Source organism: Myxine glutinosa, chromosome 2 (assembly GCF_964187855.1).
Source record: "Myxine glutinosa chromosome 2, kmMyxGlut1.1, whole genome shotgun sequence".
Classification (NCBI taxonomy): Eukaryota; Metazoa; Chordata; class Myxini; order Myxiniformes; family Myxinidae; genus Myxine; species Myxine glutinosa.
In genome coordinates, this window is record NC_136262.1 from 212167325 (window position 1) to 212311503 (window position 144179).

The 144179-nt window shown below is 45.4% G+C and overlaps 2 protein-coding genes across 7 annotated transcripts; one reads left to right on the forward strand and one right to left on the reverse strand.

The window, feature by feature from the left end:
- The first annotated feature begins 10703 nt into the window (after window positions 1-10703).
- STRA6 (signaling receptor and transporter of retinol STRA6) lies at window positions 10704-88839 on the forward strand. Of its 6 annotated transcripts, XM_068106341.2 has the most exons (20): window positions 16943-17090; window positions 21946-22087; window positions 22170-22236; window positions 50682-50767; window positions 50976-51112; window positions 51563-51729; window positions 51890-52015; window positions 52394-52467; window positions 52565-52626; window positions 53025-53086; window positions 63623-63751; window positions 68470-68632; window positions 68824-68899; window positions 69023-69107; window positions 73920-73968; window positions 76764-76881; window positions 79453-79554; window positions 81043-81206; window positions 84314-84457; window positions 88077-88839. In XM_068106341.2, exons 2-20 carry the CDS (start codon window positions 21987-21989, stop codon window positions 88262-88264), a joined length of 2100 nt encoding a protein of 699 aa, XP_067962442.2. In that variant the 5' UTR covers window positions 16943-17090; window positions 21946-21986; the 3' UTR covers window positions 88265-88839. The 6 variants fall into 6 exon arrangements, with proteins under 6 accessions (XP_078628338.1, XP_078628339.1, XP_067962442.2 ...); XM_068106343.2 differs by lacking the exon at window positions 63623-63751 and having other exon boundaries at window positions 16958-17090; XM_078772212.1 differs by lacking the exons at window positions 16943-17090; window positions 21946-22087; window positions 22170-22236 and adding an exon at window positions 10704-11001.
- Window positions 88840-97682: 8843 nt separating this feature from the next.
- LOC137422171 (immunoglobulin superfamily containing leucine-rich repeat protein 2-like) lies at window positions 97683-112951 on the reverse strand. The gene is made up of 2 exons (XM_068108931.2): window positions 112898-112951; window positions 97683-100054 (listed from the first exon to the last, which is right to left on the reverse strand). The coding sequence occupies exon 2, from the start codon at window positions 100044-100046 to the stop codon at window positions 97932-97934; it is 2115 nt and encodes a 704-aa protein (XP_067965032.2). The 5' UTR covers window positions 100047-100054; window positions 112898-112951; the 3' UTR covers window positions 97683-97931.
- Window positions 112952-144179: the final 31228 nt, after the last annotated feature.

Consider the following 144179-nt stretch of genomic DNA (forward strand, 5'->3'; position numbering starts at 1 on the left):
AAACAACAGTGATGTTTGGGTGGCGATAGAGATGTGGGTGGAGGTGGAGGGAGAGGGATTGAAGGTGTGGGAAGGAGGATGAGCCTTTACAATGTGCTCCCTCGGTTTATGGCATAGAAATGACCACAGCAGATCTCAGTGGCTCTTTAGGTTTCTTCATCATGGTTCTGGCTTGGGGCAAAAAAATCAGAAGATCCCCTGAAGGCCTGGATTGCTAATGGCTACACTCTGTGTGGGCTGACCCTGTGTAAACGCTGCAAAGTAACGTTAATGTAAGACAGAAACCAGACTGCATGGCTCAGGAAATCCTGAAATGGAAAAACAAACACAAGATCTGCCAGGTAGCTAAAGGGCAAGTGATGATTTTGAAATAAAGCACATAATATATAATACTGCAAATAAGTTTGTACTTGTTAGATAAAGTATACAAAGAAGAAACACTATTTCATTAACAGAGACCCAAGGTTTGACTTTTACTGTTCATGAAACGAGGAACCACAAAACCAAAACCAGGTACATAAACCACTCTGCATGAAATTTTTTCTTATATTAAACTTTACTTTAATGTTGTGTACAATAACACAACAACAGGAATTTTAAGCCAATGAGAGGGGGTTAGCCTTGCGGGCCCCATGACAATCTTCTCCATTTGCCCTATTTTCTGCATCTCTCCTTGTTAACCCCCTTGCCCGCATTTCTTCTTCCACCATCTTTCGCCAAGTCTTTCTCGGTCTTCCCCGTCCTCTACTTTCTTTTACATTCATTTCCATCACTCTTCTCAACCAGTCACTTTCGTCCTTCCTCAACACATGACCAAACCATCTCAACCTGTTCCTCTTCACAGCATCAATCACAGGCTCGATTCCCATCATCTTTCGCAATTCATGATTTGTCTTTCTCTCTCTCTCAACGATACTCCGCACATCCACCGAACCATTCGCATTTCCACCCTTTCCATCCTTCGTTGCTGCTCTACGTTCATTACCCATGTCTCGCTCCCATAAATCATAACAGTTCTCACACGTGCAGCATACACCTTTCCCTTCAGCTTCAACGAATTGTGTGGGCTGGGTAATTTCTCCATATATATGCATATACATACACATTTATATATATGCATATACATACATATATACACATATATCTATATATACATATATATATATATATATATATATATATATATGTATATATATAGATATATATAGATATGTATATATATATATGTGTATGTATATATATATATATATATATATCTATATATATATATATATATATATATATATATATATATATATATATATATATCTATATATATATATATATATATATATATATATATCTATATATATATATATATCTATATATATATATATATATATATATATATATATATATATATATATATATATATATATATATATCTATATATATATATATATCTATATATATATATTGTTGCGGATATGGGATTTGGCCTCCATATCCGCTTGTAAATATTCCCCTATTTCCCCAATACTCCCCAACTATCCCCAATCCCCCATTCCCTAGTCCCATTGTCTGTAAACAACACTCTGTAGAACCGACCTTCCCCTTCTTCCCCCATTAAATGTCGTGCCCAGGTCCACCGCATCTCACGTAGACAACTTTCGGACATCTTGCTAGTTATTCTTAGTCTATGTCAGTTAAGGACTCGTTTCCATTAATTCTGACTCTTCGTTGCACCAGAATGTGATTGTATGGCACCAGTAGTGAGTTTAGGACCTCCCCATACCTCCTCCCATCTTCCTCATGAAACAATAACAACAACTACAACCACAGCGGGGGCGGCGCAGCCGCGGTGCGGGGAGTGTGCGTCCTCACACCGGCTTGGTTAGCCGCCATTGCCATGTGCGCCCACGGGGTTACCACGAAGGGGCTGGCTGTCAGCTCCTCGTCAAGGGCGGAGCCCGGTAACCCCCGCACCCAATAAGAAGCAACGGGCCGATTCCATCTGGGGCGGAGCTAACGAGCCGAGGGCGTGTCACTCCCCGCCGGATATACGCAGCCACTTACCGGACGTGACGTGAGATGCGCCCCCAGCTTGGAGAAAGAACGTCACCTTCCAACGCTGACGCTGAGAGAGACCTCCCGCATCTCTGGACCGGACCGTGTGGATCCTGCCCCTGAGCCAAGGTGCACCTTGAGCTATCAACTACCTGCCCCTCCTTGCCATCAATCCCTGTGTGAGTCAGTTTTGTCCTGTTTATCTGTGGTCTGTCGGGGCTAATATAAGACCGTGTTTAAGTGCCCACCTTACTATGCTGTACCTCTGGTCGGTGTAATCTAACGTTCCGATATATTATAACCTCCTCCGGAGGTCTTGAGAACTGTACCCTTGGTGTCGTGTCATTTTAACCCAGCCGTTGTGTCCTTTTCCTCAATTGATTTAGCGTAGCGCGACTCGGCCAACGTTCGAGTATAATCGGGTAAACTGTGCAGACGCGGCCATACCAAACCGCTCGGTAAACTAACATCCACAACCGCGTCTAACATTTGGTGTCGAGGAGTTGGATTCGGACCTGGGACTAAATTCAGTTAGGCCCAAATTTTGGAACACCAATTGTACCATTAGGGTAACATTTTGGTGTCGGGAAGTAGAATTCGATCCGGAGCGCGTTTCCCGCGCTCGAAATTATAACGGCGAAATTTAATTGTGTTTTACAAAAAAAAAAAAAAACCCGAATTTTGAAAGTCGCGCTATGGCAGACCAAGACGGCTGGGTTCCGGTAAAGGAGAGTGAGGTAGGGTCGATCCAGGACCAAATTGAGGGACAAGAGGAGAGCGAAGCAGTGAGGGTAGCAGATTCACAAAATAGCGCCGTCACGCACGAAGTAGCGGGCGCGCAAAATGGCGCCTCGCAGATGGCCACGGCGTCCACGCCCGCGACCGTGGTAGCGCCACCGGTGGATTTGAACCTTTTTTTTATGCAAATGACGGCCCTTATGGAAAAGAATAGTGAGCAATTGGGAGACCAAATTAGAGGTTTGAAAAGCAGTATGGGACAAATGGGGAACCGGATGGATGCTCAGGGTGAGCGATTGGAGGGCCAAATGGGGGCCCAGATCGGAGGGTTAGGGAGTAGAATAGAGGGATTAGACAATAGATTAGGGGAAATACAGGAGGGGTTAATGGGGGTAGAAAACAGAATGGCCGCTCAAGAGAATCAAATGGAAGGGATGCAAAAGGGGTTAGAGGGGTTAGAAAACAGTATGGAAGGCAAATTGAGGGACATGAGGGACCAAGCGGAAAGGGAAGTTAAACAAATGGGGCAGCAGATAGAGGGGGTCAGAATGGGGGTAGAAACCAAACTGGATGCTCACAGGGAGGAAATGGAGCAGATGAGGGTGGCATCTGGGCAGGAGATGCAAGTGATGGGAGAGGAGATCAGAAGAGGGGTGAGTGAGGAGGTCGGAGGAGTGCGCGAGGAGGTGAGGCACTGTAAGGAGCGCATGGAGAAGGAGGTGAGAAAGGGGACTGTAAAACTGCAAGGGGGTATAGAGGAGTTGACGCTGGGAGTAGAACAACTGACAGTGGGACAAAAGGAGTTGGGGGACCAGGTAAAGAAGAACACAGCGGTAATAGAGGGTTTAAAATCGACACAGGAGATGAAAAAGGACGTAGGGGTAATTAAAAAAGAGTGTCAGACGGTACATGAGGACCTGACGAGGAAAATGGACAAGGTGGTAGAGGTGATGGAGGTTAAAGAGCGGGAGGTGCGGGAGCACATAGAAAAAAATAAAGTGGAGTTAGAGGAAGAACTTAAAGGGGCGCACGAAGAGATGAAGGAGGTGAAGCAGAAATTAGAAGAAGTGGAAGAAGGGGTGAGCGAAATTAAGAAGCGACGGAGAGAGGATAAGAAAGAGATAAAGGAGGAAGTAAAAGAATTGGTCCAAAGTCTGTGTTCGGATCGTGATGATGTGCTCATTAACCGGATGAGGGATTCGCAGGTGATGGAGGAGAAGCGAAGAGAAAGAGGACCCGGTGTAAGTGGTGACCAATATGGTCGTGCGTATGATGCGCCAGGTGATTTAATAAGCTTGGGGGTCGAGATAGACCCGGATGTTCGTGAGAGGCCACGAGTGAGGTGTATGGCTGGTCCGGAGGGTATGGAACGAGAGGTGCGAGGTGTGGGTGAGCAAGGTTGTGGTGGTATGGAATGGGTAGCGGGTTGCGGAAGTGTGACCCATGCATCAACACCAACAGGGGTAGTTGTTGGAGGGACCGGGGAGGCACGAGAGCCCCTTGGGGGTAATGTACTGTGGGGGCCCGGCCGGTTCGGCCCCGCGCTGACCCCGCAAGGGGCGACGCACGGGGTCCGGCAGGCGGGCAACGACTCGCATACGAGGTGGTCCCACAAGGTCCCACTCGCGCCGTATGACGGCAAGAGTGATCTACGCGCGTACCTGGCGCAGTTCGACTGTGTGTGTAAGGGCAACGGTTGGGGTGAGGACGAAGGTGGAGTACACCTGGTGGCCGCATTGCGCGGCGCGGCGGCGGAGGTGCTGACGGCATTACCAGCGGGTGCTCTCACCCTGCCAGCCCTCCGCGACGCCCTAATTAATCGATTCGGCATTGAACAGCAGAGCGAGCTTGTTAAAGCTCAGCTCGCGCTGCGAAAACGCAAGCCCCAGGAAGCCATCGGGGAACTTGCCCACGACATTCGCCGCACAGTGGGGATCGCACATGCTAGCATGGCAGCGGATTCCCGGGAAAGCCTGGCGCTGGACCATTTTATCCAGGCCCTCCCGGATATTGAGCTCCGGCAACAGCTCGCCATGTGGCGCCCGCAGACTCTGAGCCAGGCGGCTGACGCTGCGGCCCGTTGGGAAGCAGCGAGGCCCCTGGCCCGGGGGGGCGAGCGTCTCGCAATGGCGGTCCGCCAGGTAGGACCCCCGATGGAGGGCGGACCCCTTAGGGGGCCCGCCCCCGACGTGGGTCCTGACCTGGCGGGCATGGTCCGGAGGCTGGTGGACCAGCGCCTGGCGGGACCTGGACCATGGCAGGCGGCCCCGGAGGTGGCCCGCGGTGGACCACGAGCGGGTAATCCAATTCGGACCTACAGGGGGGGAAATTTGGAATTCCGGAGACAAGCACCTTACCAGGTGAGGTGCTATACTTGCAACCGTCTGGGTCACCTGGCGCGGCACTGTCGAGCCACGCGCCGGGATGATCCCCGGCGGTTGAGGTCCTCAACTCCGCCCAGGGGGGAGCGGGTTAGCCGACCCCAGACACCCCCCCGCCAGACCCCGGGAAACTAGAAGGTGTCGGGCACGTAGGGCGGTGTTCGGCAGCAGAGGATGGAGGAGAGCCCTCATTGACGCGACAGGTCATTTATTGTGGCCAAATTGGAACCGGTAGCCTGACAATTAGATGCAAAATTGCCGGCGTGGGGGTAGACGCCGTAGTGGACACAGGAGCTAGCGCCACGATCATCAGCCCTGTGGTCCTTGATTCGAGCGCAGGTGGCTGGGATAAGATCCAGCGCCTGCAAAATTATAGTTTGCAGCTTGCTACCGGGGTAACGGCCCCGATCATAGGGCGTGGTTCTGTGACCCTCAAGTTAGGGTCGGTAAGGAGGGAGATAGATGTTTGGGTGGCGGAGGTGTGCGACCCATGTTTAATAGGGTTGGACCTGTTGACTGCCAGCGGCTGTAAAATCGACTTGTGCCGGGGGATCCTGCAGGTGGGAGTAGAAGAGCTGCCGTTAGGGGGAGTGAGCACGGCCGAGAGAGCGGAGCTGGAGGCTTCCGAGGCCGTGACCATCCCCCCAAGGGCCGAGGCGATAGTGCCGGCCCGGTGGGCAGCTCGCCCAACGTGGCAGGAGTCCTGCGGCCTGGTCGAACCGGTGGCAGCGCAGTCCATACCGGGTTTAATCGTGGGCCGCACCCTTGTAAAAACGGACGGACCGGTAGTGGCCGTCCGAGTAATAAATATGAGTACAGAACCACGCACTATAGTAAGGGGCACGAGGGTAGCTGGCTGCACCCCAGTTGAGGAAGTCGCGACAGTGAGGGGCGAGAACGTCCAGCCGAGCCGACCCCGGGGGGAGCCTTCAATAAGAAGTAGGAATTGGCCCGATCCCATTTGCGAGATGGTAAATCGTAGTAGCGTAGAGTTGGGAGGTACCCAGAGGGAGGCCTTACACAAACTGGTTGGGTCCCATTTGGACCTCTTCTCCCTGTCCACCGAGGATATTGGACGTACGGGCCTGGTGAAACATCAGATCCACACCGGTGAGGCCCGGCCTATTCGTCAGGCCGCCCGACGGCTCCCTTGGAGCAAGAGGGCGGAAGCTGACGAGCAGGTTGAAAAAATGCTCGACGCAGGTGTGATCGAGCCCTCGGGAAGTCCTTGGATGTCACCTGTTGTGCTGGTCAAAAAGAAGGATGGGACCACGCGGTTCTGCGTGGACTATCGCCAGCTAAACAACGTGACACTCAAGGACTCGTATCCCCTGCCAAGGATTGATGACACCCTCGATGCCGTTGCGGGCTCAAATTGGTTCACAACTTTGGACCTCAAGAGTGGGTATTGGCAGGTGGAGATGGATAGGGCAGGGAAGGAGAAAACGGCATTTTCCACAGGTAAGGGACTGTATCAGTTTACTGTGATGCCGTTTGGTTTGTGTAACGCCCCCGCCACCTTTGAAAGATTGATGGAGCATGTACTAGGCGGCATGCCATGGCAATCATGCCTGGTGTACCTGGATGACGTCCTGGTACATGCCCAAACGTTCCCCCAGGCAGTAGCTAATTTGGACCAGGTGTTCGGGTGCCTCAGACAGGCAGGGTTGAAGCTGAACCCGAGTAAGTGCACTTTGTTTGCAAGAGAGGTGGCCTATCTAGGTCACGTGATCGGCCGCGAGGGGGTAAAAACGGACCCAGACAAAATTAAAGCGGTAGAGGAGTGGCCCGCACCACGTACCATCAAGGAGGTGCGGGGATTTTTGGGACTCTGCTCCTACTACCGGCGCTTTGTGGCGAAATTTGCGGAGTTGGCCCGTCCCCTCCACCGGCTTACGGAGAAGGGGACGCGATTTAATTGGACGCGGGAGTGCCACGAGGCCTTCCAAAAATTGAAGGGGTGTCTAACATCCGCACCCCTTCTAGCGTACCCCACTAGTAACGGGGCATTTACCCTGGACACGGATGCAAGCCAGGAAGGATTGGGCGCAGTTTTGTCCCAGACACAGGAGGGCGTGGAGAGAGTGATTGGTTATTATAGTCGGGCCTTAAGTAGGCCCGAGCGAAATTATTGCGTCACTCGCAAAGAGTTATTGGCTATGCTGGCTGCCATGAACCATTTCCACCCGTACTTGTACGGGCGGAAATTTTTGGTTAGAACTGACCATTCCTCCTTGCAATGGCTCCTTCGGTTCAAGGAACCAGAGGGCCAAATTGCAAGGTGGTTGGAAAAGTTGCAGCAGTACGATTTTGATGTGGCCCATAGGGCCGGGAAGGCCCATGGTAATGCGGACGCACTCTCTCGGCGTCCTTGTCTGGGGGAAAACTGCAAATTTTGTGTGAGACACGAGGAGAGGGAACAATTGGGCGATTCGGACCCGACCCTCGTTGTCCGGGCAACCCGGGTGAGAGGGCCAATTTTGCCACTAACCGCAGATGAGGAATTCGGAACTTTGGCATGGAGCACGGCCCAGCAGGAGGATCCTGTCCTGGGGCCAGTGTTCAATTGGGTCAAATTGGGGCAAAGACCAAAGGGGGAAGAGGTCACCCCCCTCGGGGCGCAAACAAAGGCATATTGGGCTCAGTGGAAAACCCTGGAATTGAAGGATAACATCTTGTATCGCAAGTGGGTGGAGGTTCCCTCTGATAAAACTTCCTGGCTGGTGGTAGTCCCAAATAAATTTAAGACCGATATATTGCAACAGGTGCATGGTACCCGCCCCGGCGGCCATTTGGGCAGGACAAAGACGACATCGCAGGTACGCCGGAGGTTTTATTGGGTGAATATGGGGCGCGACATACAGGACTGGTGTCGGAGATGCGACGCCTGTACTGCCAAAAAGGGACCAGCACGGAGGATGAGGGCCCCCCTTCAATTACACCAGGTGGGGGCCCCCCTAGAGCGGGTGGCCATGGATATCCTAGGCCCACTACCCCGCACCCGCCTAGGTAATAAGTACATCCTCGTTGTGATGGACTACTTCACCAAGTGGCCGGAGGCCTACGCCCTCCCCAACCAAGAAGCAGGGGTGGTAGCGCAGGCCTTCGTGGAAGGATTTGTGTGCCGGGCCTTCGTGGAAGGATTTGTGTGCCGGCATGGGATTCCACAGGAGTTGCACACCGACCAGGGACGAAATTTTGAGAGCAAATTGCTAAAAGATGTGTGCAGTCTCCTGTCAATTCGGAAAACCAGAACAACGCCTTTAAGGCCTCAATCTGACGGGATGGTGGAAAGATTCAACCGAACTCTAATCCAACAACTGGCACTGTTCACCGCCACCCGTCAGGATGACTGGGACGAACATCTCCCTTATTTGCTAATGGCCTACCGAACCAGCCAGCACGGGGCCACCGCATGCAGTCCAGCGTTGCTTATGTATGGGCGGGAGTTACGGGCTCCCGCCGACTTGCTATGCGGTCCCGTGCCAGACACAGTGGTTAACCCGCCGAGGGAGGGGTACGCACGTCACCTAGAGGAAGGCATGGAGCTAGTCCATGCCTTCGCCCGCCGCCAACTCCATCTGGTGGGGGAAAAGATGAAGCGCAGGTACGACGACCGGAGCCAGGGGAGTCAATACGCTCCGGGGATGAAGATTTGGTTCTTTAATCCCCGGAGGCGGAAGGGAAGGTGCCCAAAACTCACCTCCCCCTGGCAAGGCCCAGGAGTCGTCCTGTCGCAAATCTGTGACGTGGTCATTAAGATCAAAATGGGGCCACGAGCCCTCCCTCGGATCGTCCACGCCGACCGGATAAGACCTTACACCGGCGAGCAGGCGCCCCCGTGGATTGCCTCGGCTTTAGATGCCGAGGCGGGACCCAGTACCTCTGAATAAGGGGGGCTTATTAGTGCCAGAGGACTGGGGGATTGAGGAGCGATGGGCCCGGTGGGTAAGGGTGGCATCCTTGCCACCCTTCCCATATAGTGGGGCAAAGGAGCAATAGCGTATGGGGTGTATGGCAGTGAAAACTAGCCCGGGTGGGTTAGGATATTGATAGGGATCTAGCGAAGATGACATTAGGTGACGTTAAGGTTAGTTAGTGACTGATACCTGTAGTGGGGACGCAGGTAGATTAGTGTGGATTATAATGACGAGGGAGCGCAATAGTTTAAAGGGACGACTGGGAAGCGCAAGTTTCAGAAGGGAGTAGTTAGCTGAGATGATGCCGTGTGTGTGAGAATTGAACAGGTGTGATTGCACAGGTGTGCAACTGGACAGGTGTGTGGAGCAGTGTGTGAGTAGTGAGTGTTATGGATCAGCGCGAATGCGCTTGGGAGGAGAAGGGTGCAGGTGGCACCAGGTGTGAGAGCACAGGTGTGCAAGTACAGGTGTGTGGAGAGAGTTGGAGTAAGTGGTACGGAGTGGTGTGCATGGTGCGAAGGTGTGAATGGGGGAAGAGTGGACCCCCATCATGGATACCCGGGGCGGGTAGTGTAAGTGTTAGGTAGAGGGTATAGGTAAATTGTGGTTGGATATTGGCATTTGTGGTGCGGTTGCAGAATGGTATTGTGGATGGGTGCATTAGTGTTGTGGAAATGGCTGGGCGTGTAGCCTGTTAGTGTGTGTAGTTGGTTGGGCACTCCACCACTGTGAGGATGTCGGCCAGGTGAGGCCGCAGGTGGGCTCTGGGAGCCGGTAGAGTTGTGGATGGGGCCCGAGGATCCGGAGGACGGACCCGGGTAGCCCAGTGCCAGAGAGGGTACCGAGTGGGGAGAGCGCCAGAGGGCCTTCCCCAGGTAGTTAGGTTAGGGTAAGGAGCAGGTAAGCTCGGAGGCAACTGCAGTGGTGGAGGTGTGCAGGTGGGTAGACCCACTGGGAGAGGTACACGCCACAGCCCAGAAATTGTGCGAGGGCACCGGGAGATGAATCGGGGGAGTGAGACCCCAAATTGAAAAGCACCACAGTTTGGTCAATGGGAATTGGTTTTTAGAACCCATAGTGTAAGAGGGCCAATGGTTTGGCAGAAGAAAGACCCCGGGTAATGTAAAGTTGTTAAAGTCATTTAGGAAATAGTTAGGATTGATGAACCTGTCGCACCATACGCAGCCACTTACCTGTGGTGATGATGATGACTCCACACCTGTGTTTTCTTTGTTTTGTGTTGCAGGAAGTAAGGATTGCTGTTGGATTGGTGAGACGCATCACGACGTGGATGAGACATTGGGGTGATTCCATCTCTCCCTCCCTAGGAGGGACTGATGATGAATTGGTGATGGCAAATTATGATGTTGAGTTGGAGATGGCAAATTTGGATGAGAGTTGAAAATGGCAAATTTGATTGGTTAGGAGGGAGAGAAGACGAATTTGGTTTATGGGAGGAACGGGGAAGACCGTAGGGACGTTTGTTGATTGGTAAAGTAGATGTTTATGGGTAGTGTTGTGTTTTGTGGATACAGTAAGGGGTAAGGGAGGGGCAATGTAGGTTACCTGGTTGGGGGGGGGGGCGTACGGTAGGAACGTACCTGTCTCACCTGGTTCCCATGTGCCCCCAGTGTGCATCATCTTGTATTGCGTGCACTTTTGCGCCCTTACCACCTTACTCACTTGTCTTTTCTTTTGTCTCCCACCTCCGAGGATCTGGCTTTGGGGCAGAGAGAGAGGAGAGAGAGGTGCTGGCTCCGCAGTTGTGGGCCTGCACTTTCGCTGCTTGCTGCCTGGATCGATACACCATATGGACCGCAATTTTGGTGGCCACCCACAATGGACCGCAGTTCTTTTGCGGCCAAGCACCACCCGTGGATGGACCTATGGGTCAACGTGGCACCTATGCCATACAGGTGAACCACTAATAGTTGGCCCCCTGACGGCCACAAATTAGAAATGGACGCGGTTGGCGCCTTTCTTTATTTTTGAAGGAAGCAAGAAGGCCAAGTGCACCACACGAAGAGCAAGAGACACCTGCAGGGTTAGGGGTTGTTGTTTTTATTTTAATGAACAATGGTGACTGCACCGATTGGTGCTTGGGGTGGTGCTTTTGGTGCTTGGAAGGGGTGCTCTGCACATTATTAAAGGCCGTAAGGCCACAGAGCACTCGTGGGTTGGTGTATCGATGCTGGCATGCGTGCTCTCTCTATGCATAACATCTGCATGTGTTCCTCCAAAAACAGGTCCTGGATCGTAGTGTAAATATCAGCGTAGTCTTGTGTAAATAATGCTCCCTACACCGGCTGTGTGTTTAGTTTGCGAATTCTTTCCGCGATTCGGTTATCCTGTGGGTGTGTTTCTGTGAGGAGAAGGGTGCAACGTCGCAGGGGGACATATTTACTCATTTGTGAATATCTGTAAAACTGTCGCACTCAGGGTAGAGTTAATAGTAGAGGGAACTACATCTGAGTGCCACACTAAAATAGGTAAAAATTTATCGGGTCGGGACGCCCCGAGGGTAGAGAAGGGTGCAATGTTGCGGATATGGGATTTGGCCTCCATATCCGCTTGTAAATATTCCCCTATTTCCCCAATACTCCCCAACTATCCCCAATCCCCCATTCCCTAGTCCCATTGTCTGTAAACAACACTCTGTAGAACCGACCTTCCCCTTCTTCCCCCATTAAATGTCGTGCCCAGGTCCACCGCATCTTACGTAGACAACTTTCGGACATCTTGCTAGTTATTCTTAGTCTATGTCAGTTAAGGACTCGTTTCCATTAATTCTGACTCTTCGTTGCACCAGAATGTGATTGTATGGCACCAGTAGTGAGTTTAGGACCTCCCCATACCTCCTCCCATCTTCCTCATGAAACAATAACAACAACTACAACCACAGCGGGGGCGGCGCGGCCGCGGTGCGGGGAGTGTGCGTCCTCACACCGGCTTGGTTAGCCGCCATTGCCATGTGCGCCCACGGGGTTACCACGAAGGGGCTGGCTGTCAGCTCCTCGTCAAGGGCGGAGCCCAGTAACCCCCGCACCCAATAAGAAGCAACGGGCCGATTCCATCTGGGGCGGAGCTAACGAGCCGAGGGCGTGTCACTCCCCGCCGGATATACGCAGCCACTTACCGGACGTGACGTGAGATGCGCCCCCAGCTTGGAGAAAGAACGTCACCTTCCAACGCTGACGCTGAGAGAGACCTCCCGCATCTCTGGACCGGACCGTGTGGATCCTGCCCCTGAGCCAAGGTGCACCTTGAGCTATCAACTACCTGCCCCTCCTTGCCATCAATCCCTGTGTGAGTCAGTTTTGTCCTGTTTATCTGTGGTCTGTCGGGGCTAATATAAGACCGTGTTTAAGTGCCCACCTTACTATGCTGTACCTCTGGTCGGTGTAATCTAACGTTCCGATATATTATAACCTCCTCCGGAGGTCTTGAGAACTGTACCCTTGGTGTCGTGTCATTTTAACCCAGCCGTTGTGTCCTTTTCCTCAATTGATTTAGCGTAGCGCGACTCGGCCAACGTTCGAGTATAATCGGGTAAACTGTGCAGACGCGGCCATACCAAACCGCTCGGTAAACTAACATCCACAACCGCGTCTGTAACAATATATATATATATATATATATATATATATATATATATATATATATCGATATATATATATATATATATCTATATATATATATATATCTATATATATATATATATCTATATATATATATATATATATCTATATATATATATATATATATCTATATATATATATATATATATATATATATATATATATATATATATATATATATATATATATATATATATATATATATATATATACATAAATAAAACAGTGTGTGTGTGTGTGTGTGTGTAATGTTACCGATAGACTCCTAAACGGAGAGGCTTACGTGCTTGATATTTGACATGGACATGGCAATTGAGCGTGGGACGAACATGGCCGAACTCAAAATATTTGACGATCCATATTTTTTATTCATATTTACCTCAGCGCATTTCAGCAAAGTACCCGCTAATCTCAGCCGGTTCCAGAGCAGCTCGCTGATTCGCTCAGAGCGATCACGTGATGTTCCATTCCCGCCGCCAGACTGATTCGCTCAGAGCGATCACGTGATGTTCCATTACCGCCGCCAGACTGATTCGCTCAGAGCGATCACGTGATGTTCCATCCCATCACACGTCACACGTTTTTTCACCTTTTATGCGATCGTGTTTTGTATCGATTTTGTGCGATATGAATTAAATGTCTTTGAAACAGCTGTGAAACGTCTTTCCACAACCCTTCCGTAACCGATTGGAGCAGTTTATTGCCACACAAAACGAGATCCGCGAAGCGAGTTGGTCGAGCCGTTTCGCTCAGACCGATCACGTGATGTTCCATCCTGTCACACGTCACACGTTTTTTTCACCTTTTATGCGATCGTGTTTTGTATCGATTTTGTGCGATATGAATTAAATGTCTTTGAAACAGCTGTGAAACGTCTTTCCACAACCCTTCCGTAACCGATTGGAGCAGTTTATTGCTGCATAAAACAAGATCCGCGAAGCGAGTTGGTCGAGTCGTGCTGACCAAGATGGCGACAGGGCGGCTTCACTTTTCACGGAGTATGAGCGTTCTATATATTTTCAATTCAGTGCGCCCGTGATTTGTGGTATAGACATGACCATTGGGCCTTCACGGTGTAATTTGTGCGAGGCTTTTGTCCGAGTGAGCTTGAGTCGAGAGGGCGAATGTACGGGTTGGGAATGTACGGGTCTCCTTTCCCCCGCCCGGCAACGCCAGTACTGGAGGATGTCACAGGATCGGTGAGTCTCCAAAATCCGCTTCGTGCTGTTGCGAATATGCAGGACTATGTCCGATTGTTGTTCTGCTCTCCGACCATTTTTTTTTTTTTTTTTTTTTTGTATACAAGATCGAGGCTCGTGAAAGAGCGAACATTAATCACACAGAAAGACAAACAGACACACAAAACAAATAACATCGGGAGCGGTAGACAAGATGGGGAGAGAGGGGGAATGACACAAACACAACATTTGAGAGCAGGGACCGAGAGACATGGAGACATCGAGAGAACTGTGGGAGGGAGAGGGCTTTGGGGGGGAGGCATGGGAAGGGGGGGGGGGGTGGGAGAGGTATAAAACATATGGACACTGCCAAGACTTCCAGGAAAGAAGTTGGAATTTCAAACAAGGTGGATCTGGGGTGAATTAGTGGGGGTAGAAAAGATCAAGGTTTTGGATGGGGGAAGATAAGAGATGGTGGTGAACAGCTGTTTTGAAGACCTGGAGGGAGGAGTGTGATTGAAGTGAGTGTGGGAGTTTGTTCCAGAGGCGGGAGAAAAGAGGAATGAAAGAGTGAAGGTGAGCAGAGAGCCGAGATTTCGGCAGTTTAACCATCAGAGGGTGGCTGGCAGATCTTGTGCGACCTGTAGGAATATTTGGGGGACAGAGCACAGAGAGAGCTGGGGGAGCAAGGCCGGAGAGGAGTCGGTAGAAGACAGAAAGACCACCTACCTGCCTGCGGTGAGTGAGTGAAAGGCCCTCAGAGATAGCTTCATCGCGGGAGATTCCAATGATTCTGAACTGCAACGTTATTGTTGACTGGCCATCCCCTTCCCTCCCCCTTCCCCCTCCCCCCTCCCCTTCTCCCCTCCGCCTCCATTTCCCCCTCCCCCCTCCCCTTTCCCCCTCCCCCTCCCTTTCCCCCCTCCCCCTCCCTATCCCCCTACCCCTCCCCCTCCCCCTCCACCCTACCCCCTCCCCTTCTCCCCTCCCCCCCTCTTCTCCCCTCCCCCCTCGTTCCCCCCCCTCCCGCCCAGCAATGCCGGGTACTTCTGCCGGGTCCCCCCTCCCCCTGCCCCTCCCTCCTCCCCCCTCCCCCCACCCCTTCCCTCCTCCCCTCCCGCCTTCCCCCCTCCCCCCACCCCCTCCCCCCCTTCCCCCCCTCCCCCCTCCCTCTCCTCCCCTCCCCTCCCCCCTCCGGCCCGTATTAATCGCGCTGTAAAGAGCGACCCGGGCCGGGCCACAGATGCGCGATTTTCCTCCTGCCTGCCTTTGCCGGGATACGTGCTGTGACTGCCAGAGGGCCACGACCGGGTGAGCTGTTCCTGGAGCGACCGAAGCAGGCGCCTTCGGCGTGCGAACATTCTTCCTCCATCTCCCCGTGTGTGTAATGGGCCCATTGTCTGGGTTATGTATAAGACTGATTAAGTTCTGCCCTGTGTCCCTTTCCTTCTACCAAGAAGTTATTTCTTCTGATTCGACCGTTTTGTCTTTTCCACCATTGGTCTCGCATGGTACGAATTAGATCGCTCTAATCAGGTTCTATAGGAAGGTAACAACATGAGTCACGTGGTATGCAATCCGCTCGGGTGTACTCAATCACGTGTGGTTCGTGCGAGACTCGATCCCCGCTTCTGCTGCGGCGTGGGTACTCAAGGTACGTGTGAAATTGTCCCGAAACCCTTTTCCACGTCTGCCCGGAAGTGGCGACTCGGTCTCGCGGTTTCGAAGACCCAGAGGGAAAAAGGGGCTTAATCTCCCCTTTGTAACGGGAACGGGTTTACGAAGATCCGCAACAATATATATATATATATATATATATATATATATATATATATATATATATATATATATATATATATATATATATATATATATGTGTGTGTGTGTGTGTATAAGATATACCCAAATCAGTGTTATTTGCACGAGCTCATTTATAAATCTGAAGTTTGTCCCTTTTGTCTTCTTGCAACGCAGGCATGTTCGTATCATGACTTTCTGCATACGTGGCAATTTTTATGACGATCGCATCGCATCTTCTGTTGCTAAGATCTGAGAGGGCCAAAAGCCCTCCCTTCCCTCCCCCCCCCCACCCACCCCAGGCAAATAAACCCTGCGAAAACGGACCCCTACAAAATTAACCACCAAAATAGCCCAGATAGGGTTAAATAAACACAAATGAGCAATGTGTACAATGGAATATGAACAATAGTTTACAAACTTTGCTTTATGCTGTGTCCTTTATGAACAATTTGGTCGGGAGTACTAATATTAATTATAATAAAGCAATATTATTATTATTATTATTATTAATACAAATAAAGTATAAGAAGTGAAATTTGTTGAGGGAAGGCGGAATCTAGAAAGATAAATGGATACCAACTCAGACACAAAGGATGAGACAGGACAGAGAAGCAAACTAAACAGGTCAGTGTAACATTATGGAGCAAAGTTCAAACTTTATCGCAGGTCCTTCAATGCACAACCTTAAACATTATTCCTATTTGGTTAAAAAAACAAACAAAGTGAATTTAATATCTTCTACTTCGAGAGACATTTTAAAGCTTGAAATAGTTTAACTTTGAATATCGAATAATTTAGCTCTTTATCTTGTCTAAAATTTTAATCTGAATTTTTATTATTTTTATTTATTTATTGTTGTTGTGTAAAACTTTTCCAAACGTTTTGAAAAAGCACTAGTGAAGTTTTACACCTCGTCATTAAATGTGGAAGCACTTAATTGCTATGTTGAACACCCATTAGACTTTATAACAGAATATATCTGTATCATGATATTGTGATATTGTATCTTATCTACAACAGGATGGACATTGTTTACCACAACTCGTGAAGTTAAAGTGGTGAAAGTACTCATGAAAGTGAAAGTAGAAACTTTCATGAGGAAAGTTATAAAAATCCAACAAAGTACGACCTTCAGTGAGAGCGTAGTGTTTTGAATCGCGATCAAATCCAGATAAAGGTCGGGCGTCACAGCTTCAACCCCCCCACCTGCCCCCCCCCCCCCCCCAACCATAACCACCCCCGCATCCCGTGTCCCTGAGCTGAGACTGAGTTTCAAAGTTCGTCTCGAGTTTGCGAGCGCCTGCAGTCATTCCACCTCTCCGACAAGGCCCTTCCAAGGAGTTCAAGCTAAAGTATCGGTGGAAGTGATGCAGGTTGATCAGGGTGAAGGTGAGAACGAGGACCGAAAAGTGTAACAAAGCTCAACTGTTTGTAATGTTTGTAATCGTGTTGGTAAAAAACTCTATCTCATGCTGTTGAACATCGTCCAAGGAGGCTGTGGGGACTTTACTTTTTCTGACTTTACTTTACCCAGAGTTAGTTATTTCGTGACGGATGTTTATGAACGACTCCTCGAGGAAGACTGTTCGAGGTAGAAGGTAAAAAGCGGTTCTTTGTTCGGGAACCTTGCGCTTGCCCGTCTTTATAAACACGCTTTGTTTTGTCGCCGGAACAAGAGCTTTGAATTTTACCGCCGACTCCATAAAGTTGATGTATTCGAGTCAAATTTAAATGTTTCCAATAACTTGCACAAAACACTTTTCTGCCTAATCTATACACAGAGGTACATTGACTAATTCCTATGGAAATAAACTTGCATACGTAACTTGCTTGAGTAAAGTTAAGAACCTTATTTGAGCAGCGGCGTATGCCAATTATAGCAGTTTCCCCATACATACATACATACATACGTGTATATATATATACATACATACATACACACACACACACACACACACACACACACACACACACACACACACACACACACACACACACACACACACACACACACACACACACACAGTCGTAGCCAAAAATATTGGCACCCTTGCACTTTTCTCAAACAACTCAAAACAATTTCTTTAAAAATAAGTTGAAATTGACGAAAGTATTTGGTCTCCACAATTCTTTATTTCACTGTTAATATAACAGAACCTTTGTTTTTCATTCAGAACTTAATATATCATTTTAAATCAGAAAATAAAAAGAAATGGCATTGACAAAATTATTGACACTCTCGACTTAATATTTGGTAGCACAGCCTTTGGACAATATAACTGCAGTCAAGCACTTCCTATAGTCATGAATGAGTTTCCTCCACCTCTCTACTGGAAGTTTGTCCCACTCTTCTTGTAAAAACTGCTCCAGGTCTCCCAGATTTGAAGGGTGCCTTCTCCCAACTGCTGTTTTTAGATCTTACCACAGGTGTCAATGGGATTTAGATCTGGACTCATTGCTGGCCACTTAAGAACAATCCAGCGTTTTGTCTTGAATCATTTCTGGGTGCTTTTTGAAGTGTGGTTGGGGTCATTGTCCTGCTGCAAGACCCATGAGCTTCGACAGAGACCTAGCTTTCTGACACTGGGTTGAACCATTGCGCTCCAAAATACCTTGGTAATCTGATCTCATGATGTCATGCACCATTCAAGACACCCAATGCCAGAGGCAGCACATCAACCCAAAAACATGACTGAACCTCCTCCATGTTTGACTTTAGGGAAGGTGATCTTTTCTTTGAACGCTTAATTTTGTTTTCTGTAAACATAGAGATGATGTGCTTTACCAAAAAGCTGTAATTTGGTCTCATCTGTCCACAGGATATTCTCCCAGAAGGATTTTCGCTTGTTCAGGTGTGATTTGGAAAACCCGAGACGGGCTTTCTCAGCAGTGGGGTCCTCCTGGGTATACAAGCATCGAACCCCCTTTCATTGAGTTGATGATGGATGGTGTGAGTTGAAACTGTCGTACCTTTTGTCAGAAGGTCAACTTGAATCTGTTTGGCAGTTGATTGAAGTGCTTTCTACACCATTCAAACAATTCTTCAGTGCAATCTTCGAAGAAAGTTTGCTCTTGCTACCACATCCTGGGAGGTTCACTGCAGTGCCATGGGCCTCAAACGTCCTGATAGCATTGCATACAGTGGACACAGGAACATCAAGGTCTCTGGAGATTGACTTGTAGCCTTGAGATTGTCCATGCTTGGCTACAATCTTCTGTCTGACCTGAGAATTCTCTGGTTTTCTTTCTTTTCTCCTTGCTCATTGCGGTACACACAGTGACACAAAACAGCAGAATGACTTTTTCTCCATTCAAACTGGTTGAATTTGTTATTTTTATATTGCATGCACCTGCAACTCACCACAGGTGAGTTCAATTCCAAAGTAAAGGAGAATTACCGACTTGAAAAGTAATTATTTCAAACAACTTCTAAAATGTGCCGATGATATTGTCCGGGCCATTTTAGGATTTCTGTGTGGAATAAGCTAAGATTTAGTAGTTTTTTCAGCTTTTTTGTTTTGTTCCACTGAAAACCAAAGAAATACATACAGCACGTGGATACCAAAATATTTTCTAATTTCAACAATTTTCTGGAAGAAATGGTGCATTATTTGAAAATAGTGCAAGGGTGCAAATGTTTTTGGCCACGACTGTATATACACATACATACATATATACACATACATACATATATACACATACATACATATATACACATACATACATACTAGTGTAGCAGCATAGCAAACCTGTTGTGCATTTTGTGATACAAGCACCAAATTTGGCACAAATGTACATTAATATGTTGCGAACATTTTCAGATATTGGGCCACTTGAAATTCCGTAATTTTTTTTTTCAAATTTTTTCAAATTTCGTAATTTCAAATTTTTCGGGTGACACCGTCACAATTTCGGTCTTCGAGGCCGGCCGATATAGTGGGGCGGCTTAGCCCAAATATTCAAAAGAATTGTGCATTTTGTGATACAAGCACCAAATTTGGCACAAATGTACATTAATATGTTGCGAACATTGTGTGGTCAGCAATGAAGACGAGAGTCTGAATTACATGTATGCAAAAGACCTTGTGAACCAGTGAAGCAAATACACGGGTAAGCATGAATTAAATCTAGGGCATGATATAATTTCCATGATGTTTACCTCTACACTCAATGGTGGAAGGAGGTAATGTTTTGATCCCAGCTTGTCTGTATGTCTGTTTGTCTGTTAGTCCACAAAATTCCAGACAAAGCTTGTAGTAGTGGTAGTTGTAGTGGTAGTGGTGATAACAGAAATTGTTATATAGAACTGAACTTATATTATTATTATATGCAGAAAATAACTTCATTTCTATATGCCCTGCAGTGGACAGGTTAATTGGTTTATGCACTGAAGGGGTCACCCTGGTGTGCACTGCTGTGTTCTGCCTCACTGAGTTGTTCAGGTATGATGTACTCAGCACAAGCTTCCGGTCGGCCCGGAGGTGGGGGTGCGGGGCCTGTCACGGAACGTCAAAACAAACGGCCTGCCGGGGCCGCCCAAAAGTCGGGCGTGAGGGGCGCGTCCACTAATGGAACGCCTCTCGCTTCCCAGATCGAGGGCCACGTGGTCAGGAGAACCTCGTCCCTTCCGGTCACACTTTGCCTATCGGCCGGCCTCGAAGACCGAAATTGTGACGGTGTCACCCGAAAAATTTGAAATTACGAAATTTGAAAAAAAAAATTACGGAATTTCAAGTGGCCCAATATCTGAAAATGTTCGCAACATATTAATGTACATTTGTGCCAAATTTGGTGCTTGTATCACAAAATGCACAATTCTTTTGAATATTTGGGCTAAGCCGCCCCACTATACATACTATGTACTGAACATGCGCGCACGCACACACACACACACACACACACACACACACACACACACACACACACACACACACACACACACACACACACACACACACACACACACACACACACACCACTTTCCTCCCAATATCCTCATTTACCTTATCTACAAACCCCTCCCACATTCCCTTCCACCTCATATTATACTCCCTTCTCGTCTTTTTCACAAACAACTCTTCCCCTAACCCCCCCTCTCCCGCCCCACATGTGTGCATACATAATAAATAGATGGCCCCTTGGTAACCATCAAACTTAGACTGAGCCACAATACAGGGACATATTTTAAAGAAACCAGTGTCATCATGCATTCATCCTATTCATATGTTGTTACATCTGCCATCGAAGTTAGATGCAGGTTATGTTGTCACCTGTCACCTGTCCGTATGTCTGTTTGTCTGTATCTGTTTGTTTATGTACAAGATATCTCAAAAAGTTGTGGACGGATTCGGCCGAAATTTGGTGGAGAGGTTGGGTGTGGGACAAGGAAGAATTGTTTCCATTTTGGTGACGATCCGGATCCGGATACAATAATTATTTAATTTCAAATGTTATTCTTCACCTTCAAAGGGGACCGAAAAACAACAACAACCACAGTTCCCGAAAAAGGTCAACCCCCGCTTGCGGGGAAAAATGGCCTCTAAAAAGGTTTTTTTTTTTTTTTTTTTTTTTTTTTTTTTTTTTTTAATTCTTCACCTTCACCACCATTAACCCTGGTGTTGGGCTAGCGGCTAGGGTGCCGGCTTAGGATCCTAGGATCCTGGGTTCGAATCCCGGTCAATCGCTGAATTAACACCAGGGGGGTTGACTCAGCCTGTCATCCTTCCGAGGTCGGCTAATTGAGTACCAGTTCACTGGTAATTCCCTGTTTGTCGTTAAAGGCGGCAAAAAGGGTTGGCGTCAGGAAGGGCATCTGGCCGTAAAACATTGCTTCAAAAAGGGGACCGAAAAACAACAACAACCACGGTTCCCGAAAAAGGCCAACCCCCGCTTTGCGGGGAAAAATGGCCTCTAAAGGTGGTTTAAAAAAAAAAAATTTATTCTTCACCATTGAGCGATAGGGGCAAAAACGATATGTAGCATGATATTTCAAAAAGTTTGGGATGACTTATGACAAAACTTGGTGGATGAGTTGATTAGTCGACAAGAACAAGCCGATTAGATTTTGGTTCAGGTCCGACTCCAGATCATGTCTATTGGTGGTATACAAAACATGAACTGTTCAGCTTGGTGGAGATATGCTCTCTATCGAGGGTCGTTCTAGTTGAATATATATATATATATCTGTGTTTGTGGTTGTCATATGCAAAATAAACTTGCAAATGTGATGTCTTCCCTTTGCCAGGTCAATAAAAGAATCACTACTGTGTTATTACAATTGAGATAATGTCTGCCAATCAGTCTGAAAGTTTGAATCAGTACGATTATGATGGCGATCCAAGTTATTATGACATTGGTGCACCAATTGTGGAGGAACTCAAATCAAGGTGAGCTGTGACTTCATAAGGATTTATTTTGATGTTATCATTAGCTCTGCCCAATAAATCAAACATTTATTTTTGCTTGCAGGGAAGAGGCACTTTGCATCCCAACGCTTCAAGAAGAATACCTCCACCCATGGGCTGCTCTTGTTTCGGTGAGTTTGTTGATGGAGTGTGGTGATTCCAAACAACCTTTATACATTGTCTAGGATTCAGGGGACGAGGTTGTACAGACACATATAGTAGGACTCAAGTAGACAATTGACAAATCAACACAGGATTATAGATAGGATTTGAACCAAGGATATCCACTTCTCAGCGTTTTTAGTCTTGCCCTGAAGGGGATGCGACACTATTGGTGTGTGTGTGTGTGTGTGTGTGTGTGTGTGTGTGTGTGTGTGTGTGTGTGTGTGTGTGTGTGTGTGTGTGTGTGTGTGTGTGTGTTTGCCATCGGTTATTTATATCCAAATGCGGGATTCAGAAGGTGGAACGGAGCCCTCCCAGGTCTCGACGTATCCACCTTGGTGAGTGTGTGTGTATCCACATCTGTATATAATTTTGCTTTTAAAATGTTTGTCTCTGCAACCGTTTGTCCAAATGATTCGAAACTTTAAACATCGGAGGGACTCCTCATGGAGAATATTTCATTGACAACAATGACGTCATAGGTCACATGGTATGGCAGCACTACTGGATTAAAGGAAAACATTTGGACACTTTTTCTCCAAAACTGCTAAATTAAAACAATTGTAACTTGGCATGTGCTATCAAGGTGGATGGGGTATATAGGGTGATAACGATGACATCATTGGTGAAGTGATATTCAAGCCATAATTGGTGGAATCATAATCCTTTCTGAAAAATGTGAAACTTCATATATCTGATCTATGGCCATATGTGAGTGAATAATTAAATTTATGATGTCATCACTCACATGGTTGGGCGGATATTTTGTATTGAAAAAAACCCAAAAATAATCTTCTCCAGAACAGATCAACGCCAAACTTCATACATATACTCAACATCAAAAGAAACTTATAAAATCTTTAGGACACTCGTTGAAATCCTCCACGCAAAAATGAGAAATATTTGAACACAGAGGTAAAGTTCGGCTATCTTTACTAAACACGTCAATAAACAAGAGGTTGCCTCAATCACAAAAAAAACAAAAAGCATGAACATCACAAGGGGTGGTGCAACAAAAGGCACAGCACTGCAACACAATGGCATGCACCTGAATACAGTCAAAACAAAATAACACAGGAATGGACACAACACTCCTAACAGTCAAGGACAGAATGACAGCAGTCCTCAAAATCGTGTGTGTCCTCCTTGAGCTGCGATGCAGGCTGTACACCACCGACGCATGCTCTGTACCAGGCGTCTGATGCGGTCCTGGGAAGTCTGTCCCACTCCTCCTGCAAGCCTTGAATGAGCATTTGCCGATTGACAGCCGTTGATTTCCTCGGTGCAAGACGTCGACCAAGCTCATCAAAAAAAATGCTCAATGGGATTGCAGTCAGGGGAATAAGGCATCCAAGGCATCACTTCAACACCCTGTTCCTGGAGGCAGTTGGTGGTCATGCGAGCAGCATGGGGTCGAGCGTTATCCTGCTGGAAAACTGCGGTGTCAGGATGAGCCTGGAAAAATGGCAGCGGATGAGGTCTCAAAACTTCATTGACTAAACGCTGACTAGTGAGATTGCCTTCGATGATGACCAGAGGTGTCCTGAAACGGGTGGAAATGCCAGCCCATACCATCACACTGGGTCCTCCCCAACTATTGATCTGGCGAATACAGCATGATGCATACCTTTCCCCACCTCTGCGCCATACCCGTTGACGCCCATCAGCAGCATGGAGGCACAATCTGGACTCGCCGCTGAACAAGACTGCACTCCACTGTTGCTGTGTCCAGCGGTGATGCTGCAGACACCATCTTGGTCTGTTGTGCCAATGCACTGCGTTCAACACTGGGCCTCTGCAAGGACGTCTTGCCACCAGTCCCCGCCTTCTCAAGCGCCTCCGCACAGTAGAGACACTGATGCGGTTGTTGTGCCGACCTTTTGTCATTGCAGCTGTTTGCATCGCAGGGCGGAAACGATCACGAAGATGCTGCAGCACAATCCAGCGGTCTTGGTTTGGGGTGGTTACCTGTGGTCTTCCTCTTCGTGGACCATCATTCACAGTTGCAGTTTCACCGTAACGCCTGGCCAGGTTGGAAATTGCAGGCTGTGAGCAACCAAGACGTTGGGAAATTGTTTGCTGGCTTACACCATCCTCAAACAACCAAATTGCCCTTAAACGTGGTTCAGATGTCAGGCGTGGCATCTGAATTTTCTTGTTGTTTTCTCTGTCAGAAACCTCTAGAGTGAAAATTGACAGCAGTAAATGAATGTCTAACCACGAAAACTGAAGGATTTCATTATGAGGGTCATTATTTAAAGGGAAATATCCCTTTCCAGAACCACTCAAGCATGCCATTGTTGATCAACCAGGTGATTGAAGTGAAGTTCCCGTTACATAATCAGCCATTACAATTGAAGAAACATGTTTGTAAAGCTGTACATTTCAAAAAATGAAAGTGATAAGTTTCTTTTGATGTTCAGTTTGTTTGACTGACTATCCATGGGGAACATAGTTTGAATTTTATTTCATATTTACCTTCAATGACGCAATTTAGCCTTAAGGTGCACAAAAGAGGTCGGTAATGTCCTAATAATCAATCAATATTCAATAAAGCTACAGATAATGGTAATGTATGTGATATACTGGGGTGCATGGATGACACGTGTCATAATAGTAGCGTGTTTAGTTATCTATGCTTTTTGTTCAGAATTAGAGAGGGAGGCAAGACTATGTTCTCTACAAGTGCTGTTTAAGTTCAAATTTAAATTGTTCCTGGATACCGCCAGAACTCTTTTGTTTGCCACAGACAGTTTAATGTGTGGCAGGCATTTGTTGTTGGTCAGGATGCATGTAGCAATAGCTGGTGTGGCCTTTGCTGCCTTGTACCCACTACAGTAATGAGGTGTGATCTCAACTAAATGTATTGCAGGATTTGACCAGTTCACTATGGAGTGGAGCTTATGCTCCTCTCTCTCATGGAGACCTACTCCTATTGAGGCATCGTTCAATTGTAATGATGACCATGCAGTCTGACCCTTTGGGGTTAGGATGTGTGTGTTTGATTGACCATGTACTTTGGATTGAGGTGCATGTGTATGTCATGGGACTGTCTTGATGAACTGTGTACTTTAGCTATGGGGTTAAAGTATATATCCAAGTTCTGTTTAAATGTTAGAATCTTTACTGTTTTTTGTATAGAAAGGCCTCCCTCACAAGCCGAGTGTCATGGGGACATTCTCCTATTGACAAGTGGTATGTGTATATATATATACATACATATGTATATATATATTGTTACAGACGTGGCTTGGATGTTATTTACCGAGCGGTTTTATGGTATGACCACGTCTGCACAAGTTACCCGATTGTGCCCGAACGTTGACTAGTCGCGCGATGCTGGCTCAATAAGAAAAAGAAGACACCCGGCTGGATTACAATAACACAATACGACACCAATGTTTCAATTCTCAAGACCTCCGGAGGAGATTATATTCGTACGGAAAGGTCAGATTACAGGGGCTAGAGGTATAATCACAGAAAGACAGGCACTTAGACACACTCTTATATTAACCCCGGACAAACGACAGACAAACGGGACAACGGCTGACTCACACGGGGGTTGATGACAGGAAAGCGGGTATCGATGGCTCCAGGTCCTCCTGGGCTCGGGGCAGGGTACAGTACGGTCCGGTCCGGTCCAAAGATGCGGGGAGGTATCGTCGCGCTGGGGGTGGCGGTGGCTTCTCTCTCCAAGCTGAGGCGCATCTGTCGTCACGTCCGGCGCGGGGCCGCGTATATCCGGCGGGGAGTGACACGCCCTCGGCTCGTTAGCGCCGCCCCAGATGGAATCGGTCCGCCCTTCTGATTGGGTGCGGGGGGTTACCAGGCTCCGCCCTTGAGGAGGAGCTGACAGCCAGCCCCTCCGTGGTAACCCCGTGGAGCGCGTGGTCAATGGCGCTAATCGAGCCGGTGTGAGGACGCATCCTCCCCCGCTCCGCCGCCATCTCCTCTGTTGTTGTTGTAATTGTTGGGGAAGAAGATGGAAGGAGGTATGGGAAAGGTCCTAAACTCACTACTGATGCCATATAATCACATTCTGGTGCAACGAAGAGTCATAATTAATGGAGACGAGGCCTTAACTGACATAGAATAAGAATAACTAGGAAGATGTCCGAAAGTTGTCTACGTGTGGTGCGGTGGACCTGGGCACGACATTTAATGGGGGAATAAGGGGAAGGTCGGCTCTACTGATTGTTATTTACATGCAATGGGACTAGGGAATGGGGGATTGGGGAAAGTTGGGGAGTATTGGAGAAAATAGGGGAATATTTACAAGCGGATATGGAGGCCAAATTCCATATTCGCAACAATGCACCCTTCTCTACCCTCGGGGCGTCCCGACCCGATAAATTTTTACCTACTTTAGTGTGGCACGCAATGTAGTTCCCTCTACTATTAACTCTACCCTGAGTGCGACAGTTTTACAGATATTCACGAATGAGTAAATATGTCCCTCCTGCGACGTTGCACCCTTCTCCTCACAGAAACACACCCACAGGATAACCGAATCCGGAAAGAATTCGCAAACTACACATACAGCCGGTAGGGAGCATTATTTACAAGATTACGCTGCTATTTACACTACGATCCAGGACCTGTTTTTGGAGGAACACATGCAGATGTTATGCATAGAGAGAGCGCGCTTGCCAGCATCGATACACCAACCCACGAGTGCTCTGTGGCCGACGGCCTTTAATAACGTGCAGAGCACCCCGTCCCAGCATCAAAAGCACCACCCCACCGCCAATCGGTGCAGTCACCATTGTTCATTGGAATAAAAATAAATTCGACAACCCCTAACCCTGCAGGTGTCTCTTGCTCTTCGTGTGGCCTTCAGTGGTGTTAATTAACAGTGGTTCACCTTTATGGCATAGGTGCCACGTTGACCCATAGGTCCATCCCCGGGTGGTGCTTGGCCGCAAACGAACTGCGGTCCATTGTGAGTGGCCACAAACATTGCGGTCCATATGGTGTATCGATCCCGGCAGCAAACAGCGAAAGTGCAGGCCCACAACTGCGCAGCCAGCACCTCTCTCTCCTCTCTCTCTACCCCAAAGCCAGATCCTCGGAGGTGGGAGACAAAAGAAGAAACAAGTGAGTAAGGTGGTAAGGGCGCAAAAGTGCACGCAATATAAGGTAATGCACACTGGGGGCACATGGGAACCAGGTGAGACAGGTACGTTCCTATCGTACGCCCCCCCCCCCCCCCACCAGGTAACCTACATGGCCCCTCCCTTACCCCTTACTGTATCCACAAAACACAACACTACCCATAAACATCTACTTTACAAATCAACAAACATCCCTACTGTCTTCCCCGTTCCTCCCATATACCAAATTCGTCTTCTCTCCCTCCTAACCAATCAAATTTGCCATTTTCAACTCAACATCAAAATTTGCCATTACCAATTCATCATCAGTCCCTCCTAGGGAGGGAGAGATGGAATCACCCCAATGTCTCATCCACGTCGTGATGCGTCTCACAAATCCACACAGCAATCTCATTTCCTGCAACAAAACAAAGAAAACACAGGTGTGGAGTCATCATCATCACCACAGGTAAGTGGCTGCGTATGGTGCGACAGGTTCATCAATCCTAACTATTTCCTAAATGATTTTAACAACTTTACACTACCCGGGGTCTCTCTCCGGCCAAACCATTGGCCCTCTTACACTATGGGTTCTAAAAACCAATTCCCATTGGCCAAACTGTGGTGCTCTTCAATTTGGGGTCTCACTCCCCCGATTCATCTCCCGGTGCCCTCGCACAATTTCTGGGCTGCGGCGTGTACCTCTCCCAGTGGGTCTACCCACCTGCACACCTCCACCACTGCAGTTGCCTCCGAGCTTACCTGCTCCTTACCCTAACCTAACTACCTGGGGAAGGCCCTCTGGCTCTCTCCCCACTCGGTGCCCTCTCTGGCACTGGGCTACCCGGGTCCATCCTCCGGATCCTCGGGCCCCATCCACAACTCTACCGGCTCCCAGAGCCCACCTGCGGCCTCACCTGGCCGACATCCTCACAGTGGTGGAGTGCCCAACCAACTACACACACTAACAGGCTACACGCCCAGCCATTTCCACAACACTAATGCACCCATTCACAACACCATTCTGCAACCGCACCACAGATGCCAATATCCAACCACAATTTACCTGCACCCTCTACCTAACACTTACACTACCCGCCCCGGGTATCCGTGATGGGGGTCCACTCTTCCCCCATCCACACCTTCGCACCATGCACACCACTCCGTACCACTTACTCCAACTTTCTCCACACACCTGTACTTGCACACCTGTGCTCTCACACCTGGTGCCACCGGCACCCTTCTCTCCCCAAGCGCATTCGCGCTGATCCACAACACTCACTACTCATACACTGCTCCACACACCTGTCCAGTTGCACACCTGTGCAATCACACCTGTTCAATTCTCACACCCACACGGCATCATCTCAGCTAACTACTCCCTTCTGAAACTCGCGCTTCCCAGTCGTCCCTTTAAACTATTGCGCTCCCTCGTCATTATCATCCACACTAATCTACCTGCGTCCCCACTACAGGTATCAGTCACTAACTAAACTTAACGTTACCTAATGTCATCTTCTAGATCCCTACACACATATAACCTAACCCACCCGGGCTAGTTTTCACTGCCATACACCCCATAAACTATTGCTCCTTTGCCCCCCCCTGTGAGGGATGGTGGATTTGCCATCCCACCACATCGGGGGTCTCTCACTACCAATTTTGCACATCAAATTTCAACAAATTAAAAATTTGCCAATCACTGCCCATCATCTGCCAATCACTACTGCCAATCCCTTGCCAATCATCAAATTTTGTTTTTCTCCAATTTTGGGTCCAAAACACTAACCTCATCACCCAGTCGACTCACTAATACCTCTCGGTGCGCCAATCCCTGTCCAAAGCCCGGCTTCGTAAAGCCAAGCAATGGATGCTGGTTGTTTTGTGCCAGCGGCTGGATGCGTCCGGCACTCGGTGCAGGGACGGGGGCTTACCCGGGCCGAGATCCCACGCATCACCTCGGCGTGGAGCCATCCAATGTCCCGATCTCGACCTGCCGGCACGTCTCAACAAAACGTGGTCGCCATGACGACCCTTCCTATCCAGCCGCCCGCTCCGCCTAGTGGAGCACGGACGCGGCCGTTCAAAGCGAGGCCCGGCACGCACCGAGGGCCCGATTCGGCTATAAGTCGTTCTAAACTCTACCCCGTCTAACGTCGATGCTTCACCTGCATGCTTACATCCCGCAGTCCGTTCCTTGCTCACACATCCAGCCGTGCTCATGCTCCTCGTACCTTTCCTTACACACCCAGGTACACCCATTCCACTCACAGCCTTGGTCACACACCTGACCACCGAACACCTTGGCACACATTCGTTGGTCGCACACCTCACCAAAACACCTCTTCGCACCCCCTCCTCGGTCACCTCCTCTGTGACAATCACAGGTGTGCTCTCATTCGCACACCCAACCACGTGCCTCACCACCAACTCCAGCGTGCATTCCCACTCACGCTCTACCATTCCAGGTGTGCATCCTTCCATCCCAGGTGTACATCCTCGCTCACCTGTCACAACTAACTCACGCTCCATGTCACTCTCACTACTTTCACCTCCATTCCTGACAGCGCACTCACCCTTACTCTTGACAGCGCACTCTTTCCTCAGGCACCTGTCCGTTACACACCTTTCTCGCGCACACTCTCCCGTTACATCCTCTGTAACACTCACCACACCGCGCTTCCATGTGCCCCCTCGCACACGCGCTACGACCGACTCACTCTCGCCAGCACCCTCACTCCTTGGCACGCACTTTTTCCTCACACACCCCAGAGTCGGACTTTCTCGCACACCTCCTTTTTCGCACACCAGACCTGTCGCACACTTCACCAACGGCCTCTCACGAACACCCGGGTCCATCTCGACCCCCAAGCTTCTTAAATCCCCTGGCGCATCATACGCACGACCATATTGGTCACCACTTACACCAGGTCCTCTTCCTCTTCGCTTCTCCTCCATCACCTGCGAATCCCTCATCCGGTTAACGAGCACATCACGATCCGAACACAGACTCTGGACCAATTCTTTTACCTCCTCTTTTATCTCTTTCTTATCCTCTCTCCGTCGCTTTTTAATTTCGCTCACCCCTTCTTCCACTTCTTCTAATTTTTGCTTCATCTCCTTCATCTCTTCGTGCGCCCCTTTAAGTTCTTCCTCTAACTCCACTTTATTTTTTTCTATGTGCTCCCGCACCTCCCGCTCTTTAACCTCCATTACCTCTACCACCTTGTCCATTTTCCTCGTCAGGTCCTCATGTACCGTCTGACACTCTTTTTTAATTACCCCTACGTCCTTTTTCATCTCCTTCTGTGTCGATTTTAAACCCTCTATTACCGCTGTGTTCTTCTTTACCTGGTCCCCCAACTCCTTTTGTCCCACTGTCAGTTGTTCTACTCCCAGCGTCAACTCCTCTATACCACCTTGCAATTTTACAGTCCCCTTTCTCACCTCTTTCTCCATGCGCTCCTTACAGTGCCTCACCTCCTCGCGCACTCCTCCGACCTCCTCACTCACTCCTCTTCTGATCTCCTCTCCCATCACTTGCATCTCCTGCCCAGATGCCACCCTCATCTGCTCCATTTCCTCCCTGTGAGCATCCAGTTTGGTTTCTACCCCCATTCTGACCCCCTCTATCTGCTGCTCCATTTGTTTAACTTCCCTTTCCGCTTGGTCCCTCATGTCCCTCAATTTGCCTTCCATACTGTTTTCTAACCCCTCTAACCCATTTTTCACTCCCTCTATCTGATTCTCCTGGGCAGCCATTCTATTTTCTACCCCCGTTAACCCATGTTTCACCTCTTTTATCCCGTTGTCTAACCCCTCAAAATTATTGTCTAACTTCCCAATTTTCTTGTCTAACTCCTCAAAATTATTGTCTAACTTCTCACCGGTACCCCTCATTTGGCCCTCTAATCGCCCACTATCAACCCTCATTTGCTCACTCTGAGCATCCATCCGGTTCCCCATTACCCCCATTTGGTTTCCCAAGTCATTCCTTAGGTCTTCACTTGTCTGGACCATGAGCGCCTTTATTTGTTCCATAAATAGGCCCCAATCCATCGGCGGCGCTGCTACGGTCGCGGGCGCGGTGACCAGCGAGGCGCCATTTTGTGCGTTTGCTACCCCCGCTGTTTCGCTCTCCTCACGTCTCAATTTGGTCCTGGACCGACCCTGCTTCACTCTCCCCTACCGGACCCCAGCCGTCTTGATCCGCCATAGCGCGACTTTCAAAATTCGGGTTTTGTAAAACAAAACAAATTTCGGCCGCTCCAAATTTTGACCAAATTTTTTTTTTTTTTCCTCTATTCGTTTTTTTTTTTCAAAATTTGGTCGGGCCTCGAATCTCACTCCCGACACCAATTGTTACAGACGTGGCTTGGATGTTATTTACCGAGCGGTTTTATGGTATGACCACGTCTGCACAAGTTACCCGATTGTGCCCGAACGTTGACTAGTCGCGCGATGCTGGCTCAATAAGAAAAAGAAGACACCCGGCTGGATTACAATAACACAATACGACACCAATGTTTCAATTCTCAAGACCTCCGGAGGAGATTATATTCGTACGGAAAGGTCAGATTACAGGGGCTAGAGGTATAATCACAGAAAGACAGGCACTTAGACACACTCTTATATTAACCCCGGACAAACGACAGACAAACGGGACAACGGCTGACTCACACGGGGGTTGATGACAGGAAAGCGGGTATCGATGGCTCCAGGTCCTCCTGGGCTCGGGGCAGGGTACAGTACGGTCCGGTCCGGTCCAAAGATGCGGGGAGGTATCGTCGCGCTGGGGGTGGCGGTGGCTTCTCTCCAAGCTGAGGCGCATCTGTCGTCACGTCCGGCGCGGGGCCGCGTATATCCGGCGGGGAGTGACACGCCCTCGGCTCGTTAGCGCCGCCCCAGATGGAATCGGTCCGCCCTTCTGATTGGGTGCGGGGGGTTACCAGGCTCCGCCCTTGAGGAGGAGCTGACAGCCAGCCCCTCCGTGGTAACCCCGTGGAGCGCGTGGTCAATGGCGCTAATCGAGCCGGTGTGAGGACGCATCCTCCCCCGCTCCGCCGCCATCTCCTCTGTTGTTGTTGTAATTGTTGGGGAAGAAGATGGAAGGAGGTATGGGAAAGGTCCTAAACTCACTACTGATGCCATATAATCACATTCTGGTGCAACGAAGAGTCATAATTAATGGAGACGAGGCCTTAACTGACATAGAATAAGAATAACTAGGGATGTCCGAAAGTTGTCTACGTGTGGTGCGGTGGACCTGGGCACGACATTTAATGGGGGAATAAGGGGAAGGTCGGCTCTACTGATTGTTATTTACATGCAATGGGACTAGGGAATGGGGGATTGGGGAAAGTTGGGGAGTATTGGAGAAAATAGGGGAATATTTACAAGCGGATATGGAGGCCAAATTCCATATTCGCAACAATATATATATATATATATATATATATATATATATATATATATATATATATATATATACACGTTCCTTCCGTACGCCCCCCCCCCCCCCCCCACCAGGTAACCTACATGGCCCCTCCCTTACCCCTTACTGTCTCCACAAAACACAACACTACCCATAAACATCTACTTTACAAATCAACAAACGTCCCTACTGTCTTCCCCGTTCCTCCATGGGAGTCCCATAAACCAAATTCGTCTTCTCTCCCTCCTAACCAATCAAATTTGCCATTTTCAACTCTCATCATAATTTGCCATCACCAACTCAACATCATAATTTGTCATCACCAATTCATCATCAGTCCCTCCTAGGGAGGAAGAGATGGAATCACCCCAATGTCTCATCCACGTCGTGATGCGTCTCACAAATCCTCACAGCAATTCGCACTTCCTGCAACAGAACAAAGAAACACAGGTGTGGAGTCATCATCACCACAGGTAAGTGGCTGCGTATGGTGCGACAGGTTCATCAATCCTAACTATTTCCTAAATGACTTTAACAACTTTACATTACCCGGGGTCTTTCTCCTGCCAAACCATTGGCCCTCTTACACTATGGGTTCTAAAAACCAATTCCCATTGACCAAACTGTGGTGCTTTTCAATTTGGGGTCTCACTCCCCCGATTCATCTCCCGGTGCCCTCGCACAATTTCTGGGCTGTGGCGTGTACCTCTCCCAGCGGGTCTACCCACCTGCACACCTCCACCACTGCAGTTGCCTCCGAGCTTACCTGCTCCTTACCCTAACCTAACTACCTGGGGAAGGCCCTCTGGCGCTCTCCCCACTCGGTGCCCTCTCTGGCACTGGGCTACCCGGGTCCGTCCTCCGGATCCTCGGGCCCCATCCACAACTACCGGCTCCCAGAGCCCACCTGCGGCCTCACCTGGCCGACATCCTCACAGTGGTGGAGTGCCCAACCAACTACACACACTAACAGGCTACACGCCCAGCCATTTCCACAACACTAATGCACCCATCCACAATACCATTCTGCAACCGCACCACAAATGCCAATATCCAACCACAATTTACCTATACCCTCTACCTAACACTTACACTACCCGCCCCGGGTATCCGTGATGGGGGTCCACTCTTCCCCCATTCACACCTTCGCACCATGCACACCACTCCGTACCACTTACTCCAACTCTCTCCACACACCTGTACTTGCACACCTGTGCTCACTCTTGGTGCCGCCTGCACCCTTCTCTCCCCAAGCGCATTCGCGCTGATCCACACACTCACTACTCACACACTGCTCCACACACCTGTCCAGTTGCACACCTGTGCAATCACACCTGTTCAATTCTCACACACACGGCATCATCTCAGCTAACTACTCCCTTCTGAAACTTGCGCGTCCCAGTCGTCCCTTTAAACTATTGCGCTCCCTCGTCATTATAATCCACACTAATCTACCTGCGTCCCCACTACAGGTATCAGTCACTAACTAACCTTAACGTCACCTAATGTCATCTTCTAGGGCCCTATCAATATCCTAACCCACCCGGGCTAGTTTTCACTGCCATACACCCCATAATCTATTGCTCCTTTGCCCCACCTTTGTGAGGGATGACAGAGTTGCCATCCCACCACATCGGGCATCTCCCACTACCAATTTTGCACATCAAATTTCAACAAATCAAAAATTTGCCAATCACTACCCATCATCTGCCAATCATTACTGCCACTCCTTTGCCAATCATCAAATTTTGTTTTTTTTTTCTAATTTTGGGGCCAAAACACTAACCTCATCACACAGTCTACTCACTAATGCCTCTCGGTGCGCCAATTCCTGTCCAAAGCCCGGCTTCGTAAAGCCAAGCCATGAATGTAGGTTGTTTGGTGCCAGCGGCTGGATACGTCCCGCATTCGGTGCAGGGAAGGAGGTTTACCCGGGCCGAGATCCCACGCACCATCTCGGCACGGAGCCATCCCATGGCTCGATCTCGACCTGCCGGAATGCCTCAACAAAAAGTGGTCGCCATGACGACCCTTCCTATCCAGCCGCCCGCTCTGCCGAGTGGAGCACGGACGCGGCCGTTCAAAGCGAGGCCCAGCACGCACCGAGGGCCCGATTCGGCTAAAAGTCGCTCTAACCTCTAACCCGGTTACCTTCGATGCTTCACCTGCATGCTTACACCCCGCAGCCCGTTCCTTGCTCACACATCCAGCCGTTTCCATGCTCCTCGTACCTTTCCTTACACACCCAGGTACTCTCATTCCACTCACAGACTTGGTCACACACCTGACCACCGAACACCTTGGCACACATTCGTCGCTCGCACACCTCACTAACACACCTCTTCGCGCCCCCTCCTCGGTCACCTCCTCTGTGACAATCACAGGTGTGCTCTCACTCGCACACCCCACCACGTGCCTCACTACCAATTCCAGCGTGCATTCCCACTCACGCTCTACCATTCCAGGTGTGCTTCCTTTCTCACCTGTCACAACCAACTCACGCTCCGTGTCACTCTTACTACTCTCACCTCCACTCTTGACAGCGCACTCACCCTTACTCTCGACAGCGCACTCTTTCCCCATGCACCTGTCCGTCACACACCTTTCTCGCGCACACTCTTGCGCACACTCTCCCGTCACACCCTCTGTAACACTTACCACACCGCGCTTCCATGTGCTCCCTCGCACACGCGCTACGACCGACTCACTCTCGCCAGCACCCTCACTCCTTGGCACGCACTTTTTCCTCACACACCCCAGAGTCTGACTTTCTCGCACACCTCCTTTTTCGCACACCAGACTTGTCGCACACTTCACCAACGGCCTCTCACGAACACCCGGGTCCATCTCGACCCCCAAGCTTATTAAATCCCCTGGCGCATCATACGCACGACCATATTGGTCACCACTTACACCGGGTCCTCTTCCTCTTCGCTTCTCCTCCATCACCTGCGAATCCCTCATCCGGTTAATGAGCACATCATCACGATCCAAACACAGACTTTGGAACAATTCTTTTATTTCCTCTTTTATCTCTTTCTTATCCCCTCTCCGTCGCTTCTTAATTTCGCTCACCCCTTCTTCCACTTCTTCTAATTTCTGCTTCACCTCTTTTATTTCCCGGTACGTCTCCTCAAGCTCGTCCTCCAAAGCTACCTTGACCGTTTCCATGTGCGTCCTCACCTGCCGGTCCTTCGTCTCCATTACCTCTGTCACCTCGTCCAACCTCGTTGTCAGTCCCTCACGTACCATCTGACATTCCCTCTTCGTCGCTATCAAGTCGTCTTTTAGTTCTTTCTGTGTCGCTTTTAAACCTCCTAATACCGCAGTGTTCCTTTGAACCTGCTCCGTTAGTCCTTTTTGTCCCTCCGTCAGCTGTTCCACCTCCTGCGTCAGGTCCTCTATGCCCCCTTGTAACTTTACAGTCCCCTTTCTCACCTCCTTCTCCATGTGCTCCTTACAGTGCCTCACCTCCTCGCGCACTCCTCCGACCTCCTCACTCACACCTCTTCTGATCTCTTCTCCCATCACTTGCATCTCCTGCCCAGATGCCACCCTCATCTGCTCCATTTCCTCCCTGTGAGCATCCAGTTTGGTTTCTACCCCCATTCTGACCCCCTCTATCTGCTGCCCCATTTGTTTAACTTCCCTTTCCGCTTGGTCCCTCATGTCCCTCAATTTGCCTTCCATGGTGTTTTCTAACCCCTCTAACCCCTTTTGCATCCCTTCCATTTGATTCTCTTGAGCGGCCATTCTGTTTTCTACCCCCATTAACCCATTTTTCACCTCTTTTATCCCGTTGTCTAACCCCTCAAAATTATTGTCTAACTTCCCAAATTTCTTGTCCAACTCCTCAAAATTATTGTCTAACTTCCCAAATTTCTTGTCTAACCCCTCACCGGTACCCCTCGCTTCGTCCCTCATTACCCCCATTTGGTTTCCCATTACCCCCATTTTTGCTTCTAGCCTCTCCATAAGGGCCCCCATTTGCAACATAAAAAGGTTCGAATCCACCTGCGGCGCTACCACGGTCGCGGGCGTGGTCGCCGTGGCCATCTGCGAGGCGCCATTTTGCGCGCCCGCTACCTCGTGCGTGACGACGCTATTTTGCAAATCTGCTACCCTCACTGCTTCGCTCTCCTCTTGTCCCTCAATTTGGTCCTGGATCGACCCTGCCTCACTCTCTTCTACCGGAACCCAGCCGTCTTGGTCTGCCATAGCGCGACTTTCAAAATTCGGGTTTTTATTTTCGTAAAACAAAATCAAATTTCGCCGTTATAATTTCGAGCACGTGAAACGTGCTCCGGATCGAATTCCACTTCCCAACACCAATTGTTACCCTAATGGTACAATTGGTGTTCCAAAATTTGGGCCTAACAAATTTAGTCCCAGGTCCGAATCCAACTCCTCGACACCAAATGTTACAGACGCGGTTGTGGATGTTGGTTTACCGAGCGGTTTGGTATGACCGCGTCTGCACAGTTTACCCGATTATACTCGAACGTTGGCCGAGTCGCGCTACGCTAAATCAATTGAGGAAAGGACACAACGGCTGGATTAAATGACACGACACCAGGGGTACAGTTCTCAAGACCTCCGGAGGAGGTTATAATATTTCGGAACGTTAGATTACAAGGACAAGAGAGACAGCATAGGAAGGTAGGCACTTAATCACGGTCTTATAGTAACCCCGACAGACCACAGATAAACAGGACAAGACTGACTCACACGGGGATTGATGGCAAGGAAGGGCAGGTAGTCGAGGCTCAAGGTGCACCTTGGCGCAGGGGCAGAATCGACCCGTTCCGGTCCAGAGATGCGGGAGGTCTCGTCGCACTGGAGGTGGCGTCTGTTTCTCCTTCGTGGCTGAGGCGCATCTGACGTCACGTCCGGTAAGTCGCTGCGTATATCCGGCGGGGAGTGACACGCCCTCGGCTCGTTAGCTCCGCCCCAGATGGAATCGGCCCGTTGCTTCTTATTGGGTGCGGGGGGTTACCGGGCTCCGCCCTTGACGAGGGGCCGACAGGCAGCCCCTTCGTGGTAACCCCGTCGGCGCACATGGGTAATGGCGGCTAACCGAGCCGGAGTGAGGACGCACACTCCCCGCGCGCTGTTGTGGTAGTTGTTGTTGTTGTTGTTGTTTCATGGGGAAGATGGGAGGAGGTAAGGGGAGGTCCTAAACTCACTACTGGTGCCATACAATCACATTCTGGTGCAACGAAGAGTCAGAATTAATGGAAACGAGTCCTTAACTGACATAGACTAAGAATAACTAGCAAGATGTCCGAAAGTTGTCTACGTGAGATGCGGTGGACCTGGGCACGACATTTAATGGGGGAAAAAGGAGAAGGTCGGTTCTACAGAGTGTTATTTACAGGCAATGGGACTAGGGAATGGGGGATTGGGGATAGTTGGGGGGTATTGGGGAAATAGGGGAATATTTACAAGCGGATATGGATGGAGGCCAAATCCCATATCCGCAACAATATGTATATATGTATATGTATATACATATTGTTATGAATTTTGGGGTAGTGTGATATATAGATCAGGTAGATCTGTGTAGGTATCATGCTCCGACTGTCGTGAAGAAGAAGAATCACTCATTGTAATAAGTAAGGACCTGTTTAGCCCTCTAATAAGAGGACCTATATATATTTATATATATATACATATTGTCGTGCGATCCCTTCGGTTAACACCAGGGCTCGTGGATGACCCAAACGGCTTTAATGGAGGCGATGATTGAACACGGATTCGGCTACAAGAGCACGTGAGGAAGAATGAAGGGGAAGAAGCGCAAGCGCGTACCTGGAGGAAATGGACTCAAAACGAACACAAGATTTTGAAGGGAAGAGAAAATAATACAAGGATTTATTTGAAATAAAGGTCGAGACAGGGAAACGCGATGATAAATAAATGTCCTCAATCGGGATCCCGCACACCTCACTTCAGAAACGAGACCAAGGAATGAATTAATAAAATAACTATCCGTCGTGGATTTGTGTAAGATGTGGTGCGTGCTTATCTGTCTGTAGTCTGTGTGTCCGTCGTCCAACGCGGCTCCCTCAGCCCGCCTCACTCGCGCGCTCCGAGCAGGCCCCGAGCGACCCACCCCGCTCCAATCTCCTCGTCGATCGCACACGAGGTCCCGCCCGCTCACAGCACCGAGCCTCTCTCCCAGCACCAAAAGTATCGCGAAGGGCCGAGCACCGCTCCAAGCATCACGAAGATGACGAACCAACGACCAGTCAAGAATGCAGGGAAGAGGGCGAATCAACCCAGGCAAGAGTCCAGCGCAGAGCAGAGAGCGAGCTTCAAGCACGAGGGGAGTGAGAACGAATAACCCCAGGAAAGCACAGAGAGGGAAATGGAAGAGACAAAATGCCGGCGGGCCAGCAGTTTTATAACTTGCCCTGTGACGTCAATTCTTTTTCTCTCCAACCAGCGCAGTGACCCTCATCTTCCAGAATCTTCTCACCATGCTGGTGTCCTCTCATTGGCCGAGTGCTTCTCGCCCTCCATGACATGCCATCCTCGTGGCCAATCAACAGTCCTCCCGGGCGTGGCTCCCAGCCTTGCTCGATGCTTGGTCGCCCATGGTAGCATACTGCGCAGCTGCTGCCTGCTTGGCTTCCAAAGTCTTATGGTAAGGGAGGGGAATTATTTAATGTGTGCTCTGAGGGATCTATCTAGTGTCTATGTGAGTGTGTATTGCCATAAGGGACACAGGATTGGCGACAGAGGGGACGACGAACAAAGTAATCTTATCCATAATCCCTGTACTACTTAGCACGCCCCGCCCCCTCGTAGCGGGGACACCAATACAGCTTATACCGACATCCGGCTAACCATATAACTTTTTTTTTCTTTTTTTTGTATACAAGATCGAGGCACATGAAAGAGAGAACATTCATCACACAAAAAGTGAAACCGACACATAAAACACAAAAACCAAGGGGAGCGGTAGACAAGATGGGGAGAGAGGGGAAAGGACACAAACACAACATTTGAGAGCAGGGACATCGGGAGAAATGTGGGAGGGGGAGGGCAGGGGGCAGGTGGGAGAGGTATAAAACATATGAACACTGCAAGGACTTCCAGGAAAGAAGTTGGAATTTCAAAAAAAAAAAAAAGAAGTGTATCTGGGATGAATTAGCGGGGGTAGAAAAGATCAAGGTTTTGGATGGGGGAAGATAAGAGATGGTGGTGAACAGCTGTTTTAAAGACCTGGAGGGAGTAGTGGGATTGAAGGGAGTGGGGGCGTTTGTTCCAGAGGCAGGAGAAAAGGGGAATGAAAGAGTGAAGGTGAGCAGAGAGCCTAGATTTTGGCAGTTTAACCATAAGAGGGTTGCAGGCAGATCTTGTGTGACCTGAAGGAATATTGGGGGGACAGAGCACAGAGAGAGCTGGGGGAGCAAGGCCGGAGAGGAGTCGGTAGAAGACAGAAAGACCACCAAACCTGCCTGCGGTGAGTGAGTGAATGGCCCTCGGAGTTAACTTCATCGCAGGAGATTCCAATGATTCTGAAAGCTTTGGTTTCAACAGCGTGAAGCCGAGCTAGGTGTGAGGCAGGAGCACCAGCCCAGAGGGGGGAACAGTATTCCATTGAGCTGTGGATGAAAGCCTTGTATGTGGTGAGGAGCTCAGGTGTGCCAAAGAAGGACTTCGCACGATGGAGGATGCCCAGTTGGCGACTGGCTTTGGAGGCCAGCTTGGAAATGTGGTTTTCGCAAGAAAGATCATGGCAGATAGTGAGACCCAAAAGCTTGAGCGACAGAACTTCTTGGAGAGGATTGTTGAGAAAGTAGATGGGAGGGTTTTCCAGCCGGTCCTTTCGGAGAGACATTGTAAGAGTGTGAGATTTGTCAGGATTGAAAGACATGTTCCACTTGTTTGACCAGTCTGTGATTTTGTCCAGGTCTGCAGAGAGTGAGGAGGCTGCAGACTGCCGATCTGAGGGATGAGGAATGGAGTGGCAGACAGTGGAGTCATCAGCAAAGAGATGGAGAGGATTTTCCAGAGAGTCGGAGAGATCATTGATGAAGACCAGAAATAGCACAGGGCCCAGAACACTATCTTGGGGGAACTCCAGCCAGAACAGGAAGGGGAGATGAGAGAAATCCAATCAGGGTCACACGTTGCCGACGACCAGAGAGGACGTCCGCAAGCCATGAGTGGAGATTTCCATGGACACCATAGGAGGAGAGTTTGGTGAGCAGAGCTGGGTGCCAGACCGTATCGAAGGCACCTGATATGTCAAGTGAAACAGCTCTGATTTCCTGTTTGGCATTGAGGACCTCCATCCATTGTTGAGACAGCAGAAGCAACATGTCCAGATTAGAATGACCTGGTCTGAATCCAAATTGATGATCAGAGATCAAGCCATTGGAGAAGAGGCAGGATTTGATTTCCGAAGCAATGATGGATTCCATGACTTTGCTGATAATTGGAAGCAGGCTGATTGGTCTGTTGTTGCAAGGATCGGTTTTTGCACCTTTTTGTGTAAAGCGGTCATGTTTGCTGATTTCCAAGATGCTGGCAGATGACCTTGAGCAAAAGAGAGGGTGAAAAGAACAGAGAGAGGGTGAGATAGAGCGGCAGAGCAGGATTTTAGGGCCCGTGGGCTGATGCCGTCTGGTCCAGTTGCAGAATCAGAGTCGAGGTTTGACAAAAACTTCTCCACCTTGTCAGGAGAGAAGGACACAGAGTCCAGGAGCAGTTGGGTTCGACTGGGAAAGGTGGGAACAGGGAGAGATGGGTTTGGGACACAAGATTTTGAGGCAAACACAGAGTTGAGGCATTCGGCTTTGTCACGTGCGGTGTCAACTGTGTAGCCATTTGAGGTGAGGGAGGGGATGGAGGGGGAACAAACACCAGAAACGGATTTGGCCAGACGCCACCAGGATTTGGAGGAAGGAGACAGGTTTGAGAGTTCAATCTTGAGTGTGGAGAGATAGTGCTTCCTGGCACTCATTATTACAGGTAGATTATTACAGGTAGATTCCCTATCGCGACAGTTGAATACCTACCTATACAGATGTATCTGACTCTATATATCACTCTACCAAAATTCATAACAATATACAGGGTGAGTCAATATACAGGGTGACTGGTGTTGGCTTAGTGGTTAGTGTGCCGGCTCGGGATCCTAGGATCCGGGGTTCGAATCCCGGTCGATCGCTGAATTAACACCAGGGGGGTTGACTCAGACTCAGCCTGTCATCCTTCCGAGGTCGGCAAATTGAGCACCAGTTCACTGGTAATTCCCTGTGTGTCGCAAGAGTCGACCAACAGGGTTGGTGGCAGGAAGGGCATCCGGCCGTAAAACATCGCTTCAAAAAGGGTACCATGGTGCCCGAAAAAGGCCAACCCCTGCTCTGCAGGGAAAAATGGCCTCTGAAGGTGGTTCATACAGGGTGAGTCAAAAGTAGCCCCCTATTTCTGTTTATATATATATATATATATATATATGTATATATATATATATATATATATATATATATATATATATATATATATATATATATATATATATATATTTCTGTCAGTTGATTGTTTGATTGCCATTTGTATTACAGTGTACAAGAAGGTAGAAATAAATGAATGACATGTTTATCTAAACATTTATTCAGGGGAAAATTCGCCAGAACAGAAAGCCGAAAAAACAGAAAAAACAGAAATCGGGCGCTACTTTGACTCACCCTGTATTGTTATGTCTGGTGAGTAGTGATATGTAGAGCAGATAGGGCTGAGTAGGTAACATGCTTCGAGGTGTCGCGGTAAGGAAAACTACCTGTAATAAGTTCATGTGTAGGCGTTTTGTCGGTTAAGATGTATACTTGTGAATCTACCAGGAGGTTCGAGTGATAAGTAGTGTAGGGATTAAGGAGTAGCACCCCTGTGTGTCCTCACCTGGTTAGCCAAACCTTTGTCCCTTTTGGCACTGCACACCACATAGACATTCTGACAAGTCCTTAGTGCAATGCTAAATAATGCCCTCCCCCTGACATGACTGAGGAAGAAACCAGGCAAGGACACCGCAGAATGGCCGCTGCCATTTACACCTCCGACAGGCCTATCCACCTCGAATAGCACGTGCTATGACACCAGGAGCAGGGAGCGCGAGTGGGAGTGATGCAGTGGGCATGCATCTGGGCGAGCCGGCGAGTCGGTGGAGGAGACTGATTGGTTGGCAGCGCGCCAGGGCTGACGTCACGGAGAAGCAGAGATTAACGAGCGCCGTACGCCATTGAAACATGTTCTTTTTATTAATTCATATCCCCTTGTCTCGTTTCTGAAATCTGTCAGAGTGTGGGATCCCAATTTAGTTACCTTATTTTATTATCAGCACGTATTTTCCTGTCCTTGCCCTTTTCTTGAATAAATCCTTCTATTATTTTCTGTACATACTTGAACGCAGTTTCCGGGTGATTAGTTTAACAGGTACGGCTGCAGGGCTCTCGCCGCTCCCCTCCATCCCACGCGCTTGGGTTAGCTTTTGGTTTTGGAATCCGCCATTGAGTTTTCGCCTTAGGGGCTAAGGCCTTCGCAATCGGCATCCATGACCGCCGGATATTAATCAAAGGCGGTTGCGCGACAATGTATATATATTGTTGTGGATATGAGAATGTTTTTTTATTTTATTGTTGTGGTAAAATGTTGTTGTAAAAGGTTGTTGTAAAATATCACCCCTCCTCCCTCCGTTTGTGGTTGTATAAAGGTCAAAGGGCGTTCCCGTAGTTAGTCCATAAAACATACATGCAGGACACGATATATCTTTTTTGACAGTTATATCCTTATTATGTGTATTAGTGTAAGGCTGTGTCTTCCATTAATTGAAATACTCCATTGCACCAGTGAAAGAGAATAGATCCCCTTTCCTTCCCATCCCCAAAACCTCCATTTCCATATTACATCCCCTCTCGTCATTGCTGAGCCCTCGATTCCTAATCACCTCCCCTCCAATAACCGCCATTGACCATGTGCTTGAGTCGGAGAAGAAAGGCGTGTCTCCACCTCGTCATAGTGGGGAGGAGGGGCCTGCCCGCCCGTCGTCATCGAGGGCGGAGCCCGAGGGTCGCGCGACCAACCAGGGCCGAGGTGAGCACCCCGTTGGGCGTGTCCAAAACGCCGGCGGCGTAATCGCTGGAGGCACTATAAAAGGCGCAAACGGAAGTGAGTAGTGAGTTGGTCTGAGTCGGTTGCCAGAGGAGGGTCAGTGGTTGCGTTGGTTGCGGTGGTAAGAAGTCGGTGGTGAGAAGTGGTGGCGTTGAGGGGTCAGTGGTTGCGTTGAGTTGTCAATGGTGAGGAGACACCAGGGCCAAGAGAGAGAAGGTGCCAAGGGCCATTACCAGCAGTTGCGCCAGAGACGGCAGACGCGCCCTGAGCTGAGCCAGAGAGGCAGCGTTGACTCCACCAGGCAGCTTCAACCCGTTACCCCGCGGGGACCAAATAGCGGTGGCATCGGTGGCCGTCGAGGTCCAGCCGACGTCCCGTGCGGGATCAAGCCAGAACCATCTGCCCCAGCTGAACCTTCCCATTCCTCCTTCCAACATTCATTCCATTCCATCCTTCTTGTATACGTGAGTTTGTATTGTTTGTTCTGTCCCTGGGTATTTAATTAAGTCTGTAAGTAAGCTAAAATTTGCACTGTGTCACCTGCGTCTTATGTGTTGTAAATAAACCTTGATTGCTCCTTGTTGCTTGTGTAAATAATAAATCCAATTACTCTTCTGTCCGTCTATTCGTTTTATTCCTTTTCCTCTTGCATTTCGTCGTTTCAGTCTTTTCCCAGATTGGGCAGCTGTGGTGCGATACGGCCAAAGTTCTGGGTGAATCGGGTGAGTCAGGGATCCTGTTAGGTCGCGGTTAAATACACCACCGCTCGGTCATCATAACATCTAAACCGCGATCTGTAACAATTGGTGTCGAGGAGTGAGATTGGACCCTGAGCGCGCTTCACGCGCTCGAAATTATTAACGGCGAAATTTGATTTTGTTTTACAAAAATAAAAACCCGAATTTTGAAATCGCGCCATGGTTGGTCAAGGCGACGGGATGTCGGTGGGAGAGATAGACGGGGTAGAATCGACCCAGGACCTCGGGGAAATGTATGTGGAGGAAAGGGTGGAGGAGAGTAAAGAAGGTGTGGTTGAGGGGGTATCAGGTGCACAAAATGGCGCTCTCGCGCACGTGGTTACAGCGGCACCAAATTTAGCCACGCCCATGGTCGCGGCAGCCGAGCCAGAGATGCCAGAGTACGTGCAAGTCTTTATGATTGAAATGATGGCAAAAATGAGGGCTCAGAGTGAGCAAATTAAGGCTCAGACTGAGCAAATTGAAGCAACAACGAAAGAAATGAGGGCCGATATGGAGAAAAGGGAGCAGAGGGACAGAGACCGCAAGTTGGGCGAAAGGGTCCCACGGGTGCACGACGAGGTAAAGCGGGTCGAAAAGCGCTGGTTGAGCGAAGCGGAGGAAAGCACGGGTACAATGACGGGGGTAGAAATCGCGACACGGGGTTTGGAAAAGCCGGCGACCGATGAGGTAGAGGGTGTTTTATTAAAGCCAGCGGTCGTCGAGGTGAATAAAGAAAAAGCAGTGCTGGGAATTAAAATTGAAGAGATGACGGAGGTAGCCCGGGAATTGCAGGGAGAAATGGATTATGTACAAAGTCCCTGCTCAAATCATGATGATGTACTCGTTAATCCAAATGGAAGTTTGCAGGTTTTGGTGCAGGGAGGAAGAAGAACCCCGAAGGTGAGACGTGCTGTGTATTGTGCGGGGAGATTTTGTAAGAGGATGTTTAGCGACAAAAGAATTTTCGCGCGCTTGGGATCGAGGAAGCATCCGGGCGTTGGTGAAGGGTCCCGTGTGAGTGGAAATGGCACGCGTGGGAGGAAAAAGTGTGCGTCGGCGAATGGGTGTGTTTTTGTGAGGGTGAAAGGGGTAGCGTATGCTTGTAAGCATGCAAGTGAAGCATCGACGGTAACCGGTTTAGCGGTTAGGGCGACGGATAGCCGATGCGAGCACTCGGTGCGAGGGGTGCTTTGTTGGGTGCGAGGCCCGGCGCGGATCGAAGCTGCGTCGCTTCTCTTCGAAGCGTCGTTGCCGATTCGGGCTTGGCCCCGCCCCGCACGGTCGAGTCCGGGCCTTGTTGGGCCAGGCGACCGGTCCGGTTCAAGGGCGAGTGGGAGGAAGCGGAACGGTGCCCCCTCGTGGGGACGGGGTTCCGACCGGGGGAGATTGAGCCATCGGGCCCGGGACCGCAAGGTGCCGCGCCGAGATGGTGCGTGGAGCCTCGGTCCAACCAAACCACCTCCCTTGAACCGAAAGCCGGACGGATTCAACCTGCAGGCAACCAAACCACCCGAATTCATTGCCCGGCTTTACGAAGCCGAGTTTAATGATGTCATGACGCACCGAGGCTAGGATATAGCGGACTGTGATAATGATGGTAGTGATTTGATACGAAATTTATAATAGTGGGTAGAATTGGCAGTAAATGGAAAATTTTTGAATTGGTTGGAATCTGGACTAACAAAATTGATAGTGAGAGACCCCCGATGTGGTGGGATGGCAAATCCACCATCCCTCACAGACGTGGGGCAAATGCGCAATAGATTATGGGGTGTATGGCAGTGGAAACTAGCCCGGGTGGGTTAGGTTATATTGTTAGGGATCTAGCGAAGATGACATTAGGTGACGTTAAGGTTAGTTAGTGACTGATACCTGTAGTGGGGACGCAGGTAGATTAGTGTGGATTATAATGACGTGGGAGCACAATAGTTTAAAGGGACGACTGGGAAGCGCAAGTTTCAGAGGGGAGTAGTTAGATGAGATGATGCCGTGTGTTTGAGGATTGAACAGGTGTGATTGCACAGGTGTGCAACTGAACAGGTGTGTGGAGCAGTGTATGAGGGAGTAGTGGTGATGTGTGTTGTGTTGACCAACTGGTCCAGGAAGAGGAGGAGGGTGCAGGTGGCACCAGGTGTGATTGCACAGGTGTGCAACAACAGGTGAATGGAGAATGGTTGTGTGGAATAAATGGTAGTGTGGAATAAATGGAGTATTTGAATGGATGGTCGTGGAGTGAGTATGGTGGAAATTGTGGAGTGGAGTGGATGGTGCGAAGGTGTGAATGGGGGAAGAGTGGACCCCCATCACGGATACCCGGGGCGGGTAGTGTAAGTGTTAGGTAGAGGGTACAGGTAAATTGTGGTTGGATATTGGCATCTGTGGTGCGAGGTGAAAGAATGGTATTTGGATGGGTGCATTAGTGTAGTGGAAATGGCTGGGCGTGTAGCCTGTTAGTGTGTGTAGTTGGTTGGGCACTCCACCACTGTGAGGATGTCGGCCAGGTGAGGCCGCAGGTGGGCTCTGGGAGCCGGTAGAAGTTGTTGTGGATGGGGCCCGAGGATCCGGAGGACGGACCCGGGTAGCCCAGTGCCAGAGGGCACCAGGGGGTGACAGAGCCAGGAGAGGGCCTGCCCCAGTTAGTTAGGTTAGGGTGAGGAGCTAGGTAAGCTCAGGTGGCAACTGCAGTGGTGGAGGTGTGCAGGTGGGTAGACCTGCTGGGAGAGCTACACGTCGCGGCCCAGAAATTGTGCGAGGGCACCGGGAGATGAATCGGGGGAGTGAGACCCCAAATTGAGAAGCACCACAGTTTGGTCAATGGGAATTGGTTTTTAGAACCCATAGTGTAAGTGGCCAATGGATTGGCAGGGAAAGACCCCGGGTAGTATAAAGTGTATTAAAGTCATTTAGAGAATAGATAGGATGAAGGATCTCCTCGCACCATCTGCATCCACTCACCTGAGGTGACAGGTACTCCGCACCATGCCATGTTTAATTATTTTTACTGTGCAAATGTTTGGATTGTGAGACGCATCATGACGTGGGTGTGACATTGTGCTTTGATGTTCCATCTCTGCCTCCTTATGAGGATTGATGATGAATTTGGTGATGGCAAATTTGGAAGTAGAGGGATTGTGGAGACGAATTTGGTATAGGGGAAATATGGGGAAGACGTGACAGTAGTGACGAATTTGTAAATGTGTAGATTTTTGTACATATGGGGTAAGGGCAAGGGTAGGGTAGGTGACAGGGGGGTGACGTACGGTAGGGACGAGCTTTCTCACTTCGCCCTCCGTACGCATTTCGCCTTGCATTGCCTTATTGATGTGTACCCTTGTGACCTTACCCCTCGCTCAATTGTCTTTCCCCTTTTGTCTCCCACATGACCTGTGCGCCATTGGGTGCCGAGGGGAGCGTGCGTGGGTCGGCCATTGTGCGCCCGAAATTCCCAGAACCAGCTGTCTGCATCGATGCACCACATTATGGACCACATGTCTGTGGCCGAGCACCACTTATGGACCCCATGGGTTGGGGCATGGCCCCTCTGCTGGAACCGGCCATGAGGGCCCGAAATCTTGCTGGCGGACCTTGGCCACAGGGCACCGATGCCCCACAGGTGAACCACACTAGTCGGCCCTGTGGGCCATAAATAAAATCAAATTAAAAAAAAGGACACATGGGGCACACTTTATTGCAAATAGGCCGCCAGTAAGAAAAGCAAAGAAAATGACAACAACTGGAAGAGATAATAATAACCAGCAGAGGGAGCCGAAGAGCAAGAGATCACCTGCAGGGTTAGGGGTTGTTTGGTTATTTTTTATTGTTGAACATTCATGAACAGTGATGACTGTGCACCGATTGGTGCTTGAGGGTGCTTTGGTGCGTTTTTGGGTGCTTTAATGGTGCGTCGATGCAGAGCAGACTGTCTCCCCCCCCAGAAAGAACAATCACAGGTCCTGGGTTAGTTTTGTAAATAAAAATAGCGTCGTTGTAAATAATGCTTCCCACCGTCAGTGTATAGTTTGAAGACCATTCCGCAATTCGGTTAACTGTGGGTGTAAGTCTGTTAGGCAGGGTGCAATGGAGCAGCGGGACACATTTATTTATGTTTTAAAACTGTCGCACTCAGGGTCAGGTTAAAAGTAGAGGGAACTACACCTACGTGCCACACTAAGGTAAAAGTTATAGGCCCGGGACGTGCCTAAGGGGAGGAGGGTGCAGTGTTGTGGATATGAGAATGTTTTTTTATTTTATTGTTGTGGTAAAATGTTGTTGTAAAAGGTTGTTGTAAAATATCACCCCTCCTCCCTCCGTTTGTGGTTGTATAAAGGTCAAAGGGCGTTCCCATAGTTAGTCCATAAAACATACATGCAGGACACGATATATCTTTTTTGACAGTTATATCCTTATTATGTGTATTAGTGTAAGGCTGTGTCTTCCATTAATTGAAATACTCCATTGCACCAGTGAAAGAGAATAGATCCCCTTTCCTTCCCATCCCCAAAACCTCCATTTCCATATTACATCCCCTCTCGTCATTGCTGAGCCCTCGATTCCCAATCACCTCCCCTCCAATAACCGCCATTGACCATGTGCTTGAGTCGGAGAAGAAAGGCGTGTCTCCACCTCGTCATAGCAGGGAGGAGGGGCGTGCCCGCCCGTCGTCATCCAGGGCGGAGCCCGAGGGTCGCGCGACCAACCAGGGCCGAGGTGAGCACCCCGATGGGCGTGTCCAAAACGCCGGCGGCGTAATCGCTGGAGGCGCTATAAAAGGCGCAAACGGAAGTGAGTAGTGAGTTGGTCTGAGTCGGTTGCCAGAGGAGGGTCAGTGGTTGCGTTGGTTGCGGTGGTAAGAAGTCGGTGGTGAGAAGTGGTGGCGTCGAGGGGTCAGTGGTTGCGTTGAGTTGTCAATGGTGAGGAGACACCAGGGCCAAGAGAGAGAAGGTGCCAAGGGCCATTACCAGCAGTTGCGCCAGAGACGGCAGACGCGCCCTGAGCTGAGCCAGAGAGGCAGCGTTGACTCCACCAGGCAGCTTCAACCCGTTACCCCGCGGGGACCAAATAGCGGTGGCATCGGTGGCCGTCGAGGTCCAGCCGACGTCCCGTGCGGGATCAAGCCAGAACCATCTGCCCCAGCTGAACCTTCCCATTCCTCCTTCCAACATTCATTCCATTCCATCCTTCTTGTATACGTCAGTTTGTATTGTTTGTTCTGTCCCTGGGTATTTAATTAAGTCTGTAAGTAAGCTAAAATTTGCACTGTGTCACCTGCGTCTTATGTGTTGTAAATAAACCTTGATTGCTCCTTGTTGCTTGTGTAAATAATAAATCCAATTACTCTTCTGTCCGTCTATTCGTTTTATTCCTTTTCCTCTTGCATTTCGTCGTTTCAGTCTTTTCCCAGATTGGGCAGCTGTGGTGCGATACGGCCAAAGTTCTGGGTGAATCGGGTGAGTCAGGGATCCTGTTAGGTCGCGGTTAAATACACCACCGCTCGGTCATCATAACATCTAAACCGCGATCTGTAACAATATATATATATATATATATATATATATATATATATATATATATATATATATATATATATATATATATATATATACATACATACATACATATATACGCACATACAGACGTACTGTGGACAAACATAACCAGAAAACCTTTGAGAGTCTTGGACTGTTGTGAACATCTCATTCCAACAACATTTTAAACTCTCCAGCTCAGACAAGTAAAATAGCAGATCCACGTGCGAGATAAATATAACCTTGCACGATTCATATTCTTCAAAATGATTTTCCATCACAGAAGCATGAATCGACAAAAGTACAATTTATTAATTGTTTATACAAACAACTTATGTGTACCATAATGCACAATTAAGGTTATAATCATCAACTCCACAAGGACCATCCCATACAACCTATTATAAATGATTGTATGATCTCAAGTTCAAAAACAAAATGTTGAGAGTGACTTTTAATTTGAGTGATAAAACTAACGATCTGTCTTTCAATCTGCCACAGCTTATTGTCATATTCCTACTTTCCTTCCTTGTCAAACGAAAAAGGCTTTGGAAGGGTTCCTGTCATGGCTCTCCAGGGTTACTGGTGTAAGTGCATCCTTTATTTAACCTGCTTCTCTCCAAGTTCACAGTTTAATTTCACCACAGATTGTGCATTGGAAGAAAATACATGCTTCACCAATTATGAAGCATGTTTAACATATGCAAACTTTTCTGCCATTCCAGAGTTTGAAAGTTCGACCAATGAGAAAAGGTTTGCCATACTAAACCAATCAGTTTATATTTGCCTTCGCAGTCCACTATGGTACCCAGAAGGTCTTCCAGACCGCAGGGTGTTCGCGGCCGCCTTTGGTCTCCTCGTTTGTGCATACTTCAGAGTGACCTTAGAAGATCAACCACTACCTTTCATGACATCTCAAAAGCAGCATCAAGGTGTTGTAGACACGTCATGCTTTCATCTCGCACTGTCATGCTGTGTACATGTCATCAATTGACGAATCGCTCAGATCAAGTGGATCCCCTCAATGGAAGTTGAATCTGTTTATTAAAAGTTGAATAAAAATGAATCTGTTTGAATCAGAATGTTCCAACTAAACCGAATTAATCCAGATCATCAAATCTTTTTCGAAAGCAGGTCTTCAGGTCATAATACTCCAAGGCATATGAATTGCATTGTTCACCGCAGTTATGAAGAAATTGTGAAAGCCTTTCAATATGCTACATCAGCAGTTTTAACAGTAATTACCACATTGGTTGGCTGACATGGCAGGCATTTTGAATGTGCAAGCGTTGCACTCAGGGTGTAACAAAAGTACAAAACATGTAAAATATAGCGGTTAATCCAGCCAACAGCTGAGTGATGTTTTATCACCATCTTTGCAGAACTGCTCATGATTGTGGCTTTCCTGTACTACGGCGTGCTCTACTTCCCACTATTGGCATGCGCACAGATTCCAAACCGAAACGCCCATGTCCTGGGATGCCTCTTCTCTTGGGTCTACCTGGGTAGTCTCGTCTCACAGAAAATGGAATGTCCAAGTACGGCATTGGTTAGTAAAGATGTATAAGTTACTGTATTTGATTACAAAAAAGCATTAAGCATTGTTTTCACAGCAAAGTTGCATTATTATGGGAATTTAAAAAAAAGAAACTATGGATTTTATTATGATATTATCACACAAATAATTCCCAACCCTATTTTTTCAACAGTTTTATGCTTACTATTCCATCCTTGCTGCATTTCCACAAATACTGTGTCTGCTTTATCTAAGTATCAAGTACCCGCTCCTACTTTACAATGACTTCGTCAACGATTCGGAACTCGGCAACAATCAGGTAAATCTTCATACCACCAATTTTGACATCAGCAATTTTATATATCAGCATATATAATATGCAATTTAATGCAGATTAAGTTAATATAGTGCAAAATGCAATTTAATTTTTAAAAAATCTAAAATGCAGCATATGTCAGCAATTTTGACATTTTTTCAGTTAACTTTGATAAAAGAGGCTCTGATTACACATGTGCTGCTTTGTTCCTCATGCTCGGTGTAAGTTGGTCCACTTTCTGTCCAGTCTTTGTGTTTCATGTCTGCGAAGGCAGGTATGGGTTGTGCAAACTGTACCTCATTATGACAACTGGTGTGTGTTATGACAATTATGTTATGTGTGTTATGTTATGACAACAACATTATGACAATCCACCTGCAGGAAATTTGCTGCTTGCAAAGCCACCAATTGGAGTATGTACGGCAACTATTCAAGCGCAAGATCTCCAAAATGAGGTAGTGTGTTGCATCCCGTGCAGAATTTGTGCAGCAATTCCCACAATTGTGACACTCACTGCTCAGGCTTTTAAACCTGTCCCTGCCTTTCCCACAGCGAGGAAACATCCTCTGTGTGCTCATCTGTTTGGGCGTATCTCTCTTATTCTGACATTAAAGGTAGGTAGTTGTTAAAGTAGTGCGCATTGAGTTTGTATTACTCTTGCTTCCCTGCTCTGTTTCAATTCCCTGCATTAACAAGTCAATAATATTTAAATAATGAAAATAAAGTATTGAACTATAGAGAGTTCATGAAATACTGTTTCTGTGATAGCAAAGGGGAAGGGAGATGAGTTTAGGAGAAAGTGGGAAAAGGAAAGAGGGTTAGAGGAATTAGAACGCATGGGAATGGGAAAGAGGAATGTAAATGTATATATGGTGAGAGGGGGTGAATAAGAAGGGGGGAGGGGGGTGGTCAAAATCCCCCAGTTTGTATACTTCAATGTAAATGGTGACTAAATATAGGTAATAAACAATAATGTTAATTTTCTTCTGATTATGTGTAAAATTGCCTGCAGGATTCAGATATCCATCAACTTCGATAATATCCATGGTGGTATCGGTCATCACAGTCTATCAGGTGAGTCTAGGAAACTTCCTCTTTTTGCCTACTTTCCCTTTGGGGTTGTTGTTTTTAGATACATTTTTATTTATTCAGGTTTGAGCTAGCTACAAGCCTTGCGCTTTAAAGATTATTTTTGTTTTGTTGATGATGGCATCAAGATAGAAATACGCTTCTAAAGCTGAAGCTTTAAAATATGGTACTGCTTTGAACAATGGAACTTTGGTGTTTTTATTTTTTGGGGGGATATCTTCTGTGGACCCTCTGTATGGAAAGGCTCTGGCATGAAAGGGTCAAAACCTGTGATGGACGATGCCTAACTAACGATGCCATTGAACCAGGCACTCGGGATTAAAAGTAAATCATTTTCGAGATTCTCATTCTCTCATTTATTTATCTTTCCCTTTCTTGCTCTCTCTACCAATTTGGGCGAATCTTTCTTCTTGCATAAGACAAATAGCAGTTCACAGGTCCAATGCAAATTAGACAGCCAAGTGACATCATCATCTGTAGTCTTGTGGATTGCTTCTGGTCCTTAAACAAATTATCTTAGTTCACAGTCAATCACATTATGGTGGATAGTTTGGTCTAGTTGTCCACAGTTACATGCTGGGCTGTCCTTGTATTTTCACCGATGAAGGGAGTGTGATGTCCACACATGGAGAATATGAATCCGGTTTAGTGTGGTCCATTGTTTCCGTTTGAGGTCGAAACCTCCTTTGAGGTGAGGTGGTTGGCTTCTGCTTCCGGTTCTGCTGGCAAGGCTGTTTTTCCAAGCTCTCCACGCTATCAAAGTAAACTATTTTTCCCATTTGTATTTTTGTCAAAACTATATTTTTATTTCACTGTGTTTCTGTCTACTGTGTGTTTCTCATAAGATCTCGGTGTAAATCATGCATACCAGTGTATATTATAGTCGGTTGTTCCTGCCGCGTTTTCAGGCCTTGTCCCTCAGGCTTTCCAGTCTCCTTGGCGGCCTTTTGTTGTCCATTTACTTTCATTCTCTCACTATATTGCTTTTTCCTTTGTCTTTTCAGACATATTTCCATACTTCCCATAAAAAAAAATTCCTCATTTCCTTTTCTCCCAGTGGCTTCCTCTCCACCGATCATGACCACGTGTTTCTCTCCACCCACTTTTTTTTTCTCTCCTTTCTTCATAATTCGATCCTTTCCAGCCGACACCTTTCCAATTCTAGTTTTCACCATAGTCCTTCAACTTTCTCCTTTTACCTTTGATCCACTTTCACGTAACCTTCAAAAAAATATTAACGAAGAATTAAAAAAGTAGGCCCCTTCTCCAGTACTAACACAATTGCTTATACACCTCCCTGTTCCTTCGTTCTCTGCTCTCCTGGCTGTTAATCTCCTATTCCTCTTTTCCTGCTCTGAACCTGTCCTGAAATCCTTAATCCCCCTTAGGAATCTTTCACGCCCTCATTTAGGGAATTTCCCCAGATAGTTTTCACAGTTTAGTTTTAAAATGTTTAAACTTTCTCCTTCAGTGTTGTTTTCTGTTGTATATTATAACACACTTTTCTTCTTTTTCTTTAAAAGGTTGTCTTCGATTTGCTCACCAAATCTCTTCACTTCAAATAAAAATTCAATCTCCTACAGTTCTGCCATTCTACATTCCCTAAACTCACCTGCATTCCACCCCTCCTCCAACGTTTTCAAACGGATCTGACTCGAAAATCACAAGAAACTCATTTTGCAATAAATGTTCGTTTTCCATGATTCGTCCAACATTTTCGAAAATGCAAACTCACCCCTTCCCTCCTAAACTCCCCCATCACCCCTCCCTTTCAAATCTCCCCCCTTGCCCCTCCCCTCCTAAACTTCCCCCTCACGCCTCCCCTCCTAAACTCGCCCCTCCCCTCCTGAACTCCCTTTTAACACTTCCTCTTCAAATCTCGCCCCTCACCTCTTCCCAATCTTGTCTCCTGCTCCCTTTATTTTATGTTTTTTGTGTGTCCGTTTGTTTTTTTGTGATTAATGTTAGCTCTTACATGAGCCCCGATCTTGTATACAAAAAAACAAAAAAACCTGGAGGCTCTCTCTGGAGGATGACTGACTCGTTCCTGGTTTGGGGATGTTGGTGTTTGTCCACAGACAATGGATGTCACTATTATTTGATGTTTCTGTCAAGGCATTGGTTTCTGCCAAGACATCGCACAAGGTCTTGGCAGAAACCTAGAATGGTTTGCTTGATACAAGGAGTGCATTTTGAAAAGTCCTTCAGGTCGTCATGAATGGGCAGCTCAATTTTTGTTTTAATAGTCATACTTTCGCACCATTCTGGCTTTCCGGTGTTTGTCAGGAGGTGGGATATTAGGCAGTAATGGCAACCATTGTACAGATGTTGATCTCAGTGCCCCACTGTTATCTGCATTGATGTGTTCAAGCTAATCCTCCAATGTGAGCGTTTAAACCACACATTATTCTAATGGTATGTAATACATTTATATTTTCTGGCTGTTCTTCTTTCTGCATTTATCTTTCTTTTTCTGCCTTTTCTTGTTTTCCTACTTCTCATTTATACTCTTTTTGTTGCATAGTTGTGTCTTTCTATCTTGGTGAGAAAGGGTTTATGTGCTATTAGTACCTTCCATGCACTCATGACATCCTACAGCTTTGTAGTTACTTTTTTTTCTTCCTGTAAGCTTCAAGGAGAGGACTATGGGTTTGCTGTCCGACTCTCCATCTGTCCATCCCACCTGTAGTTTTCTCGACTTTTTCCCCCCATACCCTTTAACATATTCAAGTGAACTTGGTACATGGCTTTATTGTGATAATTACAGAACTAGTTCGAGTTTCAGGGTGCTTCGCCAATTTTCCACGGAGTTATTCCCTTTTTGGACTTTGAAAATATCATATTAAACATGAGTCAGATTTCCAGACTTTTTCCCTTACTCTTTAACATATCGAACTGAAAGTTGGTACATGGTTTTATTATAAGTTACAGAACACGTTACAGATTCAGGGCATTTCAGCATTTTTTAAAATTTGTTATGGCTGTACTATACAAAATCTTGGGACCAGTCGGGGACATATATTGCAAAGCAATTCTCCCTCCTCTTGTTCTTATAGATTTTCAAGCACAATTTTGAAATGCCATCCTGTTGTCTGTTGGATATTTGTACTCGATTCTCACGGCAGCATCACATATTGGTTTCACAATATAAAACTATTTAGTTTCGGAGTACATTTTGGTAGGGGCAGATGAGGGATAATTAGACTTTAACTAAACCATGTAGGAACGTTGAGGAATGAAATTTGGCACCAACATGTCAGCCTCGGTGACCTTTCTCTTTCAAGCCTTAATACCTCAACTGCCCTCATTGGCCCAATCTCTTGATCTCAATCCCAACAAGAATTTGTGGAATGCTGTGGAATGGATTGCAACCTGCCATAAAATTTGATTTTTAAACGACATGAAAATGCAAAAGTCTTCACTGAAAAGACTTGCTTTGGTTGTACCCAGTTTATTAACAAAATCCAAAAGAGTCTCGGTTAAATGAGCTCTTTGTTGTGTATCATTAAGAATGTCAATGAAACAATCTGAACCATCCAAAATAAACACTTTTTGACGTGCTTTTAAATAATTAATAAACTTGTCATTCTTGGTTATTAGTAATTTGTTGAAATGCATTTTTCAAAAAGCATTTTTCTTTTTTTTTCTTCCTCCAAAGTATTCTGTATAGCTGTATAACTGTAAAAACAACAATTCCCCGTTAATAAAATTTAGCAAAACATATATGCAGTGCGTATCAAAAAAAAGGTAATCCGAATTCAAGGGGTTAATAGGCAAAGGGTATTTATTTTGACAATTTACATGTGGTTTACTAATTAAAAGGAGATCCTCAGCTTTCCATTGATATCTTCCATGCATCATTGCTGTCACACATGACCGAGTACATGTTCATTGAAAATGACAAGTTCATATCGCATTTTTACAAGTTTGGCTAATCGATGCAAGTCAGGATAATTGGTGCAAAATGAACGTCAGATGTGAACTTTTCTCAGGAATGATTGGCCTTTATGCACCCACACCTTCAACATGTCCAACTCCCCTTTCAACACAAAGCTCACAGCGGCGGAGCATGCCCTGAACTGCTCGTCTCACCATAGCCGGGTCATTGCGCAAAGCATCCACTTCATGTCGAATACGGCCCTGCAATTCGTCAAGATCACGGGGAGGAGTTACGAACACCTTGTTCTTTAAATGTCCCCAAAGGAAATAATCACATGGTGTGAGGTCAGGTGATCTTGGCGGCCATTCCACTGCATGGTTGAGAGCAATGACTCGGTCTCCAAAGAGTTCCCTCAGTCGATCTCGGACAGCGATAAGACGATGTGCTGGGGCGCCGTCTTGGGCCCACCAGAGATATCTGAAGACACCACAAACCTATCGCTCAAAGTTCTCCTCCAGCTCCGGTAAAACTTCATCATTGATCAACTGCAGATACCTGTTACCATTGACATTCCTTTGAAAGAAAAATGGTCCAATCACCTGACCACTTCCACAAAGTCCCAACCAAACAGTCCACTTTTGTCGATTCATGTTGGTGTCAAAATTAAATTCCGAGGGTTGTCCTGTCGGTGCATATTCAAGAACATTATGGGTATTGACTTTGCCCTCCATGGCGAAAGCAGCTTCGTCGCCGATAACGAGATACCGCAGGAAATTGACATCTGCTTCGCAACGTGCTATCAACCATCTGGCAAGCACCAGCCTCCTGGCAAAATCCCCTGGCATAAGTTGATGCCGGATGTGAATCCGATATGGATGTTGCTGGATGTCCAGTCTTGTGATTCGGTTGAATGTTGCCGAAGGCAATCCCATCCCATTTCGTCTTGCGCTGGTATCCCTAGGATGCTCCAAAACCTTCTGCCTTCCTGCTGCAATGTTCATTTCCAATCACCCAGTGCGCCTCCTACCAGAATTCTCCTTGTTGCGGTTGTGGCTAGTGCCATGCTCTTGGTATTTTCTAACATTTGCCCAGATGGTTTTGTCTGCTGGAGGCTCCCGTTCTGGGAAACGTTCCTGAACGCATCACAAGTTCGATGCAAACTTCCAGTTTGGTAAAAGGTTGGAACCACGAAGGTCTGCTGTTCAGTCGTAAGTTGAACCATCTTTTCAATGACTCAGACTGCTTCTAAACCCATACACTGTAGGCCCATCTTAAATACCCATCTTAAACAAAGAATGATGCAACCGACGATTACCAGAACAGCTTAGCAATTATTTTACATAATCAACTTGGCAGTCGACAAGTAATGTGTCCATTTAAAACTGTCTTACACCGATTAGCCAAACTTGTAAAAATGCGATTTGAACTTGTCATTTTCAATGAACATGTACTCGGTCATGAGTGACAGCAATGATGCATGAAAGGCATCAGTGGAAAGCTGAGGATCCCCTCATAATTGCTAAACCACATGTAAATTGTCAAACTAAATAACCTTTGCATATTAACCCCTTGAATTCGGATTACCTTTTTTTGATACGCCCTGTATGTATGTATGTATGTATGTATATATATACATACATACATATATATACAGTGAAACCTTGACTTACGAGTGCACCAACTTACGAGTTTTCCGAGATACGAGCCGTCGCTCGGTCGATTTTTACTTTGTGATGCGAGCTGAGATCTGAGTTACGAGCGAGCGAGCTTGGATATATAACACGTAATCGTCGAAAAACATGAGCGAGGTGTGCGTGTTGTCGACTTGGCGAGGCAGTACGATCGTAGTACTTCTACGATATGTACGATTTTGAAGCAGAAGGAGTCGATAAAGGCTATAACGCCAGCCAAGGGCGTTAAGATTATTTCAAAGCTCCGGACCTCTGTCCATGAAGAGATGGAGAAGTTGTTGTTTGTGTGGTTGACGGAGAAGCAGCTCGCAGGAGATACCGTGACCGAGAGCATCATCTGTGAGAAGGCACGAGACATTTACGGGGATTTGTTGCAGCAGACGGCGGGAACATCAACAGACGAGGCATCGGAAGAGTCATTCAAAGCCAGTCGGGGATGGTTTGATAATTTTACGAAGAGGACCGGCATTCACTCCGTCGTCAGGCATGGTGAGGCAGCAAGCTCGGATGTGAAGGCAGCTGAATATTTTATTATAACTTTTGCCGAACTGATAGAAGCCGAAGGATACATCCCCCAGCAAATCTTCAACTGTGACGAGACAGGGGCTCTTCTGGAAAAAGATGCGAGGACGACGTATATAACGGCAGAGGAGAAGAGCATGCCAGGCCACAACTTGTTCAGAGTGCCGGCGATAGCTCGCCTTCTCTTTGTGGAAGACACGGTGAGATCCTTAACATCCAACAACTAATGGGACGCAAACGGGGCGCCCAGTTTAGCGGTACACACATTGATGAATCACCCTGCCTGTGAAACACCAACATGACAGGTTATAGCTGGGTCGGGATTCAAACACAGGCTGGACAGTTTAGAGTCAAGTGTGCGTACCTCCAGTTCAGGCCATCCTGCCAACTTGTATGCTGCATACAGGTGAAATATAAAGCGCGAGATATTTATATATATATATTTCAAAAAAAAATTGGTGTGGTTTTTGGGGGGCTGGAACGGATTAATAGCATTTCAATTCATTTTAATGGGGAAATTTAATTTGAGAAACGAGCAAATTGAGTTACAAGCTCGGTCACAGAACGAATTAAACTCGTAAGTCAAGGTTTCACTGTATGTATGTATATATATATATTATATATATATATATTATATATATATATATATATATATATATATATATACATACAGTATATATATACAGTATATATATATATATATATATATATTATATATATATATATATAACTGTATGAAATAGTAGAAAACTCCAAAGTACGAGCAGGGCGTCTCATTTGTATTGAAATATATAATTATCGTTAGATTAAATAAGACGCGGACGTAGCTTCAGGACGTCGATCTTTAATTGTCGACAAGCTTTCGACCAACAAAGGTCTTCTTCTGAGTCAGCCCAAGTCAGCCCCAAAGACTTCCGTTGAACTTGGGGCTGACTCAGAAGAAGACCTTTGTTGGTCGAAAGCTTGTCGACAATTAAAGATCGACGTCCTGAAACTACGTCCGCGTCTTATTTAATCTAACGATTATATATATATATATATATATATATATATATATATATATATATATATATATATATATATATATATATATATATATGTATACACTGTATATATATATATATATAATATATATATATATATATATATATATATATATATACATATGTATATATATATCAGTCATTATGCGACTTCGTACCAATGAGTGGTGAACCACCATTAAGGTATCCCATCCAGCTATCGCTGTACCTTAATGGGGGCGATAAGCACCGCCTGCCACATGGCACATTATCTCTGGTATCCACTCATTATATGGAGTTGCCTGGATCCGGCCAGGAGTAACCAATCAGATTATAATTTCAGTTCTCCAGCCTAATGAGCGCACGCTGTGCCGTCACCGTCACATACGTACAGCGATTGCCTGTCAAGCTCCGCCTTGCCTCTGCCAAGCTCCGCCTCCACCTTGCCTGTACGCCTTGCCTGTCAAGCTCCAGAAGAGCCATCCGACACTGCATAATTTAGATCTTAGTTCAGATACTGTCATAAGTGCATACAAAAACTCACAGTTACCGACCTGGTTTCGCCCTTGTTGGGGCTTCATCAGGGCAATGCAGTGAGACCTGCCTGCACTAATGACTGAAAAGCGTGCTTGATTCATCGTTCCATAAGACCTTCTTCCAGTCTTCAGTAGTCCACTGGCGGTGCTTCATGGCCCAGGCAAGCCTCTTTTTCTTATTTTGCCATCTTAGCAATGGCTTTCTTAATGCCACTCGACCTGTCAAACCTGCAGCTCTAAGTCTTCTCTTCACAATTGAAACTGAGACTTGCTTACTTCGCCCAGTGTTAAGCTGTGCTTGAAGCTGTTGTACTGTGAGTCACCTATCACGCAAGCTGTTAACTCTCAGAAACTTGTCTTCTGATTCTGTTGTGGCTTTGGGTCTGCCAGACCTCTTCCTTTCAGAGTTTCCTCCAGTTTCCAAGTGCCTTTTGATGGTGTAGGAAACTGTACTCACTGAAACCTTGGCTTTCTTTGCAACTTCTCTAAAGGAAAGACCTACACTTTTAAGGGTTATAATGGTCTGTCTGTCTTCCTTTGTTAATTGCCTTTTCTCGCCATTATGATTGCAATATACTACTTCCTGCAGTGCAATATTGTCCAAATAATGCTTCAGAGGGTGTAATAACAGTCTGTTCCAATACTGCTTTTATACAGACAGGGGGTTTGTAATCAAGTAATCAGCAGAGGTTGGGACACCTGGAGGAATTGTTTGCATCAATTTTCAAGGCTTAATTTACTTACATTGCTGCAGAACAGCTGTAAGTTGTTAACCCATTACTTGTTCCCTGAAGAAGGCCTTTTTTACAACATAACTGTGCAATTTACATTATTTTCCCGTTTTTGCTAACCTAAACTTTTTTTAAAAACTCGAGCAGTTTACTGCTTACCTTTGTACTGTTACGTGTTCCTCCCCGACTCACCTCCGAACCCCGAGAGGAGCCACGGCAGAAAAATATGTTATCCTGTGTCAAAAACAATGGTGAAACCACACCAATTGCAAATAATACAAACATCAATAATACAAACAAATATTGTATTAAAAAGCACACAAAAATAACAGTACAACAATAATAGGAATCAAGAGTACAATCAATATTTCCTATGATGGTACCATCCGCTAACATGCATGAGGTAACTCACTGTGCTCCAAGAGAGTGGAAAATAACCTTCCCCAGTGTCTCTATATTCCCGTCTTCGAGCTCAGAGTTGGTCCCCTCCAGTGATCAATGGAACGATGACGAATCGAAACCAGAATCTCGTTCAGAAGACAGGCACAGACACGCCGCCCAAAACAGCACAAAGTTGCACGCGGCCCAAAGCGGAGAAAATGGTCACGTGGTTAAAGCGGCACAAAGGCGCACTCACGGCGACTGGGAAATCCAACGGCACCCTCCAGGTATGAACTTTCACTGTTCACGGTCGGCGAGCCGCAAAGTAATCGTCAAAAGCCTCGGTGCACACACACACCACAGATACATCTGAAAGCGGTGGAAACGGTTGACGAAGCAAGGAAAGTCTGCTCGACGCGTGAAGCGCACGAATCAAAATGGCCGACGGCTCGTGGTTCTCGAGTCGTCACGACCCAGCGATGATTCTTCGGAATCTAACGCCAAACCTGACACACAGGATGATCCGTCACAGCAATAACAACTTTATCGCAGGAATTCCTTTTTCCCAGGAAACCCAAAGTACATGACTCTTGCTCGTTTGCAGACCGCAAAGCAACCAGCTTCTTCTCCGACTCTCTCGCTCCGCCCTCTCCTCTCTTCTCTGCCGTCGTCTTCCGGTTCGGTTTCCGGTATCATTTAAAGTTAGCGTTTTTAACTTTAGATAACTGTTCATGAATAATAACCCTTTTGAGAATACTAATAGTACATAATATCAGAAATATGTCAAGTGGGTGAAAACCACAACAACGGAAGTTACGAATCCGTAACAGTACAATTTCAGGTTATTCACTGGACTTGAATTGCTTAAATTTCAATAAAAACTGGAAAAATTGAAGTGTTCAAAAACTTTTGACCGGTACTGTGTATATATATATATGTATTGTTGCGGTTTTAGCACCCACACTTGTGTAAATATGAAACTCTTGGAAATATGACATTAAAGGTTAAAGGTTGCACCCCTAGTTAGTCCACAAGCAACATGTAGGCCACCTTAGAAATTCCAGTTATTTCATTATTATGTGTTTTAGTTAAGGCCGTGTTTCCAATAGTTGAATCTGCGTTGCATCAATTAAATAAGAGTAGGTCCCAATCCATTTCGGCCATTTTGCGACCTCCCTCTCCAAGCGCCGCCATTACGCGCCTTGCCAGCAGCGTTCCCTGCCTTGCTGCTGAAGCTCGCTCAAACGACGCCATTGACCATGCAGTCAGGCTCAAGGAAAAAGGGGGCGGAACACCAAGAACAAGGTGTGGCCTGTCAACTAGCCATCAAAGGCGTGGCCGGTAAGCCCCCACCAGCCAACCATGGCTGAGGCAAGATCACCGACGGGCGTGGCTTTTGTGGAGCGCAGAGTGATCTTGGCGCGTGTTATAAAAGCGTGAGCGCAAAGCCCTTTCACAGGACTGCACGGAGACGTCTGATCGTAAAGGACTTATTCAGCGGCGCGCATTGAAGGGACTTCTTTCACGGACTGCACAGGGGACTGTCGTGATTGAATGGACTGGTGAGAGAGCGCGCATTGTAACGGACTTGAGGGCTTGGTTGGACTTGTTGGAGGCCCGTGCATTACAACAGAGGATTCACTCACTGGCGCTGATAAAGAACTTGAGAGGGAGTGCGTTTGGCACGCTGGTGCAGTTATTACGTACGCTGAAGGACACCAGCTTCCCCCCCCCCCCCCCCCCCCCGCTATATCTAAGGCCGGCTCGCATCCAACGATACGCAGAGCTGCCTGCCGGGTTTCGCCCGCGGAACCGGAGCCTGGACGGAGTCGACTGGAGCCTGGACCATCTACTTGGACCTTCCACCCTACCAGCTACAATCCCCATGTGAGTGTGTATGTTTGTCTGGGGTCATAAGTTAAGACTGTTTTTAAGACTGCCCTGTGTCCTGCTTCTTCTTCTTCCTTTCTTATATATTCCTTTTGTTTCCTCTTCCTTTCTGTATATTTGTGAATAAATTACCTTGTTCTTTCTTGGTTTTCCCTAATCCGATCGCATCCGTCCTTTCTCTCAATTGAGTACCTGTGGCATGATTAGGAACCGCTCAGAATCGGGTTTAGTCATTGTTAACGGCTCGGATCGCGGATTGCCAACCGCTCGGCATTTTCCATCTTATCCGTGGTTCGAGCAGGAGTTATTTCCCTGCTTTACGGTCGGGTTAGTAAGTAGGTATTTGCGACTACCTTGACCAATGACCCTAGCTAATACCGACCGGAAGGAGCGTTATAACTTCCCAGAACTCGGGACGGCCAGCTAAAAGGACAAGGGGATTAACCTCCCCTTGTTAAGGGGAGAGCCGACGCCCGAAATCCGTAACAACATATATATATATATATATACACTGTGATCCCCCCCCCCCCCCCCCCCCCCAGGATTTCCATGTTTTAAACGTTTCCCAGTGTGTACCCTGGATAAGAATAGGTACGCCGTATCCCTGCGTGTCGTAGGAGGCGACTAAGAGGGTTGGCGTCAGGAAGGGCATCCGGCCATAAAAAAAACATTGCCTCAAAAAGAGAACCATGACAATTACAACTACATGTGGGCAGGGTACAGCCCGAAGTGGAGATCGGTTTCTGAGGTTTGGGACATGGAATGTAGGGACAATGACAGGGAGATCAGGAGAAGTGGTGGAAGTATTGGTCAGAAGAAGAGTGGACATATGTTGTGTGCAAGAGACGAGATGGAAGGGAAGTGGTGTGAGAATGGTGAAGGGTAGGCAGGGACAGAAATACAAGTTTGTGTGGCAAGGGTGCTTGGAGGGCGTGAATGGTGTTGGTGTCCTGTTTTCTGAGGAGTTTGTAGACAGTGTGGTGAGTGTGACGAGAGTGAGTGATAGGTTGATGATGGTGAAAATGATGATTGGAAAGCTCTTGGTGAACGTCATCTCGGGATATGCTCCGCAAGTTGGTCGGAGCGATGAAGAGAAGGACAAGTTCTGGTGTGCGATAGAGAAGCTGATGGAAAACGTGAAAGATGAGGAAGTTGTTGTGGTAGGAGGAGACCTAAATGGACATGTGGGAAGGAGTATGGATGGTTTTGACGGAGTTCATGGGGGTTACGGATATGGAGTGAGAAATGGAGAAGGTGAAAGGATTTTGGAGTTTGCTGATGGAGCTGATTTATTGATTTGTAATACTCAGTTCCAGAAAGAGGATAATAAGCTTGTTACATACACGTCAGGTGGGTCGACGACAACCGTTGACTACCTGATGGTGCGTAGGCGAGATAGGGGGCACCTCCGAGACACAAAGGTGATCCCGGGGGAGGAGGCTGTTTCACAGCACCACTTGGTTGTCTGCGACGTAAGGGTGAAAGGTGCGAGGAGAGCTCGGCGGGTGAAGTACCAACCGAGAATGAAGGTGTGGAGGTTGAAAGAGGTGACAGTAAGGGAGGCATTAAAAGAGAGGCTGAGTAGGGTCGAGGATGATGTGGTTGAGCTTGAAAGTGGTTGGATGTCAATGAAAGCTAGTCTGTTGGGAGCCGTTGGTGAGGTATGTGGATGGACAAAAGGACCACCGAGGCACTCGGAAACATGGTGGTGGGATGATGAAGTTGGAAAGAGGATTGACGAGAAGAGGAAGAAGTTCAAGGAGTGGCAGAAGGCGAAGGGTACGGGAGCAGAAACAGCAGAGCATGAAAGTTATAAGGCAGCCAGGAAGGCTGCAAAGAAAGAGGTAGCAAAGGCGCAGGAGGCATGTAGGAAAATGTTCGGAGAACGCTTGGATTCGGAGGAGGGTCAGAGAGCGGTATTCAGGATTGCAAAGCAGATAGCGAAAGAGAGGTGTGATGTGATGGGGGTGAGCTGCTTGAAGGATGAAGTGGGACAAATCGTTGTCGACCCAGATGGAATTAAAGGAAGATGGAAAAGATATATGGAAATGCTGTTGAATACAGAGAATGAATGGGATGGCAACATAGAGAGTAACCCAGTTTTAGGACCGGCAGAGAAGATAACTGAGAAGGAAGTTGAGGAAGCGATAAAAGCAATGAAGGGTAGAAAAGCGGGAGGGCCGACGGGAGTTGTGGGAGATATGTTGAAGGCAGCAGGAAGTTTGGGTGTGAGGAGAATGACAGAGATCTGTAATCTGGTGGTGAAAGAAGGCCGCATTCCAGTGGATTGGGAACTGAGTACCCTCGTCCCTCTATACAAGGGGAAAGGTGACCCTCTGGAGTGTGGCTCGTACCGAGCGATAAAGTTATTGGAGCATGGAATGAAGGTATTGGAAAGGGTGTTGGAGAGGAGGATAAGCAAGAAAGTGAAGATCGACGAAATGCAGTTTGGATTTATGCCAGGAAGAGGAACGACAGACGCGCTTTTCATTGTGAGGCAGTTGCAGGAGAAGTACATGGAGAAGAGGAAGAAGTTGTTTCTTGGGTTTGTTGATCTGGAGAAAGCATTCGATCGGGTTCCACGCAAAGTATTGACATGGGCATTGAGGAAGTTATGAGTGGAGGAATGGTTGATCAGAGTAGTGATGGCAATGTACAAAAGAGCGCGCACAGCTGTAAGGACGAAGGACGGGAACAGTGGTGAGTTTGAGGTGAAGGTGGGAGTGCATCAGGGGTCGGTACTAAGTCCACTACTATTTGTAGCTGTGATGGAGGTGCTGGCTCAGAACGTAAAGGAGGGTTTACCGTGGGAGTTGTTGTATGCAGATGATCTGGTGTTGATTGCGGAAAGTATGGATGGACTGAAGGAAAAGATGAACACGTGGAAGGAATGTATGGAGACAAAAGGTCTGAAGGTGAATATCGGAAAGACGAAGGTGATGGCAAGTGGTAAAGCATGTGGTGAGGTGGAAAGAACTGGGAAGTGGCCCTGTGCTGTGTGTAGGAAGGGTGTCGGAGTGAACTCCATTCAGTGTACAATGTGCGCTGAGTGGGTTCATCAAAAATGTAGTGGTCTGAGAGGGTCATTAACCAGTGTGGCAGCTACATTCAAATGTAAGGTGTGCACAGAGGGAGCTGCAGATGGAGGAAATGTTGAGTTGGATCTTGGAGACGGTGTGAAGCTGGAAGGTGTGAAAACATTTTGCTACCTCGGAGACATGCTGAATGGAGAAGGTGGATCAGACTCGGCAACGGTTGCTCGAGTGAGATGTGCATGGAAGAAGTTTCAGGAATTGAGTGGCGTGCTGATGATGAGGGGAGTGTCGTTGAAGCTGAAGGGAAAGGTGTATGCTGCATGTGTGAGAAGTGTTATGATTTATGGGAGCGAGACATGGGTAATGAACGTAGAGCAGCAACGAAGGTTGGAAAGGGTGGAAATGCGAATGGTTCGACGGATGTGCGGAGTATCGTTGAGAGAGACGAAGACAAATGATGAATTGCGAAAGATGATGGGAATAGAGCCTGTGATTGATGCTGTGAAGAGGCACAGGTTGAGATGGTTTGGTCATGTGTTGAGGAAGGATGAAAGTGACTGGTTGAGAAGAGTGATGGAAATGAATGTAGAAGGAAGTAGAAGACGGGGAAGACCGAGAAAGACTTGGCTAAAGATGGTGGAAGAAGAAATGCGGGCAAGGGGGTTAACAAGGAGAGATGCAGAAAATAGGGCAAAATGGAGAAGATTGTCATGGGGACCGCAAGGTTAACCCCCGCTCTAGCAGGGAAAATGGCCTTTTAAAATGCATGTTGTGTGTGTTGTTGTATATATATATATATATATATATATATATATATATATATATATATATATATATATATATATATATATATATATATATATATATATATATTTTTTTTTTTTTTTAACAAACAAAAAAACAAATGCTAATGTTGGGAACTAAATTATATAACCGCTCTCCAATAACACAATAGCACCTAAATATCAATTTTTATCTTATCAAATTGAACTCCTCAAGAATTGCCTCCTGGAATGCCAGTTGGATTGGGAAGCTTATAGAGCATGTGGGTTTCACAAAGCAACTGGCCTGGCTTGAAATTTGACTCAAAATTGCACTCACAGCAACCAGGGGAATCAAATGCACACTGTTGAAGTAACAGAACAATGCTTTACACACTCAACCATTCAATTTGAATCTCTTAATATTAACCAAACAAAACAAGCTGTGTTTGCACACCATACAAGCATAGTACACATAAGTATGCACATGCATGCACCCCACGCACACATAAACAGCACCTTGTGACAGTAACAACTCGTCCAATGTTGGTTCTCAGCCACGAAAACGTTGTGATGACTTATCAAGGGTGCCATGTTACACTCTGCATGTACTTTGGGCCTTGGGATATGCACACAGACATGCATGCTACATGCATGCTACATGCATGCACACTCAACTTTGGCTGGGATTCCTCATTGCATTCCACAAAAACATTCTATATTTCCATGGAGGAAATTCACATAAGTGACCACATCCCAACCTTAATACGCATATTGCATTCCACAGTTTGAAGTAATTACCGTTGTTATAACCTTGAGGGCACACAAATTTCGCAAGGTTCGTCTTTTCCTGATGTCTTTTATGATGTTCAATAAAGCAAAAAGGTCTAAACGAGTTTTGACTTTCACTCTTCCCCAGGTGGCGCTTCTTTCTACAGTACTGTTTGTACCTTTGCTCCAGAAAGTGCGATCAGGAGTCGGCACTGACATTGCCTACGTCTTGGCTAGCTTTGGCCTTGTGCTATCCCCTGACAACCATGAGGTTGTGAGAATATTCAAGCACATTTTGTGGACAACAGAAGGTAGCCTTGCTATTATTTCCTTACATTACCCGAGTTCAAATAAATAGTTAGGATGTTTGGCATTTCCTGTACGTGCCGTTATATGCATTATCTACTCCACCAACCTCAGATTTAAAATGAACAGATTCTTACTTGTAGTTGGTTTGTGTTTTTGTGTCTAACTCTATGCCTTGGCTGTGCTCCACTGGCAGTGTGTTACATCGTGAGTATAACAACTGCCTGCATAACTTCCTTCCACATGATACTGAGGACATTCGAGGCACAGAGGCAAGCTGTGTTTGCACACCACATGATCGTCAAAAATTCAAACCATTTGTTCCCACATTGCAAATCCTAATTAAAAACCTTGTTTTTAAAGCACAAAATCAAACCATTTGTTTTTATGCATAGAACACATCTCATGGCCATATATAAAGGAGAATATCCTGACATCCTGCGAAGTGGCATTTCGTCGGACATCAACAGAAGCTGCGTGGTACGTTTCTCATGCACCACCATTGTTTGTAATGGCCTTGGAAATTATGCACAGATGCACAGATGTCTGACTGACTGACGTTTTTGACCGCAATACATTCGGTTGTTACTTATCCCATTGCGACCAAACTTTGCAGGAAGACAAAAGGTCACATAATGGAGGTTGTAGCGACTTCATTTGCCCCCCTTCCCTCCCCCACCAAAGGGGCTGCTCGTTGAGGTGTATATCCGAAGTAAGATAGCTTATCGTGGCGTTTTTCCAAGGCAGCTTTTAATAAAAACACTAATGATAAGAGCATAATATTAATGTTATTACAAAACATACTCCATAAGACCCAAAAGACCCAGAGGACCTAAAAGACCCTGAGGACCAAAAATACCATGAAGACCATGAAGACCCAAAAGACCTTACAGATTCAAAATACCCCAAAGACCCCGAAAATTCAAAAGACCCATAAGACTCCAAAGACCCATAAGACCCTTTAGACCCCAAGATCCTTAAGACACCTTTTACCTTTAGGATCCTTTCAATACTTTAGACAACTTTAGATTCCCTCACCCTTTAGACCTTTTATACCCTTTAGACCCCTAGAACCTTTAGACATTTACACCCCTTAAGTTATTTTTGACCCCTTAGATTTACCACCATTTAGACCCCTTCAACACTTCAGACAGATTAGAGCTTGGATCCTTGACTATTTAGAGTTTTAGACAAATTGGACCCTTTTAGATTACAAATAAATTTGCACAAAAAATGTTTGTATTATCATCGGTGTAAATCATGACAACACAGCAACTATCGGGCACACCGCTTCATGGTGGTTGTGCCCCGCCCCCCTCCAAATGCAAGTCAGGGGGTCAAATCTTCTCCATTCTTCCCTGCTGCCCGGATTTGTCAGGGCAGCACGGGCACTGTCAGAGTGCCGATCGGTCCCTATGGACCGGCCCTTTTTCTGTTATCTTTCTCTCTTTTCTTTTCTCTTTTCTCTCTCTTTTTTTTCTCTCTCTCTCTCTCTCTCTCTCTCTCTGTCTCTCTCTCTCTCTCTCTCTCCCCTGACTTTGTGAAAGCGGGGTTACACCATCCTGGATGTGGGGGATCTCTGGGTCGCACTTGAGAGATCGATCGGCTCTCTCTGTGCCACAGGCTTGTTCGGGAGAACTGTCCAGGGCTAAACAACAACAACACAGCAACTCATGGCCAGTCATTATCCTCAGTTAAACCAAACTTGTGCTGTAGCGACGTGTGGTGAGGCCAGTGTAGCAAGCTGATCCATGCAAAAACACGCAAAAAAGTGGATATTTTATAACACTTAGTTGTCATTGCTGCTGTTGTGATTGTTGTTGTTTGTGTGTTCCTTCCGTGTACTTTCATATGTTTTTCTATTGCTTTGAGAAGTATTACCATATATAATTTTGTGTGCTCTTTCCATGCCCTTCTAAAGGATTCCTTGCTGTCGCATAAGAAAAATGTTACCGTTGGAACCGCTATGTTAACATCGAGGTTTCGCTTCTTCTCCTTCGATCCTGGAAAGAGCGGCTTTTAAAAGTGGCATCTTTATAATTAAATTGACTAATTTTTGTTCCAAATAAATTGATTACTATCTTTCAAACCAAGTAAATTGATTATTAGCATCAGCAACGGAACCCGCCCTATGGGCGGGGCTTCAATTGGGAGGCCCAAATGAAAAGGCAAAATATCAGAAATTGAAGGCATTTTTTTATTTTAAACGATTCATATAAACATCCGTTAAATCATATCACACGCAAATCATCAAAATCTAAACAGTATTTGTAGAATTTCAATAAAAGCCACATCACTGTTCATATCGGTAAATATTATTTCATCGTGTTTGGAAAAACTGGAAAATTGGAAAAATTGGAAAATTGGGAAAACAATATAGCCTATTTTACTCCAGGTGGTCCCAGGATTACCCACCCAAAATTTCGTTGCGATCGATTCAGCCGTTTTTAGCGGTACCTGGGAACGGACAGACAGACATTTGGTGAATTATTGTAAGATTCCAACAGTACAATTTTTATTATTCTACATAAGCAGGATCCCTTTGAGAATTGAGTACCAGTTCACTGGTAATTCCCTGTTTGTCGCTAAAGGCGGCAAAAAGGGTTGGCGTCAGGAAGGGCATCCGGCCGTAAAACATTGCTTCAAAAAGGGGACCAAAAAACAACAACAACCACGGCTCCCGAAAAAGGCCAACCCCCGCTTGCGGGGAAAAATGGCCTCTAAAGGTGGTTATAAGCAGGATCCCTCTAGAATGAAGTGTGACTGACACACACGGACAGACGTTTCTCCTTTTCGTAATAGTTGCCTTTGAAGGGATTTTATGTAGAATTAATAAACAAATGGGTTCTCAAAGAATGCCTTCCTTGAATTGGGGGGGGGGGTGGGAGAGGGTAGGGGGGGGGGGGGAGGCACAAAGTGAGTTTCCCGTTTTATTTTTGGTTGTTCATTTAAAAGGGGTGTCCACAAAATACCTGCCTTTTTGGCAGTTTATTTAACACCCGTCCTCCCCCATCCCTGTGATGCACGTGGTGACACACCTGAAAGGTGACGCACCTTTGCCTGACCACACCTGAAAAGCGTAACATATTTTGTGTACGGCCCCAAAGATTCTATGGTATCTCGAAAAGGAGCATGCCATTGTGTGCCTGTAGCTTGGGTAAATTTTATGCTTAGAAATGAAATGGGATATGTAAGTTGGTTATAAAAGGAATATGGATATGAAGTTGGAGTAAGTTAATGTTGAGGATGGGGTTTGTGTGTAGAAGACAATAACACTGATGGTTTAATAGGTTAATCGTGTGTGGATGTATGCAGCACACGCATGAAATGGCCTCTTTCGTCTACATTTTCTTTAAAATAATTACCTCTGTCACCGAAGTTGGACAGGTTATGTTTTCACCCCTGTCTGTCTGTTTATTTTTATGTGAAAAGGATATCTCAAAACGTTGTGGAGGGATTCGGACGAAATTTGGTGGTGAGGTTGGGTATGTGACCAGGACAAAATGATTAGATTTTGATGACGATATGAATCTGGATCTGGATCCGATAAACTTTTAAAGTGATTCTTCAACATTGAGTGATAGGGCCAAAAATGATATCTAGCACGATATCTCAAAAAGTTATGGACGGATTCAGACGAAACCTGGTGGACAGGTTTGTTGTGTAACAAGGACAAATCGATTCGATTTTGGTGAAGATCCAGATACGATAACTTTTTTAATCTCTAAGTCATTTTTCACCATTGAGAGATAGGGTCAAAAACTATATATAGCATGATATTTCAAAAAGTTGTGGATGACGTATGACAAAACGAGGTGGATTAGTTGGTTATGCGACTAGGACAAGTCGATGAGATTTTGGTTCAGGTCCGGATCCAGATCCACCCCATCAGTGGGATACAAAATGTAAACTGTTCAGTCTTACGGAAGTATTCGCTCTACCGAGTGTCGTTCTGATTGAATTATGGAACATTTGATTAGTTGTAGTTTACTCTGCAGGGACGATTGCCTAAGCTGTGTTACATGAATTACTAATGATATTTCTACCACAATAAACACCCTCTTTCTTCGGGAGCATTGGCAATTCGTCTCAACCCACCCCGTGCAAAGTTGGGGGGGGGGGGGGGTTATGTTGTGCCTTTGACCTGACCCAACATACCATGAACACGTATGCAAAAATTGGTGGAGATCGGGCCAGCCCTGTTTTTTCTATCATTTTCAGATGTACATACATACGGTACATAGAGAATTGCTTTATTTAATAGAGCACGATAATTATATTAAGTATACTTGCGACCCCCTATTCTTTAACTGCATTCTGCTTGGATTGGACATTAGGGTGGTCCAAAAATGCAAAAAAATCACTTTTTTATCTGGATTTTGATGCTCTATTGGATTATTGTTAGAAATGGTCTAAATCATTCACCCAAAAAATATTTTGCATCTGAGTCATCTATAAACTCATACACACTCAACATATAAATTTGTCATTTTGGTCAATTTTAATGACTTACAAAGACTTTAGAAATATTTTTTTCCTAAATAATGTCATTGATGGTACATACCCCTGTGAAGTCCTCATGGTCGAAACATGAGTCAGACATGTATGAACATGTTTCAAACATGTTTCAAGCATTGTCAAACATGTTTCGACCATGATGATTTCACACTCACAGGCGCAAGCGCATGCAAAAAGTCATGAACCACAAAATGGCTTAGTACAATAGTGCAGGTACTTTTTCCACCTAGGTTGCTATTGGATTGTTCTCATTTAGCCAAATTTGGTGAAAAACGCCATATTTCAATTGAAGTGTGTATGAGTTTCTAGATGGAATTGAGCGAAAATATTTGGTGGGTGAATGTTTTAGACCATTTCTAACAATAATCCAGTAGGGCATCAAAATCGGAGAGATCGATGTTTTTTGGACCACCCTATTGGACAAGTATTTACTTAAAGCCAAGATAACAACTTCAGTATTATTCTTATCGATTCGCAAATAAAAACTGCGTCATCCCTGCAGAAAAGGGTTAATTTTTCCACCAGTTGGCTTGTTGCAATGCCAACACCATCATAATTATTGAAATACAGAATTTGCAGAATAATAATTTTGCCCACATCATTAGATTATGCAGTTGGAATCGTATTTTGTGATATAATGTCTATAAAATAAATTGGTGGCAAAATTAACCTTTCTGCAAACACTGCATATCTGCCAATGCAAACCTCGTGAGTTATTAAGACGGTCATTGCACTCATTTGTTGTGCTCATGTTACTCTTTATATTTTATACAGGTTTCCTGGATGTCCTTTGGAGGCCTTCAGATGGCACACATCATTCTCGGTGGGTAATATCAGTAAAAGTGATTCGTTTTATTGTGACAATCCTCTCTACTTACATTTGTGTGTTAAAAACCCCATAGTACGTGAAGTAGATATTGTACAAGGAACATGATATGCAGTGCAGACGAAACAAACGTCTGCACTGATTCAGTAGCAGAAAAAACCTTTCCCTTGTTCAAACATTATGATCTCTGACCATGGGTTTGTATTCCATCACGGACACTCAAGTATGGGCGTGCTGCTACTTCTCTCTGAGCCACTACCACAGGCCATAAATCTAAAACAAGAGGCCAAACAGATGGAAGAGGTGTAGTCTTTTGAACTCTTGAGGTCTCATCATCAGCCATGACTTTTCCTGGAATGACCATATTGCAAACCTGGCATACAAAGCCAGTTGCAGACTGTGCATGATCTGTCATTCCGAGTAATTCCGTGATAAATCAGAGCGACTCACATGTTACAAGGTCATGGTCCTGCTCTATCCCAGCTAACACAACAACGTTGGGCCAACGTCAGCGCCGTCGTTGGGCCAATGTCGAAAAACAACGTTGGGCCAATGTTGGAAAATAGACCTGTTTGCAACCAATAAACAACGTTGGGCCACCTTTGGAAAATAGATGTAGCATCTGCAACTAATAAATAATGTCACCCTGGCATCACCAATTTGCTTGTGACCAATTGACCAAATTCCAACGTTGGCCCAACGTTGTTGTGTTAGCTGGGACTGTTTTCTCTAACGGTCTCATGTCAGATCATCAATTTGGGTTCAGACCAGGTCACTACATTGGGCATGCTGCTTCCACTCTCCCAACAATGAATGAAGGCCCTCCATGTCAGACATGAGATCAGGGCTGTCTCTCTGGAGTCTAGACAAATCTCTAGCATTCGATTCTGTCTATGGCATCCAAGGCCAACTCCACGCATGGCTCGCACGCATTACTGAAGATCCTCGACTCTTGTAGTCAACGTGTGGCACTCAGCGGAATCCTTTCATCTCCTCTCCCTGTCAAGGCTGGGACGCAATGCAACCCAAACAAAATAACCAGACAATACCCTACACATGAAAATAAAATAATTATATTAATTTAGTTTCCCAGTGCTTCTTATGTACAATATTATTTTCAACACTTTCATTACAAAGTGATTAACTTTAAATTATCCTTTCTTATTACGATACTGTATTTTGTTATTTTATAGATTTTATGAACTGAGTGGCACAATTAAGTACGTAGCAGTGTCACAGTGGATTAGGTATACCATTTCTATGATTTATAATACATATCTTATTATAATAGAGCAAACGTATATGGTTATGTCGTTATGTCGCTTTGTTTATATGCGACGAAAACATCTTCTTCTTTTTCAAATAAAATGAACATCCTCTTAATTAACCTTCTTAATTACGTTAAGACTGCGGAGGCCCCTCAGATCTTTGACGACCCTTTAATTTCCCCAAGACCCTTCAGACCACCAAGACCCCTGAAGACCCAAAACACCCAAAATACCCTTCTGGAGTCTTGGTCAATACCAAGACCCATTGTATGAAACTAGCGTATGAAACTAGTTTGGGTCTTTAGGGCCATTTTGGGTCTTTATGGTCTTTTGGATCCTCTGGGCCTTTAAGGGTATTTTGGGTCTTCAGGGTCTTTAAGGGTCTTTGTGGTCTTCTGAGTGTTTTGGGTCTTCTGGGTCTTTTGGGTATTCGGGGTATTTTGGGCCTTCCGGGTCTTTTTGGTATTTGGGGTATTTTGGGTCTTTGGGGTGTTTTGGGTCTTCGTGGTGTTTTGGGTCTTCGGGGTGTTTTGTGTCTTCGGGGTGTTTTGTGTCTTTGGGGTGTTTTGGGTCTTTGGGGTGTTTTGGGTCTTCGGGGTCTTCAGGGTCTTTAAGGGTATTTTGGGTCTTCAGGGGTCTTGGTGGTCTTAAGGGTCTTGGGGTAATTAAAGGGTGATGAAAGGTCTGAGGGGTCTCAGCAGTCTAAAAGTAATTAATAGGGTTAATTAAGAGGGTGTAAATTTTTTTTTTGAAGAAGAAGAAGAAGACGTTTACGTCGCATATAAACAAACATACATAACGACATAATGACATAACCATATACGTTTGCTCTGTTATAATGAATATGATATGATGTGAATAAGGCTTACGATATAGTGTCATCCCTTGGACACGATCAATGGACTCCCCAATATTCACTGTGTTCACGGTTTGAATTACGCTGAGGTAATGTGGAGGCGTTTCGTGGATATGAATAATGCTTAAGATATAGTGTCTGTGTACCCAGAGGTAAAATTTCAAGTGTACCCCGAAGTGATGTGAACGGAGTCGGCAAGCACGATATGTTCCTGGGTGTCATGAGTTATCCACCGATTGCGTTTCACGTCACAACCAGTAAGGTCGAAAGAAAAAGAAACGTATCCAGAGGTGTGGGGAAATAACGTTAGGCGGGAGTCTAAACCTGAAAATGCTGGAGACCAAAGCTGAAATTGGAAAAAACAATACTGGTATGGCCTATTTTACTCCAGGGGGTCCCAGGATTACCCACCCAAAATTTCGTTGCGATCGGTTGAGCCGTTTTTGTGGTACCTTCGAACGGACGGACGGACAGACAGACAGACGGACATTTGGTGAATTATAGTAAGATTATGAGACAAAGGTTTTGTCGGTAAATTATCATCTCCAATAATAATTCCTAAATTAGTCATTATTGTCTCATCTGAAGTAACAAAAGTATTAAGGATAGCACAAGGTACATTAATCTAAATTGCCTTCCATGTCTACAAGGAGCAATGTGTGTTGCAGCATTTATCTTGAAGACAATCATCTTCTTCTATTGCGCCGTGATTTTGTCCTTCACACTCATCGTGCCCCCAATGCACGGCCTCACCGCCCTGGCCCTGGAAGTCATCAAGAACCACTGGTAACACGGTTACCGCTTACCCTGGTGTACACCTCCCGGTCTTCACCAACAGTCTAGTCAGCGAATGCATGCAAACCGTTTGTATGACCCAACAGCAAATCCGGTTTATGAAATGGCTGTTGTGGATAACAATGCCGATTTATCACAAACCATGTGGTTAGACTAAAAATACATCTCACAGCAAAGCAATTGGACCACTAATGGCTCATCCATACACCTCTCAAATAGTTCCACCACAGTGGGGTGTTTTTTTTTGTTTTTGTTTTTATTTATTTATTTATTTTGCATACAAGTTCGAGGCTCGTGTAAGAGCTAACATTAATGACAAAACACCCCCCCCCCCCCTTCCCACGCCTCCTCCCCCCAAGCCCTCTCCCTCCCACAAATCTCCCTGCTCTTAAATGTTGTGTGCTCTCAAGTGTTTGTGTGCTTCCCATTCTCTTGTCTTCCGCTCCCTCTTTTTATGTATTTTGTTTGTCTGGTTGATTTGTTTGTGAAGTAAATGTCAGCTCTTTCACGAGCCTCGATTCAGTATACAAAAAAAAACAAAAAAAAAAAACGGACACAAGACGAAATAAAGGGAGCGGGAGACAAGATGGGGAGAGAGGGGGAAGCACACAAGTACAACATTTGAGAGCAGGGACATCGGGAGATCTGTGGGAGGTAGAGGGCTTGGGGGGAGGAGGCATGGGAATGGGGGTGGGAAGTGGGAGAGGTAAAAAAAAAAAAAAAAATGAACATTGCAAGGGCTTCCAGGAAAGAAGTTGGTATTTCAAAAAAGTGTATCTGGGGTGAATTATCGGGGTTAGAAAAGATCAAGGGTTTGGATGGGGGAAGATAAGAGATGGTGGTGAACAGCTGTTTTAAAGACCTGGAGGGATGAGTGGGATGGAAGAGAGTGAGGGAGTTTGTTCCAGAGGCCATTTGATGGAACATTGCAACATAAAGCAGCAATTATGATTTGCACATTCACAAACATGTGATGGCTGCACAAAACATGTCATTACATAATTCACTATTCTAGGCACAGTTAGCTAGGGCAACAGGGAAGATGGGGGCAAGATGGCCCTCACCCCCTGCTGTTGGTGTTGGTTATGGTGCCTTTTCTGATGGCCAGCTGGGCTGTTTCAAGCTATGACATGGGATACGGCAGCTTGATATCTCAGGAGAACAAAAGTCTGCAGATCACGATGCAATAATTGTCCAGTATGGTGACGCAAGCAAGTGACGATAATCCACTTCAAAGTTGGCCGTAGCCAAAATGGAAGAGTGGTGTGAAGTGGACCGTGCTATGACTGACTCCGAAATCATCGACGGTGTTGTTAATACACAGAAGTAAGTTGAACAACAGGAAGACGACTCAGGAGAAGACTTTTCAACTTAACATATCACTTGGGCTTAACTTAACTTAACATTACCAATCAGATTATAGAGCACTCGCCAAAATGGCTTAAGCACTCAATCAAGCACTCCAACGAAACGGTTTATCAGGAACGGCTGGCTTGGCAAGCGAGAGTAAGCTGATTGGTAGTGGAGCACACCCCTGTTAAAGGTCTTGACACACTTGTGAAGTTTGCTGAAAGGCAGAAAGTTTACAGCACTCAGGAAGTGAAGCAACTGAACCTTATAAAAGGACATTTCATGAGGAAGAGGCAAGAGACAATGCAGCAGTCCGACATCAGGAAATGGTTCAAGAAAGCCTCTGGAGTTCGACAAGATGATGAGCCCGATGAGTCTGAGAAAGTGGATGACACTTCAGATGGTCCATCAACTTCGAAAGACCAGTGTATATTTTACAATATAGGTACATTATTGCTTTGCATAATTCATTCTTTATACTGTACAGTAATGATGTTATTATTTAGTTTATTTTTTACAGGCAAAGTTTAATAAGCTGCTGTTTTGTATCATTCTATGTAACATTTAGATAACCGGCATGGGCAAAGCCCCATTGGTGCCGGATAACACAGACTTTACTGTAACTTACTCCTCTGGGCGCATTCACACTTGGGACGACGCGCTGTACAAGTCACAAAATCCAGAGTCAAAGTACTGTTAAACGGCAGGTCTGTGTTCTGATTCATGTTCGAATTTTCAATATATAAAATTAAATTGAAATTAAGTAGTTCCTTAATCATAGACTGATGTCTGCAGACAGACTGAGTGACCCAATTGCTTAACCACACTTTGTGCTTCATGTGTGTGGAATTCAGTGAAACTGAGGCCTTGTAGGAGTAAGCAGTGTGTTGTGGTGCTGTGCAATGAAGAACTAGTCTTGTTGGTGAAGGCTAGTATCGATCTCCATTGGTAGATAGAACAAAAGATACCCATTTGTTGAGGTATGCTAACCGCCATGGGAAGGAGAAGAAGCTGCAGTTTCATGCATGAACACTTCAACCCTTCTTCGGAGGGGGCAAAACAGAGTTGGTGGCGGTAATGTCAGCTTCTCTTTGCATCCCACGGTGGTTAGCGAACCTCGATCAACATTGTGTTCATTTCATCCATTTGTGTGTGTTGTGCTGAGTACATTGTTGCACCAGACTGAGCACATTTCTTTGTTCTTCCTTGCAGGGTCATTCTGTTCGTTTTATTGTTCTTGGCAATTCTACAGCACGGCATGGCTCACTTCGTCTTCTTGCGGAGTCATGGGAGTGGTCTGCACCTCGACAACTTGTCAGTACCTGCCATAAGAGGCCCCACCACCTGTAATTCACAATACTCTGTTTCATGTTATTGGTTCTTCATACTGAGCTCACTTCAAAGTGATCGCACAATATTATTTGCATGTTGCTTATAACTTGCACGTAACGAATGATGTCATTACCTTCATGTGACGTCACCTCAGAGAGACCTCCAAGTCCATGGCCTGACAAAATGTTACAATTACTGATACATTCCCGTAACCCAGTGATAAACTCCGTGGTGTTAACTTACCAATAACATATGATATGATGTCTGACAGAATGATGGAGAGATAGCACAGCGACCTTAGAAGTGTCTCGTCTGGGTTCCAGAAAGACTATAAACTCGGATTGGTGCTTCACAGCCCCAGGGTGTTGCACCACAAAGTACACTGCCCTTCAGATGGACAAGATGCGATGGTGTCGTTTGATGAAGAGCAGGCGAGTTATCGCTGGCACATCCTGTACAAATACCTGCCTTATACTGCTAGTAGTGAATGGTCCAATCTTCTCTTGCATTATTTGACACCAGCATAAACCACTTGCTATCTCAGAATGCGGTTGTTGCCTTTGCAGCAGCTCCTGCACGATAAACAAATTCCCATTCCCAGGTGTACGCATGTCACATGTGCACAAGGAACTTTGGCATAGAAGAAGGCCATTCGGCCCATCATGTCTACACCGCACAAACTTCAGTATCACCCATGCACACACCAGCTACCTAATATGCACACAAGCCAATATCCCCATACACACCTCTAATTCCAATGCATCCAGGTACCTATCTAAATCCCATCTAAAAGTATCCACCCCCTCTGCTGTCACTCCCTTTTCGGGAGAGACAATTCCATGCATTAACCAGTCTCCGACTGAAAGACCCATACCTTCAAACTGTCCTAACTCTCATCTTCTTTACCTTCATGCTATGGCCCCTGGTCCAACACCGTCCACTCTGATGAAACACTCCAACGCACCTATGCTGGTAACACTTCACTATCTTAAACATTTAGATTAGATCCCCTTGCAATTGCCTCCTTTCCAATGTATAAAAGTCCTGTCTACTTCAAACGTCCCTCATAGATAGCTCAGCCTATGCGAACGCCCATTTTCAGCTACTATGGGTAAGCATAACAAAACCATCATATAATTTGCCAATTGTGATAACGCAGGTAACCCAAAATTTAACTGAAAGAAAGATTGTTTTCCTTTCCATTTTTGCACGAGAATGAGAATCATGAGAGTACGTGGAACAAGAAGGTGGTTGTGAAATCGAACAGGACACCCAATGAAGAACTTTGAACTTTTTATGACGTGGAGATCATTACTGTTTCACTAGAAGTCTCCCTTAACGAGGATTATGACTCCTTCCGTTCTTTTCCACTTGCTTGGCAAAGTTTTTGTTGCATGATTTGCAGGAATGAACACTGCGATCGTTAAAAAAAGTCAATCTCATTCCTAATCCGGCTCGGTTTTCTTCCAGACGCTTGTTCTTCATCACTACATATTTGTTCTTCTGTTACAACGTGATGGTGGGGTTTGTGGTGTGCATCGGTCGGATTTGTGTTTCGGCCCTGTATAACATTCTGCACATCGCGAGGCTGGATGTCACACTCCTCAACACCCACGTGGCACTCCATGATCCCGGTACGGTGCTGATGGACCTCAACTCCTGGCGAGCTGTTGCAATTTGGGATGGTTTGTGGCAAGCTACTTTCTGAGTTGTTTCTTATATTAGACTAGCGGAGGTACCCGGCGTTGCCGGGCGGGGGAGTCTGAAGGAGGGAGGGGAGGGGGGAAGGAGGAGGAGGGGGAGGGAATGGGGTTTGGAGGGTGAAGGGAGGGGGGCGGAAGAGGAGGAGGGGAGGGGGGGGGAAGAGGAGCAGTCAGAAGTGGAAGCTCTTTTACAGAGAATTTATATCTTGAAGGGGAGGAGAGGGGGGAGGCAGGAGAGGAAGGGGAGTGGCTCACGTTTCTGAGTGAATGTGGGTCACGTTTCTGAGTTAAGTGTGATGCCGATTAGGAAGAAGAAGAAGAAGCCGTACTAACAAATTCGTACACTTCCGGAATTGTTTGATTTATTTGTATTCAAATGTCTGGTAATTGTTTTGTATTTATTTATGTGAATGTGTACTTGCATATAACTGTCATTAATTTAAAAAGGCTTCGGCACAATCGATCTTTTTTTTCTTTTTTTTAAACTCCAAACAAACGAACTTTTTTCCTTTTTGTTTTTGCCTAAAACACTCCCAGGCACTCACTGATGAACTTCTGAAAGTTTGATGAAGATCCGTTCCGCCATCTCTGAATAAAACGCGGACACACACAGACAACTCACGTTTATATATATATATACAGACTTGGCATTTAATATGGATTATTTTTTTTGTGGGGGTGAACTTACTTTTCAAGATGTCTTAGAACCAAAAGTTCATTGGAATTATGTTGAAATTATTCTAGATTTTGTTAATGTGACCTTTAAAAGAAACAAAAACCACATTTGACATTTCGAAACAAATAAATTGATCCTTGAAAGTGATGTAAACTGATATCGAACTCAATTCATGGACAGTTGTGTTAAACTTCTGTACGTTTTCCAGAAGTATCTCTTTATTTTGCACATTAGCCAAAAAATTTTTAAACAAAAACAAAAGTTAATTACGACTGGGATTACGGACAGTAAAATTACAGTTCAGTACTTCGTGTATCCCCCACGAGCATTCAGGAGAGCACGTTCACGCTGAGGCATGCTGTTCACGAGATTTGCCAAGGTTTGGACAGGAATCGCTTGCCATGCAGTGACAATAGCCTGCTGCAATTCATGCACAGAGGTCGGCTGCTGGTCCAAGTGGTCGATTTGACGCGTTAATTCTGCCCACAAGTTCTCGATCGGATTCATATCCGGGGACATGGCAGGCCACTCCATATGCTCTACACCACGGTCAGCAAGAAAGTGTTGGATCATGCGAGCACGATGAGGCCGCCCATTGTCATCTTGGAAGACAAAGTTTACTCGAAAGGCTGCACGAACAAATGGAAGCAATGTTTCTTCAAGAATGGCCCTGTACTTGAACTGGTTCAGGTTTCCATTCAGAACAACCAGGTCAGTTTTGCCCCCTGCATGAAAAGCAGCCCAAACGGTCACCCCACCACCTCCAGCTTGGACTCTTGGCACTATACAATCTTTGTTGTAGGCTTCATGCACTTGTCTGCGCACTCAGACGCGGCCATCTTGACGATAGACCAGAAATCTAGACTCGTCACAAGATCACGTAATTCCAGTGTCCTGGCTGCCATTGACGGTGATCTCTGGCCCACTGCAATCGGCGCTGGCGGTGTTGTCTGGTCACGCGTGGCTTTCTTAGGGGACTCCTGGCACGATAGCCTGCTTGAACCAGTCGTTGGTTGACTAGCCTTCTGGATACAGGCACATTTGTCAGTTGCTGCCACTCAGCCCTAAGCCGATTAGCTGACTTGGTACGGCCATTGCGGACTAACCGGTGCAGCTGGCGATCATCCCTCCTTGTGGTTCTGCGGGGACGTCCTGGCCTCGGTATTGGAGTAGGGACACCCCTCTGAGCATTTCGTTTCAAGATCTTTGACACCTGACCTTGAGTGATGCCATACTGCCGAGCAATAGCACGCTGTTTCACGCCGTAATTTCGTAAAGCCACCACTCCATGACAAACAGCATTGTCGAGTTGACGGACCATCTCCAGAGGAAGCGGCAATAACTTTTGGAGACGTGCAGCAGTTGTTTTCCACTAGTACAGAACGCAACAACCCTTGTATACCCGACTGTGAAGCCAATCATCAAATGCACCTGTCCGTACATTTTGCCACGCCACCTGTGATATAATCCTGTTGTTGACTTCTTGCTGCGACAGACAATCAGTGGCATGGTTCTTTTAACAAATAAATCACCAAAGTGTAAAAGAAACTCACCAGATTGATATACTGAGTTAAGAAAGTAAACCCAAGTCAAGAAAAAAAATATTCCATATTAAATGCCAAGTCTGTAGATTGCTAACAGAGTCAATTGGAGAGTTCATAGAGCACCTTACCCAGCACATTCTTGAGAAAAAAGGAAATGTAAAGGGTCTGCGAGTGGAACATTTGATTTGTCTTGATGACGTAAAATGCCATAATATTTTGTCCAAGTACTGCTAAATGGAAAGTTTTTTAAAATCCCAATGGGGCGATTTGTGTTCTCCCGTGTTCAAGTATATAATTCATTTGAAATAAAATAAAGATTTTAAATGTTGTAGTGAAAAGTTTTTGGAAGATTACCACCGTTGATGCAGCATATTTTACACCACTTTGTTTAACATGTTGCATTCGTTCTTCATGCCTGTTGTTTGTGTCCTTCATGACGTCACTAAAACTTTGGGGTACTAAATGGTGTTAGGGCATAAATGGAAGGATGTACTAAATGAAAGGTCATTGATTGCAAATGAAAGGTCTAAATGATGTAGTTGTAAATGTGTAAAGGTCTGAAAAGGTCTAAATTATCTAAAAGGTCTTAAAAGGTCAAAAGGGTCTAAAGGGTGTAAACAAAGGTCTAAAGTGTCGGAATTGTCTGAAGGGACATAAAGGGTCCTAAGATGTATAAAAAGTGTCTAAAGGTCAAAGGGGTCTACATGGCATTAAAAGGTCTGAAAGGTGTGAAGGTCTAAATGTCTAAAGGATAGAAAGGAGTCGACTGGTTTACATAAAGATAACTTTGTAATCTTGTTTGTCTTCTACTTTACAAGGTCATCGTTCCTACATCCAGTTCCTGCAGCTGGAGGCCTTGGAGTGGCATCCCGTGGTGCGATGTTTTTGTCGGGTTCTTCTGTGCCACATGCAGCACCACATCCGGTCTAAAGCCCAACCCGAGTGCAAGATCATGGAAGAAGGTATTGTCTCAAACAAAAGCATGGAGAGCTGTGCTTTCTGTCAGGAGATGTAGGCATACCCTGGCAACATGGGCCTTCAGTTGTTTCTGCCTTTCACTGGGCTATGAGAAATGAATCATTCATGCGGCTTCAATAATTAACCCACACCACACCATGAGCCTACGTGCTAAGAACACATGTACGTGTCACAAACAAGCCCCATTGTGATTAAATTGTTCATTCTTTCAACGAATCTCTCCTTCCCTTTAACCACTTGTGTATGCATGTTCCAAAGATCGTAAGCCAGTGGTTGAGAGAAGAAATAGAAAGCTTGATGCATCTTCCATTGTTATTAGCCATTTTTTTTTCAGGTAGAACTACAATTTCTCATCTCATGCGTCATGTAGCCTTCTTGGAAAATGTATTAACACCGGGTACACGCACCTCACAAAGTGATCCCCTCTGGCCAAAGATGTGGGTCATGATCTTTTTGTTGTTCTATAAAAACTGCACCTGCTTGCACATTTGTAAATCCTCACTTTTTGCAATGCACTCTTCAAAGACCTCAGGAATTATTTTTTTTCCCCCTTTCATGAGTCTGTAATGATTTAAAAAATATGTTGGAAAGAAATGGAGTGCGGAAGTACAATTAATTTTATTGTGTAGGAAAGTGAGAAAATGGGAGGGAGTGCGGAGAATATTTCGGGGTAGAAAATGCAACTATTAGCTCCAATGAGATGTAGAGGGGTTACAGATACCAATACATGAAACTGTAAAGTAAAGTAAAGTTATAAGTAAGACGGGAATGAATCGGAAATACATTTCAAATGATGAGGTTATAAAATGTGAGGGAAGGGGTTGATGGGAAGTTAGAAGTAATTGTGCATAAGTGACCTGAAAGCATGGGATAAAACTCCCCACTTTGAACTGGTGCTACCACTTCCCATCGTGCTGTTCCTCCTCCCAAACCTCTGGGATCTAAGACCTTCCGTCTCATTGGAATCCCAAGAAGCAGAGTCTTCGGTTTCAATTCTTGCTCACTGTAATCAGGCTGGTGGCCTTAGTGTTTTAAAAACCATCTCAATTCTGGTCTTACTCCTGCACTCTCCCTGCTCCATCCAGCTCCTGCCCTTGCTCCTCCAGGTCGCACATGATCTCCCAGAAACCCATTTCTAGGTACTCTCCCGAAGTATAAACTCAATTCTCACCTTTCAAACCCCTCTTTTTCACCTTTGGACCAGTCTTTCCCAAGTCCAGTGTCTTGAGCTCTTCTCTCCAGGATTTAAAATCTGCTGACCACCATCACCTCATGGTCTCTCCCATTTCCAGTACTGTACTGACCTTTACTACAGCTGCTACGACCCTGGTCTGAACAGCCTCATTTTCTTTGTTGATCCATTACCCCCTGTTCTGCTCCTGAGTGGGCGTCGATACCTGCATAAAAAGGCAATTGGAGTTAAAGGTAGCTGAGAACCATTGAACTCCATACTGTGCCCACCCATGGTTCATTTGACCAGCCAATTACATCACCGTATTAATTTTCCACTTTGGGCGTATGCTTGGGTCAGATTGCCCTGACAACTGTCCGGGCATTGAGCCGTGTGATTTGCACCACGATCAATGGTGTGTGCTGTGCATATGTATGTAACGTCGAAGCGATGGTGGCCCAGAGGCACGAAACGACCTTTAGCAAAAATGGCCAGAATGTGTGTTCGAGAATTTTTCAAGTCATCAACGAACAGTTTGTCGATGGGGATGATGAGAACAATTTCCAGGATCTCGTGTTATTTTGCAGACCTTTGTCAGCAGGACATTTAAGGTTCTGGCACACATGGCCTATGTGAGACGTCGATGAAGGCCACCCTCTGGCCTAAGTGGACCTTCTGAGCCTTTGTCATATTTACAAAATCTCGAGTCGGTTGTGCTCTCGTATTATCTGCTCTGCTGTTCTTACAAATATGCCAATTCAGGCTAAAGCACTTCCCAAGGTATTAGCAAAAAAAAAAAAAAACAGAAAAACAAATAGGTAGATACAGGTAGATAGATAGATATACAGACATACAGACAGATAGCTACATAGAGAAAACAGAAGTGAGCCATACTGCAAGTCATTGTCCAATTACAACATCACATTAAATTTATTTTAGATGTTGTATCAGTCATCCAATGACGTAATATTATTTACGCGTTGCATTAGACATGTTTGTGTTATGTCTACCTGCTTCACATTTCATCCTTTTTTCTCTCAGCTTTTAATTTCTTCTTTCTGACCCTCAGATTCATCAATGTGTGTGCCGTCCCTCGGATGGACGTTAACCTGGGCGTCCTGTCTGCCACCATTATTTGATCAACGTTAAAGGTACCAGTGTATCCTGGGTGAAGAGGAGGCGAGTTATCGCCGGCATCCCGGCCAAATTCCAAATTCCTGCTCTAACCTACAGAGGGCACAGCTGCGCTCCCAGGTATAACGATGCTCCTTGCAGCCACATCATGTGTGCTGTGTATGAAAGAACAATCGTTCTACTGACATTTTTTGTTCTTAATTTTTCTACTACTACTACTACTACTACTACTACTACTACTACTACTACTACTACTACTACTACTACTACCACCTCTAACACTACTATTACTACTACTACTACTACTACTAATACTACTACCAACGCTACCACTACTAGTACTAAAACTACTACTACTACTACTACTACTACTACTACCGCTACTACTACTACTACTACTACCACTACTACTACTACTAATACTACTACCACCGCTACCACTAGTAGTAGTACTACTACTACTACTACCACCACTACCACTACTAGTACGACTACTACTACTACTACCACTACCACTACTACTACTACCACCACCACTACTACTATCACCACGACTACTACCACTACCACTACCACAATTACTACTACTACTACTACTACTACCACCGCTACCACTACTAGTACGACTACTACTACCACTACCACTACGACTACCACTACCACTACCACCACTACCAAGACAACCACTACCACTACTACCACTATCACTGCCACCATTACTACCACCACTACTACCACCACTACTACTAACACCTCGACTACTACCACCACTACTACCACTACTACTACCACCACTACTACCACCACTACTACTACTACTAGCACAACCATTACTACTACTACCTAAATGATCCCCACCTTCTTGCGAGATCAGCTGGGGAAAGTTTTTGACCCACGTCTTTCACGAACTGGCTGGCCAGGACTGACTTTCGAATGAAATCAATTTGGACAGGCATTTGTAATTTTGTCACGGTGCCAGGGATAGGTTGCCTACTTAGGGTGAAAGACACCGTTGGATGTTTGACGTTGATGTCCATTGCACACAGAAACGCAGTTCGACGTCCATCAGATGGACGGCACATTTTGCGATGCAATTCCCTGTCTGTGAAGCACCTGCAATCCGACAGTTTAAAGTCGGGTCGTGCATCAAATCCTGACTAGACAGTTCACGTGTAATTGCAGAAGCTCTGCACTACTCTGTCGGAATATTAAATCGCCATCACTATACGTTTATCCCGCTACAAACCTTTGTGTGCGGTTTGCATGTCCATCGACTTTTGGTGTTTTGCTTTGTGTAGGACTCCAACTCATGCCCGGCAAAGGGAGCAGTGAGCGTGTACGAACCCGCTGGCTGTTGGCATACACCCTGCTCAAGAATCCGAACATCGCTGCCTTTCGTAAACATGCCCTAGACCCGCAGGATCATGGAGCTACCACCGAGCAACAGCCGGGCGTTGTACTGAAGTTAAACAGCGAGATTCCCTAGCATCGTTTCGTTGTGTTGGGCTCTGTACCAGTGAGTGTGGTTCGGTGTGAGCAATTGAGAATGTTTGAGTGCAAAAAAAAATATTGTGGTCCTGCCAATTCGATTAAGGCCATGTAAGGTCTCTGTAGGCCTTAGTGAAGTCCTCATTAGGCCACAAAGTAAGAATCTGCAGGTATACCTTTTTGGACAGTTCACAAACTTCCTGTTACTTTTGAAAATGTCTGTATTATATTGTTCGAATTTGGCGTGTGTTGTTCACAAACTATTTTGATATGCTTCTGTTTAAAAAAAAAAAAAACTGATTTAATTCCATTCTTTATTTGATAAGATATTCCTTTGTAGTTTCGCTTCTAACACTTCTTTTGTTAAACGTTTATTCTTTTGTACTCCTGCAATCACCTGCTTTTTGAAACTTCATATAGACCTTCATTCATAAATATATACAGATAAAGGAGCTGAAAATAATAAACTTCTTGTGTATTCCTTTGTCCAATGAACTGGTCCGATTGTAATAATTGTTTGTGTATGCTATAATATAATTTACAGCAATAATAAATAAACTTGATTGTTTATTACTTGCGTACTCGAAGATTCGCCAGTATATTGGTTGGTCTGGTCGGTTATTCTGTCTGTCTGTCTGTCTGTCTGTCTGTATGTCAATCACCAAGAGGTCACAATTTTAAACCGTTCTTCACAAAACCTCACCAAAGGGTAGAGTTGGTCATAAGCAAGAAACCTATTGATTTCGATGTCAAAGGTCAACATAGGCCAAAGGTCAACATAGGCCAAAGGTCAACATCGGCCAAAGGTCAACTCTTTGGTCAAATTTCTAAAATCCTCAATTTTCACCTGATTGACTTTAAATTTGAAGAAGATTTGCATATCAGGACAATTAATTTAACCACTAATTATTTTTGAGGTCAACATAGGCCAAAGGTCAACAATTTAGGTGGAATTTCAAAAATCCTCAATTTTCATCCAATTGACTTAAAATTCGAACAGCTTTTGTATATCAAGTCACTGAATTCAAGAACTAATTATTTTTAAGGTCAAATTTGTTTGAGGGATTTTGCAGGTATCGTGCTCTGCACGACATCTTTCTTGTTACCTCCTTCCCCAAAGGTGGATGGAGGTTATGCTTTCACCCCTGTCTGTTTTTCTGTTTTTCTGTCTGTGGGCAGGATATCTGAAAAGGTTATGGAGGAATTCTGACAAAATCTGGGAGACATTATGAGAGGGGACAAAATTTTGGATTACATTTTGGTGAAGATTCGGATCCGGATCCATGGTTTATTTGATAAGATGTTAGTGATTCTTCATCATTGAATGATGGGGATAAAAACAATATATAGTACGATATCTAAAAAAAGTTGTGGATGGATTCAGCTAAAACTTGGTGGATGCGTTAGTTTGGTGACAAGCACAAGCCGACTCGATTTAGGTTCAGGTCCGAATCCAGATCCGGCCTATCATTGGGATACAAAAGGTAAACTGTTCAGCCTGGCAGAGGTATGCTCTCTACCGAGTGTCGTTCTAGCTTTGCACATGTTTTAAAACTTATCGTCAGTTTGTGACGTAACAATAATTTACTTGTTCCACAGGGAAACTTACCGCTCAGGTGCTCAGAGGTGTCAAATCAGAAAACTCACCTGCCGTGCTTCGAAGGATACGTTCCTGACTGACCTCGTTTAACCTGACGATAACCTGATCTCATGTTTAAACACACCATCCACCTTTAGATCATACCGTATAAAAAGTGATCACAGTGTCTGCAGCTTCACCAAAAGTCAATAAGTTAAGAGTATTTTTCAAAGAGCAATTTCAACGAAATTTTCGACAGCTCTTTAACAACATTTTACTACTACACGACCATGACATATCCAGCGAGGGGGCAGGGCGACCCCTTTGAACGTTGCCACTTTTGCCTTGAGATCGGGTAGTATTTTTTGGAATGGTTTTGTCAATGGTGGTGTCGGTGATTGCTCACATGCTCTTCGCAACAGTAACCGTGGAATCTTTAATGTCCATCAACAAGTGCCGGCAGACGAGACGCCCAGTTTAACGTTTATCCGAGGGACGGCACACGTATTGATGAATCATCACCTTGCCTTTGGAACACCGGGATGACAGTTTATATCTGGGTCAGGTTTATCGCTTAGATCCCAGGCTAGACAGCTTAGAGGCAAGTGTGCCTACCTGTAGGCCATCCTGCCAGCCCAACATGTTAACCAAACAAAATGTTTCTATTTCTCCACATATCTCCTGTATAGTCATCATTCCTTCGCTGTTATGATGGTGTCATGACATTCATACTCAGTGCAATGGAATGTGGATCCCCACTTTGGGCTGGTCGCCTTTGCTCTCCGGGAGGCGGTGGTGTTCAGGGGCCTAAGACTCAATGGATTCTCTCAGTCGAAGGCCCTGAGCTGCATTGTATGTCCACAGCCCTTCCACATGGTTGTGCAAGTCCATCCGCTTTGGCTCATATCTGTGGAAACCTCCCCGAGTATGTTCCTTACTTTGGGCTTTTAGGACGGAATAAACTCATCGCTGTCACAAATTACCTCTTAGACATAACTTGCTGAACCCTTGATAGGTGTACCCCTTAATATACCCATCCATACAGAATGGGTATACCCAGGGGTACACCTATCTTGTGTTAATGACATATTTTGCTGTCCTCATTAATTATGTCTGCCCGTACTTTCCTCTGCTCAAGCAACAGGGTGTGTTCTATTAGCAAGCTGCTTACTATCGCTTTCCAAGCCAGCCGTTGAGTATCAACCACTTTGCAAACCGCTCGACAAGCGATTAACAGAGGTGCTTCGTTCCATTACTAAACATTGGGGCAATACCCCTGGCGCTCACCTGGTAGAATAAACAGAATACTGCACTGACTAAAGGTGTTTTAAACCAATTTCAATGGTTGCTAGAAGACAGGGCAGCATGTAGAATCATACTAACATAATCATAAACAAAGATGCAAACAAATCATAAACATTTTAAACAAACAAACAAAAAAACAAATCATAAACATTTTAAACAAACAAACAAACAAAAAAAACTACTTTGGAGGGCAACTCCCTCCCACCACGTGTACCTCCTCAGACTGCAATTTTTCCATTGCCTTGAACAAACATTGGTACATCACGGATGATGAAGGTTGTGGTGTTTCATCAGAATTGCATCTGTAGTTTCTGAGAAGATAGCAAATATCTATTTTGGGGGGCAACCGCCCCCCCCCCCACTCCCTCCGTAGATCCCCAAAGAGGCAGATTTTTCAAATGCTGTGAATAAAGTTTGGTACATCACGGGTGGTGAAGGTTGTGGTCACGTATTATTGAAATCGTGTGTGTAGTTTCAGAGAAGAAAGCAAATATCTATTTTGGGGGGTCAAACCTGGATCCATTTTGACCTCCAGTAAACCCCCTTGGATCCCGATTTTTTTATGCCGTAGACAAACTTTAGTCACAACATAACAAATATCATTTGTGCCAAATTTGGTCGCAATCCCATCAGCGGTTTCAGAGAAGAAGTTTCAATTGTTTACGGACGGACTGAAGACGCGCCATCGCATAAGCTCCCCGAACTTCATTCCAGGTGAGCTAAAATGGCTGCCTTATTCGGATTCAAAACAACACCACAACCAATGAAATGTTCAGAGGCACACCCCTGTTATGCATACTCATAATATTATTACCCTGCGCTCGCGAAGCGAAATGCAGGGTTAAGCATTCGGGTACGTGCGGGCAGTGATGTGCGTATGTGCGTGTCTGCATTTTAAAAATTCATTTTCTCGGCAACCGTTTGTCCGATTGACATGAAATTTTCACCACAGGAGTGCCTCCACCTGTAGAATATTTTAGTGGAAATTATGACGTCACAGGTCACGTGGTATAGTCGCCATATTGGAAAAAAAAAACTTTGCACCTCTATATCTCAAAATCCACAGCACAGAAATAATTGACAGGTCTCTGCAAAGAACTCTCCATGCGGATTAACATATGTGATTGATGACGTCATAGGTCCCGCCGTTATAACATCATAATTCGACAAGTAAAAAACTATCCGATCAGGATGAAATTTCTTGAGCATCTTCTCGATATAAATTTATGCATAAATAAAACTATAATGACGTCGTTGGTCACGTGGTTCGGACGCCATATTGTTTTGAGTGAAGAGCCTGAAAAACCACTAAAATCCAATTTTCTCCTAAACGACAACATATCGAGGCCAAACTTTGCAGGCAGAATCGTATACCCATGACCAACAAAAATGTTAGCGGGCAGGACGTGATGCGTCACATGGTTTCAGAGTTATGACGTTTTTAAGCATAAACTTTTAAAACCAAGCTCCTCCCTCATTTTTGATCCTATCGAGGGAAAAACTTCACAGATGTGTTCAGCATACCAGTCTACTAAAATAACCTTATGGAATTTTCGATAGGTCACGGGGTTTGGCAGATATGAATAATTAAACGAACATATTAAAAAAATTATAACTCTTGAACCGCTTCATTGATCAGAGTAAAACTATATATTACAGTAGACGTAATGAAGTGTAACATGTGTGCAAAATTTAAAGACGATTGGATGTACGGTCTGGAAGCTAGAAGTTGTTATTGTGTGAAGAAGAAGAGTCTTCTAGAGTGGGCATGGAATTAATTATCACACTGCACATGACGAGCAGGCAAAGTACAGAGCGACCTCACGGGGTCATTTTGACCTCAAATAAAATTCTGATTTCAGATTTCTCAATCGCTCAGGTATATTAGGTACATCGCTCAGGTACAATCGCTCAGGTACAAAGCACACATACACACGACCAAAACAGATTTGGCGAAATTCCGACGATTTTTGACGATAATATAACATTTGTGTCTGCATTTCAGTAAAGTAAAGTGTGTGCCGTGTCACCATTTAAAAAATTGAAACGTGGCTCATTGTAAATAACTCCATATGGGGAATAGGTGTTGTTAACGATGACGTCATTGGTGCCATAATTATGACGTCATAATTCGACAGGGACAACGCTTAGTCTGATCAGTTTGAAATTTATTGAGCATGATCTATGCAACAATTATTTAGAGAATGTAAATTTATGATGTCATCGCTCACGTGGTCTGGCAGCCATATTGGATCAAAAAAAAAAGAAACATTCAAAAATAGAAGAGTTGGCTTACACCAAGTTGACTGTGCAGGCAGGGTAAGTATTCCATGAATACCATCTAGTTACCGTGCGCTCGCGAAGCGAAAGGCAGGGTTAAGCATTCGGGTCCATTCGTACGTCGTACGTACGTACGTGCGTGTCTGCATTTTAAAAATTCATTTTCTCGGCAACCGTTGGTCCGATTGATATGAAATTTTCACCATAGGAGGGACTCCTCCTGGAGAATATATTAGTGAATATTATGACGTTACAGGTCACGTGGTACGTGCGCCATCTTGGAAAAACCAAAAAACTTTGCACCTCGATATCTCCTAAAGTGCTGCACTGAAATAACTGAGACAGGTTTCATTGCAAAGAACTCTCCATGCGGAATAACATATGTGAATGATGACATCATAGGTGCGCTATTGGTGCACCATCACACTATGCACGGCTATACTAAACACGGTAATACAACACACAATGCACGGCTATACTAAACACGGTAATACAACACACTATGCACGGCTATACTAAACACGGTTATATAACACACAATGCACAGCTATACTAAGCACGGTAATACAACACACGATGCACGGCCGTACTAAACACGGTAATACAACACACTATGCACGGCTATACTAAACACGGTAATACAACACACTATGCACGGCTATACTAAACACGGTTACACAACACAATATACACGGCCATACAAAACACGGTAATACAACACACTATGCACGGCTATACTAAACACGGTAATACAACACACAATGCACGGCTATACTAAACACGGTTACACAATACCCTATGCACGGCTCTACTAAACACGATTATACAACACACTATGCACGGCCATACTAAACATGGTTATACAACACACTATGCACGGCTATACTAAACACGGTCACAAATAACACTATGCACGGTTACACGGTACACTATGCACGGCTATACCAAACATGGTTACGCAGCACGCTATGCACAGCTATGCTAAGCACGGTTACAAAGCACACTACGCACGATTACACAGCTTACCAGGCACTGCTATACTAAGCACGGTTACACGGCATACTGTCCACGGCTATACTAAGCATGGTTACACGGCACACTATACACGGCTATACTAAACACGGTTACACAACATACAAGGCATGGTTATACAATGCACGGTTATACAGCACACTATGCATGGCTATACAGCATGCTTCAGTTCGATCGGATACTGGGCACAGTTACGCAGCACACTATGCACGGTTCCACAGCACACTATACACAGTGACAAGGTACACTATACATGGTTAGATAGTACACTATACATGGTTACACGGCACACAATGCACGGTCACACAGCATACTATACACGGTATACTAGGCATCATGACAAAGCATACTATGCATTGTTACACAGTACAATATACACAGTTACATACTATGCATTGCACTATGCAAAGCATACTATGCATTGTTACACAGTACAATATACACAGTTACACAGCACACTACACAGGGTTATACAACACACTATGCACAGTTATACTAACCATGGTTACAAAGCACACTGTGCATGGTTATAGAGCACACTGTGCATGGTTAAAGAGCACGGTTACACAGCATGCTTGGCACGGCTATACTAAGCATGGTTACACAGCCCGCTATGCACGGCGAACCAACCATGGTTACAAAGCACACTATGCATGGTTACCCCATACAAAATGCACGATTATACAGCATGCTATACACGGTTACACAGCGCACAATGCACGGTTACACAGCACACTCTACACACTATGCACGCTCAGAGAAGACACTATGCACGCTCAGAGAAGACACTATGCACGGTCAGAGAGGACACTATGCACGGTTAAAGAGCACACTATGCACGGTTAAAGAGCACACTATGCACGATTACAGAGCACAGTATGCACTGCCAGAGAGCAAACTATACTCGATTAGAGAGCAAACTATGCACGATTCGAGAGCACGTTATGCACGGCCAGAGAGCAAACTATGCACGGTTAGAGAGCACACTATGCACGGTTAGAAAGCACACTATGCAATGCCAGAGAGGAAACTATGCACGATTAGAGAGCAAACTATGCACGATTGGAGCGCACACTATGCACGGCCAGAGAGCACACTATGCACGGTTAGAGAGCAAACTATGCACGGTTAGAGAGCAAACTATGCACGATTAGAGAGCAAACTATGCATGATTAGAGAGCACACTATGCACGGCCAGACAGCACACTGTGCACGGCCAGAGAGTACACTATGCACGGACAGAGAGCACACTATGCACGGTTAGAGAGCAAACTATGAACGTATAGAGAGCAAACTATCCACGATTAGAGAGCAAACTATGCATGATTAGAGAGCACACTATGCACGGCCAGAGAGCACACTGTGCACGGCCAGAGAGCACACTATGGACGGCCAGAGAGCAAACTATGCACGATTGGAGAGCACTAGGCACGGCCAAAGAGCACACGATGCACGGTTAGAGAGCACCGACCACAATGTACGAGGTTGGCTCAAAATAGACATGGATTTTTGTTTCTACGACAGCTTGTGTAACACTAACTACCTTGACAAAAGTTCATCATCGCACTGTCCAACCCATTATCTGGAAATTACAACTATGCACAGTAAGACCGAGGATTATGCCCGGGTACACAGCACACCATGGCACACAAGGTACGGAGCCTACTGATCGTTTATTACACCTGATAGTATCAAATACATTGGTGCTGTATTAACACTACACAAAACGCGAATAATATACAAAAACACACATATAAAGACTGCTGTCATCAAACCGACAACTCAAACTATTTTTTTTGTACAAAAACCACAAGGAGGACCTTTTTGTTTTTTTACATCCAGGCCATAAATTCTGTAGAGCATGCACCATTCCGAGCAAGTGTGTACACGACCACAGTGTGCTCAAACGTTTTCACGAACGAAGACGAATATACTCACGAGATCGATACATTACATTTCTGCTTGAAAGGTATACTATGGGGGAGGGAGGAGGGCAAAAGGGTCATAGATCAAAAAGTTCATAGATCAGAGATGCAAAGGACCATCAGTATACGATCAGTATGCCTCTTTACTTGAGGTATTGACTTCCCTGATAGCTCATGCAACAAGCACCATCTTGATCTGTTTGAAGGAATCACTTCTTTGGAAGCAATTCTAGATTTTCCGCTTGATATTCTAAATACATCTACAAACTGTTCAATGTACGGACTTTATGATCATTTCACTTGCGGCATTTCCACCAATAACATTCATCACCAACAACGAGAACGTATGAAGGCACAACCACAAATTGACATTGACATGAACAGCGGGTTAGGTTACTTACTTATTTTATCAACAGGTTAACTATAGCCGACAGATGACCCGATGTTAGAGCTTGAGACTTGATGTTAGAGCTTGAGACCCGAGTTATCATTCAGGATGGCTGGGATCGATGAACTCGGCTTAGGTCTTCATAATACTAACGATCTCAAAAACCTGACATGGATTTTTGTTTGTACGACTAAGCTTATGTAACGTACTTGAAAGACGTTCTTCATCACTCTGTGCAACAAATTATCTGTAAATTCCAACAGGCTTGATGTTTCATGGACCTGGAATTCCATAACTATTCGCTGGCAGCCATCTTGATTTTCATCACGTGCGTTAAAAGCCCAAAACTAGGGATTTGAGGGCACAGTATTATTTAGCAACATTGTAAACACAAATTACTCTAAAATTATCCATACATTATTCAGCAAAGGTCCAGGTGAATTTTCAACCGTGCACGTGTGTACACGGTTATACAACATATGTGAATGCACACATTGCATTCCCGGTGCTTGTTGTTGCTCGGTTGTTTGTACGTTATAGTACAGTATACTATAAACTGCACTCGCACACTGTAAATGTAACGGCCCCTTGTCCGTATACAAATGTACATTATGATAAACAAAGCTGGTGAACAAAAATAAAACTATTATTTACAATTGCCAAAAAGCAAACTAAAGCAAACTCAAAGGTTTAGTGTGGATTGATAAAGAGACCTCAACACAATGTACATGGCTATACGGGCAAGTTATGTGTAAAAACATGCAAAAACAAAAACAACCAGCAAATTGTATTGATTAGTGGAGAAAAATGAATTTACTTTACAATCATTATGGACTATTTAAAATGCCTGATAAATATCCATAACAAACATCTGTATTATCTCTACAATCGACGTATTGAATGGACCACCATGTGTTGGCTTGTTGTGCAGCAGAGGAGCGCGCGTGCCTGCTGTACGCATGCGTGTGCGCATTCACGTATGCCTGCATGCGTGTGAATGTTGCGCATGCGTGGTTCTACCTGCCGTACGAGATGTGCATGGAGACAACCCGTCACACACAATTTGTTAATTTATTTAAGATTATGAGGAACGTCAAGACGAAACCCTGTGAACGTGTAAACCCAAGACAGACAGGGTCCAGTGTGATGGAGGTGCTCAGCTGCTCGGTTGTTTGTAGTTACCGTTGATCTCAGGAGCAATGTTGACGGCCTCGGCACCTAGGGGCAGCCGGTCACTGCATTCCGACTCCAGGTCATACTCTACTGTGGGCGCGTCCATGATGTCCTCGGTCGCCGCATAGTGTGGTGCAGGTTGGACCTGAGACCCACCACCGTCACAGGAGCCCTGCTCACCTTCTGCCTTTCCTTGTTTTTCCGAATCACAAAGCGACTCTCCAAAAGCCTTGTCGTGTGCCCGCATCACCTGCTCCAGTTGTTTCTGCTGCTCCTTCTCCATGGGTTTGTAGGTCTTTGCTCGATATTGGTAGAGGAGATGACAACAGGCAGCGGCCAGGAGCGGAATGGTAGCCAGGCCAAGCAGAAGGGAACTAACGACCACCATGATCAAAAGAGAGGGGATGCGCTTCCGAGTGATGAAAGGCACCTCCATGAGGCACGGCTCACCAGCACGGCTCAAACACAGCGTGTAGGGAGTACCCGGTTTGAGACTATGAAAGCGATAAAGGTGTACTTCGCCCTCAACAAAAGACCATTTCACCATCGATGATTCATCTCCAAGATGTCCCATACACAGATACATAATATCAAAATGACTCAGTCTTGCACCCGCTGTCAGATTGGGCATAGTAGTTACTTCCAGGCCTTTATCTGAATCTGAGTTACGGACAGCTTTTCGCGACGTTGGAGCCAACTGGACACGTGCATCGGTATCTGAAACTTCCAGAGCTATTACAGCAAATCCTATGGTATGATGCTGCTTCAGGTCACCTTTAAACCCCACCGTGTGGTTGAACCCTGGTGAACGCGTTGGATGATCTCCACCCGATATTGCACATGCCACGTCCAGTGGAGTTGGGAACGAAGCGGGAACTCCGCTCTGCTCACTTTCACTCGAATCGGAAGGAAAAGCATTGGGTTTTAATTTGATGTAGGAATGCGCATTCTGCATAAGTGAATCGGTGTTCTGGGGAGGGATGACTTTACCTTTTGGTGTCTTTCCCAAAAGTGAAGTAATTAGATTTGTTTTGGGCTTGCGTTCTTTGGAAGATTTACTCACAAGAGCGACCTGCAATGTGGATGATTCGCTCCCAACATCATTGCTGCCAATACATGTGTAGAACCCCTCCTCAAGCTTGCTCAACTGTGGGATGATCAGGGTGCCATTTTTCAGCACGGTCACACGCTTGCTTTGAGTTTTGCTTTCTTCCACAATGGTGTTTGCACGGTCTTCAAGGAAACTCTGCAGCACCGACTCACTGTCGCCACTTCGTACCTTCCAGGTGACAACTGGTGTTGGAACCCCCTTGCTTTCGCAAGTGAGCACCACGGTACTTTCAGGGTACAGCCGGGTCTCTCTGACATCTGGGTCACTTGACAGGTGGACCTTTGGTGACGAGCATTTTATGTCAGGCATTTCGGTCACACGCTTTCCCTCCAGCTCGTATGGTTCGGCGCAGGTGATGGCGTTCTTGTTGGGTATATTTACCGTGGTGTTTTCAAGCCAACTTTTCATCCAATTGGTCTTGCAGCTGCATCGCAGAGGGTTATCGTGCAGGAGGAGATAGGAAAGATCGTGGAGATCGTCAAAGGTTCCCACAAAGATGGTGGACAATCTGTTGTGGTTGAGGCTCAATGAACGGAGGTCAACCAGTGTCGAGAAAGCATTACTCGGTAACCTCTTCAGCTGGTTGTTGTTCAACTTCAACATTTGTAGCGCGGTCATACTTTTGAGGTCTGCCCAAGGGAAATCAGACAGCTGATTGTTGCTGAGGTCCATGTTACGGAGATGGATTAGGCCAGATAGAGTCCCAATCTCTATGTTGATCATGTCATTGTAGGCAAGCCACAGAGAGCTTAGATCTGGTAGTTCTGCAAATGCCGTTTGGTCCAGGCTTCGCAGCTTGTTGGCGGGGAGATTCAGAGTGGTCGTGTTTGAGGGCAGGCCCTTAGGGACCTTATCGAGCTTCTTGTGAGCGCAATCCGAGATCATCCGATCTGACTTGTCCACGCATTTGCACTTTTCTGGACACCCAGAGATGACATTGAGGAAGATCATCACTGCGAGCCCGGAGAGTGGAATTTTCGTCCTCATACTTTTTCCTGCGAGGGGTGTGGGGGAAGTGTTGGGAAAGAGGTGAAATAAATAATTCAACAACCCCTCTTAAAGTGTAGCAACTTGTACATGACGATCCATATTCATCCAAAAAATTCCCGAACTACACTACACTGGATTATTGCCGCTGATGAAGCAGTTTCTTTTGAACGAATACAATGGGTGCTTTTTGCCAATGGTAGTCAAGGCAGGAGTTTTGAATCTGGCCGAGATTTTATGGCACACCTGCTCTTTCAATGGCTACCATCGAGTAGTAAACATCAACGCAGCTAAGCACTTGCAGATAGGATATCCAGCTGAATGTCATCTGCAAAAGAGCAGCGTACTCAATGGGGCAACGCCCTGCCCATGAAGCACTAGATCGGCAGTTTGTATTCAAGGCCTATCCCGATGAAGGTGGCACATTCAGACGAGACGGCTCAAAGGCGAGAGTGTATATATACTCCCTCTGAGCTATCTATTGAGGACATATATGTACTTCTATATATGTCCATTGCTACGTATTATATCCGCTCAAGTACATTTTATAAGAGGCAACACAAGCAATAAAGTAAGTCGCCATTTTCCTAAAAATTCGCCATTTTCATGACTTTGCCTCCATTCGACGTCATGGGCAGAGGCGCTCCGGCGGCTGGCTTAATGTGCCGATGTCTAAATGTCTACCCGTGTGATCCTTTCGTGGACATAAATGATAATAAATAGTAGCAATGCAATTTACGCAGCACACGGAGAGCAAATAAAGGATAAATGGATTGGTTCATGTGCTTCGGCAGTGGTGGAGACCTGATACAGGATGGCATGGAATTGTATAGCTCTTGGTGGATATTTACACATCGATGAGCCGTACAAGGCGATGAAAGGTCAACACAAGTCTTGCAGAGAGCAGAGAGATTTGATGGTGTAAATGTAATGGTTGGAGTCTGAGTCTGGGAGGTCACTGGTTCAAACCGTGGCAGTGTCATCTTACTATAATTCACCAAATGTCTGTCTGTCTGTGTGTCTGTTCCCAGGTACCACAAAAACGGCTGAAACGATCGCAACGAAAATTTGGGTGGGTATTCCTGGGACCCCCTGGAGTAAAATAGGCTCTATTGTTTTTCCAATTAGGAAAAAATTTCCAATTTTCCAATTTTCCAGATTTTCCAAACACAATGGAATAATATTTACCGATATGAACAGTGATGTGGCTTTTATTGAAATTCTACAAATACTGTTTAAATTTTGATGATTTGCGTGTGATATTATTTAACGGATGTTTATATAAAACGTTTAAAATAAAAAAAGCCTTAAATTTCTGATTTTTGCCTTTTCATTTGGGCCTTCCAATTGAAGCCCCACCCGTAGGGAAGGTACCGTTGCTAGTACCAAATAATTTTAAAATGGTATGTTCTGCTTCCTTGCTTGACTCTCAACATTTTTGAAAAGGATGGAGCTGACAAACTAAACAACCAGAGGTGGGCAACCACTTTGCCGGCTGCATAGGCCTGCACAATGGTTCTGCTTTGAAGTTCCTTGTAAGAGAACTCGTTACCTCCGCCACCGAAGGTGGATGGAGGTTACGTTTTCACCCCTGTCTGTCTTTGTTTGTTTGTTTCTCTGTGAACAAGATATCTGAAAAAGTTGTGGACTGATTCGGACAACATTTGGCAGAGGTAGCGGATGTGACAAGGACGACATGATTAGATTGTGGTGAAGATCCGGATTCAGATCCGGGTAGTATAATTTTTTAAATGTGATTCTTCACCATTGGGAGATAGGGCTAACACCAAAATATAGCAGAACATCCCAAAAAGTTATGGACAGATTTGGACGAAACTTGGTGGACAGGTTGTGTGTGTGACAAGGAAGAATCGATTCGATTTTGGTGAAGATATGAATATGGATTCGGATACCAGAATTCTTTAATTTTTAAATGATTCTTCACCATTGAGAGATCGGGTGAAAAACGATATATAACATGATATTTAAAAAAGTTATGGACGAGTTATGACTAAACTTGGTGGATGAGTTTGTTAAGTGACAATAACAAGCGATTCGATTTTGGTTGAGGTCTGAATCCAGATCCGGCCTATCAGTGGGATACAGAACATAAACTGGTGAGACTGGCGGAGCTTTGCGCTCTTCCGAGTGCCCTTCTAGTTTCAACGATTGTAATTTGTTGTGCACGGTATTAGAGGGTCCATATTGTGGAAGTGTGCGTTGTCCCCTCTGTGCTGTATAGCCTGGGTTTGAATCCGGACGCAGCTATAAACTGTCATCCCGATGATTCACATGCAGGGCGAGGCTTCAGTGTTGAGCTCGACAACCCTTCTGCCTGTCATTGGTTGGGCGTTGCTAGATGTTCTGTGTGATGCCAACGGTGTCTTTCGTGAAGAGTACGCGAGTTATCACCGCCACGGAACAAATTATAAATTATTACCAAGTCACCTTGGGTCAAACGTCAAACCCGGCGACCGGATCGTAAAATAAATGTGTGTGCCAACGACCTTCTCCAGCCAAACTCGTAAGAGGGTGGGATATTAATGGAGCTATAGTAGTATACATTTTAAGATCGTCCAGACTTCATTTTGCTGTAAATTATCAGGAATTGGTTGACGGACGAATACAATTCCGAAGCAATAAACAATGTCCTCCATCTCTGTTTTTAGAACTTACAACCATGTAGATAAAACGTGTGTGTACATCCACTTTCAAAAATAATCTTTCTGTAATATCGCTTCGTTGCCCCAACCACACGAAGCGAAAAGCAGATAATTACCTTGCGCTCGCGGAGTGAAAAGCACGGTTAAGCAATCAGTTACGTACGTACGTGTGTGTGTGTGCCGTATGTGTGCCGTGTCTGCATTTTAAAAATGCATTTTCTCGACAACCGTTTGTCCGATTGACACGAATTTTTTACCAGAGGAGCGCCTCCGCCTGTATAATTTTTTTATTCATAATTATGACGTCATAGGTCACGTGGTACGACGCCATCTTGGAAAAAACTTACACCTCTATATCTCCCAAACAGTTCCACGGAAAAAATTGAAACATGGCTCGTTGTCAAGTACTCTCCATGGGGAATAACATATGTTGATGATGATGTCATCGTTGCCTTAATTATGACGTCATAATTCGACAAGTACAATGCTTGATCTGATCAGTATGAAAAAACAAAATTTCCTCTGCAACTGTTAGTCCGATTGGCACGAAATTTTCAGAATATGAGCAGCTCCTCCTGTGGAATTTTTAAAATGATAATTATGACGTCATAGGTCACGTGGTACAGGCGCCATCTTGGAAAAATCGAAAAAAGTTGCACCACCATATCTCTGAAACCGCTCCATGGAAAAAATTGAAACATGGCTCATTGTGAAGTACTCCGCTTGCGGAATAAGATATGTTAATGATGATGTCATCGGCACTTTAATTATGACGTCATAATTCGACAAGTACAACACTTGATTCGATCAGTATGAATTTTTTCTCTGCAATTCTTGGTCCGATTGACACGAAATTTTCACCAAAGGAGTGCCTGCTCCTGTAGAATATTATAATTATTATTATGACGTCATAGGTCACGTGGTACAGGCGCAATCTTGGAAAAACCGAACACTTCTATATCTCTGAAAGCACTCCACGGAAAAAATTGAGACCTGGCTTATTGTCAACTACTCCCCATGGGGAATAAGATATTTTAATGATGATGTCATGGGTGCCTTCGTTATGACGTCATAATTCGACAAATACAACACTGATCCATCTGATCATTTTTTTTTTTCAGCAACTGTTGGTCTGATGGACACGAAATTGTCACCATAGGAGCGCCTCCTCCTTTAGAATATTTTAATGATAATCATGACGTCATATGTAATGTGTTACAGGCGCCATCTTGGAAAAACCGAAAAACATTGCACCTCTATATCTCCAAAACGGCTCTATGGAAAAAATTAAACGTGGCTCATTGTTAATAACTCCATATGGGGAATAGGTGTTGTTAACGATGACGTCAATGCTTCCATAATTATGACGTCCTAATTCGACAGGGACAACGCTTAGTCTGATCAGTTTGAAATTTATTGAGCATGATCTATGCAACAATTATATTAGAGAATATAAACTTATGATGTCATCGCTCACGTGGTCTGGCAGCCATATTGGATCAAAAAAAAAGAAACGTTCTGTCCATCTGTCCAGAAAAAAGAAAAAGAAAAGGAAGAAAAACAGAAGAGTTAGCTCACACCAAGTTGACTGCGCAGGGTAAGTATTCTATGAATACCATCTAGTTGATTCATATCTTTCCGTCTGTCCATCTGATTAGTTTATGATTGTCAGTTTACGATAGGGTGAGGTAATAGACACTGGGAAAATGGCGCTAAAACCAAAAATTAATTGATTTATTCACCTTTAAACCTCTTTAAACGTTCATTTAATATTATTGAATTATGAACTTGAGGATTTGTAAAACACAAATTGCCTTCATCATACTTCCAAGAACCATATATGCTATATATCGATATATAGCATTAGAGGGCGTGGCATGTGAATCTGGGTGAAGAGGAGGCGGACAATATGGCTATGTACGAGGCTGATTGACGCTGCGTTCTATGGTGATCAAAAAAACCTCCATCGCCTAAATTGTGGCTCAATATCATCCTATTACAGTGTACTGACAGGGAACCATTGAACAGATTTCCACGGATAACCCTACATTTGTTTGGGCAGTGTATAGACAACAAAGCGCTGCCTCGCATGTTCCCGGAAGTTTATGTTTACTGCTAACAACCCAGTGTTAATTCTAGTCATCCGCACACTTATTGCCAAAAAATAATGTTATAAGGGTGGTGTGTGTATAAGACAGCATTAAACTTCTGCATTTTTCAAAACGATATTTAAAATAACTAGCAACGGTACCCACCCTATGGGCGGGGCTTCAATTGGGAGGCCCAAATGAAAAGGCTAAATACCAGATATTGAAGGCTTTTTTTCTTTTAAACGATTTCTATAAACATCCATTAAATCTTGATCGGCGCAGCCGTTTGTGCGGCACCCGGGAAAATAACGTCATGCGGGAGGAAGTATCAGCAGGATGTGGCAGTGTGGGAGTCCACGTTTCAGATCCTCCTTCATGCTGAAGTAGCCCACCACTTCTCCAAGCATTCCGCTCTTCAGATCCGCCATGACAAATTGAAGCTTGATACTGAAGACGCGTGCAGTTAATACTCCTGATGTCGTATGTACTGAGTGTACTCCCGATATGTGTTTCCTTCATTGTAAAAACTTCCAAATCAACAGTTAAAAGGATTTTGAGCCGATAGCTGTTACGGCCTTGGCAAGATCGATGGAGACAACGATCTGTTAGAGTATTCACCGCCCAAATAGCTATGTGGAATTCTCTCATGTACACTAATCTTAAACTAATCGTGTTCATAATCGCTATGTCGTATGTACTCCCGATACGTGTTTCCTTCAGTTGAAATGGGTTAGAATTCTCTCAAGCAGGGATTCAACCTGTGTCCTTATAAAAGGTCTTCGGCTGAGGTCACCGAGTTCGATCGGTGCAGCCGTGCAGCGATCGGTGCAGCCGTTTGTGCGGCACCCGGAAAAACAACATCGTCAAAATGAGAACAATGAACGTTATGCGAACGCGAATGTTATGCAGGAGACCAAACCTGAGAATGCTGGAGACTAAAGCTGAAATTTGGGAAAACTAAATAGCCTATTTTACTCCTGGAGATCCCAGGATTATCCACGCAAAATATCGTTGAGATCGGTTCAGCAGTTTTTACGGTAACTTCGAACAGACAGACAGACGGACGGACATTTGGTGAATTATAGTAGGATTCAAGTACAGCAAGGCGGAAGTACAGGTACAGCAAGGCGGATGAATTTATTGAGGCAAGGTTTGTGGATTGTGGTAAATTCGCTTGACTAATCGTAGGTTGGCGAACTATTTTGCACATTTATTCACCTAATTAACATGGGCCGTGAACACAATAATAACCCCCACAAACTCTCCAAACTCATAATATCCATCAACCCATCTTTATTGTCGCCATTGTGAACATCGCCATCGCATTATTGGATCAAGTTTATCGTTGTTATTATTATTATTAGCATTATTATTAAAGGCAAGTTTCATGATCTTAATAACCCAAGAAAATCAACTTTATTTTATGTTCTTAATAAAGGGAAAAGAATACTTTATTTTATCTTATTAATTTTTATTCATGAGAATAAAAAGCACAGAAACAATGCACAAACATGTTTATTAAGGGTACAGTTTGGACAAATTTGAAAGTTGAGGTCACTACCCCTATTTTCCCCATTACCCCGTAATTTTGCAGATCATGGATTTGCGGTTTACGGGGATTTTCAAGAATGCAACCCCGCGAATTGCAAGGCCCTCCTGTATAGACTTAAACACAGCGCAGGGTATCGTGTTCCATGAACCCCTTCTAGTTACCTCGACCACGAAGGTGGATGGAGGTTTTGTTTTCACCCCGATCTGTTTGTCTGTTTGTGAACAGGTTATGTCAAAAGGTTATGCACAGATTCGGATGAAAGTTGGTGGACAGGTTGTGTGTGTGAGTTGGTGGACAGGTTGTGTGTGTGAGAGAGATCACCTTCAGAGGCCATTTTTCCCAACAGAGCAGGGGTTGGCCTTTTTCGGGCACCGTGGTCCCCTTTTTGAAGCTAATGTTTTATGGTCCGGATGCCCTTCCTGCCGCCAACCCGGTCAGTCGCCTCTTGTGGTACTCAATTTGCCGACCTCGGAAGGATGATAGGCTGAGTCATCCCCCCTGGCATTAATTCAGTGATCGACCGGAATTCGAAACCAGGATCCCAGGATCCCAAGATCCAAAGCCGGCACCCTAACCGCTAATCCAACACCAGGCTTATGTGGCAAGGACAAATCTATTCTATTTTGGTGAGGATCCGAATCCAAATACGAGAATTTGAAAATTGTTTAAGTGTTTCTTCGTCATTGAGTGGAAGGACCCAAAACAATAAATAACATGATATTTCAAAAAGTTGTGGCCAACGTATGACAAAAACTAGGTGGATGACTTTCTTATGTGACAAGAACAAGCTGATTAGATTTTGGTTCAGGTCCGGATGGCCTATCAGTGGGATAGGAAATGTAAACTGTTTTGCTTGACTGTATGCTCTCTACCGAGTGTAGTTCAAGCTTTAAATGTAGTCGCATCATGTAGAAAACATTTGTCTAAACTATGGTTCATTATAGGTTATTTTTTGCTCTAATAAATTACCACGAAATGGGGAACGATCTCCATAGTTAACCTACATTAGCAATAATATTATTATTATTTTATTATTGCTAGAAGGAAAGGTTAGAGGTATGTGCACAGCCCTTTGAGCTGTCCATCTTGGGTTCGAATCCCAACCCAGCTATAAACTACCATTCTGGTGTTTCACATTCAGGGCGAGACATCAATGTGTGCGTGCATTGTCCCTCTGACGGATGTTAATCTGGTAGTCCCGTCTGCCACCACTGGTCGTTGATCACGTTAAAGATCCCGCAATCTCTACCACAAAGAGTAGGTGGGTTACCAAATGAATCAAACATTAGAACAAATTACTGTCACCTTCAGTCAAACGTCAGGCATGGCCATCCGGTTCGTGAAAGACTCGGGCCAAGCTTCCCCAGAATTTAGGAATCATTGTGGCTGAAAAGCAGTCGTACTGCAGGAGTAATCTATATAATAATAGCGTAAGGACTCGACTTTGTTATCCCTTTTACGCCGCACCCAGTGACCCGATGCCCACGGCACTAATGGATTTACGATCTACGAACCGCGCTCTTTGTTTATCACGTACAGACATACTCGAAAAATCTGAATTAGCCGACGTTGGGGCCCAAAAGCATCCGATTAACTGCCGATACGACGCCATCTTACGACGCCATCGTATTGGCGTCTGCTGGGCGAAGGCGAAGCAAGCCGTCCGCTGATTGGACAGGCGAAGGCGAAAGCAAGCCGTCCACTGAGTGGACAATCCAGAGCATGCATTTGTGCCGGTGTCGGCGATCGTTGTTCATATACGCACTCTTCATTCTCATCTTTCTTCCTAACTCTTACTCGGACAAGCAAATCCCCTATGCCATCCATAATGGTACACTCTATCCATACACCACATCCTCCCTTCCGTGGATGTTCCACGGGTTTCGGCTAGTATATTAATAATAATATTACATTCTTTTCTTTATTTCAACAACTATACTTTTAATGACGTCATTTTTGATATTCTATTTTGTTCCAATGGTACGCGTCGACCTGCTTTCCAAAGGTTTGCCAACTGATATATGATCCTAGATTTATAGGCCGAGAAAAATATATTTCCGGGTTCTGGTCAGCGCGCGCATCGATTTTGACCCTGCGCGTCAACAATTGTCTTTTTCAAATTTGGTATCGACGTTCGCGCACGGTTCTCCCCTAAAACACTGCGTTTAGTTTGTCCAAATCCAACCAGCCGTTCCAAAGATATGAGTAGTTTTGTGTGCCGTGACGTCATGAATCCAATAAGGAAGTTCCATGTGACGTCATCGTCTGAGTCACGTGACCGATTGGGTGGCAAACCATTGCTTCTGCCACCATACGTAATGGCGGCAATTTGAAACTCGTATCACATATAAATTGCCCCCTACACGATGGTAAAGAGTTGTTGTGCTGTCGGATGTACAGCCCGATTTCATAAGGGATCGGGCTTGTCATTCTTCTGTTTTCCAGACGACACAACTAGTGTAGGCTGCTATGTCTTAAAAATGGCTGTCGTGTTTTTTTTTTGTTAAAAGCAAAATTCCACTTGATTCCTTGTCTTTGGGGTGTCACATGTTCGAAAAAATAGGTTGTTAATTTTTTTTAACGGATTAAGGGTGTCAAATCCAAGATGGCCGCCAAAATATATAAATTCCATTAAAACTGGTATTCTGAACACAGTATGAGGTCCAAATGAATGATAATACCCATAATTTCAATACCAAGGAGTTCAAAAACAATTAATTTCAATATGGCAGTCAAATTCAAAATATCAAGCTCTTATCAAGCTTATCTTACTGAAGCTCTTATCAAGTACTTCTTTGCTCACGACCACCTGAACTACGCACGTTTGCTCCCTTTGTACCTGTCAACAATGCAGCAAACAGAACAAGTTTTTCCAGATGTCTGGGCAGAACTCCTGAAAGGAAATTTCTGTGTGACGAAGGGGATTGCTGCATTCACTTCAATAGGTCCAGATCACGGAATTGAGCAGGAGAACCGCAAACTCAAGGTCATTGGAGGCATTACTGGAATAACCCAAATTGAGAGAGCTCTAGACCGTTTCTTCCTGATTGCATCTGACTTGTCTAATCTAGTAGAGGAGTTTCAAAGAGAATATGGCATGGAAGGTGCTGATACCAGAGACCAACACCACGAGATCACAGGGGGAAAGTCCACCCGAGTAATGAGAAATTCCGCTAGATTGACAGAGGTATTTGTTGTTCATGGAGACCCATTCGTAACCGATGAGAGTGACCTGTGTAACCTTGTTACCAAGAAAGTAATTGATGAAAAGGTAACAAAGGACATAGTAGACCGCGATGCCATCGAACAACAGTTGTTCCAGACATTTGTCAAAGAACGCCTTACAGAAGGAAAACTTTCAGTGTGGGATCCAATGAAGAGAAAGAACATAGGCACTTTCAAAAGTGCCAACACAGTGAAGAAAGTGAAAGCAGGTGACAAACTCATTAAAGTCAAAGAAGAACGAGGACTCCTACAGAGGTTTATAGTAGCATCAAGAAGTAGTACACTGATCCAGAATATTTCCTTGAAGGACTTCCTTTCAAGTGTCAAAACCAAGGCAGAACTTGTAGAGTATTTAGCTGCAAAGACTCTGGATCACAGCAACAGCTCTGCCAACAAATTGAAGAAGTTCATGGTAACCTTCGGCACTGAGACAAAAGGCAATGTAAGTGTGCCTGATGAATTGGTAAAACACGGTCATGAAGAAGCGGATACGTTACTCTTGCTCCATGCCCTAACAGTTAACGGCGATGTAGAACTTGTAATAGACTCTCCAGATACCGATGTCTTCTTGCTGATGATCCACATGTATCCACAGCTACCTGCTGAGACATATTTCCTTACCGGAAAAGGAAAACTGAATAGGAAAATTGCAGTCAAACCTATCTTTGAAAAGTTAGGAGTTAACCGCGCCTCAGCTATTCTCGGGTTTCATTCTTTCACAGGATCAGATATGTGTGGCAGGTTCGCCGGCAGGACAAAGGACTGGTGTATGAAGGTGTTCATGTCCTGCGATGATATGATACTGGATTCACTTGCTTCACTTGGCAAATCTGCTGCTACACCCTCTCCAAACGCAATTGACCAACTGGAAAGGTTCGTTTGCTTGTTGTACAGATCCAAAACACACACCAAAGTAAATGCACTACGATGGTTCTTGTACTCAAATCGACAGGCCGAGGGAGAGAGTCTGCCTCCAACCTCTGGATCATTGACACCACACATTCTGCGAGCACATTATATTGCAATGATATGGATGCAGGCATGCGAAAGTCAACCGTCCCTTCCTTCTCCCACTGATTACGGATGGAAGTCAGAGGAAAATAGATTTCTTCCGGTGATGTGTTTGAACCCTCCAGCACCAGAGGCCGTGACTAAGCTGGTAAAATGTGGCTGCAAATCAGGATGCAAAGGAAACTCCTGTAGTTGCCGCAGCAATAAACTCCCATGCACAGAGGTCTGTAGCTGTTTGACGGATTCATGGCTGCCTTGACTGCAGCTCTCAGGTGAGAATATGGCTCATGAGGTTGTTACCTTCGCTCGCGAAGCGAAAAGCAGGATTAGGCATTTGGTTACGTACATGTGGAGTGCGTATGGCGTACGTGTGGCGTACGTGTGGCGGGTGTGTGGCGTACTTGTGGAGTGTGTGTGGCGTACGTGTGGCGTACTTGTGGAGTGTGTGTGGCGTACGTGTGGAGTGTGTGTGGCATGTGTGTGGCGTACGTGTGGCATATGTGTGGAGTGTGTGTGGCATACTTGTGGCGTACATGTGGAGTGTGTGTGGCGTACTTGTGGAGTGTGTGTGGCATACTTGTGGAGTGTGTGTGGCGTACGTGTGGAGTGTGTGTGGCGTACGTATGGCGTACGCGTGGCGTACTTGTGGCGTACTTGTGGCGTACGTGTGGAGTGTGTGTGGCATACATGTGGCATACTTGTGGCGTACGTGTGGAGCGTGTGTGGACTGTGGAGTGTGTGTGGCGTACTTGTGGGTCCACACGGCTCCACAGGCAGATGACACAGCCTCAGTTTCTCGCAATACCGCAAAAACGCCTCAACGGGCAAGCTACGGGCGTAAGCTGACAGGTCCGTCTGATCAAACAACAGCCTTCCCCCCATGTTGTTTATGCCACCCAAGATGGCGACCGGAACCGGTTGCCATGGACGACGCTCACGCGATGCAAGGCCTCTATCGGCTGGATATTGTCATTTATTGAAACGAAGACGTTCTTTGTCGGGTTCGTGTGAAGCAACCAGAAGGCCTAGAGAGCTGCGGGTGGTCTCGTTAGTTAGGCCTGGATCCTATCTCGTTTGTCATGAAGTTGTAAGTGTCTGTGATAATCTGGTGGACTGGAAGAAGAGGTCGTGGGAGACCATCGGCCTGTTAAACCACTTGCGCATGCGCAGTGTTGACGCGATCGACGCATTGGAATGTTTAACGGTACGGCGAGGCGATCGCGAGAACGAAATGACAGTCGATAATATGCTTGAAGAACTTAATGATTTTCAGAATAAATACATTTTAAAATAACTTAAGCTTGTGTTCACTATTTACAAAAAAAAGGCCTACAAGTCCCATTGGCTGTCTTTAATTTCTCTCTGGACGGCGCCATGGCAGATGAGGACCGCAAGGCATGAGGACACAAAAAACAACACCTTTTTATGTGCAATCCATGCTTTAAAAAACAAAAACAAAACAAAAAAAAAAAACGCATCGCCGCATCAATTCTGGAACTTTGGTCTGACCAGAGACCAGCAATATATTTTTGTTTGCCTAAAACTTGGAATTAAATTAATTAGGAACAAACATGAAAAAAATCTATGTTTGTAGTTCGGCTTTGAATCCAAAAATTAGGAGTAATAAAACGGGATTGAAGGCTACAGGGCCATCGGTTGATGTCGGACGCATCCGCCATTATGTCGCATTTCACTCTTGGCCGTTTCGGCTCCAAAATGTCACAATTAAGGAGAGAGTAATTTTCAAAATAATAAAAACGATTCGTTTTAAAATCGATTCTTTAAGAAATGGAAATGTTTTCTCGTTGTTCAGGATTTCCCTCCCATGCTTTGGGGATATATATATATATATATATACATACATACATACATACATACACATACTGATCATGATTATCAGATCATGGACGTTTCACAATATTGTTCATTACGGCACGCATCACACCTTATTCAGATGGACACGAGATTCTGCACCTGTCCGAAATCATATTCGAAAGGTGCATGAGCTTACATGACTTACATTTCATTCCTTGTACAAACAGCTTGTGAATATGAACAATCGTGTGAAGCAAATGTACAATGAGTGATCGGTAAGTCCGTAGCCTGATATAACTATCATTGACCTGCTTATATATGGTTCTCCGGAAGACAACAATATGGCTTATATATGGTTCTTTTTTTTTTTTAACCGAACAATAACTCTCATTTTATTTTTCTACTTCCATACGTCAGATAAACAATCATGCGTTCAAAGGTACAATTTTGTTTCCAGATCAAATACAAGCCAACAACATTGCGGTTTAGTTTTACCTTGGGTGCACCTGCTGATGAAATGTTGTGAGACGCTGCAGGTTTCCTCTTCTAAAATGGTCTGTGGAAGCCTTGGCTGAACCTTGGCACAATGCACAAGTTCCCTTTTCGCACACAGGGGGTCTTCGGACAGCGTAGGATGGACCTTGGCGCACCGTGCGTGGGTTCCCCGTTCACACGAAGGGGTTTTCGGACGGTGTGGGTTGGACCTTTGCATACACCGTGCGCAGGTTCTCCTTTCGCACGCAGAGGGTCTTCGGTGAGCGTGGGTTGCACCTTGGCGCACCGTGCGTGGGTTCCCTGTTCACACTGGGTTATTTGGAACCCGAAGGCTTTACATGGGCACCGTGCGCACGTTTAGATATATTTGTAAGCGAACGGGGAATGTTCTGCTTCAACCAACTCGGTTTCGTCCGAGCAAGACGGGACGCAGAACGAGAAGCTCGTCCGATGTACGATGGCGGGGAGCTCAAGGTTCGGGGAGGCTTCGTGGGAGTCCCCGGGTGGGGCGAGCGAACCGGGCGGGATTTCCTGAGCTTCACGGCTCCAAGCGGCGCTTTCCAGACAGACTCTGTACGAACGGGTCTGATCGGTCGATCTGGACCCGCACGCACGTGGGCTCCTCCTTGCACGTGCTCTCGTGCGTTCTTGTGCAGTTTTCCTGCGCCTTGCTTTCGGTATCAGATGTTTTCGTACATGTGCTCCCGTGTGCTCAGACAAACAGGGCGTTTTATAAATTCTAATGATCCTTATCCATTCAGAGATCGAGCCTCGTGGAAGAGCTGAACGACGGATCACTGGACACAGCGATGGAGTCACATACAAGAGAGACACCAGTAAGAGGGTAAAGATGAATACAAAGAGACAGGCAGCTGTACCTTTGGTTGCATTTGCCCTCATGTAACTTTCATAAGGGTAAGTGAAGTTCCTGTGCTGAAGTTACAGTAAACAAACATTTTATTGAAAAAAATATGCTGCTGAAACATTAATGAACGGTGAATAAAACTCAGGTGTTAAACAGGATTCAACACAGAGACAAGCGTTACGCCTAGGTCCCCCCGTCGGTGAAGTGATGTGAGTTGACAAAGTGGAAGACGCAAGGCGGCCATCTTGGATTTTGACGTGGCGACCCAATTTTCAATAGCGTTCTTCCTTATGCCTCGATACACCCACACACCGGATTAGAAGTTAGTAGTTCATTTATATTTCAAGATATTCCTGGCCTGGCGTTGTTGCCTGGCGTTGGCTTGGCTTAGCCAACCTGGCGTTAGAGCCTGGCGTTGGCTTAGCGGTTAGGGTGCTGGCTTGGGATCCTAGGATCCTGGGTTCGAATCCCGGTCGATCGCTGAATTAACGCCAGGGGGGTTGACTCAGCCTGTCATCCTTCCGAGGTCGGCAAATTGAGCACCAGCTTGCTGGGATGAATGATCACGGTGTGTACCCCGATTCAGAATAGGCACACTGCATCCCTGCGCATCGTAAGAGCATGACCACGCGCTGGCGTCAGTAAGGGCATCCGGCCATAAAAACATTGCCTCAAACAGGGAACCATGATTGTCATGGGGCCCACAAGGCTAACCCCCGCTCGAGCGGGGAAAAATGGCCCTAAAACGATCATTCATTCATTCATTCATTCATTCATATTCCGCTCACAAGGTTCAGACATTTCCTTTACAAGATATCGCGCTCACAAGGTTTAGATATGGTGACAGCCATCTTGGATCTCGACATGGCGACATAATTTTCAATAGGGTTCTTCCATATGCCTAGTTGCACCCACACACCAAATTAGAATTCGGTCCTTCGCTTACTTTTATAAAGATATTGCAGTGCACGTACGCACGCACAGACGCACGGACGCACACACGGATGGAGGGGAAAACCATAGTCCCCCTTTCGCTCCGCGGTGCGACGGGGGACAAAAATGCGGTTAATGCGTGGTCAATCCGAAGGCACAACCGCCCTGAAAATGAGGTGGCACAGACTCGTTAAAATACACACCAAGTCAACAAACACGAATGAGTAGTACATCCATCCGTACATGCATGCCAAACCAGGACGAACCGTGTCCACATCAGTTAATTATTCAAGTACGAGCGAGTCGTACATGAATGCTATGTATGTAAATATGATGGCATCGTACATCAATATATAATTCCATATAAAGCACGACCAAACAAACATAACCTACATGCTAAATATATAACCACCAGTGAACAAACATACATGCTAAATATATAACCACCAGTGATCACACACACATGCTATATATAGAACCACCAGTGATCATACACACATGCTAAATATATAACCACCAGTGATCAAACATACATGCTAAATAGATAACCACCAGTGATCAAACATACATGCTAAATATACAACCACCAGTGATCAAACATACATGCTAAATATATAACCACCAGAGATCATACATACATGCTAAATATATAACCACCAGTGATCAAACATACATGCTAAAAACGTATATAACCACCAGTGATCAAACATACATGCTAAATATATAACCACCAGTGATCAAACATACATGCTAAATATATAACCACGAGTGATCATACACACATGCTAAATATATAACTACCAGTGATCATACACACATGCTAAATATATAACCACCAGTGATCATACATACATGCTAAATATATAACTACCAGTGATCATACACACATGCTAAATATATAACCAATAGTGATCATACACACATGCTAAATATAAAACCACCAGTGATCATATATCATGCCAAATATATCACCACCAGTGATCATACATACATGCTAAATATATAACCACCAGTGATCATAGATACATGCTAAATATATAACCACCAGCGATCATACATACATGCTAAATATATAACTACCAGTGATCATACACACATGCTAAATATATAACCACCAGTGATCATTCACACATGCTAAATATAAAACCACCAGTGATCATATATCATGCCAAATATATCACCACCAGTGATCATACATACGTGCTAAATATATAACCACCAGTGATCATAGATACATGCTAAATATATAACCCCCAGCGATCATACATACATGCTAAATATATAACCACCAGTGATCATGCACACACACACACATGCTAAATATATAACTACCAGTGATCATACACACATGCTAAATATAAAACCACCAGTGATCATATATCATGCCAAATATATCACCACCAGTGATCATACATATGTGCTAAATATATAACCACCAGTGATCATACACACATGCTAAATATATAACCACGAGTGATCATACACACATGCTAAATATATAACAACCAGTGATCATACACACATGCTAAATATATAACTACCAGTGATCATACACACATGCTAAATATATAACCACCAGTGATCATACACACACACACATGCTAAATATATAACAACCAGTGATCAAACACAAATGCTAAATATATAACCACGGGTGATCACACACACATGCTAAATATATAACAACCAGTTCCACACATGCTAAATATATAACCATGAGTGATCATACACACATGCTAAATATATAACTACCAGTGATCATACACACATGCTAAATATATAACTGCCAGTGATCATACGCACATGCTAAATATATAACTACCAGTAATCATACACACATGCTAAATATATAACCACGAGTGATCATACACACATGCTAAATATATAACTACCAGTGATCATACACACATGCTAAATATATAACTACCAGTGATCATACACACATGCTAAATATATACCCACCAGTGATCATACACACATGCTAAATATATAACTACCAGTGATCATACACACATGCTAAATATATACCCACCAGTGATCATACACACATGCTAAATATATAACTACCAATGATCATACACACATGCTAAATATATAACCACTAGCGATCATACATACATGCTAAATATTTAACCACCAGTGATCATACATGAATGCTAAATATATAACCACCAGTGATCATATATCATGCTAAATATATAACCACCAGTGATCATATATCATGATAAATATATGAGCACCAGCGATCATACATACATACTAGATATACAAGCACCAGCGATCATACATAATGCTAAATATATAAGCACCAGCGATCATACATACATACCAGATATATAACCACCAGTGATCATACATACATGCTAAATATATAAGCACCAGCGATCATACATAATGCTAAATATATAAGCACGAGCGATTGTACATATATACCATACATATAAGGACGAGCGATCATACATACATACGAGATATATAAGCACCAGCGATCATACATACAATGTTGGTGCAGGAAACCACTTTTCGCACTTGTGCTAGTGTGGCAAAAAAACACTTTTGGCACTTCTGTTGGTGGAGGAAACCACTTTTGGCACTTGTATTAGTGTTGAAAAACCACTTTAGGCACTTGTGTTGGTGTATGAAACCACTTTTCGCACTTGTATTAGTGTGTAAAAACCACTTTTCGCACTTGTGTTAGTGTTGAAAACCCACTTTTCGCACTTGTGTTGGTGTAGGAAACCAATTTTCGCACTGGTGTTGGTGTAGGAAACCACTTTTCGCACTTGTGTTGGTGTAGGAAACCTATTTTCGCACTTGTGTTAGTGTTGAAAACCCACTTTTCACACTTGTGTTGGTGTAGGAAACCACTTTTCGCACTTGTATTAGTGTGGAAAACCACCTTTCGCAATTGTGTTGGTGGCTGTTGGTGCAGCAAACCCCTTTTCGCACTTGTGTTAGTGTTGAAAAACCACTTTTCGCACTTGTGTTAGTGTTGAAATACCACTTTTCGCACTTGTGTTGGTGTAGGAAACCACTTTTTGCACTTGTATTTGTGTTGAAAAACCACTTTTTGCACATGTGTTCGTGCAGGAAACCACTTTTCGCACTTGTATTAGTGTGGAAAAAACCACTTTTCGCTCTTGTGTTAGTGTTGAAAAACTACTTTTCGCACTTGTATTAGTGAGGAAAAACCCACTTTTCACACTTGTGTTAGTGCAGGAAAGCACTTTTCGCACTTGTGTTGGTGTAGGAAACCACTTTTCGCACTTGTTTTGGTGTAGGAAACCACTTTTTGCACTTGTATTAGTGTGTAAAAAACACTTTTAACACTTGTGTTAGTGTAGGAAACCACTTTTCGCACTTGTGTTGGTGTTGAAAAACCACTTTTCGCACTTGTGTTGGTGTAGGAAACCACTTTTCGCACTTGTGTTGGTGCAGGACACCACGTTTCGCACTTGTGTTTGTGTTGAAAACCCACTTTTCGCACTTGTGTTGGTGAAGGAAACCACTTTTCGCACTTGTGTTTGTGTTGAAAAACAACTTTTCGCACTTATGTTGGTGTAGGAAACCACTTTTCGCACTTGCATTGGTGTAGGAAACCACTTTTCGCACTTGTGTTGGTGTTGAAAACCCACTTTTCGCACTTGTGTTAGTGTTGAAAAACCACTTTTCGCAATTGTGTTGGTGTAGGAAACCACTTTTCACACTTGCGTTGGTGTAGGAAACAACTTTTCACACTTGTTTTGGTGTAGGAAATCTCTTTTCGTACTTGTGTTAGAGTTGAAAACGCACTTTTTGCACTTGTGTTGGTGTAGGAAACCACTTTTCGCACTTGTGTTCGTGTGGAATAAAACACTTTTCGCACTTGTGTTGGTGTAGGAAACCACTTTTCGCACTTGTGTTCATGTTGAATAACCACTTTTCGCACTTGTATTAGTGTTGAAAAACCACTTTTTGCACTTGTGTTGGTGTGGGAAACCACATTTCGCACTTGTGTTGGACTGTTGGTGAAGGAAACCACCTTTCGCACTTGTATTAGTGTGGAAAATACGACTTTTCGCACTTGTGTTAGTGTTGAAAAAACAATTTTCGCACTTGGGTTGGTGCAGGAAACCACTTTTCTCACTTGTGTTGGTCTAGGAAACCACTTTTCACACTTGTGTTAGTGTGGAAAAGCAATTTTCGCACTTGTGTTGGTGTAGGAAACCACTTTTCGCATTTGTGTTGGTGTAGGAAACAACTTTTCGCACTTGTATTAGTTTGTAAAAACCACTTTTCGCACATGTGTTAGTGTTGAAAAACCACTTTTCGCACTTGCATTAGTGTGGAAAAAGCAATTTTCGCACTTGTGTTGGTGTAGTAAACCACTTTTCTCACTTGTTTGGTCAAGGAAACCACTTTTCGCACTTGTGTTAGTGCAGGAAACCACTTTTCGCATTTGTGTTGGTGTAGGAAACCACTTTTCGCATTTGTGTTGATGTAGGAAACAACTTTTCGCACTTGTATTAGTTTGTAAAAACCACTTCTCGCACTTGTATTAGTGTAGAAAAACCACTTTTCGCACATGTGTTGGTGTATGAAACCAGTTTTCGCACTTGTGTTAATGTTGAAAACCCACTTTTTACACTTGTGTTTGTGTTGGAACCCACTTTTCGCACTTGTGTTGGTGAAGGTAACCACTTTTCGCACTTGTGTTAGTGTTGAAAAACCACCTTTCGCACTTGTGTTTGTGTGGGAAACCACTTTTCGCACTTGTGTTGGTGAAGAAAACCACTTTTCGCACTTGCGTTAGTGTTAAAAAACCACTTTTCGCACCTGTGTTTGCGTAGGAAACCACATTTCGCACTTGTGTTGGTGAAGGATACCACTTTTCGCAATTGTGTTAGTGTTGAAAACCCACTTTTCGCACTTGTGTTGGACTGTTGGTGTAGGAAACCACTTTTCGCACTTGTGTTGGTGTAGGGAACCACTTTTTGCACTTGTGTTGGTGAAGGAAACCACTTTTCGCACTTGTATTAGTGTGGAAAAAACGACTTTTAGCACTTGTGTTAGTGTTGAAAAAGCAATTTTTGCACTTGGGTTGGTGCAGGAAACCACTTTTCTCTCCTATCTTGGTCTAGGAAACCACTTTTCACACTTGTGTTGGTGTTGAAAAACCACTTTTCGCACTTGTGTTTGCGTAGGAAACCACATTTCGCACTTTTTTGGTGAAGGATACCACTTTTCGCAATTGTGTTAGTGTTGAAAACCCACTTTTCGTACTTGTGTTGGTGTCGGTAACCACTTTTCGCACTTGTGTAAGTGTTGAAAACCCACTTTTCGCACTTGTGTTGGTGAAGGAAATCACTTTTCGCACTTGTGTTAGTGTTGAAAAACCACGTTTCGCACTTGTGTTTGCGTAGGAAACCACATTTCGCACTTATGTTGGTGAAGGATACCACTTTTCGCAATTGTGTTAGTGTTGAAAACACACTTTTTGCACTTGTGTTGGTGTAGGAAACCACTTTTCGCACTTGTATAACTGTGTAAAAACCACTTTTTCGCACTTTTGTTTGTGTTGAAAATCCCACTTTTCGCACTTGTGTTGGTGTAGGAAACCACTTTTCGCACTTGTGCTGGTGTTGAAAAACCACTTTTCGCAATTTTGTTGGTGTTAAAAAATCACTTTTCGCACTTGTATTAGTGTGGAAAAAAACCACTTTTCGCACTTCTGTTAGTGTTGAAAAACCACTTTTCGCATTTGTGTTGGTGTCGGAAACCAATTTTTGCACTTGTGTTGGTGTGGGAAACCACTTTTCGCACTTGTATTAGTGTGGAAAAAAACACTTTTCGCACTTGTGTTCATGTTGAAAAAGCTATTTTCGCACTTGTGTTGGTGTAGAAAACCACTTTTCGCACTTGTGTTGGTGCAGGAAACCACTTTTCGCACTTGTGTTAGTGTTGAAAACCCACTTTTCGCACTTGTGTTGGTATAGGAAACCACTTTTCGCACTTGTATTGGTGTGGAAAAACCACTTTTCGCACTTGTGTTAGTGTGAAAAGAAAACCACTTTTCGCACTTGTGTTGGTGTCGGAAACCACTTTTCGCATTTGTGTTAGTGTTGAAAAACCACTTTTTGCACTTGTGTTGGTGTGGGAAACCACTTATCGCACTTGTGTTGGTGCAGGAAACCACTTTTCGCACTTGTGTTAGTGTTGAAAACCCACTTATCGCACTTGTGTTGGTGTAGGAAACCACTTTTCGCACTTGTGTTAGTGTTGAAAAACCACCTTTTGCACTTGTGTTTGTGTGGGAAACCGCTTTTCGCACTTGTGTTGGTGCAGGAAACCACTTATCGCACTTGTGTTTGTGTAGGCAACCACTTTTCGCACTAGTGTTGGTGAAGGAAACCACTTTTCGCACTTGTATTAGTGTTGAAAAACCACTTTTCGCACTTGTGTTGGTGTTCGGAAACCACTTTTTGCACTTGTGTTGGTGTGGAAAAAAACACTTTTCGCACTTGTCAGTGTTGAAAAAACCACTTTTCGCACTTGTGTTCGTGTTGAAAAAGAAGTTTTCGCACTTGTGTTGGTGTCGGAAACCACTTTTCGCACTAGTGTTAGTGTTGAAAAAACACTTTTCGCACTTGTGTTGGTGTAGGAAACCACTTTTCCCACTTGTATTAGTGTTGAAAAACAACTTTTCGCATTTGTGTTGGTGTCGGAAACCAATTTTTGCACTTGTGTTGGTGTGGGAAACCAGTTTTCGCACTTGTATTGGTGTGGAAAAAAACACTTTTCGCACTTGTTTGCATGTTGAAAAAGCTATTTTCGCACTTGTGTTAGTGTTGAAAAACCACTTTTCGCACTTGTGTTTGCGTAGGAAACCACTTTTTGCACTTGTGTTGGTGAAGGAAACCACTTTTCACACTTGTGTTGGTGTTGATAAACCACTTTTCGCACATGTGTTGGTGGAGGAAACGACTTTTCGCACTTGTGTTTGTGGTGAAAAACCACCTTTTGCACTTGGGTTGGTGTAGGAAACCACTTTTCTCACTTGTGTTGGTCGAGGAAACCACTTTTCGCACTTGTGTTAGTGTTGAAAAACCACTTTTTGCATTTGTGTTGGTGTAGGAAACCACTTTTTGCACTTGTATTAGTGTGGAAAAAACCACTTTTCGCACTTGTGTTAGTGATGAAAAAGCAATTTTCGCATTTGTGTTGGTGTAGGAAACCACTTTTCGCACTTGTATTAGTGTTGAAAAACAACTTTTCGCATTTGTGTTGGTGTAGGAAACCACTTTTCGCACTTGTGTTCGTGTTGAAAAACTACTTTTGCACTTGTGTTGGTGTAGGAAACCACTTTTCGCACTTGTGTTGGTGTAGGAAACCACTTTTCGCACTTGCGTTGGTGCAGGAAACCACTTTTCGCACTTGTGTTAGTGTTGAACAACCACTTTTCGAACTTGTGTTTGTGTAGGAAACCACTTTTCGCACTTGTGTTGGTGAAGGAAACCACTTTTCGCACTTGTGTTGGTGTAGGAAACCACTTTTCACACTTGTGTTGGGGTGGAAAAAAAAACTTTTCGCACTTGTGTCGGTGTTGAAAAAACCACTTTTCATACTTGTGTTTGTGTTGAAAAAGAAGTTTTCGCACTTGTGTTGGTGTAGGACACCACTATTCACACTTGTGTTGGTTTAGGAAACCACTTTTCGCACTTGTATTAGTGTTGAAAAACCACTTTTCGCACTTGTGTTGGTGTAGGAAAGCACTTTTCGCACTTGTGTTGGTGTGGAAAAAAACACTTTTCGCACTTGTGTCAGTGTTGAAAAAACCACTTTTCGCACTTGTGTTTGTGTTGAAAAAGAAGTTTTCGCACTTGTGTTGGTGTCGGAAACCACTTTTCGCACTTGTGTTAGTGTTGAAAAAACACTTTTCGCACTTGTGTTGGTGTAGGAAACCACTTTTCCGACTTGTATTAGTGTTGAAAAACAACTTTTCGCATTTGTGTTGGAAACCAATTTTCGCACTTGTGTTGGTGTGGGAAACCACTTTTCGCACTTGTGTTGGTGTTGAAAACCCACTTTTCGCACTTGTGTTGGTGCAGGAAACCACTTTTCGCACTTGTCTTCGTGTGGAAAAAACGACTTTTCGCACTTGTGTTTGTGTTGAAAAAGCAATTTTCGCACTTGTGTTGGTGTAGGAAACCACTTTTCGCATTTGTGTTAGTGTTGAAAAACCACTTTTTGCACTTGTGTTGGTGTAGGAAAGAACTTTTCGCACTTCTATTAGTTTCAACACTTCTCTCCCTTTCTCTCTCTCTGACATCTCTTATCTCTCTCTTTCTCTCTGACATTGCTTATCTCTCTCTGACATCTCTTATCTCTCTCTTTCTTTCTCTCCCTCTGACATCTCTTATCTCCCTCTGACATATCTTATCTCTCTCTGACATCTCTTATCTCTCTCTGACATCTCTTATCTCTCTCTGACATCTCTTATCTCTCTGTGACATCTCTTATCCATCTCTTATATCTCTATCTATCTATCTCTATCTCTCTCTCTCTCTCTCCCTCTCTCTCTCTCTCTCTCTCTCACACACACACACACACACACACAGGTGCTGCTGCACATGTGTAATCACAGAACGTTGCTGTGCAGCATTTCTCGTGGTGCACGGCATGTGGTAGTGCTGCCCTTTCTCCCACTCTGTTCTTTACTCTCTTTAATCTACACGTTTCATTTCTTGTGAGTTTGAGGGTGCACTCGATCCCGCGTTGCTTGTTTGCTTCAAGGTATCGTGTGTTTCCCCACGCCCATGGCCATGGCGAACATCGAGGCATTTTCCGGTTTGGAAAAATTGAGTCGGAAAAATGGTTTGTCGTGCACACCACCTTCCGAGGTGATGGTGGAGCAGATCGTTTTGTGTGTCGGTAAATGTATCGGTATGCACAATGTAATTGCTGCATCGAGGATGAATCAGCGCGTCGTCATCTTTGTCTCAAAAGAGGAAATGGTGACGCAGCTCGTCGAAACCGGTTTGACCGAAACCGGCCGGATATCTTTGTGTTTGTTTCACCGTTGGATGCACCTTCGGTGAAAGTAATCGTATCCAATATTCCGCCTTTCATCCGACACGAGCAGATTAAGACTGCTTTGGAGCAGTATGGTAACGTCGTGTCGAAAATAACTTTCATTCCTGTTCGATTTAAGGATCAGCAGGTAAAACATGTCGTATCCTTCTGGCGTCAATTATTTATTATTTTAAAGTCGGGAATTCGCAATTTGGAGGTGATGTTGAAAATTAAACACGATGACTATACATACCGGGTGTTTGCTATGTCACAGACCTTGGTATGTTTTACTCCTCAGTCACATTTGCTCTACGGCTAGGATACGGCGGCCGTACCCCCCCTAAATTGACAGAAACGTGCGGCGGCCGCAGAGTTTCTGAGGTGGCCCCAGGGTGGCCCTCAGGGCGTATGGCTATTTTTTACAGGCCGTAGGGGTCGCCGTGGAATTATAGCGCGGAGTTATAACTTTTTTCATTTCTAGGTCGGCCGTAGCAATTCGACAAGCCGTAGCCATGACAACTGTAAGTGCTGTTATACATATGAAAAAGAACTGGTATATACACAAAGAATTAAGTTAAGCACCCCTACACAACGAATTAAGGTAAGCACCCCCTAATATATATTCTTTGTGTATATGTATACATTGGCATATATTCTAAGGTATGTGAGATCAAATAATGATTGGTATGACATTAGCAATTATCCATTGATGAAATTGAGTGATCAAAGTGAAAAAAAGTGATTGGTTGAGTCAGTGATCCGATCACGTGGGTCCTACACACGTTATTGACGCAAAGATCGCTAGAGGTCTTCTCAGAACAATGACTGTACGTTAGAAAACATAAACGTCATCCACACTGTCCGTGATGGACCTATAGCTCCATACTTAAATTGAGGTGAAAATATGCCTAAAATTCCCAAAAAATGTCACCTTACATTATTCAGAATAAAATATTGAAAACGGCATGATTGTTATGTTTTTATGTGACCATAATATCACTTCTCCAGAAAATATAGCAATATCATGGGTATATTACACTGTTTTGACGACAACAAACTTGTAATGTGCGAGGTTGTAAAAAAACGGGGGGGGGGTGCTTAACTTAATTCTTTGTGTATATATACCCACTCGTTACCGTCCGTCTGGCCGCACGTTCGCCTTAGGGCCCCCCTGCGGTCGCCTTGCGGGCACCCTGAGGCTACCTTGCGTCTGCCTTGAAAATTCTATGGCCGCCGCAGGGACGCCCTAAGGTCACCGTGTGACATCAAATCAAAGACCGTACGGCACCCCCACGTTTTCGGTCTCCACAATTTCTAAATACCCCGTGCGGCTACCCGAAAAATAAAAACATATGTGACTGCTACATTGTGTGACCGTGGAAATACTGCGGCCTCCCTATAATTGCTAGTGGCCGTAGATTTTTTAGACCCTACGGCCGCCGAGCCAAATGTGACTGAAGCATTAAATGTGGTCAGCACGGACATGTTAAAAAGGAATGTCCCAGTAGCGTGTCCGAACAGCCAAGGGGGGAGACTGAAAAGGAAAGTGAACCTGTGCCAGGTAACGAGGCTCCTGCAGAGCCAGGTGAAACTGCTGAAAAGCAAACCGAGGATACGAGCAACTTTTGTGTTGTTACACGAGGAAAACGAAGGCACCAAGGTTCAAGTACAGTCGAGCCTGTTTCATACGCTGAAGCAGTCGCTGTGAAGAGGGTCTCACTCAACAGGAATGAGGGTAGTCTGAAACTCCTCGGTGCTGGGTCCTGTCCTCCTCCTCCTGGTGAGGAGGAGGCTATGGAGCAGCAACACGTCTTGTCAGGTGATGCTCCAAGTGGAGGTAAACCTTCTGCAGACTGTACATCAGTAAATGATGAGCTTTGGCATGACAGTCAAACAATAGGTGTACCTGGTACACCAGAAACCTCTGATGAGGTAACCAAGGTTGCGGAGAATGATCCGTTACCTGACGAATCGATTTTCGTTAAGCCAATGCCAGTGTCCGCTGCACCAGTACAGGTAAAAGACCACGTTATTGAGCAGGAGTCATGCGCTTCGGATGACACGTGTTCGAGTTTGGATCCTAATGAGATAGGGGGTGCAGCTGGGGATTCGCAGGACTGCGAGGACTTCGATGCCCCCTCTCCTACCGAAGTAATTAAATTTCTTCATAATACTTTTCCGAAAAAGATAAAGCTTGTTGAATTTTTCCCACAATTGGACAAGTTCCAAGTCACTGCATCTCGCATCATAAGCGATCCGACAGCTTATGGTGCTAATGAGTCTCAGGTGTACAGACTGAAAAAATTTGTTTCCGTAGCAAGGAAAGAACTTCGACGATCTGCCACTTGATAACGTCTTAAAACTCGTTATGGTTTTATCTATTGCGATTATAAACATAAATGGGGGCCGTGCCCCTATACGGAAGACACATTTACGGGTATTATTGGAGTAAAGGCATGCAGACATCGCCTTTCTGCAAGATGTACGTTGTGGGGATACCTGTTCAGCCGAATGGCAGAATACAATAAGAGGTCCTTGGTTTTTCAGTTCATTTGATTGTCCTATAGCTGGAGTCGCTTTCTGGTTTAGATCAGGAATCTCATCCGGCCAAATAGCATTTCATGAAGTCAGGCGAGGTCATTTGGCCTTTGTTGTTTTTTGTTATGGAGGCCATAAGATCACATTGTTGAATGCCTATGTCCCAAGTGATCCTTCTCAAAGAAAAGAATATTTTTCCCTTCTTGATAATTGTTTAGCCCAAATTGATTTTGGTGGTCTTGTCTGCCTAGCTGGTGATTTCAATTGTACCTTAGAGCCATCTTTGGACCGTAATGGTATACAACCTCACCCTGAGAGTGCAAAACATTTGGCGGCTCTACTAGTAAAATATCACCTGGTTGATGGGTGGAGATTGCAGCACCCTGGGGTTAAGCAATTTTCATGGTGCCAAGCCTCTAAACACCTCAGGGTGTTTTGGGTCTTTGGGGTCTTTTTGGTCTTTGGGGTGTTTTGGGTCTTCAGAGTCTTTTGGTTCTTCGGGGTATTTTGGGTCTTCGGTGTCTTTTGGGTCTTCGGTGTCTTTTGGGTCTTCGGTGTCTTTTGGGTCTTCAGGGTCTTTGGGTGTCTTCAGGGGCTTTGGGGTCTTAAGGGTATTTTGGGTCTTCGCCACCATTTGGGTCTTCAGGGTCTTTTGGATCCTCTGGGCCTTTAAGGGTATTTTGGGTCTTTTGCATATTTGGGGTGTTTTGGGTCTTTGGGGTGTTTTGGGTCTTCATGGTCCTTTCGGTCTTCGTGGTCTTTTATGTCTTTGGGGCCATTTGGGTCTTCAGGGTCTTTTTGAGCCTCAGGGCCTTCAAGGGTATTTTGGGTCTCCAGGGGTCTTGGTTGTCTTCAGGGTTTTGGGGGAATTAAAGGGTCAAAGTTCTGAGGGGTCTCAGCTCAGTAGTCCAAACGTAATTAAGAGGGTAAATTAAGAGGGTGTTAATTTTATTTGATGAAGAAGTTTTCATCGCACATAAACAAACATGCATAACGAACCATATACGTTTGCTCTATTATACTATATATATACATATATATATATATATACATATATATATATATATACATATATATATATATATATATAATATATATATATATATATATATATATATATATATATACATATATATACAGTTATATATATATATATATATATATATATATATATATATATATACATATATATACAGTATATATATATTATATATATATATACAGTATATATATATATATATATATATATATATATATATATATATATATATATATATATATATATATATATATATATATATAATACATATATATATATATATATATTATATATATATATATATATATATATAATATATATATATATATATATATATATATATATATATATATATATATATATACATATATATATATATATATATATATATATATATATATATATATATATATATATATATTTATATATATATATATATATATATATATATATATATATATATATATATATATATATATATATATATATATATATACGTATATATATATATATACATATATATATATATATATATATATATATATATATATATATATATATATATATATACGTATATATATATATATATACGTATATATATATATACGTATATATATATATATACGTATATATATATATACATATATATACATATATATACATATATATACACAACACCATGAACGCTGGTGTTGGGCTAGTAGGCTAGGGTGTCAGCTTAGGATCCTAGGATCCTGGGTTCGAATCCCGGTCGATCGCTGAATTAACACCAGGGGGGTTGACTCAGCCTGTCATCCTTCCGAGGTCAGCTAATTGAGGACCAGTTCACTGGTAATTCCCTGTTTGTCGTTAAAGGCAGCAAAAAGGGTTGGCGTCAGGAAGGGCATCCGGCCGTAAAACATTGCTTCAAAAAGGGGACCGAAAAACAACAACAACCACGGTTCCCGAAAAAGGCCAACCCCCGCTTGCGGGGAAAAATGGCCTCTAAAGGTGGTTATTTTATTATTTTATATATACATATTGTTACGGTACGCGGTTAAGGATGGTATGTTGCCGAGCGGAGGCTCCACGAACCGAACAGTTGTTCCCCGACTAAACCCGATTCACCCAAACGTTGGCCATATCGCGCCACAGATATTCAATGGGGAAAAGACTAAGACGACGAATGCAAAGAGGAAGGAGAAGAAGACGTACAGAAGAGTAACGGGGTTTATTATTATTTACACACACATAAGCAAAAAGAGCAGTCACGGGTATTTACAGCGGACATGAAAACGCAGGTGACACAGTGAAAATTACTAGCTTATACAGACTTAGTTACTACCCAGGACAGCACGAACAAAACAAACTCACGTACGCAAATGGGGAACTTGCAGGCAGGAATCGCTGGAAAGGATGAGCAGGTGGGATCACAGGGCACAGCGAGCAGGTCCACTCCGGGCGGGAAGCGGGGAGCCGGCAGCTCCTTATAACCCGCTTTACAGCGCACGCCGGCAGCGCCTGGTATTCGGCTTTACAGCGCACGCCGGCAGGGTCACTCGCTGCCCCGTCAGGGCTTCACGCGGCTGGTTGAAATGGGGCTGGACTCATCTGCCGTATCTCTTTGCAACTCGTTCGTAAAAGTTCCTCTGCTTTCTCCTCGTTCGACCACGCCCCTCTTGTTCAAACAGAGCACGGAGGACATATTCACTATAGCAGCGAAATGAGAGGGCGCACACCCCACGCTTGTGAACTGCTTTACCCGCAGATGGAGAGTTTGGCTGGGAAATGGATGTATTGAAGGGGAGCTATTCTTAATTGATTCGGTGCAATGGAGTATTATTCTAATGGCAGACAAGGCCTTACTCTAAAACACATAATAAGATATAAGCTACTGAACAAGGCTTTTATCGGGTCCTGCAATGTGGTGTTTCATGGAATAACTACCGGGACGCCCTTTTTACTTTTACACAACACACAACACTGGAGGCAGGAGGCGCAGAATAAACAATAATAATAATAAAGCACACAATAAAAAAATACAGTCCTCATATCCGCAACACTGCACCCTCCTCCCTACTAGGCACGCCCCGGGCCTACAACTTTTATTTAGTGTGACACGTAGGTGTAGTTCCCTCTACTTTTAACCTGACCCTGAGTGCGACAGTTTTAAAACATAAATAAATGTGTCCCGCTGCTCCATTGCACCCTGCCTAACAGACTCACACCCACAGTTAACCGAATTGCGGAATGGTCTTCAAACTATACACTGACCGTGGGGAGCATTATTTACAATTGATGCTACTTTTATTTACAAAACTAACCCAGGACCTGTGATCGTTCTTTCTGGGGGGGGAAACAGTCTGCTCTGCATCAATGCACCATGAAAGCACCCAAGAACGCACCAACACACCCTCAAGCACCAATCGGTGCAGTCACCACAGTTCATCAGTGTTCACGAATGTTCAATAATAAAAATAAATCAACAACCCCTAACCCTGCAGGTGGTCTCTTGCTCTTCGGCTCCCTCTGCTGGCTATCTACTTTCTTCCAGATGTTGTCATTTTCTTTGCTGGCGGCCTATTTGTATTACAATAAAATGCACCCAACGTGTCCCTTTTATTTATTTATGGCCCACCAGGCCGACTACTGTGGTTCACCTGTGGGGCATCGGTGCCCTGTGGCCAAGGTCCGCCAGCAAGATTTCGGGCCCTAATGGCCGGTTCCAGCAGAGGGGCCATGCCCCAACCCATGGGGTCCATAAGTGGTGCTCGGCCACAGACATGTGGTCCATAATGTGGTGCATCGATGCAGACAGCTGGTTCTGGGAGTTCTGGGCGCACAATGGCGGACTCACGCACGCTCCCCTCGGCGCCCAATGGCGCACAGGTCATGTGGGAGACAAAAGGGGGACAAGACAGATGAGCGAGGGGTAAGGTCACAAGGGTACACATCAATAAGGTAATGCAAGGTGAAATGCGTACGGAGGGCGAAGTGAGAAAGCTCGTCCCTACCGTACGTCACCGCCCTGTCACCTACACTACCCTTGCCCTTACCCCATATGTACAAAATCTACACATTTACAAATTCGTCGCTACTGTCACGTCTTCCCCATATTTCTTCAATACCAAATTCGTCACCACAATCCCTCTAGCCAAAATTTGCCATCACCCAATTCATCATCAACCCTCAGAAGGAGGAAGAGATGGAACATCAAGCACAATGTCACACCCACGTCATGATGCGTCTCACAATCCAAAACATTTGCATATAAAAAATAATCAAAACATGGCATGGTGTGGAGTACCTGTCACCTCAGGTGAGTGGATGTAGATGGTGCAAGGAGATTCTTCATCCTAACTATCCTCTAAATGACATTAACACACTTTACACTACCCAGGGTCTTTCCCTGCCAATCCATTGGCCAACTTACACTATGGGTTCTAAAAACCAATTCCCATTGCCCAAACTGTGGTGCTTCTCAATTTGGGGTCTCACTCCCCCGATTCATCTCCCAGTGCCCTTGCACAATTTCTGGGCTGAGATGTGTAGCTCTCCCAGCAGGTCTACCCACCTGCACACCTCCACCACTGCAGTTGCCACCCGAGCTTACCTAGCTCCTCACCCTAACCTAACTAACTGGGGAAGGCCCCTCCTGGCTCTGTCACCCCTCGGTGCCCTCTGGCACTGGGCTACCCGGGTCCGTCCTCCAGATCCTCGGGCCCCATCCACAACAACACTACTGGCTCCCAGAGCCCACCTGCGGCCTCACCTGGCCGACATCCTCACAGTGGTGGAGTGCCCAAACCAACTACACACACTAACAGGCTACACGCCCAGCCATTTCCACAACACTAATGCACCCATCCAAACATCATTCTTCCACCCGCACCACAGATGCCAATATCCAACCACAATTTACCTATACCCTCTACCTAACACTTACACTACCCGCCCCGGGTTTTCGTGATGGGGGTCCACTCTTCCCCCATTCACACCTCCGCACCATCCACTCCACTCCACAGTTTCCACCATACTCACTCCACGACCATCCATTCCAATACTCCAGATATTCCACACTCCATGTATTCCACACAACCATTCCCCATACACCTGTTGTTGCACACCTGTGCAATCACACCTGGTGCCACCTTACACACTTTTCACAATACACTTCTGAATATACCTCCAACACTCACACGGCATCATCTCATCTAACTACTCCCCTCTGAAACTTGCGCTTCCCAGTCGCCCATTTAAACTATTGCGCTCCCACGTCATTATCATCCACTCGACTCGACCTGCGTCCCCACTACAGGTGTCATTGTCACTAACTAACCTTACCGTTACCTAATGTCAATCTCTCTAGATCCCTACACACGATATATCCTAACCCACCTGGGCTAGTTTTCACTGCCATCAACCCCATAAGACTAGTGCTCCTTTGCCCCCCCCCCCCCGGTTTGTGAGGGATGACAGAGTTGCCATCCCACCACATCGGGGACGTTCCACTACAAATTTTTCTCGTCCAAATCCAACAAATCAAAAATTTGCCAATCATCTGCCAATCACTGTACCATTACCAATCATCACTCTGCCAATCCTTTGCCAATCATCAAATTTTGTTTTTCTAATTTCGGGTCCAGACCACTATCCTCATCATTACAGTCTACTTACTAATGCCTCTCGGTGCGCCAATTCACTTCTAAAGCTCGGCTTCGTAAAGCCGAGCGATGAACGCGGGTTGTTTGGTGCCGGCGGCTGGATGCGTCCGGCACTCGGTGCAGGGAAGGAGGTTTACCCGGGCCGAGATCCCACGCACCACCTCGGCACGGAGCCATCCCATGGCCCAATCTCGACCTGCCGGAACGCCTCAACAAAAAGGGGTCGCCATGACGACCCTTCCTATCGGGCTGCCCGCTCGGCCTAGTGGAGCACGGACGCGGCCGTTCAAAGCGGGGCACAGCGTGGATCGCGTACGGCGGTCCTTTCGAACCCGTCGTGGTTCGGATCCCCGCTGGTCCTCGCGGCACGCGAAGCTGCCCGACGCGCACCGAGGGCCCGATTCGGCTATATGTCGTTCTAACCGCTAACCCGGTTACCGTCGATGCCTCACCTGCATGCTTACACCCCGCAGCCCGTTCCTTGCTCATACATCCAGCTGTTCCCATGCTCCTCGTCATTGCACCTTCTCTTACACACCCAGGTACACTCATTCCGCTCACAGACTTGGTCACACACCTGACCACCGAACACCTTGGCACACATTCGTCGTTCGCACACCTCACCAACACACCTCTTCATGCCCCCTCCTCGGTCACCTCCTCTGTGACAACCACAGGTGTGCTCTCACTCGCACACCCAACCACGTGTCTCACTACCAATTCCAGCATGCATTCCCACACACGCTCTACCATTCCAGGTGTGCATCCTTCCATTCCAGGTGTACTTCCTCTCTCACCTGTCACAACCAACTCACGCTCCGTGTCACTCTTACCACTTTTACCACCACTCTTGACAACGCACTCACCCTTACTCTCGACAGCGCACTCTTTCCTCACGCACCTGTCCGTTACACACCTTTCTTGCGCACCCTCTTGCACACACTCTCCTGTTACATCCTCTGTAACACTCACCACAGGTGTGCATTCTTCCTTACTTTTGACAGCGCACTCTTTCCCCATGCACCCGTCCATTACACACCTTTCTCGCGCACCCTCTTGCGCACACTCTCTCGTTACTTCCTCCGTAACAATCCTCACTACGCGCTTCCATGTGCTCCCTCGCACACGCGCTACGACCGACTCACTCTCGACAGCACCCTCACGCCTCGGCGCGCACTTTTTCCTCACACACCCCAGAGTCGGACATTTTCGCACCCCTCCTCCTTCGCACACCGTACCTGTCGCACACTTCACCAACGGCCTCTCACGAACACCCGGGTCCACAACAACCCCCAAGCCGACTGAAGCTCCCCTCACATCATATACATTTCCTCGTATATCGCCACTCACCTTGGCACCTCGTCTCCGCACCTCCTTCGCCACATGCAAACTCTTTATTTGGTTAGTAAGCACAACATTATGAGTTGAGCACCGACCTTGTACATATTCCATCACCTCCTCCTGTATTTCTCTCTTAGTTTCTGTCCGTCTCTTCTTAATTTCACTCACCTCTTCTTCCACTTCCTCTAATTTTTGCTTCACCTCTTTTATTTCCCGGTGCGTCTCCTCAAGTTCGTCCTCTAAGGCTATTTTGACCGTCTCTATGTGCGTCCTCACCTCTCGGTCCTTTGTCTCCATTATCTCTGTCACCTCTTCCAACTTCTTCGTCAACCCCTCATGTACCATCTGACATTCCCTCTGTGTCGCTATTAATTCGTTCTTAATGTCTTTTTGTGTCGCTTTTAACCCCCCGATTATTGCCGTGTTCTTTTACACTTGGTCCACTAGTTCCTTTTGTCCCACTGTCAGCTGTTCTACTCCCCTCGTCCGACCCTCTATTCCCCCCCTGTAGCCTAGCCGTATTATTCCTCACCTCTTTCTCTATATGCTTTTCACCTCGCTTTACCCTCCTTCGTACCCCCGAGACCTCCTCACTTACACCTCGTCGTATCTCCACTTTCATCTCCTCCCTCTCTTTTGTAGATGCCGCCCTCATCTGTCCCAATTCATCCCTCTGAGCATCCAATTTGGTTTCTACCCCGATTTTTACCTCCTCTATCTGCTCTCCCATTTGTTTAATTTCTCGGGCGGATTGTTCCCCTATCTCCCGCAATTTGTCTTCCATCCTATCTTCTAACCCCCTTAACCCATTTTTCACCCCCTCTAATTGATTCTCCTGGGCAGCCATTCTATTTTCCACCCCTATTAACCCATGTTTCACCCCTTCTATCTGATTCTCCTGGGCAGCCATTCTATTTTCCACCCCCGTTAACCCATTCTTTACCTCTTTTATCCCGTTGTCTAACCCCTCACCGGTACCCCTCGCTTCGTCCCTTATCCGCTCACCCTGAGCATCCATCCGGTTCCCCATTTGCTCACTCTGAGCATCCATCTGGTTCCCCATTTTGGCTTCCAATTGCTCACTATTCTTGTCTATAAGGGCCTTCATTTGTATCATAAAAAGGTTCAAATCCACCAGCGGCGCTGCTACGGTCGCGGGCGCCGCTAAATTTGGTGCCACTACACCCACGTGCGCAAGGACGCCATTTTGTGCGCCTGATACCCCCTCAACCACCTCCTCCATATACATTTCCCCGAGGTCCTGGGTCGATTCCACCCCGTCTATCTCTCCCACCGGCATCCCGTCGCCTTGACCAGCCATGGCGCGATTTCAAAATTCGGGTTTTTCTTTAAAAACAAAACAATTTCCAGCAGCTTGTAATTTTGAGCGCGTTAAGCGCGCTTCGGGTCCGATCCCACTCTTCTGACACCAATTGTTACGGTACGCGGTTAAGGATGGTATGTTTGCCGAGCGGAGGCTCCGCGACGGAACAGTTGTTCCCCGACTAAACCCGATTCACCCAAACGTTGGCCGTATCGCGTCACAGATATTCAATGGGGAAAAGACTAAGACGACGAATGCAAAGAGGAAGGAGAAGACGTACAGAAGAGTAACGGGGTTTATTATTATTTACACACACATAAGCAAAAAGAGCAGTCACGGGTATTTACAGCGGACATGAAAACGCAGGTGACACAGTGAAAATTACTAGCTTATACAGACTTAGTTACTACCCAGGACAGCACGAACAAAACAAACTCACGTACGCAAATGGGGAACTTGCAGGCAGGAATCGCTGGAAAGGATGAGCAGGTGGGATCACAGGGCACAGCGAGCAGGTCCACTCCGGGCGGGAAGCGGGGAGCCGGCAGCTCCTTGTAATCCGCTTTACAGCGCACGCCGGCAGCTCCTGGTATTTGGCTTTACAGCGCACGCCGGCAGGGTCACTCGCTGCCCCGTCAGGGCTTCACGCGGCTGGTTGAAACGGGGCTGGACTCATCTGCCGTATCTCTTTGCAACTCGTTCGTAAAAGTTCCTCTGCTTTCTCTTGGACCCTTTCTTTGTCGTGTACCTCTCCACGCAGCTCAGCTCGTATTCCCTGCCTCTCACTTCTCTCCAGCGTGGGGCTGACACGCCCTCTCACGCTCCTGGACTCATCTGAAGTATCCCTCGTGTCGCTTGTCCCAGCGATCGTCGCACCCTTCTCTTCAAACCTTCAGCGCGGGTGTGACACGCCCTCTTCGGTTTCGGTACCACCCTCCCGCCCCCCCCCCCCCCCGTGCTCTGTTTCGTGACCTTGTATGGTAATCCCACGGGCTTGTTTCCTTATTTGGGCATGGGGCTGAACAGCCCCGCCCTTCGTGGCGCGCCCTGGGCTTGCCTCTCCCGGGCGACCCCGCCCCTCCTGTTCAAACAGAGCACGGAGCACATATTCACTATAGCAGCGAAATAAGAGGGCGCGCACCCCACGCTTGTGAACTGCTTTACCCGCAGATGGAGAGTTTGGCTGGGAAATGGATGTATTGAAGGGGAGCTATTCTTAATTGATTCGGTGCAATGGAGTATTATTTGAATGGAAGACAAGGCCTTACTCTAAAACACATAATAAGATATAAGCTACTGAACAAGGGTTTTATCGGGTCCTGCAATGTGGTGTTTCATGGAATAACTACCGGGACGCCCTTTTTACTTTTACACAACACTGGAGGCAGGAGGCGCAGAATAAACAATAATAATAATAAAGGACACAATAAAAAAATACAGTCCTCATATCCGCAACGTACCGAAGCCGCGAAAAGTGAACCGCGATATAGCGAGGGACGACTGTATATATATATATATATACATATATATACATATATATACATATATATACATATATATACATATATATACATATATATACATATATATACATATATATACATATATATACATATATATACATATATATACATATATATACATATATATACATATATATACATACATATATATATATATATATATATATATATGTATATATATATATATTATATATATATATATATATATACAGTCGTCCCTCGCCCGAGTCTGCCCGAGCTGACTCCTGCCTGGCTCGCCAATTGACGGGTTCCGTTGACTTAGGACTCAAGACTGATAGAAAGAGCAACTGATATATTTATTGGATTCGTCATACACAGGCTGTGGAAAGCAAAATGTTGAAATAGAAGCTCACACGGACCAACGTTCCAACAAGATGCTCTGAAATAATTCGATCCAGCTTCACTTTATAAAGGAATATATTGGGGTGTGGTTTTAGCTCTCAAGACAAAGAGAAAGATAGGGTGGGCTCATCGGTTCCTCCGAGGTCGTCCATGGGTCAATCAACATGTTGACGACTTTCTGGAACCCTGTTTAAGGAAAAGTTCAACGAGGGTGGATAGTCGTAAAAATGCTAACATGAAAGTGATCTAACACAGTCTTATGGGAGATTGGAAAGATACGGTTTGGTCTCTCACAGAGTGAAGGATTATGCCATCAGGGCCTGGCTTTTACAAAACATATAACTCCTTATGAGGATATAGCAAGTTTCCAAAGGAATATTTCGACAGTAAGAGGACATGCCATCACAAGGCATAAAGGTCACACAAAGTATACAATCCTTAAGAGACATAACAGGCAAAGTAATGTAACATAAGTTTTATAAAACAAAAAGCAGGGTTTCAAAGGATATAAAGGATATAATAATTTCAGCAAAGCAAGCATATAATTGGTTATATTTGTTAATTGCTCAAACATCATAAAGCCAAAGGGGGAGGGGGATCTCAAGGCCCCACATACCGCCCTTTTGGATCTAAGATACAACGTTTTCCACGAGCCAACCAAAGGCCTTTATTCAATCAAGGTAGGGAGACAGTCAATGTAAAGATACCACGCGAATACGGCCCAAGTGACCATGCCACATGCCCAAAGCACCCCGCATCGCTCTCAGATGGGCAATTCGTGTATGTATGTGAGTATGGAATTGGGTGCTGGCCATAGAGGCATGGTCATCCAATGGCGCGTCGGATCCACAACGAAGACGTCTGGTTCGGCCGGGGTCCACACCCGAGAGGATCTCCCGGCTCACCCTTGGCCCATGAAGGTGCAACCGGGACTCCCCCCTAGCAGGAGCTCGCCCAAGCGTTCCCAGGTGCAATCCTTGCAGATCTTCGGCGCTCAATCAATGTTCATGTCCATAAGACCTTGAATGTGCAGTCGTTCTGCAGGGGAATACATAACGACATCAGTATCAAGTGGCTTAGACCTGCGGCCTTGTCGGCCTGCAGTCAGAGCCTTACATTCCATGAAAAAGAGAGAAACTTCCTTTAAGTAGTCGTTTACGGCTGCATGTGTCATGCAGGGATCCAGGGTAATCGGCTTCCTGGCAGGCGGGCCCAGCGATGCACTTGGGTCCGGAGTTGAGTCAAAATCCAGAGCTGGGTCAGCAATGGTTGAACTGCTGTGAGCTCGTGAGACATAAGTAACATAAGAATCACTAGGCGGGGTCCGTGAAGACCAAATCAAGTTCACATCCGAATCCAAATCCAATTTTGCAGTGTAATCAAAATCATTATTGGTAAAATCAATGTTGGCAGTAAAATCTTTATCGGGCAAATCAACCACGGAAGAACAATCTTCTGATGTGGAGATCTCATCATCCCTACCCAGTGGCTCATTCGGGTCGTCGTTCCAGGATCCGCAGTCCGCAGTCACACAGACAGCCGGAGGTTCATTTGAATCCATGGTCAGCTTGATGGTCACCACCATGGCTTTTCCTGGTGCCTTCTGCATTGTCCATCCTGTGAAACATTTACTCACACATGCAAGGACTAAAACCTTGATTAGTACACCACAAATCACAATTCCGAGGGTGCCCTTAGCATTGTCCATCCTTTAAACCAGTCAGTGAGCCACTGGTGGGAGGCTTCTTGGTCCCTTCGATCTTCTGTCAATCTGTGTCCACTTTCCCTTAACCTTACAATAGCAGCTCTGACCCCCTCTGATGGGTCAGCAATGTACATACAACACTTACCCTCAATTATCCCACATACACCCCCTCGTTCTGCCGGCAACATATCCCCAAAGCAACCCTCGTCCGCCCTTGCGTTGCCCCGAGCAACGTCAGTGTCCGCCCTTTGGTGGCCGTGACATTTAATCACCGCGACAGCGCGGGGAAGCAAAAATGCTTTGGAGTAGCCCTTCTATCAATGCGCCATTTCTTGTCACCGGACCTGCGGATGTGAGGGAACCTCGCATTTTCCAAATTCCCTACAAGAATTCTCTACAAGGTTATTTCAGCCTTTGGCCCAATGGCTGTCCAATATCTACAATATAAATCCCAATATCCCAATATAAATTCCAATATCCCAATATAAATCCCAATATCCCAAAATAAATCCCAATATCCCAATATAAATTGTTTCAACTCGACTTTCAACCAATTTTTACTGCCAACAAATCACCATTTACCTCCCCCTGTTATTTTTTTTTTTCGCAAATAAACAAATAATAAAAATAATCTGGTCTATTTATTGAAAATAAAAATAGTGAAAATAAATATTGAAAATAAAAATAGAATAATAAAAATAGAAAAATAAAAAAATAAAAATAATACAATAGTTCTCATATGTCTTACCGTCTGGTCAATTTTTCTCACCCACTGTGACTCACTCAAAATAGATTCTCACTGTTTGAGTGCAGGTGTCCTGTTTTACTCTTTCCCCTGTTGGTGTGTACACACGTCACTAATGCACCCATCCAAACACCATTCTACCACACGCACCACAGATGCCAATATCCACCACAATTTACCTATTCCCTCTACCTACTTTTAAGCTACCCTACCGGGTATTCGTGAAGGGGGTCCAACTTTCCCAACCACTTCCTTTGCACCAGCCACGTCTCATGAAAACCCATCCAAGAGTCCAGTGTAACAGACAGACAAACACATAGACACACAGAAGACCCCAGGGTCCCATCAAACTAGCTTGTCCCCAGATCCACAAAACGAAACATGTAACTTACTCAAATAATCACTTACTCATAGCTAATACTCATACTTACTAATACTAATTACTCATACTCACATAATTACTCATAATAACTCATAATTACTTACGTAATTACTCAAACTAATACTTACTCAAAATAATGTAATCCAGCTACCCATACCGATTTCCCAAAACCTCGTGAAACTTCACCCCCATTCTGGAAAAAACCTGGACTCAACCCTGACACCCTAAATAATTTCAGAGCCATCTCTAACCTACCCTTTCTGTCAAAAGTTTTGGAACACGCTGTGGCCACTCGACTCAAACATCACCTCTCTGCCAATAACCTGTATGAAACATTCCAATCCGGATTCCGCCTCAATCACAGTGCTGAAACTGCTCTCCTCAAAATCACCAATGACCTTCTCCTCTCCTCTGACGCCGGCAACCTCAACATTCTCATCCTCCTCGACCTCAGCGCCGCCTTTGACACCATCAATCACACCATCCTCCTCACCCTGCCTTGACCAGCTTGCGCCTATAAAAAAACAAATCAGTTTCTTTCACCCATTCTGCTCCCTGGTTTACCCCTGAACTCCGCCTGATGAAAACTCGTGCTCGCCAACTTGAAAGACTCCGCAATAAAACAGGTCTCACAATTCACTCCCAAGCCAACAAGGACCACATACAGCACTACAAAGATGCCCTCTTTCGCTCCGCCTGCTACTCTCAAATTATCCACTCTGGCTCCGGGAACCCGAAAGCACTCTTCTCTACAATAAACAAACTCCTCAGCCCCCTGAATACCACCACCCAGTCATTCACAGTAGACAACTGCATCTCCTTCCTTTCATTCTTCCAAAGCAAAATTGACAACGTCTACAACAGCTCAATCACCACAACCCGCTCTATCCTGACAAACTGCATCACTGAAATAAAATCCTGGCTACAAATCAACTTCCTCAAACTTAACTATGATAAATCTGAAATAATCCTCATTGGCCCAAAACGCTCACCAAATCCACCCATAACTTTGCCCTCAACATCGACGGTTTCCCAGTATCCACCTCCACTCACATCCGGAATCTTGGCATCATCTTTGATCAAACCCTCTCCTTTGACAAATACACTAAACAGATCACAAAGACAGCCTTCCTTCGACAAATACACTAAACAGATCACAAAGACAGCCTTCTTTCACCTGAAAAACATCGCCCGTCTCCGTCCATCCCTCTCCTCCATGGCTGCAGAAACCCTCATCCACGCCTTCATCATCTCCCATCTGGACTACTGCAACAGCCTCCTCTATGGTTCACCCTCAATAATCACCAAACCTCAATAATCCAATACGGTCAGAACTCCGCTGCCCGTCTACTCACCCATTCCCGGACCGGTGACCGCATCACCCCCGTCCTTTATAAGCTTCACTGGCTCCCCATCCCCCAGAGATTCCAGTACAAAATCCTCCTCTTGACCTACTAAGCCCTCCATAACCTGGCCCCATCCTACCTGACTGACCTCCTCTCCAGACATACTCTTCACACACATGAAAGCTTCACGCCATCGTGGCCACACACACTGCATCATCTAAGCTGACTACTCCCTTCTGAAACTCATGCTTTCCAGTCGCCCCTTATACTATTGAGTCTCTCAACCTTTATTGGAAGGTTTCTTGTATTCTTGGGAGGCGTGCTCTACCATGCAGCACCTCCTCTTCCTGGTGCACACCCCCATTATCGGCAAGTTATGATAACCCACAATACACCTGGGCACACACCCTCTTCAAGAGGGTACCTACAATATTTTTCTGTTCACTAATTACGTACACAATTTCAGTTTTAACCAACGATATATTTCCTTTTTTCCCGATTTGAGTCTCTGTCATGTCGTTAAATTAACACCCAGTAGATTGACTCAGCCTCCCAAGTTTAACAGCTTGATAAACGGCAATCAGTGAGACTCCATTAGGCATTACAAATGCAACCACCCGATGTATGTACCAGACCAACAACCAACATAATACTCTGTCTAACGTTCTAAATCCCCACCCCCCCCCCCCCCAAAAAAAAACAAAAAAACAAAAACATTTATTTTATTTTCTCCACGTGTACTGTTGTCTCATCCTGTATTTTCTGTCCAGGTGTGCTGTTCACCCCGCCCCCATTATCTCCTTGCCATCCACCGTTTGCCCTGTTCACGTGACTCGTGGTGGTCCCTCTCAGCTCTCCCCCCGTTGGTATTTTTGTGCATATAAGATTGTTCACAGTTCTGTTTAAATATTATTACCTTCGCAAAAGCGGAAGGTTATGTTTTGATCGCTGTGTATTTATTTGTATGTCTGTGTGTGTGTGTGTGTGTGTATGTTATTCGCATAACTCAAAAAGTATTCAACCGAATTGCATGAAATTTGGTGGGATGATTGGTTATTATACGGGACACATTTGATTAGATTTTGGGAGCAATCGGGTCAAAGGTCAAGGTCAAGGTCACGAAAAGGTCAAAATCGTATTTTTGTTGTTCTGTTCCCTACACTCCCATGCCAAGTACAGAACAGTAGCTGCGGCGAAGGTATGCGCTCTACCGAGTGCCCGTTCTAGTTTAAATATGTTTAACCTTTCCCCTTCTGTGTTTTATTCAGTGGTATATTACAACACGCTGTTTTTCTTCCTATTTAAAAGGCTTTTCTCAATTTCCTCTCCAACTCATTCCACTTCAAAAAAAAGAAATTCAATATCTTATACGTCTCCCTCACTACATGGTCTAAATTCACATTCATTCCATCCCTCCTCCATCGTTCTGAATTGCATTGCTAACTTGAAAATCACAACAAACCCAATTTGTTATCAATGTTCGTCTTTCATTAATCATCCACTTTCTAAACTCCCCTCTTGCCCCTCCCATCCAAATCCCCCCCTTGCACCTACATGCCTAAACTCCCCCCTTGCCCCTCCACTCTTAAACTCCCCCCTTTCCCCTCCACTCCTGAACTCCCCCCTTGCCCTTCCCCTCCTAAACTCCCCCCTTGCCCCTCCCCTCCTAATCCCCCCCTTGCCCCTCCACTCCTGATCTCCCCCCTTGCCCTTCCCCTCCTAAACTCCCCCCTTGCCCCTCCCCTCCAAATCCCCCCCCTTGCCCCGACACTCCTAAACTCCCCCCTTGCCCCTCCACTTCTAAACTTCCCCCTTGCCCCTTCCCTCCAAAACTCCCCCCCTGCCCCTCCCCTCCTAAACTCCCCCCTCACTCCTCCCCTTCAAAACTCCCCCCCAATCCCTCCCATTCAATTCTCCCCCCATACCATTCCTCTCCAATTCTCCCTCCTCCCCCCTCCTCCTCCAAGCTGCCTCCTCCCCACTTCGTCTCCCTTCTATCTCATACCTCCACCCCCCCAAACCTTCTACTTTCCTCTGCCCCCCCTCAAACAACCCCTCACTGTGCCTCATCCCCTCACCATCAAACCTTTCATCCTCCTCATCCTTCCCTTTCTTGGAACTCTTCTGCAACATCTGACACACTATCAACTGCTCTCCCTACCTCCCCCTCTCATCCTTCATCTTACCCTACTCCTCCCCTCTCCTGTCCTGTACCAGATGCTCCCCCTCTCTCTTCATTAACGGTATGGACCTCAAACATCCGGGGCCTTCGCTCAAACCTGACTGATCTCTCCATACAGGTTGCTTCTGACAATCCAGACTTGATCTGCTTAACAGAGACTTTCCTCTTTCAAGATGTCTCTGATTCCTTAATATCTCTTCCTGGTTATTCCCTCCTCAGGTATGATAGACCTGAGCCTCGGCCTGGTGGTGGGGTGGCTATCTTTGTCAAAAACTCTTCCTCACTCTCCTTGCACTGCCCTCTTTCCTCCTCACCCGCAGGAGTACCTCTGGTTACGGCTTCCTCTCCGCTCCCACCTTTTGTTCATATGTGTTCTGTACCGTCCCCCAAACAGTGATGACTCCATCTACATTTCACTGTCCGACAACATGGACCAACTTCTATCCACTCATCCCAACTCTCTCTTCCTCATATGTGGTGACTTCAACTGTCATCATGCCACCTGGTTGGGTGTGGGTTCCTCTCTCACCAGTCATGGCACCTCAGCAAAGGACTTCTGTGACTCACTGGGATTGACACAATCTGTCAATTTCCCGACCCGGATCTCAGCCAATGGAGTATCTTCTCTTCTAGACTTGGTTATGACAAACTTCCCTGCTAATGTCTGCTGCTCTTCTTCTGCTCCAATCAGTTCTTCGGATCATGTGCTTGTCAAAGTGGACATCTCTCTGGCCATTCTCAGAGAGCCTCCTCAGCGTCGACGAGTCTGGAATTTCACTCAGGCCGACTGGTACGGTCTTCAAGCAGCCATCAATCGTCTGGATTGGTCTCCCATCTCCACTGCCTCTGACATCAATTCTTCCTGGGAATTCTTCCAAAGCAAACTGATCTCTCTCATGCACAGATTTATCCCATCTCGCCTTCAGTTGTCTTACCCTTCCTCCCGTCCATGGTACATTGAATCTTGTGGTGAGGCAGTTGCCCTGAAACAACTTGCCTTTGCCTCTTGGAAGGCTAATCCAACTGAAGGCAATCTCAGTTCCTTCCACCAAGCTCGGAACAAGTGTGTGTCTACCCTCAGGAGTGCCAGGAAGCACTATCTCTCCTCACTCAAGAATGAACTCTCAAACCTGTCTCCTTCCTCCAAATCCTGGTGGCGTCTGGTCAAATCCGTTTCTGGTGTTTGTTCGCCCTCCATCCCCTCCCTTACCTCAAATGGCCACACAGTTGACATCACACGTGACAAAGCCGAATGCCTCAACTCTGTGTTGGCCTCAAAATCCTTAGTCCCAAACCCATCTC

What these genes read in the sequence shown, in the direction of transcription:
- STRA6 (XM_078772212.1), top strand. Translation starts at nt 10,705, where the DNA reads ATGTGCCCCCAGTGTGCATCATCTTGTATTGCGTGCACTTTTGCGCCC. An exon ending in CGGAACTCGGCAACAATCAG is followed by an intron (nt 52,016 to 52,393) that starts GTAAATCTTCAT and finishes ATCCACCTGCAG; the next exon opens with GAAATTTGCTGCTTGCAAAG. An exon ending in CTACCAGCTACAATCCCCAT is followed by an intron (nt 63,752 to 68,469) that starts GTGAGTGTGTAT and finishes ACTCTTCCCCAG; the next exon opens with GTGGCGCTTCTTTCTACAGT.
- LOC137422171 (XM_068108931.2), bottom strand. Translation starts at nt 100,046, where the DNA reads ATGAGGACGAAAATTCCACTCTCCGGGCTCGCAGTGATGATCTTCCTC.